At 40.9% G+C, this 144,179-nt stretch overlaps 7 protein-coding genes, 2 long non-coding RNA genes and 1 pseudogene across 12 annotated transcripts; 2 read left to right on the top strand and 8 right to left on the bottom strand.

Annotated features, from left to right (window-relative positions):
• Positions 1-41,715: 41,715 nt before the first annotated feature.
• LOC112164825 (cysteine-rich receptor-like protein kinase 29) lies at positions 41,716-51,787 on the bottom strand. Of its 2 annotated transcripts, XR_005799693.1 has the most exons (9): positions 50,784-51,787; positions 50,064-50,207; positions 45,290-45,417; positions 44,991-45,201; positions 44,611-44,848; positions 44,334-44,484; positions 43,868-44,251; positions 42,845-43,059; positions 41,716-41,933 (listed from the first exon to the last, which is right to left on the bottom strand). XR_005799693.1 is itself a non-coding variant. In XM_024301152.2 (8 exons), exons 1-7 carry the CDS (start codon positions 51,634-51,636, stop codon positions 43,910-43,912), a joined length of 2,067 nt encoding a protein of 688 aa, XP_024156920.1. In that variant the 5' UTR covers positions 51,637-51,787; the 3' UTR covers positions 41,716-41,933; positions 43,868-43,909. The 2 variants fall into 2 exon arrangements, 1 of the variants encoding a protein (XP_024156920.1); XM_024301152.2 differs by lacking the exon at positions 42,845-43,059.
• A 1,081-nt stretch (positions 51,788-52,868) lies between these two features.
• LOC112201975 (cysteine-rich receptor-like protein kinase 29) lies at positions 52,869-76,966 on the bottom strand. The gene is given in 10 exon segments (XM_040506170.1): positions 52,869-53,219; positions 53,342-53,492; positions 53,623-53,860; positions 53,979-54,096; positions 73,739-73,846; positions 73,964-74,085; positions 74,219-74,362; positions 74,481-74,956; positions 75,413-75,416; positions 76,605-76,966. Coding segments are annotated over 10 exon segments (2,070 nt in total). The 5' UTR covers positions 76,963-76,966.
• Positions 55,225-56,312, bottom strand: LOC112164840. Its single transcript, XR_002922531.2, has 4 exons — positions 56,248-56,312; positions 55,872-56,018; positions 55,605-55,774; positions 55,225-55,518 (listed from the first exon to the last, which is right to left on the bottom strand). It is a non-coding gene; the product is annotated as an uncharacterized LOC112164840 (long non-coding RNA).
• On the top strand, positions 59,415-64,648 carry LOC112164830. The gene is made up of 7 exons (XM_024301158.2): positions 59,415-59,747; positions 59,828-59,957; positions 61,330-63,051; positions 63,137-63,220; positions 63,317-63,444; positions 63,526-63,771; positions 63,852-64,648. The coding sequence occupies exons 5-7, from the start codon at positions 63,328-63,330 to the stop codon at positions 64,527-64,529; spliced, it is 1,041 nt and encodes a 346-aa protein (XP_024156926.1). The 5' UTR covers positions 59,415-59,747; positions 59,828-59,957; positions 61,330-63,051; positions 63,137-63,220; positions 63,317-63,327; the 3' UTR covers positions 64,530-64,648.
• Positions 76,967-82,572: 5,606 nt separating the features above from the next.
• On the bottom strand, positions 82,573-84,323 carry LOC112164831 (cysteine-rich repeat secretory protein 38). Its single transcript, XM_024301159.2, has 2 exons — positions 83,466-84,323; positions 82,573-82,914 (listed from the first exon to the last, which is right to left on the bottom strand). The coding sequence occupies exons 1-2, from the start codon at positions 84,271-84,273 to the stop codon at positions 82,814-82,816; spliced, it is 909 nt and encodes a 302-aa protein (XP_024156927.1). The 5' UTR covers positions 84,274-84,323; the 3' UTR covers positions 82,573-82,813.
• Positions 84,324-106,011: 21,688 nt separating this feature from the next.
• LOC112164833 (cysteine-rich repeat secretory protein 57) lies at positions 106,012-107,866 on the bottom strand. Its single transcript, XM_024301162.2, has 2 exons — positions 106,853-107,866; positions 106,012-106,305 (listed from the first exon to the last, which is right to left on the bottom strand). The coding sequence occupies exons 1-2, from the start codon at positions 107,676-107,678 to the stop codon at positions 106,229-106,231; spliced, it is 903 nt and encodes a 300-aa protein (XP_024156930.2). The 5' UTR covers positions 107,679-107,866; the 3' UTR covers positions 106,012-106,228.
• A 5,610-nt stretch (positions 107,867-113,476) lies between these two features.
• Positions 113,477-116,401, bottom strand: LOC112201944 (annotated as a pseudogene).
• LOC112164835 (cysteine-rich receptor-like protein kinase 25) lies at positions 116,387-119,642 on the bottom strand. Its single transcript, XM_040506178.1, has 7 exons — positions 118,377-119,642; positions 118,176-118,277; positions 117,967-118,103; positions 117,456-117,666; positions 117,100-117,337; positions 116,831-116,981; positions 116,387-116,751 (listed from the first exon to the last, which is right to left on the bottom strand). Exons 1-7 carry the CDS (start codon positions 119,290-119,292, stop codon positions 116,419-116,421), a joined length of 2,088 nt encoding a protein of 695 aa, XP_040362112.1. The 5' UTR covers positions 119,293-119,642; the 3' UTR covers positions 116,387-116,418.
• A 79-nt stretch (positions 119,643-119,721) lies between these two features.
• LOC112164836 lies at positions 119,722-122,960 on the top strand. 2 transcript variants are annotated; one of them, XR_005799694.1, is made up of 4 exons: positions 119,722-119,751; positions 120,819-121,637; positions 121,960-122,358; positions 122,453-122,960. It is a non-coding gene; the product is annotated as an uncharacterized LOC112164836 (long non-coding RNA). The 2 variants fall into 2 exon arrangements; XR_002922526.2 differs by lacking the exon at positions 119,722-119,751 and having other exon boundaries at positions 120,669-121,637.
• An 8,594-nt stretch (positions 122,961-131,554) lies between these two features.
• On the bottom strand, positions 131,555-134,524 carry LOC112164834 (cysteine-rich receptor-like protein kinase 25). 2 transcript variants are annotated; one of them, XM_040506169.1, is made up of 7 exons: positions 133,613-134,524; positions 133,379-133,510; positions 133,171-133,292; positions 132,853-133,093; positions 132,484-132,721; positions 132,228-132,378; positions 131,555-132,104 (listed from the first exon to the last, which is right to left on the bottom strand). In XM_040506169.1, exons 1-7 carry the CDS (start codon positions 134,436-134,438, stop codon positions 131,769-131,771), a joined length of 2,046 nt encoding a protein of 681 aa, XP_040362103.1. In that variant the 5' UTR covers positions 134,439-134,524; the 3' UTR covers positions 131,555-131,768. The 2 variants fall into 2 exon arrangements, with proteins under 2 accessions (XP_040362103.1, XP_024156931.1); XM_024301163.2 differs by having other exon boundaries at positions 132,853-133,063.
• Between the last annotated feature and the right edge of the window lie 9,655 nt (positions 134,525-144,179).

Raw genomic sequence — 144,179 nt, 5'->3', positions numbered from 1 at the left:
CTTCTTTTAATAACTAAAAAGTAAAAAGTGTACTTGATGTTACCCAGTCGTTCATTTCTATTGGTGCAGGTGCACATTGGTGCTTTGAATTTCTTCCCTCTAAATCGAGAATTCAAACATTGGAGTAAACATTCATTTAGGGCTTATAACGAGTCAAACTTTTGGTCTTTTAGTTTTGCAGTCATAGGATGTGTCCTAAAGTTTTCAGGAAATTGCACGGAAGAAGAACCTATCTAATTAATTCGATCCTAATTCCATGACATAAAAATGGTCTTTTATGGCCCACATTGTGCTCCGTAGATATGTATTTGCGGCGCATAAAAATGAACGGTAGAAACTCGCGCTGTAAAAGATATGGCGCGCAAAAATAAGTCATAAAAGAATAATTAACACGCCGTAAAAGTGGTTTCACAAATGTCGTTTAGGTCATTTACGGCCCACGTTGTACGTTGGAAAAGACCTCATATTTAAGGCATACACTTCATTCCGTAAAAGAGTGACTGAACTGCTATTTAAGGTGCACTCTGCGCGCCATAAATGAGGTCTTTTCTAGGGATGGCAATGGGGCGGGTTGGGGATGAGGATCACAATACCATCCCCATCCCCGGGGTCATTTTCTACCCCCATCCCCGCCCCAATCCCCAATAAAAATATATTGGGGATTCCCCGTCCCGATCTCCATTGGGGACTAAGCCTCCAAACCCGCCTCAAATCCCCAATAAGAATTTAATAAATAAAATAATTTTTTCTCATATTGCATTTTTTAAAATCAAAATTTACAACAAATAAATTTAAAATATGATTAAATTCATAAATCATAATTCAGTAAGTGCAAAAGTCAAAACATCATTAAAGTAAAACTGTAGTTATTAAAGTAAAGTAGTAAATTTATATATTTGTGATTTATATTATAAAAAATAAATTAAATATATATAAGTTAAATATATGTATATATTATTGGGGCGGGTTTGGGGATGGGGATCACAATACCATCCCCGCCCATCCCCAATCTTAGATAGCAGGGATTGGGGATCCCCATCCCCATTCCCCATTTGTCTCCGAATTCTCCCCCCATTAGGGGCGGGTATCCAATGGAGCTCCACCCCGCTGGGGATTTTTGCCATCCCTAGTCTTTTCAAACAAAACAAAGAAATCTATTTTCCTCAAATGTCATATTCATACTACCCTCGTATCATATATATAACAAGGTGAATGTAAAAGAAACACTTCATAACATTTTCATCCCTAACAGATGGCATTACATATATCTCTTACACTTAACTCAATAAGATGAGTACAAAATCAAATCTGTAAGACTTAGTATCCCTCCACTGAAGACATTCATTTATCCATGCTTTCAACAAAGGTTTGAATTAAAGCTGGCTACACTCTCATCCTGTAAAGAAAAAAAGGTGAACAAGTATTTCAGCTATATCATATTCAAAGATCTTATATGGTACAAGTTCGCATTCCATAAACTGAAGTTCATAGTCAATTTTTATAGATTTTAACTACCAATAAATGCAGAACAATGAGAAACTAAAATGCAGTACAAGTTTGGATTTACCCTTCTCCAAGCGTATGGACATGTTGGAGCATTTGGTCAATCACTGCCCCCACTTGCTCTTCATAACATGCATCTCCCATACCATGCAACCTTAAGCTTTCAAACTGAGAGCTGAAGTAACATTAAGTTCATTTCATGTCAAAAACCATACTTTCTGATGAATTGGTTGATTATTCCATATGTAATTTTTGTAAACCGTACCATTAAGTAACTTACTGTGTCTGATCGAGCTGCTTATTTGTTATACCTTACAACTTTACGAGACTACCTGAACACAAAATCAATATTCGGCATGGGATTCACATTTACAAGGAACATCAAGAAGACAAGAACAATAAAAAGTCTCAAAATCCTACATATCTCATCATTCTTTCTCAGTCGATTTTGGCTTCCTTGTTATGTTTTGGCCCAACTGCTTTTCTTCCTGCCTAAAACCAATTAAAACATATCGATCACATCGCTTTGTAATCCCATTTGTATATCAATGCAGCTTCACTATAAGACGTTTTAGGGTTTCTTGGTTATATATCGAAACTACAGTTAGCTTATGTTTTTCTGTGTACTATTCTTTCACTATGGATTTGGATCGTCAATGCAACAGTGACAAGTCTCATTCAGGTAGGTATATACGCAAGAACTTTTCTAATTAAATTAATATAAATCTAGCTAGTTATGGCCTGTCTATTAATATTTTTAGGAAATTTGAGATGGAGATTGTGATGGACAAGAAATTGATCTACATGATCAAGTATACTTGTTGCCCCTGAAAATCACCTCAACTAATTAAGATAGCCGAGAGATCAAGGAACAAACGTCTTTCTCGGCGAAAAGGTCAAGTATGCAACTGTAGTATAATGTGTTTTTTTTCCTGACTTATCAAGCAATTGTTGGTCGAGGAAGGATGTTTGTTTGAGTATGAGCGAATACTTAGATCAAGGACTTGGTGGCTGAAGGTCGGGTGAATTGGGTGTGGCTGTGAGAGTATGAGTGAATACAAATTGTCTGGTCACAGGGCTTAGGTCAATTGGATCGAAGTACAAATGAAATTCTCAATATTGATAGCTACTATGCGACTACGGATGGTAAATAACATGATCAGATAAATAAAGCATAAAGGAAATAGAAAACAAATAAAAGACAATAATAATGACGCTGAAATCTAGAACGGCTGAACAAATAAACAAAACAAGTTGAAAATTATTAACTATTGTTTGAAGGAGAACAACAAAAATAATTCAAAATCGATACTAGGCTACAAGAAAGGTAACGTGAATGAAATTGTAACTACCAGAGCTAACTAACTAAGGAAGCAAACGAGCATTTTACCTAAATAAAGGGTAAAACGAAAACAAGAAAAGTTTGATGGCTTGAGTTTCTGGAGTTGTGTGTCTCTTAATCTGTCGATGCTTCTATATATAAAGGCTGAAGTGGTTGAGTCCTTCTTCCACGCAGCTGCATTTACTTCAATCCAGTTGACATACCCGGTTTAATTGGTGCATTAGAATACTTCAACAAATAGGAGTTAGAAATGGCAAAAATCCCCAATGGGGTGGAGCTCCATTAGATACACGCCCCTAATGGGGGGAGAATTCGGGAACAAATGGGGAATAGGGCGGGGATGATATTGTGATCCCCATCCCCAAACCCACCCCAATAATTTATACATATATTTAATTTATATATTTTTTAATTTATATATATATATATATTAATTTTTTTTATAATATAATCACGAATATATACATTTACTACTTTACTTTAGTACCTACACTTTTACTTTAATGATGTTTTGACTTTTGCACTCACTGAATTATGAATTTAGTCATGTCTTAATTTTACTTGTTCTAGATTTTGATTTTTAAAAAAGGCAATATGAGAAAAAAATTATTTTATTTATTAAATTCTTATTGGGAATTTAGGCCGGGTTTGGAGGCTTAGTCTCCAGTAAGGATGGGAACGGGGAATCTATATTTTTATTGGGGATTGGGGCGGGAATGAGGGTGGACAATGACTCCGGGGATAGGGATGATATTGTGATCCTCATCCCCAACCCGCCCCATTGCCATCCCTAATAGGAGTGTAGTTCTCATGTGTGACAAGTGGCCTGTCAATTATCATGCATCAATCTTCCCACTTCTTGTAATGTTATACATGATTAATCAACGTTGATCAATTAGTAAATTAACATTGCACCACGTCTTTGTTGGAGAGTCCTAACTGATCCATGAAGCCAATTAAAGTCCTTTAATTACCTTTCATATCTCTCTCTTTGTTTGGATATGTATATACCACCCTAGCCAATTCTAACCCAAACTCCTAGATTGTTGTGTGGAGTTATCACATTTGAGAGGCAGTTTTAATTAACATATATGCATCTTCTAACCTCTTCAAACAAAGATGTTGATAATTAGAAGATTATTAATAATTATATATCAGGAATCCGCCCTCCAACGGTTATGACCTGATGAAATAGAGGTTGATAAACCGGGTGTAAACAATACTATATGGGAGATGCCTGCTTGTAGTTCAATGAGTTTGCTTCAAAATGTGAGATTGTTCTATGATATGTTTTCCTTGTGACATAGAAAGCATATATAGTAAGCAAACCCTAAAGCTAAAGTACGTCATGGAGAGTGATTAATTCTATATATTTTTGAAGTTTAGATGCATTGCTCAAGCCTCTCATCCCAAAACCTAGTACCCAAACTAAATCAAGGTGCATATATATAGTATTTATTATTCTGGTATAGTATTATAAAGGGTTCTTGACCCAAAGCACCAAAATTGATCAAAATTAACCCACTTACCCCAGCAACAGATTTTTATTCCAATTAACACAATTTAAATTAAATTGACATTTTTGCCCTTAGCCTAATTAAAAATCTACATCCATGTCATTTAATTCCTCTCTCTCCTCTCTACCACCGGTCACGACTCAGTCACGACCAACTCTCTCTCTCTCCCCGCCCCTCCCTCACGCTCAAGGCCCAGATCAGCCTCCTCCTCCTTGTTGCCGTCTTTGCTGGTCACCAAAACCAATTCTCCTTCACTCATCTCCTCTCTCTCTCTCTCTCTCTCTCTCTCTCTCTCTCTCTCTCTCTCTCTCTCTCTCTCTCTCTCTCTCACAGATCTAATTGGGGAACAGTACCGTCGTCACATCTTCGTCCTCGGCGGCGGAGCCACTCCCCATAGGCTGCTGACCTTCGCCGACACCGCCACCACGACGAAGATGTCAACAATCTCAGATCCGATTGGGAGTAGAGCGCAGGGTTAGAAGGTTATCTCTGGCGAAAGAGTTCACCTCTATTTGACTGCAGCCCGCCGCAGATCAGTCATGTCAGGTGAGATTCGGCGCTCGACCTCCGGTGCTCGACCCAGGCTCTCCGGCACTCGACACAAGCCGATGGCAGAGGACAACGTTGATCTGGTGCGTCGGTGGGGGAGAACAACGACGATTTGGTGCCCAGAGCTTTTCTCTGGGTGTCCAAATCAATTTCTTTCTTTTTGGTAAAATTGGGGCAAAAGGCCCATAATGAAAGAGAAAAAAAATGTTCTATTGGGGCAATAGAACCTTGCCGCCCAAATTAGATTTTTTTTATTTTTTTTTAAGTAATGGGGCAGAAGGAAAGAAAAAAAAAAGTTTTGAATGTCTATTGGAGGGCAATAGACGTTTTAAAATTGATATAATCTCTTCATTTTTTTTTTAATCAAAGTTTTATTTGTCTAATTTTAGGAAGATTAGTTCTCATTTCGGCTACAGAAAGTTCTATTCGGGGGCAATAGAAGTCTATTGGAGGGCAATAGAGGATTATTGATGCTCTATTGGGGGGCAATAGATGTTTATTGGGGGCAATAAACCTTTCCGGCGACCTATGAAATCTCCGACGACCTTTTTGGGAACCTCCAGCGAGGTTTTCAGAAAAGTCTGATGGGCGGCAACAGGCGACTGGATTCCGGCGAAAGTTGACCAAAATCCGGCAGCCGGTGACGGGGCTCCGGCGAAGTCTCCTATGATTTCTCTCTCTTCCATTTTTTTTTTCTCTTTCTTTCTAAGTAACAAAGGGGTGAGGGTAAAATGGTCTTAAAAAAATATAAAAAAAAAACTTAATGGGGTATTAGGGAAGACTTTGTTAGAGTGTTTTGGGTAAGGAGGAATTAAAAAAATTTAAGGGATAAGTGGGAAAAAAATCCCTAAAAATGGGGTAAATGGACAAAAACCCTATTATTGTAAAAGTAAAATGAGAATTGGAATTGGTCTACTCATTTCATTTCATAGGCCCTTTAAGGGATGAAATTATAATGGAAATATCGATTAACATCAATTACAATAATGATAGTAAATACTGATTATGATGTGATTGCAATTCCTTGATTCCCTCTTCGTCTGTTTCTTTGACGAAGGCACATAATGTGTTTTTCCTTTAACACTCCCCCTTATGCCAAGTCAAAGACAAAATGGTACATGAGTTGTTGCCTCACTAAAAACCTTGCCAAGTAACAATAAAAACCCTGTAGGACAAAAAATACACCTTGGTCGAAGGAAAAGAGCACAATGCACCTTTTACATTTGAGGATGACATGTGTGTTTTAGACTCTCCCTGACGTCTACACCTCCCCCCCTGATTCTTACATTAATCAAGGAAGCTTGGAAAGTTTTTGCATTCCTATGCTTTTCACATGTTTCTCAAATATGGCCTTAGGCAATGATTTGGTGAACAAATCTGCCACATTCTCCTCAGACCTTACTTGATTCACTTGAATCTTGAGGAGGGCCTGTTGTTGCTGATTGTAGAAAAACTTTGGCGATATGTGTTTTGTATTATCACCCTTGATATATCTTAGCTTCATCTGTTCGATGCAAGTTGCATTATCTTCATAAATGCAAGTAGGCTCTTTAGTGGTAGAACTCAAACCACTAGTCCCTCGAATATGTGTAATGATAGCTCTTAACCATACACACTCACGGACCGCCTCATGTAGAGCAATGATCTCTGAGTGATTCGAGGAGGTAGCCACAAGGATTTGCTTGGTTGATCTCCAAGATATCTCCGTGTTCCCAATGGTAAATACATAACCAGTTTGGGAACGACATTTATATAGGTTAGGTAAGAGAGGTACCCAGCATCAGCAAAACCAACCAAAACGTCATTTGGAGTTTCGGTGTAGTGAGTGGCGCTTTCGCCATCAACATTTCCTTTAAGGATTGCAGTTCCATATGCAGTCCCTCTTGTTTCTCTGTAGGGAAAAAACAGTCCCAAGTCAATGGTTCCTTTTAGGTATCCGAAAATGTTCTTGATACCATTCCAGTGACGCTGCGTTGGCGTTGAGTTAAATCTAGCTAACAAGTTCACTGAGAATGCAATGTATGGTCGAGTACATTGGACTAAGTACAATAATGCGCCTATTACACTGAGATAGAGAATTTCTGCTCCCAACACCTCTTCGTCATCTTCCTTTGGACGAAATGGATCTTTCTTTGCATCCAAACTTTGACCGATCATGGGAGTGCTAGCTGGATGCGCTTTGTCCATGTTAAATCACCTGACTTTTGGACATACGCAGACTGGTGGATTAGTATTCCACAAACTTAGTGTTCTAGTTCAAGGCTTAAACAAAATCGAGTTTTTCCAAAATCCTTCATCTCAAATTCGGATTTCAAGTACCTCGCGGTTTCTCTTATTTCATCAAGAGTACCGGTTTCTCGACATATATAGCTACAATTGCAAATCCGGAACTTGTTTTCTTTATGAATACTTAGGGGCATAATTCATCGTTCTTATATCCCTTCCCAATCAAGTAGTCATTTAGATTGGTATACCACATCCGCCCGGATTGTTTCAATCCGTAAAGTGAGCGTTTCAACCTAATTGCAAATGCACTCCATGGTTTAGAGTCACTTGACTTGGGTAATGTAAGGCCATTCTTTGTTCTCTAGAATCATTTCAAACATCGGAACGTCCTCTAGTATTGATTCATAGACATAACTGAAATCAGAGACAATCTCATGAGAGGGATTCTCTACATTGATGATTAATGGATCGGTTTGTGCCTTACTCCCCCTCTTCTTCCTTGGGTGAGTGTCAATCGAACCAAGTGGCCTCCCCCTCTTCCTTTGGGGAGCAACCACGGCCTTAACCACACCTCCACTAAGTATGATTGCAGTTAGAGGTGGCAAACCCGGCCCAGCCCATTTTAAGCGGGCCTAGTCGTGCTTCGTGCCGTGCTTGGGCCGGCCCATTTATTATCGTGCCGGGCTCGTGCCGGCCCATTTACATAAACATTAAGCCCGGCCCGGCCCATGGCCCGAGCCCATATGTTGCCGGGCCGTGCTCGTGCCGGGTTAATAACGGGCCGTGCTCGTGCCTACCCACTATAAAACACGATTTTAAAATCTTAATTTAAACAAATAAAAATTTATTTTATTTAACTATTTAGAAAATTAAAATAAATTAAGTTCTACAACGTTTTTCTTAATCTTAGCTTTTTAAGATTTGATTTCTAATAATTTTTTATATTCCACTATAAGAAAGAAAAAAAAAACTCAAAATATATTGTTTTTAGTATATTATTGTGAGATTAATCTTTATTAATATAATGAAGATTTAATATCTATTATTTTTCCTTCATTCTATAGTTGTATTATTATGAGATTAGTCTTTATTAATAAACATATATTTAATATTTAGAAAAAAATACTTATGTCAAAATAAGGATATAATGTTTTGTTTCATTATTTTCACAATATAAAAAAAAGCATTGGTGGAATTGTTATGATATTTTAAATAAAAATGTCTCATATTCAAATCTCATCATTGTAGTTTTTTAATATTTTTAAAAACAAAATGAAATTTTGTGTTTGTAACGGGCCGGCCCACAATATATCGTGCTCGGGCCGTGCCGGGCCCATTACGGGCTCGGGTCAGGCCGGGCCAATGGGCCAATATTCTTAAGCCCAGCCCGATCCGTTATTCTAACGTGCTCGGGTCGTGTCGGGCCACTAACGGGCTTGGACCGTGCTGGGCTCGTGCCATGCTCGTGCTTAGTGGCCCGTTTGCCACCTCTAATTGCAGTGCCTCTATCTGCTGCACCGTGCCCCTTGTTGGGGACTTCTAACCTTGCAGGCACATTTGCAGTTGGTATATGTGATCTCGTCACTTTTACGATATCAGTAAACATATTAGGCATCGAATCTACTATGTTCTGAAGATCGATTATTCTTTTCACTTCACTTTCACATTGTGAAGTGCGGGGATCAAAATGAGACAGAGTGGGGACAAACCACGACAATTCCTATCGTTTCTTTGGAAAATCCTTTTTCCTATCTCCCCCTAACGACGGGAAGACTGTCTCATCAAAGTGACAATCTGCAAATCTAGCGGTAAAGAGATCGCCTGTCAAGGGTTCCAAATAGTTGATAATTGTTGGGGATTCGTATCAAACATAAATACTTAATCGTCTCTGAGGACCCATTATGGTGCATTATGGGGGCGTAATAGGCACATATACTATGCAACCAAATGTAACGCCCCAAGCTGCACCTCACCAGCTTAAGCACGTCACAGTGCCGCGAATCTCTAAAACATAAACCGAACGCTCGATTTATATCCTAGAGAACCGTTAGGCATTTTGTTTGAAAAACTTTTTGTAAAACACAGCGGAAGCTACAAATATTTTTGAGGTGAAAACTTGAATTGCTAGCAACTATTTTGTTTGTTCAGAACTTGGATAAGGACGTACACTGGGTACGGATTTCAATGAAAGAGAATCCAACTAAGTTTAACCAGAGGCTAGATAACAACCAGCTCCGAAGCACGAAGTTTGAGAAATAAAAGTTAGCACAACTCCAGACAAGGGTTTACCGAACTTGTTATACACACCCAGCTCCGTACGCTAATGTTCCGTCACCGGTGCACAGTACCTGCAATCATACTGTTGTAGGGGTGAACTTTCGTCCTCGCTGCTCAACAGGAACTCTAACTCGACTAGGCATGAAACCAATAAATAGATTTTGGAGCTCCAGTATGAAAATAGGCTTAAACCAAGTATTTAAAAAAATGAACGACAAACTTTAATATTTTTCAACGTGAAAACCGATGCAGGATGCTTGAATAAACACGGCGCCAAATCCAAGTGTTACCTGATGGCCGGTCCCATAGACCCACTACACAACCTTACCTCAAATTAATTTATCACCAGGTAAGCGTAGCGAGAACGTCCACTACCTAGCTATACACACGTACCAAGTCCGTGATTGCAGATACTCGGACGACCGATATAGCTAGCCCTCCGGAGGTTTAGGGGATCGAACCCAAGGAAGTCAGTGCCCCTTTCGCTCTCAAGCCATCACATCTCTCACAATTTGGTTAGTATGCATTGCATTTTAACATAACCAAACCGTACCACCCATCATGCATCATTTTAACACAAGATATAAGAAAACAACTAACCGAGGAGAGTCCTGAATCCCTACCTGGATTCCGATGCTTTCTCTCACGTACTCCGAGAGTTGCGAACCTTCTGTTCCTCGGGTAACTGGAATCCTAAATTCTGACATTTCGATAGTCAATATCTTTTGAACAATTAAACGAAATCTCGACGATTAATAAATCGTCTAAACCAACTTTTCCTGGTTTGACCAGGAGTTGACCAAGGGTTGACCACTTTGACCTTTTGACCATTTGACCATGTTTGACCAATCGAGGTAGACTCGATAATTACCTAAATTATCGAACATTGACTTGAAGTTACGTTATCGACCAAACATATATTGAGTGCACCCGATTACCAAGGCCACCCAATACATATATAAACATTAATTTCTTTCCTTACTTATTATCACACCACGAAATACACAAACAAGCCAATAACGACGTCACTAACGAAAGATCTCGAATTTGCTTAACCGTTTAGCCACATAGTAACTCCACGGAATTTACTATGGACACCCAAGCTTTATAGCTTCACCATATTTTTTATTTTTCCACAACCAATTCATAAATTCTAAACTGTTAACACCTAAATAACAACAACCAGAATCAAACATGATAGTCATCATTCATTCACATCGACACACAACCCATTCTGCACATGCAATCGAGCTTATACACATTCAAACAACCAACTATCCATTTCAAGGCCACAACAACAGGTTATCCACTTATTTTCAAACCCAACCTTGAGCAACCAAACTTAGAACAAGCGTAATACAATCTCAGCCAAACGACCCATTCAGTTCATCTAACCTCCAAGTATCATACCAAGATCAAAACTTGGTTCAAGAGTTGAAATATACCTTCAAAAGCTACTTCGAGCAAGCTCGATTGAACAGGGATGATGACGAACTGGGAATCCAACACCAGCTAGCAGTTCTTTGGAATTTAGCTTCAGTTTAGAACGACAAGCATCAACAGGTGGAGACGAAATGAAGAGCGAACCAAGAGAGGCCAGAGAAGTCGCCTGCGTCGAAGAGCAGAGCCGGACCGAGAGGAATCCAGAAACCTAATTCATCAGAACTTACTCCAATCCGAAAACTAAGTATCCAATCGTGTATAATATGACGAAGGGATGAATTTCCATACCGAATGCGCCTTGAATGGTGGCCGGAAACTTGCAGAAATCACCGGCGAAAGCTTGGACCTTCACCGTCTGCTCTTCGTTCTTGTCAGGTGCATGGACGATCCAAGAGCAGCAGGCTATAGGTTACGAAGAGGCGAAGAAGAGGGTGGTCGTCCGTCGTCGATCGGTGGCCGGACGCCGGATTTGTGGTCGGCTGCCTAGCGGGTCGTCAGGTTTCTCTCTCTCTGCTGAGAGAGCTCGAACTTTCTGGTTACTCTAGAGCAATCTAGAGCCTTGGTCTGATCTTGGGGTAAATATATCTCAAGTTTAATTGATTCAAGGGCTGTGATGAAGCGGTGGAAAAGGTATAGTGCTAGGATCATGCCACGTGTTTCTTTTTCTGGAATTAATTTCCACAATTCCAAAACTTCGAATAGCCACTAAAAATAGTTCGGTCACCGGAAAAAATCTCTGAAAATTTCCACGAACTCGTCGTGACGTGTACTTCATTATCCAACTTCTAAATTGAAGATTTCACTTCACAAATTTTTTTTGAAAATATTCTCGAGTACTTTAACTTTTATCGAAATCGATAAGTCAATTAGCGAACTATTTCGTTTAAGCTCGATAAACTTTCTGGGGCTCACACCAAATATGCGTAAGTGTGAAATGTTAGGCTCATATCCAATTACCAACTGGTACGCAGAAAATGGTTGGCTAGCAGTGGGTCTGAAACGAATAAGTAAAGCTGCGTACAATATTGCATAACCCCATGCAGATATAGGCAGGTTGGTGCGCATAACCAGTGCCCTACCAACCATTTGTAGCCTTTTGATGGTGGCTTTTGCGAGACCATTTTGTGTATGCACATGGGGTACATGATGCTCTACATCAATCCTGATAGACATGCAATAATTATCAAATGCTTTTGATGTAAACTCTCCAGTGTTATCAAGCTTTATAGACTTGATAGGGTGATCAGGGTGGTGAGCCCTTAAACGTATAATCTGTGCTAGAAGTTTTGCAAATGTAGCATTTCTTGTGGACAATAAAGCAACATGTGACCAGCGTGTCGAAGCATCCACCAGAACCATAAAGTACTTGTGTAATACCCCGTACCTTAAAGTTTTTACTATTTACTATTTACCGTTATTGACCAAGGAGTTGACTTTTTCCTCTTCCGTTGAGTTAAGAAAATTGTTTGAGAATGTCGTAGAATATGAAAAATCGAGTTCGTGGACACGAACTTTGTTTAAATCGGAGTTTCTACGGAAAAGTTATGACCAAAAATGGAAATTTACTAACATGGTTTTTATTTTAAAAATGTGAGTTTCTAATTGTGGAAAGGAGAAGTTAAAAACAGATGGGAAGAGAGAGAAAGTAAGAGAATTGAAAAAAAAAAAGGGACAAGCCCGAGTTGCTCTTCCCCCCCCCCTCCTCCGTTGCCGCTGCACCTTTCCGGCGATTTCGTCGCCGTCCGGCCATCCCAGGACGAACCGTTTGGCACGGCGTGATCCTCTCTTCCTTCTCCTTCTAGCCATGTAAGTTTTTCACCTTGGGTAGCTTTGATTGTGGAGTTTCGAAGAGAATTGCAGAAATGGAAAAAATTGGATTTTTGCTTTGATGTCCGGTTTCCGGCGATTTCCGGCCGGATTCTTTGGGGGTTTTGGTTGTTGGGGAAGTGTTGAACTTGTTCCTAACCTTGTTGCAGCTCATTTTGATCGGTGGAGGAAGATTTGAAGGTGTTTGAGACTGCGAACAGTACCGTGAACAGTAACTCTCGAATTCTTGGGTTCTTGTTTGATTTTTCTGGATATTTCTACTTGAATTTGGTTGTTGTTGCAGGTATAGGAACTGTTAGTTGTAATCTATGAATTTTTGTGTTAGATTTAAGGTTGTTGGTTAATGAGTTTCCATGGAGTTTTGATGTTGGTTGTGGTTCTAAGGTGGTTAAGATTATTATCTTGGGTTGAGAACTTGTTGTCATGTTTTTAGTGTTGAGTTGGGAGTGTTGAGAGGTTGGAGAAGTATATTGGGTTTCGAATGTCAAAGAGAATTTGGAATTTTGGATGTTTTGAATGTTTTTGTTGATGAATCTTTTGGCTTAATCTCTTGTTAATTTACTATTAAGGTTATTGCGAAATTGTTCTATTTTGTTGAGGAGTTTGGAGTTGAGTTTGTGGTTTGGAAAAGAAAAATAAAGAGAGGAGATTGTGGTTTAAAAAGGGAAGATTAAGGAAGAATTGGAAATTTTGGAAAGGGAATTATTTTATGATGTGGTGGTTAATTATGGTTGAGGAATCGAATTAAAAATCGGTTGAGTTGTTAAGAGTTTTGAGGGCATTGAGATTGTAAGGAATTCTGGAATTCGAGAATTGAATTCTAAATTGAGGATTGGGTTGTTAGAGGAAATTTCTTTTGAGTAATGAGTATTAACTTCCGAAGGATTAAGCTTTGTCTCTTAGATTAATTTCTTATTGAGGTTAATTATATCCTGCAAATTGTGACAGGACGTACTGAGCCCTCGAGCGAGGAGGACACGGGCAGGCAGCATGATTAGCTGCGGGACTCACTTGTGAGTGGACTTTTATTTTATTTAAATAATGCATGCAGCATGGAAATAAGTTTTCAGTTGGTTTATTATTTGAGAAAATGTGACTCTGTGGAAAGTAAAGGATTTAAAAAGAAAGCAGTTGACAAGGAGGCCAGTTTTGGCGCATGCGTATCTTACCTAGTTGGCAGTCCCTTCTAGGTAATAGTCTGGTCGGCAGTCCCGTCCAGACTACAGCCCGGTTGGCAGTCCCATCCGATGCATCATCTGGTTGGCAGTCCCTTCCAGATGACATGAGGTAGTTATTTGGCAGTCTCGTCTACTACCTGTGGCTAGTTGACAGTCCCAACTAACCACGTCCTCCTGTTCCGGTTGGCAGTCCCTTCCGATGCGTCATCTGGGTGGCAGTCCCTCCCAGATGGCATGAGATGCCTAGGAAGCAGTCCTTCCTAGTCATCAAATGAGTTTTCTGGGAAAAAGGATTGAGATGGAATTTTTATGGAGTCTCGCTGCATGTTGGTTTTGTTAAAAAGAGAAATGGGGAAGCATTCCATTAATTGTTTCAAATTTGTTTCGGTTTTGTCCACTCACTCTAATGGATTTTATATGTTTCCCCTGGGCCCTTCGTTTTCAAATGCCCAGATTTCAGATTTGTCGAGATCACGTCCAGACTCTAAGGACTTTGGAAATCAGCGCTTCCGTTTTTGTCCGTAGGTTATTACTTAACCTACCTTGTATGATATCGGCTTAGTTTTAGTGTTGCTCTGATAACCCTTTTCTTTTAAACTTGATGAATGTTGTTGTTCGGATTGTTGTTGCTTACGGAGGTTATGTTGGGATTTGAACTTTCCGAATGTAATATATGTGCTTGGATTGTAAATATGGTATTGTAGGTTGAGTAGAAGTTAAAGTTTTATTCATGTCTAGGTTTGTGAATTTTTGGGTAGCCCATGTTTAGGGGAGGTTCTGTCGAATTTTCGGTAGGATTTTGCTTAACGTGGGCCCCGCAGGCTCGTATCCAGGTATTTGGGGTGATTCCTGGGTCGGGTCCTGTCAACTTGAATGGTCCGCATTCTGGATGGATAGGTCCACAGATATCTCCTTGTATCCTTTGTAAGAATGGAATGTTTTGTTTTGTATTTTTAGCATAGGAATGTCTCGATCCTGTTTTTGCTAAAGAGCAGGCTTTACAAAATGAGTGAGGTGCCTTTGAAATAGTCAATGAGGCATAATGAGAAAGAGGTAGTGCTTCTGGTACTTCATAAGGCAATGACTGCATTTGAGCAGTACTAGGATCGACACCTTGCAGTGTGACAAATTTTGTCCCATGTTAATTTTCATTCAAAAGAAGGGATGTCCATATGAGTTCTTTAAAATACGGATCATCATGTCACGACCGGGGTGCCCTAGGCGGTCATGCCAAAGCCTATATCAGTCAGTGTCCTACATTTCATTGTTGGTGATAGCATAGGATTCAATGATCCGAATCGTAGTGAGGTACAAGCCACTAAATTGACTCATTAGTTTCTCTAAAATGTACGTGTTTCCTTCCACATTCATTTAGAGGTAATTTAAAGGTATTCGGTTCTATTCTCACAGTGTGTTTCTACATGATAACCATTGGCGCGAGTATGTTTGAAACTTAACAAGGTTCGATTAGCTCTTAGTGCATACAGAGCATATCTCATATATATTCTTTAGAGTATTTCTATTTAGGTAGAATGATAATATTTTCATTCTAATAATTTTTTCTCTCTAGATGTATTGCTTTACATCTTTATAGTGCTATTTCGAACCATGTAAATATGTGTAGTAAATAAAAGTCGAACGAATTCATTGCTTCAGAATAAGATCTGAAATTTATTAACAAGCCAACGATAATCAAATCAAGGTTTTGTTTAGAAATCTAATTTATCAACTCTTTCCTGTTTGACTGAAGGGTTCATCGGTGCCCTTTGCACCTTGTTTCCATGACCACTAGGGCCAGCACCACCATCTCTGCGCCATACATTGGGAGGGCCTCCACGGCCCATACCATGACCCCCACGTCCCTTGCCACGTGGGTAGGGATCAGCACGTCCAAACCCCTATGCATTTGGGTTCTTTCCACCTTTCATTTTTCTATAATTAGCCTCGGGAATTTTCTTTGTCCCAGTGGGCCTGGCATTGTTGTTCAAGAGAATCTCATTATGCCTCTCAGCCACTTGCAGTAGGTTGATCAGCTTATTGAAGGTTGTGATTCTTATGTTGTCATACTCCAGCCTATACTGGTTTGCTGTAGAATCGTTGTAAATCTGTATGTAATTAGGATCTTATTTAATTAGGATATCCTACAATTATGGAAAGATTGTTTCCTATTAGAGTTAGACTACTCCTTTGTACTTGTATATATACACCCATTGTGGGATGAATAGAATTATTGAATTAACCCTGAATTGAAGTATTCTTTTCTACTTGGTATCAGAGCAGGTTCAATCCTTTGAACTTGCGCTGCATCCTTTGAATCCTGAATCCTGAAGAACACCACAAACCGCTGCGTACCACCACCGTTGAAATCAAACCATCCTGAATTTCAAACCACCATCACCCTACCTGTTTTCGAAAAAAAAAAAAAAAAACTTTCTTATCCAAAACATTCATATCTATCTTGAAACCCTTGAAAATCCAAACCTGCGAAAATCATGAATTCCTCAATGATGCAATCAGAGAAACAGACTATTGGGCATTCGGTGACTACCGAATTTTTTGTTATGGCTCAACGCAAACAGGGTCATCCTCCAGGCTTCTCAGGAACTTCTCCACGCCGCCTTCTGGGTAAACCAAATCCATATGCAAACAAAAGGTGCATTATCTGTGGGGAATTAGGTCATAGCAAGGAGCGGTGCTATGAAGTAATTGGTTACCCTGATTGGTGGGACTTCACCAAGAAACCGCGAAAGAATCTGGGCAAGGCCGCTGTTGCTACTACAGAGGAAGTTTACCTAGACAATGCCTCTGCTAATGTAGCGCAGTCAGGTATGAAGGGTAAGGTTACTTTTAATAGTACATGGATAATTGATACAGGTGCATCTGACCATATGACCAATGACCCAAGTCTTGTGAAAAACCTTAGACGTTCCCCTCAAGACGTTGTCTCTACTGCTGATGGTACTCCAACTCCGGTCACCGGAGAAGGTTCTATTGCTTTATCTGATACCTTAACCCTTGAATCTGTCCTAGTTGTTCCATCACTAGCCTATAATCTCCTGTCTGTTGGTCAAATTATTTTAGCTCTTGCATGTATTGTGACCTTCTATCCGTCTTTCTGTGTGTTTCAGGACATTCTGACTCGACGGATTCTTGGTTATGGTGTTAGAAGGGGGAAATTATACTATCTGGATCTGACAGAGACTGGAAAGAAACAGAAGCATCTTTTGGGACAAGCTAATCAGATCAACGGGGTAGAGAATGCGAAGGAAGCTGTATGGTTATGGCATCGCCGTTTAGGTCATCTATCCTTTCGTTATCTTAAGAAGCTGCAACCTCATTTGTTTTCAGTTGTTAGTGATTTGGATTTCCGCTTTGACATTTGTGAACTGGCCAAGAGTCACCGTATTTCATATTCACCAAGTCTTAATAAAAGTCCTGTTCCTTTTATGAAGATTCACTCTGATGTCTGGGGTCCTGCGAAAATTCCTTCTCTTTCTGGAGCTCGGTATTTTGTAACGTTTATTGATGATTGCACTCGCATGACATGGGTGTCATTACTGAAGAATAAGAGTGATGTATTTGGAATGTTTACCGAATTTCACAAAATGGTGGCAACTCAGTATCAACAATCCATCAGAGTGTTTCAGTCTGACAATGGTGGAGAGTTTGTGAATGGCCCTATGATTGGTTTTTGCCGGTCACATGGAATTCGTTATCAAACCTCCAATTCTTATACTCCTCAACAGAATGGTTTAGCAGAACGGAAGAACAGGCAGTTGATGGAAGTTGTTCGTGCTTCCTTGTTTGGAATGAATGTACCTCGGTCCTATTGGGGAGAAGCAGTGAAATTAGGAGCATATCTTATCAACCGTACTCCTTCACGGGTGATTGAGTTTCAAAATCCTCATCAGAAGCTTCATACACTTTTGACCATCCCTTCTATGCCTAATTTGGAGCCCTGGGTGTTTGGGTGCACAGCTTATGTTCATATTCCCAAGCCTCAACGCAGCAAGCTTGATCCACGTGCCCGTAAGTGTATATTTGTTGGTTATGCTGACTTCCAGAAGGGTTATCGATGTTATGATCCTATTACTGGCACTTTACATGTCTCTCTTGATGTTGCTTTTCGTGAATCTAAGCCTTATTACTTAGGGGGAGCTTCTCAGTCTTCCCTTCAGGGGGAGAGAGGTTGTGAAGGGAATCCTCGTTCTATTATTGATTTTGATGTCTTTGAAGACTTGGAAAATTTGGAGGAACGATTTGAAGGTAGAAATTCGGAAACAGAAAATGCAGTTTCCGAACAGAGCATTGTGAATTCCGAAACAGAAAATGCGACTGCTGAACAGAGTGCAGTTGTCGAACAGAGCATTATGAATTCCGAAACAGAAAATGCAACTGCTGAACAAAGTGTGGTGAATTCTGAAACAAAAAATGCAACTGCTGAACAGAGCATTGTGAATTCCGAGACAGAAGAGACGACTTTTTTGGATAGTTTGAATCAAAATCAAGACGTATCTGAAGCTTACACACAAGATATTCCCCCTTCTGCATCACTAACTGAAGATCCATGTCAGAATTGTCCACCTCAGGTACCCCTAAACTTTAATGAGTCTTCTGGGTTAGAAAGTGTCGAACCTAGGAAATCACAAAGGGTTACCAAGGGAATTCCTAAGAAACAATATGAACCAGATATCAAAGCCAAAGCTAAATACCCTATAGCTAATTTTATGTCTAACCATAGGATTTCTGGGTTACATGCACTTGTTGTTGATCAATTATCTACTGTATCTATTCCTAGTAACGTGCAGGATGCATTGACGGATCCAAAATGGACAAAGGCGATGAATGAAGAAATGGAAGCTCTTCAAAAGAATGCAACATGGGAGCTAGTACCTATGCCGGTTGGAAAGAAGACTGTAGGATGTCGTTGGGTATTTACTGTGAAGCTTAATGCAGATGGAACTATTAATAGATACAAGGTGAGGTTGGTTGCCAAAGGATATACACAACGCTATGGGATTGATTATGAGGAGACTTTTGCACCTGTGGCAAAGATTAATACTGTTCGGATTCTAATCTCACTTGCAGCAAACAAAGATTGGCCCTTGCACCAGTTTGATGTGAAGAATGCGTTCCTTAATGGGAATTTGGAGGAAGAAGTGTACATGGATGTGCCCCAGGTGTTAAGAATTACCCAAGTGACGTTGGCAAGGTGTGTAAATTGAAGAAGTCTTTGTATGGCCTGAAGTAGTCTCCAAGAGCTTGGTTTGGAAGATTTTCAAAGTCCATGAAAGCCTTTGGATACAGACAGAGCAATTCTGACCATACCTTGTTTATCAAACGCAAGAATAGTAAGATTACAGCTCTTATTGTGTATGTTGATGACATGATTGTTACAGGGGATGATCCGAAAGAGATGAATGAATGGCAAAAGTATCTGTCAAAGGAGTTTGAAATGAAGGATTTGGGACAACTGAAGTATTTTCTGGGTATTGAAGTTGCAAGGTCTAAGAAGGGGATTTTGCTTTCACAAAGGAAGTATGTACTTGATTTACTTGCTGAAACGGGGATGCTGGACTGCAGACCAATGGAGACACCCATTGAGATGAGTCACAGACTTGCTATTTATCCTGATCAAGTTCCAACTGATAAAGGGAGGTATCAACGTCTTGTAGGAAGGTTGATTTATCTTTCACATACTAGACCTGATATTGCTTATGATGTGAGTGTTGTTAGTCAATTTATGCATTGTCCTAGTGAAGAGCATATGGATGCAGTCTTTCGTATTTTGAGGTACTTGAAGATGGCGCCAGGTAAAAGGTTACTGTTTCAGAAAAAAAGATGAATTGGAAGTTATTGGGTACACAGATGCAGATTGGGCTGGTGATAAAACTGACAGACGTTCTACATCTGGGTACTTCACTTTTGTTGGAGGGAACCTTGTCACTTGGTGTAGCAAAAAGCAGAAAGTTGTTGCCAGATCAAGTGCAGAAGCTGAGTTCCGAGGTATGGCACACGGAGTCTGTGAAATGTTGTGGATTCGTAATGTCTTGAAAGACCTGGGTTACAAGCTTAAAAAGCCTATGGATTTGCATTGTGACAATACAGCTGCCATTGAGATTGCACATAATCCAGTTCAGCATGATAGAACAAAGCATGTGGAGGTTGACCGTCATTTTATTAAAGAAAATCTTGACAGAAAGGTTATTCGCTTTCCATTTGTAAACTCAGAGGAGCAATTAGCTGATGTTCTTACTAAAGGAGTGTCCAGGAAGGTATTTGACAGCTCAGTTGACAAGTTGGGCATGATAGACATCTATGCACCAACTTGAGGGGGAGTGTAGAATCGCTGTAAATCTGTATGTAATTAGGATCTTATTTAATTAGGATATCCTACAATTATGGAAAGATTGTTTCCTATTAAAGTTAGACTACTCCTTTGTATTTGTATATATACACCTATTGTGGGATGAATAGAATTATTGAATTAACCCTGAATTGAAGTATTCTTTTCTGGAAAAGTGCTGAAGTGGGAAAAGTGGAAAGAGTCTTCTGGATCATATCATCTTCTGTGAGTTCCTTTCCACAGAAATTTAGACGTGCCTTTAGGTGCAACATGTCCTTGTTGAAGTCATTGACCCTTTTGTAGTCAAGCAAGCGGATTTTATTTGACTGAACGGTCAGTTCTGGGAGCAAAGTATCGTGAATGTTCCCAAAACGTCCCTTAAGGGCATCCCATAGTTCTTTGGGTGTCTTCAACTGAAGGTACTCCCAGCGTAGGCTATGATCAATATGTCGCCTCAGAAACATTAATGCATTTGCTTTCACCTTATTAGACGGTACATCGTCTTTAGGGTTGGTAATGGTGGCAGTGTAGTCTTTTGCCACAAAAGCAGTTTCTACATCAGAAACCCAACGATGGTACTCAAGTCCTTCTTAGACCAAAATGTCAAATTCAGGTCGAGTTGGATCAGCCATCTACATAAACAAGAGGGAAGATATAAATTACGCAGTCATTAAGACATCCACATAAATTATTTTCCAAAAATATGAATTAGATTTCAAAACCAAGATTCCTAATTTTCACATTTTTTCGATGCTATGTGAAAATGTTTTATCACAGTAAGTATGTATTTATAATGCGCATGAATTTTCAGTATCATGGCAAAACACAATTTTTGTGTAGCATTCTAAATAAGGAATAATCATAGCACGTAATAAAGAATAAAACATAGCATATATAAAAATAAATTACATGTGTACCTACATGTGCCAGAAGAGCATAATTAGCTGTTATGAGTCACGCTCATTGTACCGCCAGAGGTACCAACTCCCACCAAAGGGATGACCTGCGAAGGCACGGCCAGGCAGGCTACCGCTTAGGCCCTGGGCCGCCCCCAGATCACCGCTGACGCGCCGCCACGCGCCGCGTCAAGATAGCATCAGAAGCTCCAGACGCTGGGAATCGAAGCACATCAATCCCACATCGGAAACAAGAGGAAGATCAACCTCTTCCTCAACTATAGAAGGTTCTCTCCTCTCTCCTCATTAATTACGCAATTACTACTCATTTATTGTTATGCTGTCCATATACAGTGACTGACTTAGGCATCGGAGCAGTGAAGACCGCCCAACGCGGTCTCCCTCTGACGCCCTGTCTATCGTGTTGCAGCAAACAGGAACCATCCAATCTTCGGAGTAGCGGTCCGCCCACCGGACCCTCGTTAAATAAGGAATCGGCTACCGCCGGACTTGAGCATTAACATTGGCGTCGTCTGTGGGAATACTTGAACAAAAGGTCATCCCGCCACAATCACCATGACTAACGACAGCGGGGGGAACGCTGAAGAGCAGGCAGATCAATCTGCCATCCCCCAACCCACCAATCCAGCGGTAGGCATCAACCGCGCGCTATTCACCACCCCGGTTAACCCCGGCGGTGAGACGAACCCCAGTGGCAGCCGCCCGCCAGGCCAAGACCTCGCCTCTCTATATGAGCTGGCACTGGCGGATCTTCACAAAGCGAACAGGGAGCGTGAACAAGAACTCAAGGAAAAGGCCGAGGCCCAAAGGCAGGTGGGCACGCTTGTGTCCCGCTTTGATGAGTTAAAGAAAACGCTGGAGGCCACCGCCAACCCGGCGCGAAGCGAGCAGTCACGAAGCACCAGGCACAGCAGACCTGGTACCGGAGCATTGATACCAGCACCAGTCATGCATCTTCAGGTCCCGCTGCACCCACCAGAGCTAGCGGGAATGGGACCGCCCCCTGTGCCCCAGTTAATGTTGGAACAGGAGGCGGAGTCATCACTGCACACCTACCGCTCGAGACCTCGGGCGAGAACAGAGGGAAACCCACCCGCTCCCAGGCGAGGATCAGTTCAGCGGAGTACCCGGCTAGACCCCGCTGGCGATGCAACCGCTCAAATACTGGAAAGGATGCAGCAGTTGGAACAAAGGTTAATCCGGGCGGAATCAGGCACCCCGGCACCAACTTCAAATCCACTTTTCGCTTCCAGGCCAGGACCATTTACCGCTGCAATTTTGCTGGCCGTCAGACCGGCGTATGCGAAGACTCCAAAAATGTCACATTACAGCGGTAAGACTGATCCCTTCGTCCATATGGACACCTTCAAGAAGGTCACCAACAACAAGGGATTCGATGACGCCACCCTCTGCCACTTGTTCAGCGAAACGCTGGACAATGAAGCAATGAATTGGTTTTTCGAATGCCCGCCGGGGTCCATTGACTCATTCCAGGCATTGTCGCACGCTTTCCTTTCCCGGTTCATCCTACTGTCCGCCGGGCACCACAACACAAGCCAACTGTTCAACGTCAAGCAGGGTACGGAGGAGACACTGAAGGCATTCGTCACAAGGTGGCGAGCGGTAGCATCTCAGTGCCGTGATCTTGATAAAACAATGGCTTCGGCGGCTTTTAAGCAGGGACTCCTCAAAGGGCCATTTCTCTATCATCTCAACTACAATCACCCAAATGCGGTATACGACCACCTCATGAGTGAGGCAGTCATTCATGCCCAAGCAGAATTCATCACATATGGGGAGACCCCACCACTACCAGCGGCGTTAGCAAAGTCGACACAGCCCTCCTCCAGTCAGCAGGGAACCGCTAATAAAACCTCCACACCACCAACTGACAAGAAGAGGGAGTGGCAGCAGGGTCAGTACCAAAACAAGCGGTAAAAGGACCAACATTACAAGGGAAACCGCCCACCCCATGGGGACAACCGCAACAAACATACGGAGTCTTCCCAGCGGTATGCAGTATTTATAGTCCTCACGGCTTCGTATGAAGAAATATACAATCAGTGCAAGGATCAGATCCCACCACCGCCCCCGGGAAAATACCCAAAAACAGGAAAGCCAAGAAGCACCGGTAGGTGGTGTAAGTACCACGAAGACAGTGGTCACAATACCAACAGCTGTAACGCCCTCAAAACAGCCATCGAGACCTTGTACCGTGACGGCAGGCTTGAGCAGTTCAAGGTGCGTCAACCGCCACCCGTGATCGCCGACATTGAGCCCATGGGCCGCATCAACACAATCGACGGTGGTGCTCCAATCACCAACATGTCTCACAGAGCTAGAAAGCGTTATGCGCGAGCAAATCACCCAAAGGAAGTCTGCAACATCCGCTACGAAAGATCCGCTAAACTCCCAAGGTCTGGTTGGGAGCCTATTACCTTCTCAGAGGAGGAGGAACGCGGAGTACATCTGCCCCACGACGATCCTTTCTTGATCGACGCTATTATCGGCAAAATGTCGGTGGGAAGAATCCTGGTTGATAGCGGCTCCGCTGTCAACGTTATATTCAGTAGTTGTTACAACGACCTTAAGCGGAACAGAAAATTGCTCCAAGATCATGAACCACTGCTCAGCTTCTCCGGTGACGTCACACAACCGCTGGGCTCTGACTATATGCAACTAGTTATCGGTACTAGTCCATGTATGGCTGAAATACATACGGAGTTCATAGTTGTCGATTGCTTCAGCTCATACAACGCCATCGTTGGTCGGCCAGCGCTCAACAAACTCAAGTGCATCATCGCCGGGTATATGTTGCTCATGAAGTTACCCACACCCAACGGCACAGGCTGTGTTAGGGGAAGTCAACAGTTGGCACGTGAGTGTTATTCCACTACTATCGCACAATCAACCCGCCGCCATGAGATCTTAGCGGTAGGCAGTCAGGCACCGCCACCAAACATTTTTGAGGACCCCAGGGAAGACTAAAAGAAGTACGTAAGGAAGGAGCCGGTTAACCCAGAAACATCACTGAGGGTTGTCAGCATCTCGGACGAGCACCCTGAGCGGACTGTCCGCATAGGCGCTCAATTAGACCCAGAGCTGGCGGCGGAGCTCACTCAGTTCTTGCGTGACAACGCTAAGGTCTTTGCCTGGTCGTATGCAGACATGCCAGGTATCTCCCCTGAGATCATCACACACAAGTTAAGCATCAAACCATCCTTCTATCCTATCAAACAAAAAACGCAGAGCCTTCGATGAAGAGAAGTACCGTGCTATAAGAGAAGAGGTTGCCAAGCTCCAGGGCATTGGGTTCATCCGCCAGGTCATCTATCCCCAGTGGATTTCCAACCTGGTTATGATCAAAAAGGCTAGCGGCAGGTGGAGGATGTGCGTCGACTTCAAAAACCTTAACAAGGCATGCCCGAAGGACAGCTTCCCACTACCCCGCATCGACCAACTCGTCGACGCAACCGCTGGACACGAGCTCCTCAGTATGATGGATTCATTCTCAGGCTATAACCAGATCAGGATGCATCCCGACGACCAGGAGTGCACCACCTTCACCACTGACAAAGGCCTCTATTATTACAATGTGATGCCTTTCGGTTTGAAGAATGCAGGGGCAACTTATCAGCGGCTGATGAACGCCATGTTCGCGGAACATCTAGGCAAGATAATCGAGGTCTACGTAGACGACATGTTGGTCAAGAGTATAAAGGCCAGCGGACATGTGGCAAACCTGAAAATCATAATAACTATCCTCTTGGCCTACGACATGCGCCTCAACCAGGAAAAATGTTTCTTTGGCGTCACCGCCAGCAAATTTCTGGGGTATATTGTCAGTGAGCGGGGCATCGAGGCCAACCCTAACAAGGTACAAGCCATCCTCAACCTGAAGGACCCGGAATGGAAGGTGCACGTCCAATGCCTCCAGGGCAAGCTAACCGCCCTGTCTCGATTCATCTCCAGACTGACCGACAGGTGCGCCCCATTTTTCAAAGTCCTTAAAACTACCCACAAGAAGGTCATCGATTGGAACCCAGAGTGCCAGGCAGCGTTCCAGGGCCTGAAGGAATACCTGGCGGCAGTTCCACTCCTCTCCATTCCTGTCCAAGGAGAAACGTTGTACATTTACCTAGCGGTATCTCAATCAGCGGTGAGCTGCGCCATCGTCCGGCGGGAGGGCCAGGACGAGCTCCCAGTTTTCTATGCCGGAAGGGGCATGAATGGAGCAGAAACAAGGTATCCTCCATTGGAGCAGCTTGCTCTCGCACTCATCGTTGCCGCCAGGCGCCTCCGCTAGTACTTCCAAGCCCATACAATCCATGTGTTAACCAATCACCCGCTGAGACAAGTGATGCAGAACCCTGAACATTCGGGGGGCCTCAGCAAGTGGGCCATTGAGCTCAGCGAGTTTGACATAGACTACAAACCACGGACCGCCATGAAGGGCCAGGCGGTGGCAGACTTCATTGCTGAGCTCACCGGGCGTCAGCCCGAAACCAAGATCGATGTACTGCCTGGAACGGAAATGGTTACGGCTATGGAGCCGGCTCCCCAACAATCAGACTAGAACCTACACGTGGACGGTTCCGCTTCCGCCAAGGCCAGCGGTGCCGGAATCATCTTAACAGGACCAGGGGGCTTAGCGTCGAATACGCGTTGAAATTCAACTTCAAAGCTTCTAACAACATGGCGGAATATGAGGCACTCATTGCCTGCCTACTCCTCGCCATTGATTCAGGGGCCGACAGTGTCAACATCTTCAGCGACTCTCAGTTAGTTGTTAACCAGATCAACGACAGTTTTCAGGCCAAGGACCAGCAGTTAGCGGCATACTTAGGATACGCCAAAACGCTGCTCAAAAAGTTCAAGTTCCACACCATCACACAAATCCCCAGGGAAAAGAACGCCAAGGCTGATTCGCTGGCAAAACTGGCAACCGCCCAACCACACCAGAGTCCAGCGGACACAAGGGTGGAGTCTCTGGACAGGCCAAGTATCACAAAAACCCTGGCGGAGATCTTCAACATTGAGGCCAATCCTAGCTGGATGGACGAAATTATTAAATACAAGCGCAACGGGACACTGCCAGAGGACAAGATCAAGGCACGACAGCTCCAGCGGAGAGCAACCCGTTACAATATGCAGAGCGGCAAACTTTACCTCCAAGGATCAACTCACCCCAACCTCCGCTGTCTAACCCCAGAGGGGGGAAAAGTCGTGCTGGCAACAATACATGGCGGGGAATGCGGAAATCATTCAGGTGCCAGATCCTTGGCCAATCGCACAATGCGATAAGGCTACTTTTGGCCTACGCTCGGTGATGACACCAGACGGATAGCAAAATCTTGTCACAAATGCCAACAATATGCTGATCTACCACATGCCCCGGCGGAACCTATGTCGGTTATCGTCGGTCCCTGGATTCACTCAACGTGGGGCCTGGACCTGATAGGAAAATTCCAAACCGCCAAAGGGCAGTTCAAATACATCATTGTCGCCATCGACTACAACAGCAAATGGATAGAGGTGGAACCTTTGACGGCAATAACTACCGCCAAGGTAATTCACTTCCTCTGGAAGAACATCTACTGCCGCTACGGTGTCCCGCATGCAATCATCACAGACAACGGCACACAGTTCAACAATAAGGAACTCATCTCTTTCACCGCAAACCTGGGCTCCAAGATGCGTTTCGCATCCGTCGCTCACCCACAAACAAACGGCCAAGTCGAAGCGGCAAACAAGATAATCAAGAAACTGTTACAGAAGAAGCTCGACAAGGCCAAGGGTTTGTGGGCGGAGAAGCTCCCGGAAGTTCTATGGGCCATCAGAACAACCCCAACTTCCGCCACAGGTGAAACCCCCTTTTGTATGATGTTCGGGACTGAAGTTGTCCTGCCTATCGAGGTAACCCAACCTACCGTTAGGGTCGAAGGCTACTGCCCCGAGACCAACAGCGACGGCGTTGACCTCGACAAGGATTTACTAGAGGAAAAGCGAGACGCAGCCCATTTGCGCAATCTCCAGAATAAGCGGCGGGTATCACGTTTCTACAACGCCAGGGTCAAGGCCCGCAACCTCCAACTGGGGGACTGGGTAATGAAGGAAGTCATACCACCGCCAACAAAACTTCGCCCAACTTGGGAAGGTCCATACAAAATTGTAGAGGTCGTTGGCCCAGGCACCTTCTACTTAATGGACAAGGATGGCGTCACAACGACCCACCCTTGGAATACCGAACACCTTCGGTATTACTACAAATAGTCATACCGCTACCCAAGAGCATCTTGACTTAGCTAAATTTTTGTTCATATTTAGCTAAGGGAAGCTACCCAACGGGTACGACCCCGCTTTTGTAAACGCTGTTCAGACAACTATCAATGAAACGATGAATTATTCAAACCATTGTTACCAAGTCTAGCACTGAGGGCAACCGGCAACACCAGTCAGCGGACTACGTTTGCTACATTGTGCACTTGGACCAATTTTAATTCCTTTAGTGTTTCATTCATGACCAAAAGCAGTGTCAAGACCTCTAGCGGCACACACACATTATCACAAACAAAAAGAAAAACAAGTATAGAGGCTTGGGATTCCAAAATTTCATTCATATCCAAACTAAATTACATAAGGTATTTATGCCTCAGAGGCTACAAAAAAACTTTCCTACTCCTATTCAGGGGTTGGCGGGGTTGGTGAGGTCGGCCCCGATACCTTCGGCACTTCCGCTGGCGGCCTGCGGCTGATGGGAGCGGCTCGTCTGGTCCGACCCTCGGGTTGTGGGACTGGGGGTCTCTATTGTGCCATCCGCCCGGGTGTGAGCAACCAAGAACCTAGAGCGGGACATCTCAGACTGTGTAGGCGTCCGCTGGGAGTCGCCCTCTGGGAATCTGCCACTCTCCCCGCTACCCGAGCGGGCTCCAACTTGACCAGGGGAGGCAGTGGGGGCAGCAGTGGGAGAGTTACTGGTTGTCGGCGGAGCTTCCTTGGACGGCTGCACGACCGGCATCGATGCCTTTGCCCAATCGATGGCTCCCTTTTGCTGCAGCATCTCCACATTAGCTAAGGCACCGGCCTTCGCTGCTTCGTTCAGCGCCTTCTTATACTCCGCCGACTGTTTGTACGATTCAACAGCGGCAGCCGCAGCACTGCCCCCCTCAGCCTCCAAGCGAGCGACTTCACCCTCTAGCCGCTTGATCTCCGCTTGTTTGGCGGCGGACTCCCGCTGAAGGATCTCAACTTTCTTCTCCTTCGCGGTCACCCGGTCCCGCAGCAGGGACATGTCCTGCTCCAGCTTGGCATACCGCTCATTCTGCTCCAGGTGCCGCTCAATGGCAACGTTCAGCTCGCCCCTGGCATCTGCCGCATCGCAGTCGGCCTTTGTCAAACGTTGTTCGACGTCAGCCAGCTTTTCCTGGGCCTTCCCCAAGTCCCTCTGGAGGCCCGCCACTTCCTCCCTCAGCTCCCGCTCAACCAGGGGCTGCTTGGACGCCGCCTGGAACATCTCGTGGAGCCTAACGGCGACGTGCCCAAAGGCTGTGCTGAAGGGCGACTCGCTGATGGTGGTCGACCGAACGATCCCTTCCAAGCCGCCGAACCCCAGCCGCTCGCAAAGGTGATACAGGAAGTCCCGCTCACCGTCGTTGAGGAACTCGGCGTAAGCGGCAAAGGAATCCAGGCCGCTCGTACCCGCCACTGTAGCCACGTCAGCGGGAGCCTTGGGCTGAGCCTGCCTTGACTTCTTCGGCTGCTCGCGGGCCCCGGTGACTTCCACCTCCTCCTCTTCCCCGCTAGAGTCGGGTTGACGGCGTTTTCGCAGAAGGGTCCGCGTACCTCCAGCAGCGACAGCCCTCGAACCCTCCCTCGGCGGCTCCAACCCCGCTATGGTTACTCCCTCCGTTGGGCGCACCGTCTTCTTTGGCACCCCGCGCCGTATCGCCGGAGCTCTTTCCTTCCGCGGCGCAGCCTTGCTCACCGCGCCGGTAACCGCCTGAACAGCGGGCAGCCCGTCACCACCAAGATGAGAGTGGTGCGGCATTGGCAGCACCACCGGAACTTCTGATGGGCTCAGCGCCAGCGTATCGGGGTCCACCGTCGTTTTCTGCGCTGCCAACCCGGAAGCATACATGGCCTCCAGGAAGTTGTCTATTTCAGCGCGGTCCATCGCTTTCTTGAAAGCGTCACGGCTGGCCTTGTTTCCCGGAGGAGTCTCTACAGAAGTACATAATGGCAAGCCGGTCAGTATGAGGCAACGTTACAAAACATGCAGTACAGCGGAGAGTACTTACCAACAGCACGCGTCAGTTGTTGCGCTACCAGCAGCTCCCACCCGGTGAGGAGACAGAAGTCCAGTAAGTTGCGATTCCGCCAACAACCCCTGATGCGTGCTACGCGGCACTCTTCCTCACGAGTCAGGTTGTACCGCAACCCCGCTGCAAAAAAAAAAAAAGGGGGGTCATTATCAATAGAAGAAAAGAAAAAAAAGAGAAAAAACAGGAACCCCGCCAGTCGTGTTCAGCGGAAACGACAAACAACCTCGGATGGGCTGAAACTCTGACTTAATTCTAAACGACGGCTCCCCCTCGTTAGACCTCGCTTGGTACTCCCAACCCGCTGTGGCAATGCAAAACGAACCCCGCCAGTACGACATCGAGTCCCGCAGGTTCTCGATCAGCTTGGGCGCTCCTTGGCGACGACTGAGGTTTACCTGCCCCCTACAACCCTGGCGCTTCACGTACACCAGTTCATAGAAGTGTAATACCTCCGCCACGGTCGGTCCTTCGCAACCAGACAACCGCCACAGTGAGTTCAACGCCAGCAACAACCGCCACATGTTAGGGCACACTTGCCCAAAGGCGATGCCGAACTCACACACCAGGATCTGAAGGTTGGGCACCAGCGGAAGGGTCACTCCCTCGCGGAATATAGCCTCGTGCACCACGGCGTGGCCCACTGGCAGAATCGAAGCCTTCTCCTCTACCGTCGGCGGACGCAGCTTCACCACGCCGGGCAACCGGAATACTCGCTTCAGTCGGTTGACGGCAACCGCTGTCATCCTACCTCCCGCCTCGTCAACGGGGGTGCCATCCTCGAACACCCACGTCGACTCGGTGTCCTCTCCCGCCGCACCTCCTCCGCCAGTGGAACCGCTGGCGGCACTATTACTTTCTAGCCGCTCTTCATGCAGAGTGCGTGCAGCGGCAGCCTCCCCCGCCCTAGAACTCTCCGGACGCGATGAGCGATCCATATCTACGTCCCACAGAATGGTCTGTAGCGGCTCGACCTCTAGCGGTTCTGGCAGTGAGGTTCCTACACGGGCAGACGGACGCAACGAATCAATAAAATTTCTATCCACCGCGCTGAACGACACTTCAGATTCGGAATCCTCACTGCTCGAAATCTCTATGACGTCGGCCATCCCAAAACCCTAAAACCCAAATCAGTTAGCTCACACAAAGATCTAAACTACCCCTATATCAGTCAGTGCCCAAGATCATCAAGAACACTCAAACCCAGAAAATGCCAAAACAAGAACAAACGCACTCAAACCCAGATTCGACCATCTAGAAAAGCTCTAACAACCCCAATTCTGTCAATCACAACCACCCTTCCCCAAACCCACTCTCACACCCTCACAGTACGTCGACAAATAACATATCACAGGAACACCCAAAACCCAGAAATTCACGGAGGCAGACACCCAATGAAACAGGGAAATAGGCCAGAATACCAACCTTAACAATGGAGCCTCTGACAGCAGTGTGTGCACTAGTCTTTAAAGCCGGAGATCGTCGGTTCTTCCACGCACGAAAACTCGCCGATATCACCTCACTTTTCTTCTCCGATCTCAGACACAGAACGCTTGAAGACGACGAAGGTACAATTCAAAGTTTAGAGCAGTGCCAAATATGCTACCTTCCCCCCTTTTATGTCAACGTCAAACAATCCTACGCCGTCCGTTGAAAAAACGACATCAGACGACAGCCGTACACGTGTCCCGCAACTACAGTTACTCTCCGGATTAACCGAGGCGACGCCTCGGTTACAAAATCCATCATTACTAACATTTATGGCGAGGAGACGGCTAGGCGGAGGAGACACACCTCCGCACGCTAACCCTTTAGGGGTTCGCCACGTGTCAACTACCATCAGACGAAGCGTCTGGTAGAAGCCACTACTTGTAGAGGGAGGGCACCAATAGTCGGCGAAGTCCGCTGAGCGAAACCCCGCCAGCGGAACTTCTCACTTGTCATTTTCCGCGTGACGAAGTCACCGCTGAGCGAAACCCCGCTAGCGGAACTTCTCACTTGTCATTTTCCGCGTGACGAAGTCACCGCTGAGCGAAACCCCGCTAGCGGAACTTCTCACTTGTCACTTTCCAGGTGACGAAGTCCGCTGAGCGAAACCCCGCCAGCGGAACTTCTCACTTGTCACTTTCCGCGTGACGAAGTCACCGCTGAGTGAAACCCCGCTAGCGGAACTTCTCACTTATCACTTTCCAAGTATCGAAGTCCTCTAAAGACTTCCACTTGACAATTTGCAAGGGGCAGCCTCGGCTATACGTGCCACTGCCGGCATAACCCCCTCTTGCAAACCCCGTGCGTTGCTGAGCGCACCTCCGCTCAGTAACCATCGCCGAACACGTCTACCCGACGCTGTTTCCTGCTACATCCAGCGGGGGGTACCGCCAGCGGCGAATCCCGAGGCTACGCCTCACTCTGACAACGCCCGCCACGCGGCGTTACGGTCAGCTCGTCCCTACGGGACACGGGAACTTGTCAACAGTCTACGATGACCCTGATCAGGTACGTTGACTCCCGTCACCTGGGTACTAAGATTGGGCTCACTACCCAACACCCTCTGCTCCGCGCAGCTTCCCCTCAACAAACAATTTGCCGACCATCCGGAGGTCCGTCTTGGCTAGGGAGTGGGGGACTCCCTGGCGGGCCTGGCAGGGGCCCACCCGAAAGGGTATAAAGCGTTTGCTCAGTAAATCCATGGTTGACAACGCACTGACGCTAATTATGCTGTTGAAAGTCTAGCGGAAGTAACGCTTCACACCGCCGATCAACTCCCCAACTAAGATTGCCCTCCTTGACTGGGGACTTGGGGGACTTGTACCTACATGTGCCAGAACGAGCATAATTAGCTGTAATGAGCCACGCTCATTGTACCGCCAGAGGTACCAACTCCCACCAAAGGGATGACCTGCGAAGGCACGGCCAGGCAGGCTACCGCTTAGGCCCTGGGCAGCCCCCAGATCACCCCCAGATCAAGATAGCATCAGAAGCTCCAGACGCTAGGAATCGAAGCACATCAATCCCACATCGGAAACAAGAGGAAGATTAGCCTCTTCCTCAACTATAGAAGGTTCTCTCCTCTCTCCTCATTAATTACGCAATTACTACTCATTTATTGTTATGCTGTCCATATACAGTGACTGACTTAGGCATCGGAGCAGTGAAGACCGCCCAACGCGGTCTCCCTCTGACGCCCTGTCTATCGTGTTGCAGCAAACAGGAACCATCCAATCTTCGGAGTAGCGGTCCGCCCACCGGACCCGCGTTAAACAAGGAATCGGCTACCGCCGGACTTGAGCATTAACAACATGGCATGCTCAAATTGCACAAATATACAACAAAATATATGCTACACATATCATGCGTAAAAATAAAATATAAACAATAACATAAGATAAAGACATGCTTAGGAATAATTATATAAGCGTAAATAAAATAAAACATGCTCAAAATTTCATGATAAAAACATAAACAATAAAATATAGAGCATGCTTAAAAAAATAGTAAACATAAATGAAAATCACATGTTTTAAATTCCACGAATATATATCACATATATAATAAGCAATAAAATAGCATGCTCAAAAAAATTCTAATTATAACTAATTAAATATACCATAGTATGAAATTAAATAAATAAAAGAGAACATACTTGGTTTCGAGAAAATAAAACAATCCTAGCGCACGCGCATGTTGATGCAAGCGTGGGTAGCGATGTTTTCGGACTTGAGAAAAAAAACTGAGCTGCTTCCTCTTTTTTTTTTTTTTTCAGCAATGGGCCACAAGGCCTTGTTTTTTTTTCTTTTTCTTGACCACATGGCCTGTTTCCCCTTTTTTTTCTGGGCCGAGGGCCTTTTCTTTGGATCTTCTTTTTTTCTGTTTTCTCTTTTTTTTTCTTTTTTTTTCGAGAAATTTTAAATACACACCCCATTCTCAATACAGCACTCATTTAATTTACCATTATAATATTTTACTAAATACACAACCCAAAGTACCTAAAATACCCTTAATCTCAAAAATCATGAAATATTATATTATTTGACTATATTAAGGCTACTATTTAGTATGATCAGTATATGTTGACGTTTTGTAAATGCCCATATTGATTACTTGTGTTAAATATTGGGAAATCCTTAAAGATTTATTACTGTTCCCTTCAAATCTTTAAATATGAGAATAATAAACAAGATGAAGAACACACACCTCAACAGTGTGTTTGGATGAAGGAAAAAGAGATGATATTTAAAATGAAAATAAGCAGTTCATAACTTCTTAACATGAATTATCTCATTTGACATTCTATACTTGAAAATTATGAATTTCTCTATGGAAAGAAATGAATGAATTGATTGTCCGAATTCTTCACTTCAATTTCCATCAAAATATGTATCATTTTGAATTTCCTTACAAATGTTTACTTTTCTTACCTTATTAGTTTCCAAAACAAGGTCATTTTCGTTTTCAATATTTTAATTTATTTTAAATCTTCTTAATTTATTACACATTTCAAATTCTGAATAAATACAACCAAACAATGGAAATTGCAATTTATGGAATTCTAATTGATGGAGTGGTAGATTCCATCGTTTTAAAATTTCTCAACAATTTATAATTATTTCATCCAAATACGACATAATTGAAGATTGTTTAGCGAGGTCTTAAGAATCCATGCCAATGGTCGAAATTGATATGATGAAGTGTGGAGAAGAAAAATGTATTACAGCATCCAGAGTTTAAAAGAAGAGACGTAAAAAAGAATATAGGCGTGATTCAATTTTTTTCTTCTTCTAATATATAGATGTCCATTTTGGACATTTAACCTACCTATAACATTTGATTTAAAATATAAAATAATAGAGATGTGTATTAAGTAATTAGGAGTGTGTATTTAAAATTTCTCTTTTGTTTCCTGGGCCACAGGGCTTAATCTTTTTTTTTTTTTTTATTCTTCTTTGGGCCCGGTCACCACTTTTCTTTTCTATTTTTTCTCTCTCTCTTTTTTTTTTTCCGCGTCTTCCTCTTTCTGCTCTCTTCTTTCTGATTTTCAGATGAGTGGCTGCAGAAAGAAGAGATTCATGCAGAGGCAGGGATGGGTGGAGCTTCTCAGGTCGTGGGCAATCTGGCCTTCTCAGGTTGTTGGTCGGACGGTGCGATCTGGTTATGTGTTGCAGGCTGCAGAAGGAAGAGGCCGGGAAGGGAGGTAAGGCCGGTCTGGGTTGGGCTGCTGCTGCTGGGATGGGCTATGCGGCTATGAAGCAGCTGTTGCTGCAAGGTGAGGCCGGCGCAGCTGTGCTACAGGAGTGGACGAGGCCGGTCTGGACTGTGCAGGGGAGGAGGCCGGTCTGGACCGGAATTTAATTTAATTTTTTTTAGGTTGGCGGCAATGAAAAAAATAATAATCTTTTTCTTTTAAGTTTTTTTTTCTCTTGGTTATTTACTCTAAGCGTGCTGATAACGTGTAAAAGTAAAATAAGAATTGAAATTAGTCTACTCATTTCATTTCATAGCCCTGAAATTATAATGGAAATATCGATTAATATCAATTACAATAATGATAGTAAATACGGATTGTCATGTGATTGCAATTCCTTTGTAATAGTAGCAAAAACGTATTTAAATGGTGTTCTTATGTTGTTGTTGCTGTGGTTAAGGGTGAAAGGTAAAAGCGTAATTAGCAACTGAATTTAGTTTTACTGTACTAGAAGGATAAATACAGAGAGCGCTGTAAAACAAAAACAACATCATTACTAGTGTAATTTTCTTCGTCTTTTCTCTCCAAATCTTTCTTCCTCCTTTTGATTCATACTTAGAACTCCAGCATGGTATCAGAGGACCATCGCTCCACCATTGTTTCTCCGCTGCAATTCTAGTCTAATTCTTGTTAGAAATCTCAAAAAGCAGTAAAACCAGTCGAAATTCTCAAAGTACCAAATCAAAACCCTAGAAAATCAGGATCGGCACAATTACTAGTTCTGTCACCAAAGAATTTGTATAGTTACCAATTCAATACCAAGAGGTCGAAGATTTGTGAAATTTCCAGACACAATTGAAGCAATTCTTTCTCAAGATTCAATCTTCAAGCTTTTCATCAGTGATGCACTTACTTTAGTGATTAGATGTCAAACTTCAAAGGAGGTATGGGCTACTCTCAAGCAAAGATATGGTTCAATTTCTGAGTATCACATTATGCAATTGAAGTCCAACTTACATATTCTCCATAAGGGGTCTGGTTGAATAGAGAAATACTATTGCGATTTGAAAGTGTTAGAGATCAATTGGCTGCTGTAGGAGTGAGAACGTCAGACCAGGATATGAAAATGTTAATTCTTGCTAGACTTCCCAGTCAATATGGTCATACGAGACAGATTATCAGAGGGAAAAACAATATAACTATGGATGAAATAAGGTCATTGCTATTATCTGCAGAATTTGAGATCGAGCTTAAACACAGGGAAGTACCTTTATCATCTTTAGCTGCTTGTTTGCGCACAACACATCACCTACATTGTTTGGTGCTAAAGGTTATTCGATCACTCTGGGTTTACAACACCATCTGGTGTGCCACAAGCAACTTACAATCCACATGTGACCAATTGCGTGTTATGCCAGCTGGTGTACTTGTAGAAACTATATATGCAGCTGGTCCTACAAGTTCAGTACCTCAAATTGGATTTGCTCGACTTGCTACAACCATGGTACAAGTTTCTGGTTTTGTTCACAATGGTCCATCTATCCCAAATATTGCTTATACTCCAAATGCTCTGACCAATAATGGGGCTGCTGCAATACAAAGTGGCTATGTGATGAGTACTGTGCCTCAACTCCAAAATAATGGATTCATGATGCAAGTAGCTGCTTCTAGGCCTGCAGGACCAGCTCGGATCAATAGCACCTCTTTCTCAATCACCTGGTACTGTATAAGAACCTCTCTACAACCGTTTTCCTGGTGATTACACTCGGCAGCATGGTGATAGGTCTCTAATACAAAATGGAAACTTAATTGGATGACATGGAGATCTTGTGCAGCACAATGAAAATTTTTCAAATAGAAATTTCACTCGGCAACATGAGTGTCCCATACAGCAACATGGTGGAAATAACAAGTGTACTCCACAAGGAGGTTCTCCTCACTTTTCTGATGACTCAAATCAAGGCTATTCAGATGGTGGATACAATGGCAATAGCAGCAGAAATTTAAACAGCAAATCAAGATCTCAGTTCAACATCAATTAAGCCTACAACAACAGTAGTGATGGGTTTTCCAACAGCGATGGATATATACAGTAAGGCAATGTTTATCCTAACTTTCCTAATAACAGCTTTGATGGAAACAGAGGTAGACCTCGACCAAGAATTACCAACACTAGTGGTCAAACTTATAGTAGCATTGTTTGTCAAATTTGTCAGAAACAAGGTCATGGGGCATACAATTGTTATTACAGGAAAGAGGCATCAAGTTCTTTGGTTGCATGCCAAATTTGTGACAAACCTGCTCACTCTGCTTACAAATGTTATCACATAAATTCTCAACTTCTTCCTCAATCTAAAGTTGCAGCTGCTCAGTTATCGAGCCTTACTCTCAGTCTCCTTTAATGATCACTCCAGCTTCGAATGCAATTTCCAATCACAAGACATTTGTTTCTGCAATTCAGGATAACACTCTGATGCATTGTAGGCAGACCTCTCATTCTGTGGTATGTCAGGCACTACTACTCATTTCTCCTGGTTGAAATTATTATCTAAGGACTTTGTTGCAACCCCGTGCTTGGCCCTCTCAGCACTAGTTTGAGGGGGTATGTTAAGGGGTGAAAGGTAAAAGTGTAATTAGCAACTGAAGTTAGTTTTACTGTACTAGAAGGATAAATACAGAGAGCCCTGTAAAACAAAAACAACATCGATACGATTGTAATAGTATATAGTGGTAGTATTATTTGACAATTTTCCTTCCAGTTGATGTATGTCACAAATCTAATAACTGTTTTTCATCACTAATATTATTTTCCTATGTGGTTGCGGATTCAGTTGTGAGGGAAATTAAGATTTCTCTTTTGTTAGATTTAGCAGCTGGATGTGGTTCAACAGTTCTTTTCCTGCTTCCACTTGGAGCCTAACTTTTCTGCTTTATCAATGAACTCCCTTCCCCTTAGATTTGTTAACAGAGTAGTAAAATGTACCTTTTTTTACCACACTATTACTGCAGCTTGCTTAATTGGTTAGTGGTCTACAGCTATTGTACACCTGTCATTTTCTTATGTAATCTGGGAAGGTATATAACTGTGCACTGCCTCTTTTTCATTTGTAACAGATTGGCCTGATCAATATAACAAATTTCTCTCTCTATTTTCTCTCTGCTTCCTCTCTTTTCTGTGTTCATGGATTCAAGCTTTCATGGTATCAAGAGCCAGGTTTGATTGGGACCGGAGTTCTATATTGGAGGCCTAGCTGCTTGAGGTTCATCAAGCTATTGCTTATTTCTATTCGTTTCTGGTTTTGATTCTGCCATATTAGAGCAAGATTCAAGTTTGAGATAAGTTCCTCTTCTAAATCTGGAATTATGGAAGCTCTGAAAAAGTTGAAATTTGTTGAAATTTGTTGCTGATTGCTGGTTCCGAAGCCTTGATTCCATGATGGAATTCAGTAGTGTGCTACTATTTTAGTACAAGATTTATTGGTTTTTTTTTTGTTGTGATTTGCTTGAGATTGAAGTTTGGTGAAACCCTAATTTTTGTTCATAGACGATTCAGTGCTGAGTTGTGAGATTCACAGTGATTTACTGGAAATTGAAGATTATAGAAATACTAGTTATTGATACTGGAAGCTTAAACCCCTGTCTCTCATCTGAAATTGTTCAAGTTCCATATAGCTTTTTTTTTTTTTGCTTCTAGCTGGGAAGATTGGCTACTTGTTACATGGTCTATATAGTTTCTCCTACTGCATCTTGATAAAACCTTAAATCTCAGAGATAGAAATGGCTTTACCTACTACTAATGCATCTACTACTCACACTATCTGCAATTGAGTTTCTTGATCAATAGTGTATTCTGTTTGCGAGAAGTCTGCTACTCTGAGGAATCAAGTTGGTTGGACATTTGTTACAAGTTGTTGTGTTGGAAGTGTTGCAGCTTGTATTGATATCCATAGTCAAGCATCATGAATAGTAGTTTTGACTTGAGCAACTTTATACTATCCAATTTCTGCAATCTGATTTCCGTTTGCTTAGATGGCTCTAACTATGTCACATGGAAATTTTTGTTGGAAACAATGTTAAAAGGTTGTGGCCTAATGAAATATGTTGATGGTTCATTCCCTTGCCCTTCTCAATACTTGATCACAGAAGAAGATGGTGTCACGTGTGAAATGACAAGAGAGTATATTACTTGGAAGCAAAATGATTATGCTGTTATGGCTTTGCTTGCTGCTACTCTATCTAGTGATGTTGTCTCTTTTGTTGTTGGAAGTAATACTTCTAGAGAATTTTGGTGTTTGCTCAAGGAAAGGTTTGCTTCTACTTCATGGTTTAACAAAGAGCAACTAAAGACCAACTTTTACAAACTCCAAAAAGGTTCAGATTCTATTGACAAGTACTTGGATAGGGTGAAGATGGCTTGTGATCAGTTGGCCAATGTTGGGATTCATATGACTGATGAAGACATAGTTGTCTCTGTTCTTCTTGGTTTGCCATCAGACTATACTACCATGAAAACTATAATCAGGGCTAAGCATAACCTCATTTCAATGCAAGAGTTAAGGTCTCTTTTGCTCATTGCTGAAGTTGAACTTGAAGAGGTTGACAAGTCTATTTCCTTGCCTTCCAATACTGAAATCGTAGCACAAGGTGATAATTTCAGAGGGACTACTACTACACCAACTCATGTTACAGATGCCAAATATGATGTTACTACCTTGATGCCTCCAAGTACTGTTGCCTATTCAAGGTACATGAATGGTCCTTATGTCATTGCATCTGTTCCTACAATGACTTCTCCATATGCTGCAAATACTGTTGTACAGAATAAGAACTCCATTATGCAACTTTTGCCGACCCATGATCCCATATTCAATCAATGGTATGTTCAACCACAAGGAAATTCTGGATATGCTTACAATATTGGTGAAAGTCAATACAATGAAGCATTCAATCAAAATGAGGGTCTCATGCAACAACATGGTTTTGGTTTCTCACAACAGAATGAAGGTTTCTCACACCAAGGCTACTCAAGTTCAATCATGTGTCGGCTCTGTAAAAGGATTGGTCATTCTGCATCTAGGTGCTATCATAGATATTCACAACCTCAAAATACACTCTCCAGCAGCTCTTTCAATGTGAAATGCCAAATTTGCCATTGTTTTGGCCATATTGCTCCGTCATGCTCTCAAAGATCTGCTCCTCGACAGATTGTTACCTCTGGCGCTTCATTGAGATGTCAAATTTGTTTGAAAACAGGTCACAGTGCAGCTGAATGCTTCCATAGGCATCACTATGCTTTCCAACCACCAACTTCTACGATACCACAATCTATAGCTTCTTCTTTTTCGTCTCATCCAATGCCAATTGTCACTGGTGCTCTAGCAAGTCTCTGTTATCCCTTGTTGCATGGTACTGCTTCTCAGTTACTGCCTCTCTTTCCTCCTGGCTGAAGCGCACATCTGGCCTGATAGCTTGCAGATTTATTCACCAAGGATTTATGCTCAACTTAACACTAATACCTGTGTGCCAGCTTGATGTCAGAGCCCTCCCATCAAGCTGAGGAGGGGTGTTAACAGAGTAGTAAAATGTACCTTTTTTTACCACACTATTACTGCAGCTTGCTTAGTTGGTTAGTGGTCTACAGCTATTGTACACCTGTCATTTTCTTATGTAATCTGGGAAGGTATATAACTGTGCACTGCCTCTTTTTCGTTTGTAACAGATTGGCCTGATCAATATAACAAATTTCTCTCTCTATTTTCTCTCTGCTTCCTCTCTTTTCTGTGTTCATGGATTCAAGCTTTCAAGATTTACCTTTACTATTAGTTTTTGTAGGAGTTGAGGATGATGAAGAATATAGGTGTCAAAATGCGTCCAATTACCATGAAAAGCATAAAACCAAAGAAATGAATTAGATGAAGATGGAGAAAAGGTGATATGCATGAGTTCTTTCTCTGATATTCATGAAATTGAAAAAGATGTAGATACAGAATCCTTAACGAGGAATTTACAACAAGAAGACTTGAACATTTGGACGTTGGAATTAGTAACAATGAGATATGTGAAGAGGACAGTGATGATCATATTTTAGCTAAATCATGTTGTGGTGGTTCTGCAAAGAAGACCACTCAAAGACGACCAACGTACGTTGAGAGAACTGCTGCAATTGCCTGTAGATTGTGGATCCCCTTCGGGAGTAATGTCTCAGAGTAAAATATTTAAGCATTTGGAGCACCAAGGTAGTTGCTAAATCTCTTGGCACAAGAGCTAGAATGCTAGATGTGTTGGTGTTTTTTGATTCATGATCGATTAGTTAACTCAATCTCTATATATTGTAAAAGTACGACATAAACAACCAATACATTGCAGATCGTTGTTATATCTAGTTTTAGTTCTATTGCATGCTTTGAACTTAATGATGGATAGCTTTGGGTTTGGGCTTATCATCCTATGGTTGTTTATGCATACTGATGTATGCATTGGATGCAGAACAAAAACAGTTGGAGAAGCAAAAAGCTGTGTCTAAACAATATAAATGGTGGGGAATTTTGAAAACTAAGGGTCTTTGTTGGAGTTCCTTATTTAAACCAGAAGAAAGAGAAAACAAGAAACCTCGAAAGAAGAATAAGAATGCTGCAGAAAGGACGAAACTTCTAAAAGCAAGTGGTCACATAGGATGAAATCTTCATGCTGCTCAATCTGGAGTGGTAATCCAAGGGGCAATGAGGATATACTATAGCAAGTGACCAGTTCTACACTTTCAGTATTTCTCTTTTACCTTTTTTAACATATCAAGTGCAGGGAAAACAAAATTAGGGCACCTGTTTATGCCTAATCGAATATGATAAAAGGAAAGCTAATTATAATGTTTAACTAGATCACGTAGGGGTGGGCACGGTGCGGTGCGGATTGGTGTTAGGTCAAAACCGCAACCAAACCGCTTCATTCGGTTGTGCAATATTCAAAACTGCAACCGCATTTTCAAAAGCCACACCGCTTACTTCGGTTACACCGTTTTCCGGTGCGGTGCGGATCGGTATCAACATCTCAACTGAAATCAACACGCAGCAGTAAATCAAAGTTCCAATCAGCAAGTTTCTAAACAAAATCAATAAATCAAAGTTTCAAAGTCCCAAACATCAAGTTCAAAGAGTACCAACCATAAATTAAAAGATTACAAACCAAAGTTAAAGTCCCAAACATCAAGTGCAAAGTACCAAACATCAATTTAAAGTTATTACAGACCAAAGTTAAAGGCAGTTTACTTGACCTAGTTGGTGTGGCATTGGGAGTTTGCAATGCTCCACTTCCCTGACAATGAAATCAAAAACAAAATTAGCTTGCGACCTTGTGTAGTGAGTGTCTAAAGTCTACACAAAACAATATAATCTTGAGCAATAATAAACTTTATATAACATTGCAAACCATTTGAAGACTATTGGTTTCATATGCATATGAAATATTTCATAATTCAGAAGGTTGTTGCATATACCAAATCGAAACAAATGCAATCAAAATTCAAACTTACGTCCAATTCTCAAACAATTAAACGAGTAGAAAACCAGAAACAGACGCAAATTGTTGAGAATATATATAAATCCCACATGGGAAAAATGAGACCTTGCCTATGGGTTTATAAGGGTTTGGGCCACTCCATCCATTGCCAATTGGTTTTGGATGTGAACCCCAGATTACTTTATCATGGTATCAGAGCCAGGTTACCCACGTGTGCATGCCTAACGGCCACACGGGCTCCACGTCACCCAAGTTGTCCACGTGTATGGCCTGAAAATTCGCCACACGTGCGGGGGCGTGTTGAGAATATATATAAATCCCACATGGGAAAAATGAGACCTTGCCTATGTGTTCATAAGGGTTTGGGCCACTCCATCCATTGCCAATTGGTTTTGGATATGAACCCCAAATTACTTTATCACAAATAACATTTAAAAAATATCAACCGTGCTTAGAAACCAAATCACCCCCAGAAACATACAAAGAAATTAACTTCATACTCTTATTCTAAGCAGTGATAACAAAACCAAATCAAGCTGATGCTCATTACCAAATCAAGTTGATACTCTCATGCTTATTAACAAATCAAGCTGATGCTCTCATTCTCATTTGAAGAACTGAAGAAGCAAGCAAGAACTGAAATAACAAAAGCAAGCTGAACCCAAAATCGATTTGAAGTTGAAGTCAAAATCAAGCTGAACCCATACCGATTCCAGCCGGAGATGAGATAAGAAGATGTCCTCGGTCGGCGTTGGCGTCCTTAATCGGCGTCTTCGGTCAGTTGTGAGTCGAGAGAGAAGAGCGGCTGTGTCGCTCTGAGTTGAGAGAGATGAGGGAGGCAGAGTCAAAATGAGGGGCTGAGTGGCTAACCTAGGGTTTTCTTCTATAAGAGCAATCAGGTGCAATGGGAAGTACGTGCAACCTGATTTCCACCAATCAGAATTAGACAACTATCAAAATAATATTAATATAAATAAAAGTAATATTAATTATCCTAACCGGTTCGGTTTTTTTTTTTGGCCTGTTTACTCACTAAACCCGATTCCGAACCGGAGAAATCTGGTCCGGTTCGGTCAAGTCATTTTTTCTCCCTTATTTCATCCGGTTCGGTCCCCGAGCCGGTTTTCCGGGCAGGTTTGGCCGGTTTTGGACCTCCGGTTCGGTTTCTGCCCTCCCCTAAGATCACGTCTAGAAAGTTTATCGTCCGCCCTCTTTTCAATTTTCAACAATCTCCTTTTCAAACTCTCTGCTTCTTGCGGAGTGGTACAAGCTCTTCAGAGTTCACCCAAGGCTTAAATCGTTCTTCTAAAGAGCTTGTACTCTCGGTGGTGGTGGAAGAGCTAGTAACTGTGGCCTGTCCCTTTTTTGAATAAATATAAATCTAGCGAACTTGTGGCCTGTCTCTTAGTAGTTTTAGGAAATTTGAGATGGAGATCGTAGTAGACCGGAAGTTGATCAAGAGAACTACATATGAGATGACTACTTGTAGTTCAATCACTTTGCTTCACAAAGTGAAGATTTTTCTATGACCCCTGTTTTCCTTGTGATATGAAAAGCATAATAAGCTAATGTACGTCATGGACATTGATGTTCATTGTACGACTATCGAATTAATGTTAACCACATATCTATAATATATTAATAGAATTAAAAACCAGAGAAACATCTAGGTGACTGACTTAATTATATAACATATGATTACTATAGATAAGATGAAGAGGAAAATACACCTGGCCTGAAAGTGCAATTTCAGTGGATCCTTCGCACACTAGCTAGCGAGGAAATATTTCAGTTGAATCGTCATGGACTGAGGCAGCGATCAAGGAGCTACTGCTTATTGATGGATCAGACTCAATCACCGTTGAAGAATAGTCCATTGCCAGTGGATCTGTCCTGCTGGTCATAAAAAAGTTGGGTGCTGAAGGTAATGCGAGAGCAAGAGAGTAGCTATTCAGCATGACACTAATTGAAGTCATGGTTGGCCTATCAACTATATTGTCTTGTACACATAATAATCCAATGTGGAAGCATCTCATTATTTCAGATCTCGAGCCATTCCTCAATGTGGGATCTATTAGATTTGGAGCTGTCCCTTCCTTCCAACTTTTCCATGCCTGCAACACGTATCATCAGAAAAGTTTATTCCTTCTATTTTGCATATTGATATAAGTACGTGTTTATGTATTATTTACTCACATAGCTGAGAAGATCCTCTACATTCTCTCCATGGCGAAAACAACTATTCTTTTGTCCAGTTATTATCTCTAAAACTAACACGCCGAAACTATAGACGTCAGACTTGACAGAGAATTGTCCATGCATTGCATATTCTGGAGCCATATATCCGCTACATATAAACAATCGGGTAATCAACTTTAACAAACATATGCACATCAGTTTTGGATATCAGTGATATATCATGCATAACATGCACCTCTATAAAAGTCCTATAACTAACTGAACTAGTACTTACTAGGTCCCAACAATTCGACTCGTATTGCCTTGAGTTTGATCAGGTACGAATAATCTTGCCATGCCAAAATCTGCAATTTTAGGATTTAGTTCTGCATCTAACAAGATGTTACTAACTTTGAGATCACGATGAATAATTCGAAGTCGAGAGTCTTCATGAAGGTAAAGGAGCCCTCGAGCAATTCCCACAATGATTTTGTAGCGTCTATCCCAATCCAATTGTGTGCGCTTAATTTGGTCTACAAATGTTTGCACAAAATAGGATTAAGATTACATTATATATAAATTGCGTTTGTTTGCATGTCACGCAAACTGAAGTTTAGTAGAACTTAACCGAACTATAATTGTAACCAAAAAAGAAGAGTAGAGTTTCTGTCGTACCAAATATAGTATGATCGAGACTTGTATTAGGGACAAATTCATAAATAAGAAGTTTTTCATTTCCTTCAAAGCAGAAACCTAAAAGCCTAACTAAATTTCGATGTTGAAGCTTGGCCACTAACAAGACCTCATTTTTAAATTCTGAAATTCCTTGCCCAGAATTTATAGAAAGTCTTTTCACTGCTATAACTTCTCCATTGAGAAGGTGACCCTAAAAAAAATCACAAGGAACTTAATTAATTGTTTGCTTAATCTGCACATAATTGATAAGAGTTGGTCGTACTGATATGTATGATTACCTTGTAAACAGAACCAAATCCACCTTCTCCAAGTTTATTTGCATCTGAAAAGTTATCGGTGGCATCTCTAATGGTGTCAAAGTCAAATTGCAATGTTTCTAAACTTTGAATTTCTTCAACATCTTCACCTGATAATAAACAATTCAAGAAAAATTTGATATGTCCACTATTAGAAAGTAAGAAGTGTAAGATCATACCTATTGCACAACAATAGATATGAACTAGCTATTATATGTTGTATGCATCAGTTAATGTAAATGAGCTATTTTGAATTCAAATGTAAATACATTAACCAAGATATATAAACTTATTAAGTAATCGAATTAAGTTTATATATTAGAATATCTGTTAAAGAATTTCAAATTCAAATGTGTGGTTATCCAGACAAATCTAGTAGGAAGTTATTTTGACAGTTCCTTGATGGAAGGAACTGCCATGTAACTGCTGTGTTGAACAGCTTTATAAATAAAGTGGAATTTGTATTTGATCCTTGCTAGAACATAAAAACACTCTCATTGAGTTTGTCCCATCAAGCAATAAAGAGAGATACGGTGTGTATCTAGGAGAAGATCAGATAGATATCGGTAGTAGATCACAGATGGATAACGGCAGCAATCCACCAAGTTAGTTTTATGATTTTATTTCATAACATTGATCTAACATTTGAGATAGTATATTTGAGTTATATGTTTATGTTTCATATTGAATCTAACAATTGGTATCAGAGCAACTATGCTGAGATTTAGATCAATGTTTATTATAAAGCAAATTTATATATATCTTGGGACTTGATGATAACATGTTGTTGTTCGTATAAATATATCTGCATATATATCAATTAAATACAAAGCGATAATAAATTTTACTGTTGTTATCTGTATAAACTGAGTATTGTTTTTATCGAATTATATAATGATTATTTGTTATATATATACATGTGAAAATTGTATCTAACTTCAGAAACTACTGCATATTTCATGTAGATTCATATTGCTGCCAAAGTAGCCATGATTATACTGATATATGCAATAGGCTAAATAGAATTTTTCTTTCTGAATGTGTTCTGCATATGTATTCAATGCTATCAAAATAGTTGTAATGTATATGTATGAACATACATTCACAGAAGAAAACATGAAGAAAAATTGAAAGTTTAAATTACAATCTAACTTCCAAAGCGGTTGGATATCAAGATTAGGCTTTCTGGTATAACATATGTATGATAATGAACATTCATAAATATATCGTTAGAGATAAGTGTATCACAAATGATACCAGCATCTTGAACATGATATATGTTTATTTATCTATCTGTATGTGATTTATTTGAAATGTTTATTCTATATGAACTAGCATTTGGGATATGCATATAATTCTAGTATATAGTCAAACTGGAATATATGATGAATGACTGATTTAGATTAATTTCATCCAACCATGCATTTTCTAATGAGGATTAATCAAATTATCACAATGGAGATAATGACAAGTTTGACTCAAAATCAATAAGTTCATATTTTATTGGTTATTCAGAGAAGTCAAAAGGATTCAAATTTTACTGCCATTCAAGAACCAACAGAATTTTTGAGACACATAGAGCAACCTTCTATGATGAAATGTTTGATCAGAATAAAGATGTGAATGTGGAGAGCAGTATTGTTCATATGTATAACAACATGAAAGATTGATTCATTTTTCCAGAATTTTTTGCCACTTGAAACACGGATGATTAGTGAAGCACTCATACCAGCAGCACAAGGTGAAGCATTCATACCAGCAACACAAGTTGAAAATCAATCTCAAGCAGTCAATTTTAGAAATCAAAATGATGCAAATGATGACAATTATAACAATGAAGATGTAGAAATTCTAGCAGTAGATCGAAGCACATGAAGTCTTAAGGAGATCAGAAAGATCAAGAAAATCTACAATATCCAGTGATTATCATCTATATTTGACTGCAATAGATCGAAGCACATGAAGTCTTAAGGAGATCAGAAAGATCAAGAAAATCTACAATATCCAGTGATTATCATCTATATTTGACTGCAATTGAGTTTGATTTGGGGGAAGAAAATGATCCTATTTCATTCAAATAAGCTATGCAGTCTAATAACATCCATAAATAGAAATTAGCAATGGAAGATGAACTTCAAAGCATGTCACAGAATGGAGTTTGGACATTAGTAGATAGAACTGCAGATTTGAAACCAATTGGCTGCAAATGGGTTTACAAAACAAAACGGGATGAAAATGGCAAGATTGAAAGATACAAAGCTAGGCTTGTGGCGAAAGGATATAATCAGAAGGAGGGTATAGATTACAACGAGACTTTTTCACCAGTCTCAACTAAAGATGCCTTCAAAGTTATAATGGATTTGGTTGCACATTACAATCTAAAATTGCATCATATGGATGTTAAGACAACATTTTTAAATGGAGACTTGCAATAAAACATCTACATGCATGCTTCAACCAAAAGGGTTCATTGAGGATGAAAAGAAAATCTGCAAACTCAACAAGTCCATCTATGGACTCAAGTGGGCATCCAGGTACTTAAAATTTGCTGCAGTGATTTCAGATTTTGGCTTTGAAGAAAATAAATTAGATGAGTGTGTGTACTGCAAGGTTAGTGGGAGTCATTTCATATTTCTAATTTTATATATGGACGATATCTTATTAACCAGTAGCAATATTGGTTTGCTGAAAGATACAAAAGAATTTTTGATGAAGAATTTTGACATTAAGGATATGGGGGAAGCTTACTATGTACTTGGAAAATAAATCAGCAGAAATAGAAATCAGTGCATGCTGGGATTATCACAAAAGAATTACATAGATAAGATGTTGCTGAGATTTGGTCTAGAAAAATGCAGATCAGGAAGTGCTCTTGTTTCTAAAGGTGATAAGGTGCACAATGGGCAATGTCCTCAAAATGTTCTAGAGAGAAAAACTATGGAGAATGTACCTTATGCTAGATTGGTTGGAAGTCTCATGTATGCACAGGTTTGTACTAGGCCAGATATAAGTTTTACTGTTAATATGTTGTCCAGATATCAATCAAATGCTGGACATGAACATTGGGTTGCTAGAAAGAAAGTTTTGAGATATTTGAAATCTACCAGAGATCACATGCTAGTATACAAAAGGATTGAAGATCAAGAATTGAAAGTGGAATGTTATACAGATGCTTCATACAAACAGGACTTGGATGACTTGAAATCAACATATGGATATATTTTCATGTTTGCTGGCAGAGCTATCTCATGGATGACTAATAAGCAATCATTAACTGCTAATTCAACCTTTCAAGCAGAATACATTGCAATATTTGAAGCTAATGCAGATGCTTTGTGGTTGAGAAATTTTATTTCAAGAATGAAAGTGGTGGATTCAATTGAAAGGCCATTAACCATTTACTGTGACAATGCAGCTGCTGTGTTCTTTTCAAAGAACAACAAAAGGACTTCTGGTTCTAGAAACATTAATGTTAAGTATTTCTCTGTGAGAGACAATGAAGTAGAGGTGACCAAAATAGGTACAAAAGACCAACTTGCAGATCCATTGACCAAAGCATTGTCGGTTTCTGTGTTCATCAGACATGTGGAAAATATGGGAGTTTTAGGCAGTATTGATGGTTAGTTATGTATCTCACTAAGTTACTAGTATGTATTGCAACTATTTAGTAATGCATTGTTATTAATCATCTCAGTCATTATCAAGTTCATTCATACAATTTTGAATGAAATTGTTTTATTCAAATACAGTACTGCATAATTTAGCGTGTATATACATTCAGACATTACTGATTTCACATCAGCAAATATGCAGTTTGAATAACTCCATCAGGATCACCAATGCTTGTGAAAGTCGATTACTACATAACAAGCATGATCACACTTGAGGTAATCCATGTAATTTTGATTACTATGATGTGATTATAAAAGACTGGCAACCTGCTAATTTGTCATTCTCTTCTATGATTCAGCTTAGTAAATCTTAATTGACAGGGTTTTGTAAAACAGATAGTATTTTTGAATTCAAGTGCACAATTAAGAAATAGGTTATTTACATGGTATACATCATACAATATCTAGTTCAGTGGGAGATTGTAAGATCATACCTATTGCATAGCAATAGATATGAACTAGCTATTATATGTTGTATGCATCAGTTAATGTAAATGAGATATTTTGAATTCAAATGTAAATACAACAACCAAGATATATAAACTTATTAAGTAATCGAATTAAGTTTATATATTAGAATATCTGTTAAAGAATTTCAAATTCAAATGTGTGGTTATCCAGACAAATCTATTAGGAAGATATTTTGACAGTTCCTTGATGGAAGGAACTGCCATGTAACTGCTGTGTTGAACAGCTTTATAAATAAAGTGGAATTTGTATTTGATCTCTGCTAGAACATTAAAACACTCTCATTGAGTTTGTCCCATCAAGCAATAAAGAGAGATACGGTGTGTATCTAGGAGAAGATCAGATAGATAACGGCAGCAGATCACCAGATAGATAACGGCAGCAATCCACCAAGTTAATTTTATGATTTTATTTTATAACATTGATATAACATTTGAGATAGTATACTTGAGTTATTTGTCTATGTTTCATATTGAATCTAACAAGAAGTTGTAACATAAGTAGATCTAGCTAATTAAAGGCCTAAAGCTAATTAAATAACTTATTAATTAATAAAATTCGCAAAATGATATGTAAAGTATCAATGTTCTGTAGAGTTTATAATTTTGTTTCATTACCTGGAATTAACTTTCTTTCCGCAAGCTTTTCCTTTGACTTCATTACTCGTAAACAAATGCAAATGGATATAATTAGTCCCACCAGTGCAGTACCGATTGACACAATGACAATGATGACTATCCGAGATTTGTTACCCTTTGATCCTGCAAATCACATCATATATATATATATATATATATATATATATATATTCTGATCAATCTACTAAATATTGAACTTTTTTTAACAGGTGTATAGCATCTGTAGAGAAGGGTTAAAGGCAGTATATATTAAAACTCATGTTAACAATATTTTTTTTTTTTTTTAAAGGGATTTGGAACCCAATTTAATTGGGAGGCTCAGCCCCACACCCGGTTCCATTTATTATATTAATAGTAAAATTTGCATTGGGGGGGAGGGGGGACATAACACCTATACCTCGAGCTCAGATGAACAATGACAATAATCTTCATAAAGAACATCCTGTATAATAACACTTTTGTTTTATTTTAATTTTTTTTTTATCATAAACCCTCGACTGCAAGAAATTTTATTAAAATGAAAAAAGAAAAACGGAACATTTAGACAGTGGGACATGAAACCAAAAGAAGCCAAATAAGAAAATAAAGTTAAAAAGAAGATTTGACAGATTCAAGAAACTCATCGATTTATAAATGTTCTCATGTTTATTAGTGTAGTGTTGATTGATGGTTGGGGAGGAGATGTTGGTGATGAGTTACCTCCCGGGGTAGTATTGATCGGTGGTTGGGGAGGAGATATTGGTGATGGTGATGGTGATGGTGATGGTGATGGTGATGGTGGCAGTGGTACCACATTTGCTGGATCAATGAAGCTAGAAATCTCATACCCAAAATTACAGCTGGGCCTAATAATTCTCCCACCTATCTTTCCATAGCAACATGCCGTGTATTGTCCGAAAGCACCCTCCAAGCAATCACTGCACTCTTTCTCTGACAAATCTGGCGTGCACTGAGTCATTGCAAATATATTTTGGAAAGCTGAGCTGGTGGTCGTGTTTCCGATTGCAAACTTACGAAGAGGACCGGCCGAAGCAGCTTGACTCCTCAGGCTTTCCAATAACTTTTCAAGCTGTTGAAAGAAAGCTTTTTCGAGAGATGATGATACGTCTTGAACATTGTACAGAGGGAAATTAGGCGTAATTTCCAGGAGGCCATAGATAGATCGGTTTGAGTACCGTAACATGCAATTGTCGTACCAACCAATAGCTTCCTTCTGGTTGGGACAAAGCTGTGTGAGACCAACTCTGGAGTCGTTAAAGCAACTACGGCAATCATCGGTGGCGATGTCTCCTCTACAGTGTCCGATTGCATAAACTCGATTAGGGTTTTCGCCATTTGAGGAATAGTAGAAGCCGTAGCCGTTACTATTATTTGTGGCCGGAAGGGAGGTGAGTAGGGTGTTGAGGTTTCTTTGATAGGTACTGTTAGTGGTGTAGTTGCCTTTATCGTTTAAACAGAAATGGTTCAGAAAAGCTGGCTGAGCAAGGGATTGAGTGAACATGAGTATCACAACACCAGGAGAAAGGAAGAAAATAAATCTTGAGGAAACCATTTCCAGCAGTGCATCTGTTGCTCTTTGAGCTGAAGCTAATTACATCTGGGCTTCTACGAATAATAGACCGGCAAATTATCCAAGGAATGATATGAAAATTATTAAGCAGTCTGCACAGAACATGTGGATATTTAAGATGGTGGGTGGCTGACATCCAAAACCCGCAACAGTAAGTATTCAGTCGTCCTAATTAACCACTCATTGTTTTCACTCAAATCATTATTGGGAAAGATTGGACCAAATATAACGGAAATATTAAGAAAATATAGCCACGATGTAACAGTAAGTCCACTCGTGGGTCACCAAATCACCTACTATTCACTGCTTTTTATGTGTATTTTCACCCTCTGAGTTACGGGCACATTGTATTACATTGTATTTCGTGCCCTGGGTCACCTTGGTGACATGCAAGCTGACCTGGTGACCTAGGTTTTATTGGAAACAGTGCCCGTGACTCAAAGAGTGAAAATAAATACTAAAAAAAACAGTAAATAGTAGGTGACCTGGTGATCCAACGGGTGAGAATGCTCTAATTGAACACTTTGCAATTAAATCTTGAAATTATGATCGAGACGGGACTTCTTTTATTGATTTTGAATTAAAATGATGATCGAGACGGGACTGCTTGTAATCCTTGGTATACCCTTTAGAATTTGGACTGATTGCTTGAAAGAGTGAAACGACAGCGGTCGTTGATGACAACTGACCGGAAATGCAAAAAATTTTATATCAAAGGGTCCCCTGCTGCTGCAAACCACATCTTCTTCGTCCACCAATGTGGACAAGTCTCCATGAGTTAAAAGTTCAAAATATATTAGCGAACATCTATTTCGGGCTGAGAATTCAAACTTCGACGACGACTAATGTCCACAAAGACTTGTAATCTTGTAGAAAGTCGATCACACCAAAGAAGATAATTCGCCGAAACTTTGTATTAAATTTTAACCGTAAAGATTTTAGATTAGACCTCCTCTTGTCGCATGCTATATATATTGTCGATCAGGAAATCACTAGTACTCCTACAGAATGGTCAGGTAGGTTTTATATATATTCTTCATTGTAACAAGCAAGAAATAAAATTTGAATCAGCAACTTACCACCTTTCACTGTTCTATGATTATGTCCGTGACAAGCTTTGTTCAATACGTACCTAAGCACGACGTCAGTAAAACAAAAATGAATTCACGAGTTGCTAAATTACTTTAATTTGTATGCAGTTCCATCTTCAAGCACTAGCGACGATATAGTTCGGTAAAGGAAGCTTCATTGTCCGATGCTTTGGCAGAGTTGCTCTTGGATCGATCGGACGACCCTGTCACCCCTGAATTATCCTCCCAACCCAAACACATGTTGGATGCAACATTGCTATGCATGAAAAATGCTGGTTGTGAGGGTGGTGGGAGACTGAGGGAGTAGCTATTAAGCATGAGGGTAATAGATGCCATGGTTGGCCTAGCAGCAACATTTTCTTGCACGCATAACAAGCCAATGTGGATGCATCTCATTATTTCAGTTCTTGAACCATTCCGTAATGTCGGATCTACTAGATTTGAAGCCGTCCCTTCCCTCCAACTTTTCCACGCCTGCAATAGTTTGAAAAGTTGCAGAATGTACCATGGTTAAAATTTAATCTTCTTTCTTTCTATGCATTCTATTGTGGTAGACACCAAATCATTTTTTTATGGTCTGAAAATATGTTACTTACATAGCTTAAAAGATGTTTCACATCCTCTCCTTGACGGAAGCAATTATTTTTCTGTCCACTTACCATCTCCAAGACTACTACACCAAAACTATAGACATGGGACTTAACAGAAAAGTGTCCATGTAATACATATTCTGGAGCCATGTATCCACTGTATGTCAACAAGATCAAATAGGAGGTTAGCATTGACGAACATATCTAAAAATAGTGGAAACAACTGTTATAGCATTACACAATATATTGTAATATAAAACCATGTAGCCTGCAGGTCAAGTACTTACTAAGTCCCAACAATTCGACTCGTATTGCCTTGAGTTTGATCAAGCTGGAACAACTTTGCCATGCCAAAGTCTGATATTTTAGGATTCATTTTTGCATCTATTAGGATGTTACTGGCTTTGAGATCACGGTGTATGATCCTGAGGCGAGAATCTTCATGAAGATAAAGAAGCCCTCGAGTAATGCCTACTATGATTTTATAGCGCATAGCCCAATCTAAATGTTCACGCTTGATACGGTCTACATATCAATGCAAAAACAAAGACTATATGTCACAATGGTTTGCTTCATGTTACATACTTATAATGAAAAATTTAAGTTAAAAGGGGGGTAAAAAGAAGAAGAATTGAAGCCATACCAAATATGATGTGATCAAGACTTGCGTTAGGAACAAACTCATACACAAGAAGTCTTTCGTTTCTTTCCAAGCAAAAACCAAGAAGCCTCACTAAATTCCGGTGCTGAAGCTGTTGCCTCTGAAAATCACCTCGGCCTATACAGCCAAGGGATCAAGGAACAAATGTCTTTCTCGATGAATAGATGCGGAGCGTGCCAGCACACGGCCAGAAGGCCAAGTGTGCAACTGTAGGTGTAGTGGATATAGATCTGACTTATCAAGCAATTGTTAGTTGAGGAAGGAACTTATTCTCGGCTGCGATTCGATGCCTCTAGATTAAGGACTTGGTGGCTGAAGGTCGGGTGAGTTAGGTATGGTCGTGAAAGTATGAGTAAATATAAGATTAATAGCTACTATGCAACTACGAACAGTAAATAGCACGATCAAACAAGTAAAGCATAAAGACAATAAGGAGCAAATAAAAGATAATAACAACGAAACTAAAAACTGGAATGGCTACAAATTATTAACTATTGTTTGAAAGAAAACAAAGAGAACAATTCAAAATCAATACTAGGCTACAAGAAAGGTAAAGTAACTGAGATTGTAACTAGCAGAGCAAATAAACTAAGGAACACTACTACATGCCAGTTGATACACATCGGTTCAAAACTGATGTTTTTTTCATTTAGCAACCGATGTCTCGTTAAGTGATGTCTATTATAGCAGTCTTAGACATCGGTGGAAAGCTGATGTCCATAAAATACACAGACATAGAAATTTCGAGAGTAACCGATGTCATACATATGCCAAAAAGCTTTACAATTAAAATATTTCGATGTCTAAACCAAAACTTCTGATGTCTCATTTCGTATCAACATCAGTAAGTATATTTTTTCTTTATAGTTAATTGATTTATAGTTCTATTTACTATGTAATACTAGCCAAATTAATCAAATTACATATCAAAGTAACCCTAAAACTGATGTTGTACAAACTTATGACATCGAATTTTTAGTAGTTTTTGTTGTTAAATATGGATTGCACATCAGAATGTACTCTAGGATTAATGTCATTTGCACTTTAGATCTCGTAGTTCTTGATAAATTATGATGTAAAATGGTTAGTACAACATCAGTTTCTTTAAAAACAAATTGTCTGCCGAGGTTATTTTCAATATCAATTTTTATAATATTCAAATGAATAAATCCATTCACATAATAATGGATGCTCTTTTCATTACTCACATGATAGAGAAATCAAAATACCAAAAAATTATTAAGCAATATATCTTTCATAAACCAAAAGTTAAAATATCATGTTCTACAACAAGTAAACTACTTAAGTACTACTACATATTAAACAATGAAACTTAAATAATTCTGTCCAACTTAACATACGATCAACAAAGACTACTTGTTCCATAAAAAGCAGCACTACAAATATCACGCTTGATCATAAACATCTACAAGTATTTCCTTGTAACAAACTCACTCCATTCAATCCGCACCTCATCAATTTGCTCTTGAGAGTAGCTAGTTCTCTTCGACTTCCTACTCCACTACATAATTATGCAAACATATTTTACAACACAATGTATATCAACATAACTTTAAATAAATTATTACTTAAAAGTGAAATGCTTACCTTATGTGCAAAAGAAAGCATTGGATCCTCAATCAGTTCCTTCATGTATCTCATGACATAGTAGCCACATTCACCACCGCCCACTTGTTTTGGCAACCTAAAATTTAGCACCCCTCAGTTTAATTTTCTGGTTTCATCCCTCCAACTAAACAGAACAGCTCCAATCATCTCTGAAAAAAGAAAAAGCTCAAGAACCAAGATATTTGTTTTACCAAATACTCTTTATTTTTCATGCTCACTACTTTACTCACAAGCTAAAACCATCACCTAAAGGCCTTCTCGTTCTCTCTGATGTTTGTGAGTTTATCATTTAGTTTGTCTCTGATGCAGCAAACTAGAAAAACATTTCAACTCCACAAGACTTCAATAGTCACCTTCCATCCATGATTTATCCATTGGTTTTATTCTTATCCACTTCATGCATATAAAAAATCAAGTAAATTAATGAGAGCCAAAACCAAAACAATCTACAATAACAGAATGCAATCTACAAGAAAAAAAGACATGGTAATACCATAAGAAGAACGCAATATCTGAAATAAAACAGTCTAATATCTATGACAATGGTAGTACTTCCTCAATCAAATAAAACACATTCACACAGCTTAAGACCACTCAGAAAATTAAGGAAATGAATATGTACCTTCAAACGCCCAAATTAAACGCAGCAAAGTACGACACAAAGATCCCACACCAACTGTTATGAAGCAATACAACCAATATTCCAGAAGATTTAGAACTCCAAATGCAAAACCCTTTTACAGGAAAACACTAGACATATAGACCTACAATCCCACAAAGTATTAGAACTTATGCTCTCACGAGGTGAGAACTCTAGGACTCCAAAGTCGACTGATACTTCTGGCAGAGCCTAAAATCAAAAAACTTTGAGCAAGATCGAATTTGGCAACCTGAGATTTAGCACCCCTCAATTTAATTTTCTGGTTGAAGAACCCCAGATATCTATTTTACCAAATACTCTACTTTACCCACAAGCTGAAACCATCGCCTAAAAGCCTTCTCGTTCTCTCTAAATGCACACCTTTTAAATCATGATTACAAAAGCTTCCTGCTTTTAACCCATTAAACACTAAAACTGGTCTATATAGCACAATCACAATAAAGAAACAAAATTGGAAAACAAATCATACAATCCAAATTTGATAACCGAAGAATTGGAAAAGAAACCAAAAAATTAAACTTCAGCAGATATGAAACTAAAAGCTCCAACTGAAATTAAGAATGATAGGAATTCACCCAATCCTTCAATTCTTGTTCTTGCACTCAATGAACTCTAATTTCACAGTAGGTTGTTCCGGAGACCGCTCATTGTTTGGGCTTCATGAAAGAGATACCAGGAGTTTTGTGAAGAGCAAAGTACTGAAGCACGATGAGGAATATTGAGAGAGAAGCCGAAAATTTGGGAAGAAAATCAGTTCGTGAGCGAGTGACTTCATGTTCGCGCGAACTCTTTTTATTTTTCAAAAAATTTCGTTTTGTTTTGAGATGATAGATGATACTCTCTGAAAATATGAAGATGTGCTTGGAGATAGATAAAAAAATAATAATAATAACAAAACGAAACAAAAGGAAAGCATCGATACTTAGCGGTTCCCCATTTCCAGCTATTCCTCAATCTTTTTGTTTTTTCCAATACTTAGTTGAATATGCAGCTTAGCCTTATCTGTTCACAATATTTCAAAATAATAAAATAATATCAGGTCTTATAAGGGCTGATGTCTATATTCTTAATAGACATCAAAAAATATCAAATTCGATGTCTAAATTTTTAAGACATCGGTTTTCTTCGCAACCGATATCTATTAAGTGATGTCTATTAAAAGATTTGTAGTAGTGGAAACAGACGGAAATTCTACCAAAGCAAAAGGTAAGACGAAATAAGAAAAGCTTGATGGCTTGAGTTTCTGGAGTTGTGTGTGTGTTGTCTTCTGTCGATGCTTCTATTTATATCGGCTGCTTTGTGACTTAAACTGATCTCTTGATTCTTTGAAGTTGAGTGGAATTCGGCCTCCTCTTGGCTCAGTGACTCTATCTTGATTTGGCCTCAATACTTATCGTCGGCTGACTTGACGCTGGACTCTATCCGGATTGGCTTTGATGGACGTCATCAACGGCTGCAATTAATCTTGAAGTAGGCTATCTTGGATTGAACTCTCCTCATCGGTTGACATGAACTTCAAGTCGATTGAAATACTACTTGATCAAATTTCATCTTTATCGCTTATCGGCCTCTCTGACAATCGGCCATTATCTTTCTAAGTTGATTTCGGATTGGAAACCAATTAGAGTATTGGCCAATGGGCTTTTAGACAATAAACCAATGACTACGGGCCGGCCGATAACCAATGGCCTAACTTTCGAAACCCTCTATCGGCCTAGTTTTTATGTGGCTTGTCTTGGACCAAATGAATTGTCCAATTGTTCATCGGCCAACATTTCTGGCAATCGACCCAATTACTTGTTAAGCGGCAAACTGTAACTAGAAATCATTCAATAACTATGCACATTAGCTACATCCGAGTGGTCATGCAAATGTGGGTACAATCATTGCCCCCCCCCCCCCCCAAGTTTCTTAAGCATCAGCGAATGTCGCTGAGTGGTTGAGAAATTTGAGTCATCTTGGCCCCTCGATCGACTTCCGAAAAACGCAGGTATAATGCTCCTCGATGGCTAGAATGCATTTTCTTGGTCGAATGAAATTTCGGAAAATCAACTAAATTGGCGAACCAAATTTAATGGCCGAAATCCGAGTTGATAAGTTGGCTGCTGTACCTATGCTCTAGTAAGTTAAGTAACCAGACAACTTGAGAAAATGATATTTGAGTAGGGAAGGGAGTTGTTCGTTAGTAAGCCAAACCAAGTTAAGTAGGACAACACAGGAATATAACTTTTGGTGGCCAACAATTTAATAGATACATGGAAGCCAATGACTATTGATTTTCAAATCGGCCAACAGAAGAGTGAATAGGCATATCGGCTAACGAAGGCCAACAATTAATTTACTCGAGTGTGGCCGATTGATAGAACTAGAGTTGGCCAACACGTGAAAATGGCTCATGGAAGCCAACAAGTGAAAAATGCGAAGTATTAGCCAACAAACGAAAAATATCGCGAGAAATCCAATTTGCAGCTCATGTTGGCCAACACATGGAAATTTTCAAATTGGCTAAGTAAGAGAGAGTAAGCAAAGTGGCTAGCAAAGGCCAATAAAGAACCCCATAAAGAGCTTATTTGAGTAGCCGATAATAAAACTTGAGTTGGCCGTTAAATGAGAGAGCCAACACGTGAAAAAATGCCAAGGATTGGGCAACTCAAGTGAAGACATTACAAGAAAGCCAAGTTGTAGCTCATGTTGGCCAACACATGGAAATTTTCAAATTGGCTAATAAAGCTATTTCGGGTAAGCCAACAAATGAAAAATTCAAATTGGCCAATAAGTGAGAAAATCCAAGTTGGCCAACAAAAGAGAGTAAGCCATCAAGGGAGTCAATTTTCAAGTTGGCCAAATGCATGAGGAAATTCAAGTCAGCCAACTTAAAAGAAAGTGAGCTAACTCAAAATGAGAGTTGGTGGCCAACTCAAAAGAAAGTGTCAGCCAAATGAAAGAATAGTTAGCCAACGCAAAGACTTAAAACAAAGTGAGCTAACTCAAAATGAGAGTTGGTGGCCAACTCAAAAGAAAGTGTCAGCCAAATGAAAGAATAGTTAGCCAACGCAAAGAAAACTTGGGCAGCCAAATGAAAGAATAGTCAGCCAGCGCAAAGAAAACTTGGGCAGCCAAATGAAAGAATAGTCAGCCAACGCAAAGAAAATTTGGCAGCCAACTCCCTTCGTCTTTCTTTCTCTTTTTTCGGGTTGGCTGTGCACCCATTTTTCTACGGGTCGACCCATTTGTGATTTTCACTTTTCCCTTTTATCATTCTTTCCCTTCTTATCATTTCAGCTCCTCACGACCACATGTTAACTCTTCCTTCTCTCTTTGACAAAAAACACAAACCAAGCTTTGCTGTGGGTGGTCTTCAAGCTCACACAGACCCATCTTCAAATCTGTCAAATCTTCAACAAATGAACTAGGCATGGAAGGAGTAGGTGATGAAATCAACTATCATCATTACACGAAAGGTACGATCTTGAACTTTTTACTTGACATGGAGAACCAGAAAACTCAGATTTGCCAAATCTGATGAATATCTCTTCTGCAGATCTCGAACTCGGCATCTTATAGTCATCTCTTCCATTGTTCTAAAGTTGAAATCAAGGCTGGGTATCTCGAATTTGAACAAATTCTACTCTAACAGAGCTGTATAATGACTGGGTAACCTTGAATTACAGGTATAGCTCTTGCTTTTGAAATGCAATTTCGTATTTTGGGGTAGTTAGTTGTGCAATTATAGCATTCTGCACTTGTGTTCTTATTTTCCCAGAAATCTACAGTATATGCCATGAACTAAACTGACTGCAATTAAGCATTCGATGGGGACGTCTTTGAGCTACCCATAAAACTTGTCCTCTGCTTGTAATTTCTTCTGCAATTAAGCATTCGACTACTTGTAATTTCTTCTGCAATATGCTCCAAGTATTTGGGTCAACACTTCCTAGTTGTCAAGTTCCCAGCTTGTTCCTAGCTTCTCACCAACTTGTCCTCTGCTTGTAATTTCTTCTGCAATTAAGCATTCGATGGGGACGTCTTCTGTTTTTTTTTTTGTTTTTTTTTATTTTATATTTTATTGAGGTACTGAATGCTACCCCACAACTTTCTGTTACCTTTTGCTTTGAGACAGTCTACGTTTATTGTAAACAGAATTGCTTCATTTATATGATAATTTGATTGCAATAATTCTATAAGATATGATCATATAAACCAATTTATTTCATTTTGAATGAAATGCTGCATAGTATGTCTCAATAAGCTGAGAATTTCCTTTCAAAAACAAGCTGAGGATTTGACAAGTTGAGAAATCATCCAATTGAGGCTTGGGTATCACTAATCCAACCTCAAGTTTTACTAACGAACAGCAATTATATGAGCTATATGTTGCAACATAAGTTAGCAAACGGCCCCCCATGCAATTAATATATGCTGCATTGCTGTCAATTGTCCCAGCTTTATTTTGATGCAATTGCTGTCAATTAATTGCAATTGCTGTCAATTAATATATGCTGCATAGTTGTCAAGTTCCCATCTTTATTTTGATGCAATTGACCGAACCATATGTGGCTTTATCTTTTCAAAGACCCCGTAATCATCACTTCATTCATAATTATCATGACTAGCACTTTAATTGCATATTTAATTATTTATCACTTATATATATGGTTTGAAAGGTCATATAAAGTGAAACTTGTGCTAATGTCCTCATTTCGGTAGCTTTCTTTATGAACTTATAGCTATGCATTTGAAAAGCATGGCAGCAGGGTCATAAAGTCAGTCAATGAGTAACTTGCTATATATTAAACACCAAATGCACAATCATGCACGCATATTTTCTTGATAAATATTTACCCGGAGGCATTGCCGTTATATTGCCCTCGGCTATTTTCAATATTTTCACAAAGTCTTGGTTCATATGCATGTGATATGCCTTTGCGCCCCCCCCCCCCCCCCCAAGTTTCGTGGTTTTCGGCGAATATCACCGAATAACGAGAAACTTGGTGTACTCTGAGAAACATGGTGTGATAACCAATTATGCTCTATATCATGTAGGACTTGGTTGTTCAAGCAATGGCTTCGAAAGGGACCGGAGAAGACAATTATGAAGGCAAACAAAAAGTATCACCAAACGCTCATTTGCATTTGCGGAAGCACTAAGTCAAGCCACTGAAAAGAATGCCTCGGCCTTCATGAATAGAATAACACAACGAGTCCCGAATGAAGGTGGGGTACGTCAACTTGGCCCAAGTTTCCATAGTGATATACCGGCCGATGTGGAAAAAGTTGTGAGCCCGCATGAAGTAGATGATTCTAGCTACTTCAGTGAAGGAAAAGCATGGGGAACATGGGGAACAAAACCAGGAAAATGGCCTGGTGAAACGGCCAACTGGATTCCGTGGGTAGAACGAGTCGAGAAGCGATTTGGGGATGTATGGAGACGGCTTGGGATCTACGACGCCATCAAGCTTTCCACCATTACTATTCCTTGTGACCGCCCCTTGCTGGTTGCCGCGATGTGTTTTTGGAGTTCTCAGACAAACTCTCTTGAGCTTCAGTTTGGTGCACTGAGTCTGACCTTGATTGATAAAGCGGCCATTATAGGCCTGCCGCCACATGGGCAAGTGGTGGATATTGTATTCGCAAAAGGAAAGTTTGACATTGATCTTGGTGGTGAGCTAAGAGATCGAAGTAAAGGCACACCGACCGTTGCCAATTATAATACATGGATTGAGGTGTTTAACAGCGGCTTGGTGAGGAAGTCACCTGATAGTGATGGCAGTCCGAAGGAGAAAGAGGAAAGCCAACAGGAGACAATGGAAGTTACTCCTGTAGAGCATGCGGCGTTTCTTGCCTTTTGGATATGTAAGTTCTTAGTGTGCACAACTTCTAAAAAAGTGAATGTGGAATACTACAAGTTGGTTGAAGCATTAGCAAGCAAAGAAGTGCAAGAGAGTGATCAGCCATTAGCTCTTGGTCCATTTGTGCTAGCCCACTTGTACAGATGTCTTCACCATTGTGTGACTAAAGGAGTGAACCCAAATTGGCCTGGGCCATTGTGGATTTTTCAGTTGTGGCTTCAGACTTATTTCCCTGCGTTCAGACAACCAGGTATAGCATTGGCCGCAGACACCACTCTTGGACAATAGTTGGCTCCGCTTGAGTTATTACCTCATTCGGCAGAAGAGTGTTTTGAGATTTTGTTCACGTGTCCAGAATTTTCTGCAGAACAGTATGCTGTTTGTTTCAACAGGAAGTATCCACCCTACCTTGCCGTGGATATCAGCCAACACGCCTCAGAAAGCGAGACGAGATGGGAGACTGCGTGTTCAGCTTGGAAGAGTGCAATAGGTATGAGGGATCTCTTCTGGGGTGCCTTGTCTGGTAAGACACTCAAGTGTGGAGTGGAGTTATATTCAACAACCTATTTCAGTCGTCAGTTGGGATATTATCAAGCCATACCTGCTCCGGTTCCAGAATAGTCAAACCGATATAGTTCATTACGAGCCGTTTTTTCCAACGAGGACGACATTGAGCAGTATAATAAGGCATTTGTGTACAACATGAGCTTTCCCATGAAGACAAGAATAGCAACTAGCAAGAGTTCCTCCAAGTTCAGAGAGTGGTGGGCGAAATGAGTAGGAAGCATTTTTAAAGATGGGTTGGTGTCAGCTAGGCGATCAGCTTTTGCAGGAAATCCATGGGTACAAGAGAAGCCGAAAGTTGTAAGGCGTGGTAAAATAACAAGCAAAGTTGCTAAAGCAATCCCAAGTATAAGTAAGTTGTTCCCCCTTCCCAAGTGTACTTTCATTTATTCACATGTTTTTAGTTTGTTCATCAACTTGGGGTTTGTTGATTGTAGGTGGCCAAGAGTCTTTGAAAAAGTGTACTAAAGGTAGTACAAAGAGAAAGGCCATCCATAGTGCGGCCACTGAGGCTGCCAAAGGTAGGCCGAAATCAATTTGAATTGCATTCGGCCATTATGTAAGAAATCATGGCCGATGGCTAATGGCGTTTCTGTTTGGTCTCCTTTGAATAACAGATGGTGCCACCATGTCTTCAATGTCTCAATCTCCTCCAGCGAAACAATCGGCAAAACAAGACGATCAATCCTCTGAAAGTAAAGAACAATTGTGCGTGGCCAAACGAAGCCGTCCAGAGAGACTTAAGGTAGGACACATTGTTTTAGAGAGTAATTGGATATTATCTTGAGTATATATATATGACTTACTTGGTATCACAAATTTGCAGCTAGCAAGCATCCAAAATGTCATTCCTAGTGAAACAGAGGAATCTGTGGAACTAACCATTAACAAAGGTGACCAACCAGTCAGTGATGAACCTGCAGGGGAGATAGTGTCTGTTGAAAGAGTGGCCGAAAGTGAAGTGATGAATATTGAGGAGGCACTTGTACTCACTCAAACTTCAACGCAGGCCAGTACTCCCTTGTCGGTAACTTCATCGCTTAGTGAGAAACTAGTGTCGGCTAACGAACCGGTAAGTATGTACCAAACATATTTTGTGATGATTTCCATTTTGTATGCTGAAGAAATAATTGGTAGTGGCTGACATTATAGGAAAGTCATCAAAGGTTTGAAGCCGAACTGCAAGCTTTCATGAGGGCATTTTCGGCCGATGCTCTAATCCAACCAGAATGTTGCTCGGCCATTTCGCAGTTACCGACCGCTCAATTGACATCAAGGGAGGAAATTGATGGGGCTCTGAAGGTGGTAAAGGAAACGTTAGCGCGGCCATTAAAAGAATTTGTGGAAACAGGCCAACTATCAAAAGTGAAAGTGGCCTTGGATTTGTTACTTGGAGCCAAATACTTTGCCCCTCCCAAGGTAGCCCTCATTGGTGAGAAGCTAGAAGTATTGACCCAACAAATATCCCGTGTAGCTGGTTCGTATCAAGAAATAGAAAAAAGGAGACAACAAATCTTGGCTTGTGAGCAAATGAAGAAAGCCTTAGTTCCTGAGTTTGGGTGGTGTATGGAACAAAAACGAGTTGTGGAGTCTCTTGAAGGCAAGATAAATGAGTTGGAAAGACAATTGGCATCCTTGAAACAAGAGAGACAAGAAGTGGGGGAAAAGCTCTTTCAAAGGAGTAAGCAGTGTTTCCAAAGCCAAGGACAACTGAAAAAGATAGAGGCCGAATTGAAAAATTCCAAGCCTAGGTGTATGCAACTTGAGAGTGACCTTCAGGACACTGGTTGTACCTTGGGAGCTCTTAAAGCTTTATTAGCCGAGGAATGATGATTGATGTATGTGGCTCTTTTGTCGGCCATTGGCCGGTTTTTTTTTGTAAACATTTGAAAGTTATGGGCCGACGAAAAACTTAATTAATTATTTGCTTGCCGGTAGATGATCATAAACATCGTTGGGTCATGGATAGATAATATCTTGTAGTAGTAAGTGAAGTAAGCAAACAAACTGGAAATCTGATAAAAATAATCTTTTCGGCTTAATTGCATCGGCCAGAATCAAGATGGCCTAAACATATAAACATAAACTAGTGGCCATCTTTTGGTTACACCATTATTTAGTAGCTCGCGCTTCCCACATTGTGGGATAATATTTCTTTAGGTATTGGCCATTAATGGGCATTGCGTGTCGTTCGCCATCTTTATCTCGCAAATGATATGCTCATTTCCCGAGAACTTTGTCAATAATAAACGGACCCTCCCAATTTGGTGACCATTTTCCAAATCTGGGATCCTTCGTGCCGATGGGTAACACTGCTTTCCATACCAGCTCGCCTTCCCCAAAACTCTTGTATCTGGTCTTTTTATTGTAAGCACGAGCGACAGCCTTCTTTTGAGCTTGAAGCCGATCATATGCATCCAACCGCGCCTGGTCAAGATCTTCTAGTTCTTGCAACATTGCCGGACTATATTCGTCGGCTGTGAGATTGTTTTGCATTGCAACTCTCAGTGATTTGACTGTCATTTCCATCGGTAAAATTGCATCATGTCCATAAGTCAGAGCAAAGGGAGTTGTCCCTGTAGCCGAGCGTTTGGAGGTCCGATAAGCCCATAAAGTTTCTGATAGAAGATTGTGCCAATCACGCGGATTTTCCTGAATCATCTTCTCCACAATTTGGATGAGGACCTTGTTTGTGGCCTCAGCCTGTCCATTAGCCTGAGCATAATAGGGTGTCGATTGCTGCATTGTAATCTTATATTCGGCCATCCGTTTGATCATGGCTTCAGCTATGAATACCGATCCTCGGTCAGTTGTTATAGTTTCTGGAATACCGAAGCGGTGAATGATGTTTTGCTCAATGAATTTGATCACCTCGGCACTACTTATAGAGGTGAATGGAACGGCTTCCACCCATTTTGTAAAGTAGTCTGTGGCTACCAGAATCCATCTGTGCTGTTTAGAAGATGGGGGAGAGATTTGGCCAATTATATCCATTGCCCAGCCCCGAAAAGGCCATGGCTTGACTATTGGATTCATGGGGAAAGCTGGAACTCTCTGAATGGACCCATGAAGTTGGCATGGAGCACAACCTCAAGCATACTCAATACAGTCTTTAAGAATAGTTGGCCAGTAGTAGCCATGTCTCCTAATTAACCACCTCATTTTAAGCCCAGCCTGGTGTGCTCCGCAAATACCCTCATGAACTTCAGCCATTACGAGCTGGGTATCGTCAGAGCCAAGGCAACGAAGAAGGAGGTCATCATCAGGACTTTTCCTCAGCAGTTCACCATTTTTAATAATGAATTGGCTAGACAACATTTTGATTTTTCGGCTCCCACCTCCATCAGTTTTCATCAAAAGGTGTTGGATTATGTAAAATCTCCAATCACCAAGTGGTACGTCAAGCTCAAAGACATCAGCTGGCATACCTCTCTCGGCCAAAGATGCAACGATTTTCTCTCAATTGTGATGATTTTGTTAGTCTGGCCTTCCGGGATGCAGACACCAGAAGCAATTTGAGCCATTCCATTCGCTTCACAATTGAGTGCTCGCGGCAGATGGTGAAATTCCACATCATGAAAACAAATAAGCAATTGTTGTGCTGCGGCATAATAAGTGGCCAACGAGAGATTTGAACATCTAAAAACCTGGAGCATTTGATTGATGACTAGCAGGGAATCCCCAAACACCTTAACTCGTGTTGCTCCAAGTTCTTCCAATACTTCCAGACCAATTATTAAGGCTTCATATTCTGCCTGGTTATTTGTGCAGTCAAAGTCCAGTTTGAAGGCATATTGATGCTTTTGGCCGGTTGGAGATTCAATCACTATTCCTGCCCCGGCGGAGTCACTGGTGCTTGAGCCATCAAAATATAGTAGCCAAGGCTCGTGATACATCTGGCCGACTTGTGCAGTATCTATTTCAACGTTCTCCATATCTTCAATTTCAACAGAAGGGTGGTCAGCAAGAAATTAAGCCAATGCCTGACCTTTGACTGACTTCTGAGTCACGTATTTGAAAGTAAATTCAGAAAGCGCCATTGTCCATTTTCCAATTCGGCCTTTGATGATCGGCCGAGTCAACATATATTTAATTAAATCCGTTTGTGAAATTATATGAACAACTGATGGTAACATAAAATGTCGTAATTTAATCGCCGAAAAGTAGAGCACGAGGCATAGTTTTTCAATCGGCGAATATCTTATCTCAACAGGTGTGAGGACTCTGCTCAAATAATGGATGGCTTGCTCTTTTCCTTGATCATTGTCTTGAGCCAACATGCTCCCAATTGAACTCGGAGCTTGTTTATAAGGTTTACAATTATCTCTAAGAGGTAACACATGTTCTACTAAACTTCTATCGAGCCCAGGCATTTCATGGTACTCCCATGCAAAACAATCCTTGTATTCTCTCAATAATGCCTCCATCGCTGTTCGCAGTTCTGGATCGAGAAGTCTACTGATAGAGATCAGTCGAGGGTTATCCTCATCTGCCAAGTTAATTTGATCTACGGGATCTTGAGTTTCGGCTTCAATATCTTCCAATTCGGCCGGGGCTGGGCCGATGTCTTCCAACTACGGTTCTTCTTCCTGTTGTTCTGTAATATATTCTATTAAGTTGATGGCCGAGTTAGACTTGGTAGTCCTGTCGGCCCAATAGGCCAGCAAACGTCCTAAAATAGATCGGACTGCGGCCTTTCTTTCTAGAGACCTTGGGTCTCTAGACATTGATATTGTTCTTGAAGAAGTCAACCAGGGTTGGACGCTCTGCATCTTGCAAAACATCCTCACTCCCTAGGTTGACAATTTTCTGGGCCGTAACTTGGGTAGGTCGGCCCTTACTATCTCGTCCACTGAAAGTGAAATAACCAATATCATCCTCGTAAAACCTTGCTTCCACTACATTGGTGGATGCCTGAAATGGGTTATTGTCTGCTGGAATGACCTCAATTTTGTCGCCATGCCAGAAGATCAAAACTTGATGCAGGGAAGAAGGTACACACATGTTCTGGTGAATCCAATCACGGCCAAGCAATGCATTGTAATGAGCAGATGAATAGACCACGAAGAAAGCCGTCATGTTTGTCTTTTCCCCCACGGTGACATCGAGGGGGAGAATACCTCTTGGCCTACTCTTACCTCCAGAGAAGTTGCTCACTGTAATGTCCGAAGGGAGCAAATCGGATTCAGTCCTGCGTAATTTCTTCATGACGGCTGTAGGTAACACATTAACTGCTGCACCGTTGTCCACCAAAACTTTCGTTATTGGATATCCCTCTATGTAAGCCGTGATGTATAACGGCTTCAAATGTTGAGCCATTTTGGCCGTTGGTTTTGTGAGTACCACACGGCCTTCTTCATCCTTCAATTGGGCATTGACTTCATCAATCTCAAATCGAGGTTGTCGATCGGCAACAAAGTCGCCGATCAGTTCATTTGACTGACCTGGTTGAGCTTTGAGTTCTGAAGGTAGGACATAAACCATGTTGATGTCCATTGTGTTACCTTCTCCTTTTCCAAAGGCGGCCTCGCCCTTGTAAAATGGGGATAAGGTTTCTATGTCAAAAGCTGTGTCATCCCCAATGTCGTAGTCGAGTCCATTCTCATTATCATAGTCACCTTGTTCTTCTTCTTCCCCATAATCGACTTCCTCATCACCCTCGTCTCCAAAATCATCTTGCTTACCATTATTCGTGGCAGCACCTTCTACCATTCCCTCATCCTTCAACTGTTGATTGAGACTGGCTTGCTCTTTCTTCAATTCTTCAATGGCCCCAGTTGTCAGCTTGGTGGATGCCTTCTCTGTCTCTGCTTGCCACTCGATTGCACGAGCCCGCAGGTATTTGGACAAATTATCTAGTAATCTGCTTTCAGCAGACATGAATCCATAAATCTCAGCAGCTGGATGTTGTTTATGGTAGGTGCGGAGGTAAGTCAGGTCAGCATCAGAAATAGGTAAGTTATCAGTATTGGCTTCCAGCTTACAATTCTCCATCATTGCCTGATAACTGATTTTTAAGCCAATGCTAAAATCCTCAGTGATGAGGTATGACTCTGAAGACAGATCCTTTTCCAACATTTTCATCATCGCGCTTTCCTCCTCAGTTAGGCCATACGTGGCCAATGCTGAATACATCCTATGATATTTTTTCATCATCCCCAGATCTTGATTTGAGAACGGCGGATCCTGTCCTCTCAGTACTCTTATGGTAGGGACTTTTCCATTTGGCGTCTTATCCATAGCCGCCTTCTGTACTTCCTTCTGTTGTTCAATATCCTTAGCTTTGGCATCGGCTTTCGCTTGCTCTTCAGTTGCGAAGTCTTTCTTTTCTAAATAATCATCAAGTTCCCTTGCGAGCTGGACCTCTTCTGGCGTTATGCCATAGGTTTCCTCAGTCGAGTGACTTCTATGAAAACATCTAAGGAAATGAAAGTTGGCTTCTGAAACTGGGATTTGAGCGACTATATCCTTCTTTTGGATTCCTTTGCGATGTGCTTGATACAAAGCTTTTAAACCAGGTGTAATGAATCGGCTATGGAAACCCTGCCGAATCAGAGCATGATCGGCATCAGAATTTGCTACTATTGTATTGAGAATATAGTCTTGACTCCTTGGAAGCCCATAAATTGCAAGGGCTGAATGTTTCTGGTGAAACTTTCTCATTGTTTCTAATTCAGCCAACTTAAATGGAGGGTGGAGATGTTTGAAGACCTTAACCCCTTCTTCAGTAAACCGCAGATGGGGTAGCTTTGGGAAACTAAGGACATTTTCAAAATGGTCACCAATGGTCTCAAGTTCCATAGGTTCTCTTGAATCCTTATGAAAGTCCTCTCTTATTATAGGGGCTTCTTTGTTATCTGCTTCAGTAGAGAGTCTGACTTCCTGCCCTTCTGACCCTTGCTGCCTTGCGGCCTCCACTTCCCTTTGCATACGTCTCTTTTGAGTTTTTGTCAAAGGGGAAAATGGCTGATCTCTGGCCGCTCGGCCATACCACCTATTATCATGAGTATATGGTGGCCGATATGTCCTATAAGGTCTTCGACCTCTATTTCTAGCAAAATAATCTTGGTCATAAAATCGATCATCTTGGTCAAAACCTGATCGTCGTCGGCCATTGAAACCATCAGCAAAATTTCCTTCAAGATCATGATCCTCAAAAGTCAACCTTCTCCTCACCGAAAGTCGTCCGCTTTCGGCGTTTTCAGATTCCTTTATCCTCTTAAACACACTTTGGGAAGTTTGTTGTCCCTGATAACATCCCTTGGGACTGTGAGGGCCAAAGAGCTTAAGTACTTCATCCTCGGCCATATTGGCCGTGGGAGTCCCCAATTCATTGCCAGCATGTTTCCCTCCTGAGTCTTTCTTCTTACTTTCTTCACAATTAGTTGGGGCTTTTAACCCAGGCTTTACCTGTTGATCAGTAGCTAACTCTTGGTTCTTGATTTGCAGAAGATTATTGAGGGTTACCTATAGTTGCAACGGCTGCACAGAATCACAGCGCTGGTCGGCGGTACTTTTGAAGTAGATGACGATGAGGCCTTCAAAGCCGGTGGCATTATCATATCGTATGCATCCTCATCCTGACTGTCATAAACTGGTTCCCTCCTCTGGTCACGAAACATATACCTCATTCGGGCCCTAGGATCAGACAAGTTCACATTTGGCCAATTCCTCCTGTGACCTCTTAGGAAGTTGACGTACACCATGTTGATTGGAAAAGGGTCGGTATCGACAAGCTGAGCTGGTTTGCTCGTCTCTGGAAACTTCAGCTTTCCTTTTTCAATGAGATCCTGCAAAGTATCACGGTAAACCACACAATTGTTAGTAGAATGCTTCCATGAATTGTGAAATTTACAATAAGACTTATTTCTAGTTTCATCGGCCTTAGGTATAACATGGCCGTTTGGCAATTTAATTACTTTCTCAGCAAGAAGTTGATGCCTTTGTGATATCAAAAGTGTAAGTGCGGGTAGGTGTCAATCTTAAGGGTGTGCCATCTTTGGTATTGTAGGTTATCGGCTGAGGTTTATCCTTGATTGGGTTTGTTGGCTTTGCAAGGGCTTTATAAACCACTGGTTTGCTTATAAACAATTCGGCAGCATTGATATCGGCCGAACCTTCTTCCTCGACCTTCAAACCTTCGAAATTTGCCTCCATAGCATGAACAGTAGGATTCTTATAATAAGTTCCCTTTGAAGCTGATCTAGCTTGAGTCTCTTCTCTAATGATTGCCTCATATCTAGCCACGCTAGTGGTTAATTCAAAGATGTCTCTAATATCAACTCCCTCATATTTCTTGCGCAATTCATAATTCAGACCTTGCTGAGGTATTCGAACAAACTCTAGCTCTCCCAGATTGACTCTGCACTTATTTCTTGCGGCCTTAAATCTATCTAAGAAATCTTGGGCCGACTCATGTGCTTCTTGATACATTTTTGCTAAATCAGCGATTGTGACTTCTGGTTTGGCTCTGTAGAATTGCTCATGGAAAGCACTTTCCATGTCGGCCCAGTTTTGAATAGAATTAGGAGCCAAGTTGACATACCAAGCATGAGCAGGGCCGGTCAGTGAGTTCTCAAACCACTTCAACTTCAAATCGTCATCTCTAGAATGCTCAGCACATCGTGCTGTGAACAGGGAAATATGTGCTATAGTTGATTGGTAATCATCTCCACTGAATAAAGGAAAGTCAGGAAATTTGAATCCCCTCGGATAGTCTCTGTTTTCAACCCTTTTCGGATATGGTTTGGTGTATCTTGGCCTGACCGTTCTTCTAGGAGCCGGCCCTACAGTTTCTTCACATATTCTCCTTATTTCTTCGACTGTCAACCCGTTCCTAGGTGGATTTTGTCCTCCTAAACCGTTGTTGTTATTTATCGGCTGTTGCACATAATTATTGGCCATTCCAAATAGGGGTTGAGCTTGAAACGGCTGTCCACCAATAGGAAACTGAGCCTGTGGCTGTGGAACATAAGCATGAGCTTGCTGCCATGGAGGTTGAAGTGCTTAGTTGAGTTGGCCTTGTTGATTTTGTATCAGCAAGGTTTGCAAAGTGTTCTGACCATTCACCATAGCCGCCATTGTTTGGTTCAGTTGCTCAAGAGACGTTTGCAATCCTCCGATTGATCGGTTAGTATTCTCTCCCAAAACAGTAGCTAACTGATCTACCAACGTTCTATTGTTGATTTCTCCTCGAGCAGCGAGTTCATTCGTCTGCAATTTAAAAACCTCATTCAATGCTTTGTACATATACTCGGCTGACACTCCTGCCGGTCCTAAATAATCAGCTTCCACAGTATCTCTAACTCTACCATCTCGTGCTGCATAGATGATAGCACCAGGAGTGGTTGCACTATTCGAGGCACTCTGAAAAGCATTAAGTGGTGAGCCTTTAGACTAACTTTCAGTAGATTGCCTGGCCAAGGCTGCGTCAGCGGCCGCTCGTCTCATGTCTTCTTGCCTTGCAGCGGCGTCGGCTGCCGCTGCTTGTGTAGCCTCCTGTCTTGCGGCTAGTTCGGCTGTTGCAGTCTTTGCTACTTCTTGAGGTCTACGTTCATCGGCTGATTGCTCTACCGACGAAGCGTCTGAGGTCCCATTCCCACTTGACTCAAGTGACATTCTGATTGGAGTAAGATCGAGCTTCGGCCGTGATGGACAAAAAGTTGAATTATGTCCTGACTCTCCACACCGAAGACACTTCTTTCCCCTGTTTACACTGTATGGGTTGTCTTGTTTTTGTTGACTAACCTCCTTCCCTTGCATTCAACCTTACTAAGAAAATAGTAATCTTGTGTCCCACTGGGCGTGCTAAAAGATGTTGCCTCTGAAAATCACCTCGGCCTATACAGCCGAGGGATCAAGGAACAAATGTCCTTCTCAATGAATAGATGCGGAGCGTGCCAGCACACGGCCAGAAGGCCAAGTGTGCAACTGTAGGTGTAGTGGATATAGATCTGACTTATCAAGCAATTGTTAGCCGAGGAAGGAACTTATTCTCGGCTGCGATTCGATGCCTCTAGATTAAGGACTTGGTGGTTGAAGGTCGGGTGAGTTAGGTATGGTTGTGAAAGTATGAGTAAATATAAGATTAATAGCTACTATGCGACTACGAACAGTAAATAGCACGATCAAACAAGTAAAGCATAAAGACAATAAGGAGCAAATAAAAGATAATAACAACGAAACTAAAAACTGGAATGGCTGCAAATTATTAACTATTGTTTGAAAGAAAACAAAGAGAACAATTCAAAATCGATACTAGGCTACAAGAAAGGTAAAGTAACTGAGATTGTAACTAGCAGAGCAAATAAACTAAGGAAACAGACGGAAATTCTACCAAAGCAAAAGGTAAGACGAAATAAGAAAAGCTTGATGGCTTGAGTTTCTGGAGTTGTGTGTGTGTTGTCTTCTGTCGATGCTTCTATTTATATCGGCTGCTTTGTGACTTGAACTGATCTCTTGACTCTTTGAAGTTGAGTGGAATTCGGCCTCCTCTTGGCTCAGTGACTCTATCTTGATTCAGCCTCAATACTTATCGTCGGCTGACTTGACGCTGGACTCTATCCAGATTGGCTTTGATGGACGTCATCAACGGCTGCAATTAATCTTGAAGTAGGCTATCTTGGATTGAACTCTCCTCATCGGCTGACATGAACTTCAAGTCGATTGAAATACTACTTGATCAAATTTCATCTTTATCGCTTATCGGCCTCTCTGACAATCGGCCATTATCTTTCTTAGTTGATTTCGGATTGGAAACCAATTAGAGTATTGGCCAATGGGCTTTTAGACAATAAACCAATGACTACGGGCCGGCCGATAACCAATGGCCTAACTTTCGAAACCCTCTATCGGCCTAGTTTTTATGTGACTTGTCTTGGACCAGATGAATTGTCCAATTGTTCATCGGCCAATATTTCTGGCAATCGGCCCAATTACTTGTTGAGCGGCAAACTGTAACTAGAAATCATTCAATAACTATGCACATTAGCTACGTCTGAGTGGTCATGCAAATGTGGGTACAAACAGAAGCTTGGTACTAACAACACTTCATTTTTAAATTCTAAATTTCCTTGCCCGGAATTTATAGAAAGCCTTTTTACTGCTATATCTTCTCCATTGAGAAGCGTACCCATTAAAATATATACCTGAAAATAATGAGTTTCATATCAAGAAAATGAAAGTTGAACTCGTTGTTATTTGGATATATATTAATTTTTAATAATTGTTTGATATTAAGCAATTCTCATAGTTACCTTGTAAACAGAACCAAATCCGCCTTGGCCAAGTTTATTTGCTTCAGAAAAGTTATTTGTTGCAACTCTGATGGTGTCAAAGTCCAATTGCAAGGAATCCGCAGTTCTAATTTCATTGGTATCTTGACTGTCTTCACCTGAGGAACAACTTAACAAAATTCATTTAGGTTAGTTCCCAAAAATTAAGTTGCAAGACATAAGAAAACTAAGAGTATTATGTATTGAGTAATACATCTGTTCACCCGAAATCATTTGTTTCTCTACCTGCAGGGAGTATTTCAAGTTTTTCCTTTCTCTCATTCCTTGCTTTTAAGCAAACGTAGAGGGATATAATTAGCACCAGAGAGATAACGATTGGCACAACAATAATGATGACAGTTCGAGATCGCGATTTATCATTCTTCAGTCCTGAAAAATTCGTAAAAACAAAAATTTTATGGGAACATGTATGGTAATTAATGTCCTTTCTAATTAGTTACTTGCTTGCATATTTAAAATTAAGAAATAAATAGGATACATGCTATACCTGCGGGAGTTGTGGAAGTATTTGTTGTTGGCTGAGGAGATATTGTTGATGACTGAGGAGATATTGTTGATGGCAGTACCACGTTAGGGTTAAAAAAACGGAAGTCTTCCTATCTGAAGTTACAGCTGGGTCTAATGACTCTCCCACCTTTCCTCCCATCACAACAGGTTGGGATGTCTACTAAGGCACCGTCTAAGCAGTCATTGCACTCTAGCTGGGACAAATCCGGCGTACACTGTACAAGTGCATATATTGTTGTGACGCCTGGAGCGCTGGCGTTTCCAGTTGCAAACTTAATAAGGGAACCATCTTTTGCGGCTTCGCTTTTTAGGATTTTGAGCAACTTCCTTAGCTCTTGGTTGAAGCCATCCAGGCTTGACGCTGAGACGTTAAATGGGTTCACTTTAGAGAAAAAAGGCAAAGTTTCTAAGGTTCCATAAATGGAGCGATTTGAATAGCGAAGCATACAACTGTCACTACTAGAAAAACAGGTCATTTCACATGGAAAGTGTTGTCATAGAGGTTCACACGGACGATTATCCGTGTAAAATGTGCTATAGTACACACAGAAATCCATGTGTATATATATTCCACACAGACTATTGTGGCCACATAAGGTTCAAACTGGGACCCAATAATTTTCAAGTCAATTTACACACGGAGTCCATGTGAAATAAAGTACAATTCAGATATTCCTATAAATTTGTCAGAGGATAAATTAAAAATTCAAACGGTTTTCCGTGTGAAATATTGTTTCACACGGATATCTGTGTAAAATTATAAATAGGAAGATTCTAATATTAGTTTTTAATCATGTCAAATAAGTGTAAATTTGATTTACCTATGGTAACCCGTGTGAAAATGTGAAAGTATAAAATTCTGATATCAGCGTATTGTCTTATCAAAACTTTCTGTTCAGTTGACACATAGACTACCGTGTGAAACCTATTCTTATTTTTGTTTTCACACAGAAATCCGTGTGAAGCAATTTATGCATCTCCGATCTCTCTTTATTCTCTCCATCTCTCTCTTTCTCACAGATCTCTCTCCGATTTTCTCTCTCAAAATAGATAGCTAGTTAGGATATTAAGTTAAATACCCAATCCTCTGGCAACAAAAGCAGCATCGATCTTACCTCAGCTAGCAGTTCATGGATCTGACATCTACAGTACAGGTAAAGAACCCGGTTAATACCCAGTCCTCTCTCTATTATTGATTAGTGCTGAAAGTTGAAAGCTAATGTTTGAGTTATGGGTTTGATTAGTGCTTAAAGTTAGAAGCCTTACAATGTAATGGAATTGATGTCTCTGCAATTTTGTATCTCTTCCTAATTCAGATGATTTCTTATTCAAAACACCGAACCTATCGATGAGGAGATAGGTTCCTCACTTTGCTCTTTCTTGTGATTATTCCCAAATCTGAAATTCAGTTTCCTCACTTTGCTCTTTCTTGTGATTCTTTCTCGCGGCAAACAGATCGGACACCATCGACCTCTGCAAACAGATCGAGATTCATAAAGGTATATATATAATCACTTTTGGTTTGTTGTTTATTTGGATCTCAAACTTACTAATCCATTTTGCATCAAAGATTGAGTAGCCGAGATGAATTCTGAAACTGGATCTTATACACTTGTGTATGATTTACTGCAATAAGATCCCAGATTTGCGAATCTCAATGAAGAAGATGAAGGAAAGATCCCAGATTCGCAAAATCTCAATGAAGAATGATGGAAGGAAAGATCCCATATTTGCAAAATCTCAATGAAGGACCCAAAACAACATGAAAATAAATAGAGGACCTAAAAATAAATATCTAAATATTTGAGTAATATCAATAAATTGATCAGTTATATTTAATTTGGAAATTGAGAATCAATGATTAAATGTTTGTAAATTTGGAAATTAATATAATTGATTCATATGGGACCACCAAATATAGCTCACACAGACAAGCTTTCTGTGTAAAAGTGATTTAGCAACGCTCGCAACACGTACGAATTGTGAATCTGTAGTTGTATTGTGTGAACCTACCTATACAAACATATTTCTGTGTGTATTTCGATGTATTTACACAGAATCCATCCGTGTGAAATGACCTGTTTTTCTAGTAGTGTGTCGGAGCAACCAATAGCTTCCTTTTGGTTGGGACAGAGCTCTGGGAGAGCCTTTGTTGAATCATTGAGGCAGCTACGGCATTCAACCAGCGGAACATCGCCTCTGCAAAGCGCAATTACATGAACTTGATCTTTAGAGCTTTCCCCGCTGCCATAGGAAGAATTGTAAAAGCCATAGCCGTTACCGTTGCTAGCGGGAAGAGAGGAGAGAAGCGTTTTGAGGTTTTCTTCATACGTGCTATTAGGTGTGTAATTGCCTTTGTCATCTACGCATTCATTGTATAGAAAAGCAAGGGTTTGAGGGATGATGGTCAGGAGTAACAGAATGAGAGAGAGTAATATCGATGGAAATCTTGAGGAAACCATTGGCTGCCGGGGACTGTGTTAGTGTTTCCCTTGGTATATGTGAGTTGAAAGGTTTTATATGACGTACGGTGTTTGTACTGATAATAATACAAGTCAACAACGTCCACAAGGCACTATAGCCAGCTCACTGCAATCACAGCCAAGCAACGACCACTCCATGAAACACCTGTCTATAGCTTATCCCAGATCCAATAGTTAGAGACTCTAGTTAGCCTATACCTAGCCACTAGCTGATTATAAAGCTCCTACCCGGAATGAAAACGATCAAGTCTACGCGCGTGTGTATATTTTGGGTTTTTACCGAACTTTTTTTGTTTCTAATGTATTTTTTCTTTTAAATGACTTCCACTTATATCTTCTCTTTTTTGAAGATCTTGGTGGATGACACCCAATTTTCCAGGTTTCCCTACAAGTTTTATCACAGCATTTTCTTCTTCCTGAGGAGTATTACTAATTTGGTTTTTTATCTGCGTTTTTGCTTTTGCATTTAAGCATTGATTCATAATGACTCTTAGGATATAATTAATCCTAAAACCTATATTATCATGTTTATTTATTTTGTCTAACCATTCAGGATATTCTGTTATAGCCATTTCATCTCAAGGACTTGAAAGTTTATGATAAAATTGTGTTAACTAGTGTTGGCTTGACTCTGGTTTAATTTTAAAATAATAATTTTTATATAACTGAGTAAATTTTTCAAATTAAGTTAATTAACCAATGCTATACAACCATTGTATAGCATCCCGGCCACCACCATACTAGACCAAAAGAGGAGAAATCATGGTTTGCAAGTCTACACGTATCTTACTTGAATGAGTTTTTTAATTGGAACCTCCAAATTTTCTCACTTGACCTCTATGCTTTTTACACCTCCTATCAAATTTTTAAATACTAAATTTATTCATTAAACCTCACTAAAGTTCCTCAAATAACCTCACACATATAATTTACAAACAAACTAAGATCTTTAAAATAAAAAACTTAGTCATTTCAATGATTTAATTACTCTATAAATCTTAATTACATCTCAATTCCTTAATCAGACAACATAAATCTCTTATCCAACAAAAAAAAAAATCAAACACAAGGTATTGAGTTTTAAAAATTAATAAAAATAAAATAACATGAACTATTATGTGATTTTTTTATTTACTTTTTCTTTTTAGCTGTGCAAAAAAAAAAACGGATTAAATCATTTTTACTTAATGTTTCTCTATTTTCTGTACCTCATGATTAATTATTTAAATATTTTGTAATTTATTTTTATTTTCTAGCTATATTTTTTTTTCTTCTTTTTGCAAATATAATGGATAGATTTAGATTTAGGTCATAATACAATTTATTTTGTTCTCCCTGACCAATATGCGTTCAATATGCATATCATACATTTTTATCTTAATCATAGTTTTATTTCTTATTAAATATATATGAATGCTTTAATGAGTATGTAGTGAAATTGGAAAATGAAAATAGATAGGGAAAATAATAAAGAATGCAATATAATATTATTGAATTGGAAAGTCTAGAGAAAATAAATATAACAATTTTGTTGGTATAATTATTGTCTTTAATAGTCATTTTATAGTAGGTTATATATGTCATTTAATAATTCATAATAGAGTGAGGTCAAGTGAGCAGATTTGGAGGTCCCAATAGAAACTCTCTACTTGAATAGTTGATATATTTCGCATTAATTTTTACGCACTAATTAACGTCAATAAACATGAATTTTTATTTTCTTTTTTCAAATCCAAACTAATTACCTACTGACAACGAGTAAAGTTTATCACTAACTAGTCTAACAATAATTCGATTTAAACTTGTAAATCTCTGATGACGGATTAACCACAGGGAAGCTTCTTGATTTGACAGGGGCGAAGTTTCTTATGGAAGAAAAATGTGGCTTTGGTAGATAGGCCACAGCTAGCTATTTTGTTTTTTCATAAAATATATAGACAATTGGGACCACTTTTTTCACAGAACAAATGTATGGAACCACTTGCACGGTTGCACCGCGTACAGAACATTTTTAGTTGGAGCAGAAATGGGTACTAGCTCAATTTTTTTCTAAAAGAATAATAAAGCATGAAGAGAGATTCTTCCATAGGACACCCGCACCACGTGGCTTTAGGATTAATTAATAAGGGACTTAGTAGGATGTATTTTTTTTTTTGATCAAATAAGAACTTCATTAATAATGAACTGCTTACAACGAGTTTTAGGCGACATCTCTTATGCAGAAATTGCCTCTAGACTTCCCACTGGAACTCTATATACTGACTCTAAACTTGCACTACAACTGTATGACAAAGACAAAAGCGCAGGAGCAGTGAACCCTTGACATCTCACCTCTCGTCCAGCCAGTAAGAACTCTAAAACTAGACAACTCACTTGTGTCGACACTAAACTCACCCACCAGAGTTCTCCTGACCAGCTTTTAATCGACCAAGCCAACACTCATTGTGACCTAAACTCAACCAAAAGGATTGCCGGACTTTCAGACCTGGGACTAAATAAAACCCTACACCATCACCACCATATTGTCGACACCATCCATCCACCACTGCTCCAAAACACCATCGCCTCCGACCCGATCCCAGATAGGAAGGACCCACTAGAAGGCCAAGGATGATTGTCTAGCTAGACTGTTTCGCCACCGCTGCTGACCCAACTCCAGAACAGGAACGATCTCCGAGACCGCGACATAGAAGATCGTCTCTGCCACACCTTTAGTAGTGTCTTATTACCAACAATAAAATAAAACCAGACCCGAAAACACTAGTAACAACCAAGCCCGCCACCATGGCAAACCTGATCCACCATCTCACCACCACCAGCGGCGCCCCATCCACCACGATCTCCACCTACCAACCAATCAAACAAAAAGCAGCCCAATACCTTAATCCAGGCCCAAGACCAAGCCCAGACCCCATACGGACTGCTCAAGCCCATTAGCCAAAACCTGCTCTACCCGTTCGTCCCTACCATCGTTCCATCACGACCGCAGCACCTCCACCGGCGTACCACCACACCCGACATAAGCGAGGAGGAGTTTCTGTCAGTGCCCACCCCCGCCATCAGACCCCGACTACCATCAACCAGGCATCGCCGGCCAATCCCTGATAGCATACAAGCCCCACCCCCTCCACCACCTCGCACCAGCCTCATCACGGCCGCCTCCAACGACAGATCACCCAACGCGCATCCCAGATCTGATCCATGACGAACCAGATCCGATCTGAAACTACCCAGCGCCGCCACGGATTAGAGGCCGCCAGTCAATCTCCGATATCGCGCCGATCCAACTCGTTCCAATCCACTCCGCATCGATCCAAACCCCATTGATCTAAGCCAACAACCCCCACCGATCCACGCCGTCAACAAGTACCGCAAGTCCAGAACCAAAATCTGACTCCCAACTCGGCCTTCCTCTTCCAAAAAGCCACCTCGAACACACCAAACTCACACAGAATGGACAAAGCCCGTCCGACGACGGCGCAGGGCTCGCCGCCGGACATGGACGGGAGCTCTCACTTTTTCTCTCTCTAGGGTTTTTCTAATTTATCTTGATTACCAAATGCCACGAACTTGTACAGTAGGAGGTATTTTTGATATTTCACTTTAATAAGCAATGATATTTTCGAAAAATGAATAAAGGTTTCTGATTTTTGATTGGGGGGCCGCACCGCTACTTGGTGCGGCAGCCCATATGCATGAATTTCTCAAGCATGAAAGGATAGTTTGCAGCAAGAGTTTGGTCGAGATGCATGAGAGGAAGTAGTTCATGAAAAATCAAGTCGCGCGAAAAGTCAAACATTCGAGAAGACGTTCATTTGGGTTCATAACGAATCAAACTTTTGGTCTTTTACTTTTGCATTCATTCATTTTCATTGGATGACAATTGCACGGCAAAAGAACATTATCTAAAATGAATGACGGGCAATAGCGACCCCCTTAAATGACGGGCTTTAGAGAGAGCCGTTTAAAACACTCAAGATTTTATCATCACCACCAATCCAACAATGGTGAGTTCTTACATGTGGGTCCCAGGAGTGGAAAGCCATCACAAGAATAATGGTTGACTTCATTATATTATTGCTTTAATAAACATGAATATACCATTTCTAATAATGGAGATTTACTACTTTTACTAAAAAAAAAAAAAAAAAAAAAAAAAAATTTAAATTCATAATGAACTTCTTATCAATAAGTCACTTGATAGCAAAATAAAATACTTAGTGCAACCTTGATCTTGACTATCTTCTCCTTCACGAATGATTTCATAAGATAACAATACTTCAAATAATATTGTTACGAAGCTTACAAACAATTAACTAATAACCTCAAAATAAGACCAGCATAGGAGACATTAACACAAGGATCTTAAGAAATATAAAGAGAAACTACTAGTTTTAGTACATAGAAGCAAGTTCTTAAAACAATATAAAAGGCAGCAAACAATGTGATTTACCTAACCTGCCTTGGTACACAAACAAGATAATTACAATCTCATACAATAATAGGACTCAAAGTCCTACATGTATTTCAACTCATCTAACCTTGTACAATTTAAGAGACACATTCAATTAATATATACTTTAGAAATCTGGCCTTGTGATTTTCCATTTGATTTATAGCTAGTTAAAAACTAGCTCAGTGACACCTCTAACTTAACTACACTAGAGACATTCGTTGCATAACTATAACTAGTTGGGTTAGTATAATTTTCAAAGCCAATAGGACATTTGTTTTTTTTTTTCTTTTTTTTTTCTATGACACCTCGTTAAGACATGAATAATTTATTTAAAAAGAAGAAATTACATCAAAACCCTCACCCCGCAAAAAGACCAACAAAAGCCAGTGGGGCTTTTAGCAGGGAGCTTAAATTGCTGAACTCCTTGGTTGAGGCTGTTCACACTTCGCACGCATTTAGGTGGGAATCCGGAATCACCTCCGGGCATCAACAAGTAGCTGTTGCCATTAGACATGTGAGGGATTATTGGAATAACCAGGCACAGCCATTGGTGGAACATAAACTGTCGACATGGCATAATATGAAACATGAACTGTACCCACACAATTATTTTAAAATATATAGCTAATGATTAAGACTGAGCCAAGTCACGTGGCAAGTTTCTCTTCAAAAGTGATAAGTCCCAAATTATCTAAAGCTAGATATGCATCGCTTTGGGTATTGGTGGGATAAATTCACACCAATAAGTAGTGATGCTCCACTACCGAAATGTAGAATGAGTCAATGAGATGAATAGGTAAAAACAAACTTTACATTATTACCATTACAATTAGTTATATTTTGGTCGATCGTGCTTGAGATTTTTCATAGGCAAACAATAAAAACTAGGTCTCACAAGAAATTAATATTTAGCTTTTATCTCACAAGAATTAGGGTTACTACCACTACCACCTTATTATTTTTTCAGTTCACCACTTTACCCTAGCCATTATAAGTCAAACGTTATTTGTTGCAAGATGTGACCATTTTACCTTTGTTAATTGAGGAATTTTAATATACTCTCAATTTTGTAACTAATTGCATTTAACATTAATTGGTTGCTTCACATAACACTTCCCAAAAACGGGACAAGATCAGTACAAATGAGATCAAATAGAAATTTGCAATTTGTATGACTGCATGCATATGCAAGTATTTTTGTGCATATGCACATAAATCATAGTACATATTATTTGAAAAGAAAAATAGAGTTACAATTTCCGGCCAATTCAATAGGATATCTCAGTTGTCTCAAGGGTCTAAATCCAAATAAATAGAAATACAGACCTGCACAAATTAAAACTTCCAAGTTTGGCCCTTCCCTTCCTTCTCGTCCTAAAACAAGACCAATGCTGATGATAAGCATAATACTAACAATAGCAATTGGAAGAACGATGATGGTGATACTTTTATCGTTATGTTACTTGTTTTATTTCCTGAAAAAAAAAAATCACAAGAATTGCATTATTAGTAATCTGCATGTGTTATCTAATCTGAATTATTTATTTTAAAATATTTTTAAAAATGACATTTCTGAGGTTAAACTGCTTGCACTACCTTCAAATAAAATTATCAAAACTCTGAAAAGTTTGTATTGGTTAAGAGTGGATACATAATGTTAACAGATGGTCAGAGTCCACATAGATAATAGTCAAGTTCGTAAAATTAGGGACTCTTATTATCTTTTACTGTAAGCAATTATGTCCTTTTGTAATAATCTAGCTGTCAGATTTTTCTTTGCTTTCCTCTGTTTTTCCTTCGTCTCCAACCTTTCCACCATCTTCATAAAAAATCTAACACATAATACATATTAACATATACATAATCAATTTGAAATGCTCGTTACTCCTAATACCAACGTGCACAAAGTTCATTCATTTAATGGAAAGTATCCAATCTTTTTTGAAAAGATTTCGGAAGTACCCAGACGATTATAAAATTGTGTGTCCCTCCCAAAAGTAAATTAGCAAACAAAAATAACCAATACCTTCTGTGGCTGTAGGGGGCGGAGTGGCTGTAGAAATGTTTATTAGCGAATCAGCTGAAGGCTCATAGAACATTCCTCCCTCAAACCTCAGAGTACAGCTGGGTTTAAGAACCCTCCCTCCATCCTTTCCTTCACAACATTTAGGAATATCCTTAATAGAATCTTCAAGGCACTCACTGCAGTTTTGCTTGTCCAGATCAGGACTGCACTGAGCACTTGCATATATGGTTTGATTTGTTTCACTTCCTGCAGGGACAGGCGCATGTCCTGCTGCAAATTTCTTCATCGAATCCCCCGATGATGCATTTCGGCTCAAAGTTTCCAACAAGGGATTAAGCACCAGCTTGAAATCTTCAGGGTTTGACGCACTGTTAGGGCTCGGCAACAACCGAGCGGGCTCGTCTTCTTCGATTCCGAACATGGTGATGTTCGAGTATCGAACAGTGCAACGCAGGGCCCATATGATTGCTTCGTGATGATTAGAGCAATTCTGAGAGAGAATGATGTTGGCTTCGCCGTAACAACTACGACACTGGTCTTGGGCAAGGTCTCCTCTACAGAGTGCAATTACATTCACTTTGTTGGTGCCAGTTCCCAGAGACAAATTGAGGAACCCGTAGTTGGTTTGGTTGTTGGAAGACAAAGAGACGAGGAGTGTGTTGAGGTTTTGTTTGTAGGCGGTGGTGGCATTAGTAGTAGTATTACAGCTCCAGCAGTAGTCAGCATTGGTAGTGCATTGAGCGTCAACTATGGCCGGAGCAACGATAATAGTGGCAAAAATGAAAAGCAACGATGTTGAAGATTTCATTTCTATGTTTAACCTCACTGTAGTTTCAAGCAATGATGGAGTACTCTGTTTTATAAGCAAAAACTCCACTTGACAAACATTGGTTCTATAATAGGTCATCAACCCTCTCTGACGTTGAAAATAATTTACATATGTATAAGCATTGATGTTACATCAATGGTGTTTTTTCGATACAGACATCAATGATGTTCTAAATTCATGCTGTAAATTCATTTGCAATTACATTAACAGTTTTTTTTTTCCCCTCCGTACGGGTTGTTGGTCTAATTAGGCTGCTCAACGTGCAAGAACGAGGAAAAGTTAAGAGAAGACTTTGACCGTGTCCTGTGGTTGTTTTGTTCTTTCTAATAGCTCTCCTGTTTTATTACGGGGAAACATCATCAATGATCACTGAGTTATGACTTATTCGATACTTAACTCACTGTATTTTCAACAATATCACTTAACTCACTCAGTTTTACATCCGTCTTTCATTTAACTCACTGTCGTTAATTCTGCTGTTAAAAACTATTAAAATTGAGGGTATATTTGTCTAAATACTAAAAAAATGCATTTCTAACTTATTTTTTTAAAAGATAATTTTTTTAAAATAAAAAAAAGAAATTTTTTTTCAAATTATATTTAAGTTAAAAAATCATTTTTTATTAGACATCTCATAAATTTAAAAAATTTAAAAAAGTCTAATAAATGTAAATTGATGGTATATTTGTCTAAACACTAAAAAAATGCATTTCTAACTTTTTTTTTTTTAAAAAAAAAGACAATTGTTTTCAAATTATATTTACGTTAAAAAAATCATTTTTTGTTAGAAATTTCAGAAATTTTAAAAAATTGAAAAAAAGTCTAATAAATGTAGTTTTTTTAAGTTTAAAATGATTTTTAAGTGTTTTGACAAATATACCCTCAATTTTAACGGCTTTTAACGGTAGAATTAACTGTAGTGAGTTAAGTGAAAGACGGATGTAAAACTGAGTGAGTTAAGTGATATTGTTGAAAATACAGTGAGTTAAGTGTCAAATAAGTACGTCATAATTTAGTGACCATTGGTGCTATTTTCCCGTTTTATTATTGCCTATTTTGGAACCATCATTTCGATCGAAGAGAAGACTTGGACTAAGAGCAAGTTCACCCATTGGGTCACCAAGTCACCCACTATTTACTACTTTTTAGTGTTAATTTCACCATCTGGGTTACAGACACAGTGTATTTCGTGACCCATAGAATGAAAATATACACTAAAAAGCAGTGAATAATATGTGACCTGGTGACCCAACAGGTAAACTTGCTCTAAGAGTCTTCATTAATTAGTGTGGTGGCTCGGCTGGCTCGCCAATCTTTAGCTTGATCAAACGATCTATTACATCACATATAGTAACTAATATATATTTTTATCAAATTTTGGGACCTCAATCCCTATATTCTTTGGTCTTATTTCGTTTGGTGAACTTGTTGAGGAAGTAGTTCCTAGGATGAGAAATCAAGATTTCATTATGGTGTAACAATGAAAAAGTAATAGATAGTGCTCTCATAGTGTTACAAAATGAGAGGGAAAATTACATCACAAGGTAAAAGGAGGTTTTTAATTTCCCATCCTTTTCTTATCGGAAAATATTTTAATTACCAAACATGAAAAATAATATATTTTCTGATTCGTAAGTCTCTAATTCATAAAACGAGCAACAATTATTAAGTAAATCTGTTTATTGATATTTGATTCTGTCTTTTGAACTTTAGAAAAGGAGAACCAAATTACCGATTAAACTTTTTTAACACTATTTTTTCTTAATATTACCATAAGCTCATAATTCATAAAGCATGATTTTTAAAACATGTTCTAATTGACAAAATACTGAAAATTTAAATAATTTTTTTTCATATAAATTTTATTGTTTTTTGACTTTGAAAAATCGTAAAAATTAAGTAATGTTTAAGGATATCTCTATTTGTGTTTAGCCCAAACTCTAGGTTACTTGACCTAGTGGTAATAGGGTTCAATTAGAAGGATCTAGATTCCTAATCAATGTACGATTACTTTCCTTGTATGATTGAGATTCTATGCATTGTAATCCTCTATATAAAGAGGCCCCTATTATCAATGAGAACACACAGCAAATTCCTCTCAAATTCAGTTTCTCTACAACACGTTATCAGCACGAGCCCTAACCCTAGCCCTAAAAACAAAAAACCCGAAAACTCTTCTCACCAAAACTGCCGCAAGCTCCTAGCCCTTGTTAGCCATGCCCTATGCTGCCCCTGCAGCCCTTGCGCACCCGTGTGCCGCCTACTGCCCCTGCAGCATTGCCGCATGCCTGCTGCCCCCTGCAGCACAGCAACACACTCGTTTCTATGCAGATCAGTCTGCTTTCACGCGCCGAAACGTCTTGTTGGGAACCTCTGATCAAAATACTTTATTCATAAAAGTTGTTCATCTCTATCTCTTCTATCTGACCTCCAAATTTCAGCCATATTGGAATCGTTTTGAGACATGTATACCATTCGAGGTGGGAGCTGTTCAGCATGCTCGTTCATGTGCATATTAGTCAGTTTGCAAGCCCCGAAACGCCTAGTTCAGAACTTCAGATCAAAATTCTTCCTTCATCAAAGTTGTTCACATCTGTCTCTTCTATCTAAACTCCAAATGTAAGCCCTATTGGAGTCGTTTTGAGACCTGTACACCAATCGGAGTGAGAGCTGTTCAGAAGCGAATTTGCTCCGAATTTCAACAAGTTTGATTCGCCTAGGACTGAAGCTCGTCTGCAATCCTACAACGAGGATCGAATACGCTCTGCAATCCTAAGAGGTATGGTTTACTAAAAGTTCCCGTTTTTGAAGTTTTTTATTCTTTTTCGCTTCTTTTTTTCGGGGACTTGCAACCTCCCTTCTTCTACCCCCTTTCTTTATCATAGGGGAGACCAATTAAGCCGAACTGTGGGGGTTCGTGCTCACTCCAAGCTTGGAGCTTGTAGAGTTCTCCAAACTTAGAGTTTGTTGAGATAAAACGATCGACTGCAAACATCATTGTTTCGATCTAATCCTACCCCTCTTGGAATCGAATTTCTTGGAAGTGACTACGCTCAGAAATTTTATTTGTTTTCGTGGTAGCCTTTTTCGCTCCGAAACTAACCCTAATTTCTTGTTCTCTTTCAGGACGAGTAACTTGAACAAATTGGACTTTGCTCCATTGGGAACAACTGGATCTGAATATCACAGGTGGGTTCGTGATATCCGCCAGCATCTCAAGGCCGATGGAATCTTGGATAAGATTCTCGAGCCTAGCCAGGACGTGCTAACTGTTGAGCAAGCTCAAGCTTTGGAAGCAAATAGAGCAGCCTTAGAGGCAAATAAGGCGAAAGCCATCATCCTAATGACTCGTCATATGTATGATTTGCTCTAGTACCAAGTGTATGAATGAAGAAGACCCCAGAAGGCTGTGGGTCTCACTCGAAGATAGATTTGGCAATGTCTTTGACTCCCTGCTTCCTGACCTAGAGGTGAGATGGCATAGCCTCCGCTTCTGTGATTTCAAGTCAGTTCTTGACTACAACTCGGAAGCACTTCGCATTAAATCCTTAATGGAATTTTGTGGTAAAGAGATCACAAATGCGATGTTGATTGAGAAGACTCTCTTTACTTTCCCTGTCTCTGCATTGATGGTTGCTAAGAACTATCGAATCGATGTCACTGCAAGACAAATTACAAGGTTTCATGAGCTCATTGGAGCTATGAATGTCACTGAAAAGCATGACAACATCCTTGTGAAGAACTATAATTCGAGATCTGTGGGAACAGAGCATATTCCGGAATCCAATTATAGTCGCGGCCCAAAAAGAGGGCGCCAAGAGTGAAACCCTAATCTTAGGAATACATTTGGACGTTCTAGTCCATATAATCGCTCTACTTGGAAAGGTAATCGCCAAAATAGGCGAACACGGAACCGAAGAGGTAAACGTGGAAAGAGAGAGGGAGGCAACGCCTCTGGCCATGTTGGTGGCGCCACCAACACTAAGAGCCATCTAAATGACGCTTTCAAAGCACCTCAATCAATGAAGTTTGAGCAAAGAGATGTATGTTCTCGATGTGGAGTGTCTGATCATTGGGCACACATTTATAGAGCTTGTGGAGAAATTGTCACCGCCTACAAAGCATATTGTGAAGCAAGAGAAGCTCACTATATGGAACAAGAAGATCAAGAAGATCAAGAAGATGATCTAGAGTGAAGGGTTAAAGACTACAAATCTGGCTGTTTCTGGTGGTTTTCTCCGGGTACCTCACACAGAATGCTATACCGTCTGGGGTACCGATCCAACTCTTAAATCCTGTATCAAGAACACAATGTTAGAGGGGTAAACCGTACCGGACGGTTTACACCTCTCCGATGCCTGAGTGAGAAACTAATAGATGTGCATTAAGTAAATAGTGGACAAAGGAGTTATTACCCGTAAAAGGTGGTTGTGCTAATGTCTTTATACTCGAGCATGGGAAAGGAGTCTCCCCTAGCTTCGATGTGGGACACAGGTTGTTCTTCTGATGCCATATCAGCCTTCTTGTTTTGTAAATAGATGGGCTGATATGGCCTTGTCCCGGGCCCTGGGTGCCCGGGGTGGCATCCCATATGGGCCCTGCCATGGTGGGTCGTGAACCCGGCCCATGGCATAGTACCTGAGAGTACCGATGGGGCCCAGCCGATAGTGCCAAACTTAGTTGAGACTTACCCAGTATGTACAAGTCCCCCAAGTTCCCGTTCAAGATGCTTCTTAGGTGGGGACTTATTATTATTTTGTCTCACGGTTTGGCACTAGTGTGCCTATAGGGAGTCCCCCAAGTTCCCGTATAAGAGAAATCTTGAGCGGGTTACTCTGTAGGTAGGTAATCTACGCGCTGTGATAGGACGGTTGAGTCCCTGGTACTAGATGGGGTGGAGAAAGGACTTGGCTCTGATACCCGATGGGGTAGAGAGAGAGAACTTGGCTATGATACCCGATGGGGTAGAAAATTTTGAGCCTCCGGTACCCAATGGGGTAGAGAGAGGACTTGGCTCTGATACCCGATGGAGTAGAGAGTTTTGAGCCTCCGGTACCCAATGGGGAAGAGAGAGGACTTGGCTCTGATACCCGATGGGGTAGAGAGAGAGAACTTGGCTATGATACCCGATGGGGTAGAAAATTTTGAGCCTCCGGTACCCAATGGGATAGAGAGAGGACTTGGCTCTGATACCCGATGGGGTAGAGAATTTTGAGCCTCCGGTACCCAATGGGGTAGAGAGAGGACTTGGCTTTGATACCCGATGGGGTAGAGAGAGAGAACTTGGCTCTGATACCCGATGGGGTAGAGAAAGAGAACTTGGCTCTGATACCCGATGGGGTAGAGAATTTTGAGCCTCCGGTACCCAATGGGGTAGAGAGAGGACTTGGCTCTGATACCCGATGGGGTAGAGAATTTTGAGCCTCTGGTACCTAATGGGGTAGAGAGAGGACTTGGCTCTGATACCCGATGGGGTAGAGAGAGAGAACTTGGCTATGATACCCGATGGGGTAGAGAATTTTGAGCCTCCGGTACCCAATGGGGTAGAGAGAGGACTTGGCTCTGATACCCGATGGGGTAGAGAGAGAGAACTTGGCTCTGATACCCGATGGGGTAGAGAAAGAGAACTTGGCTCTGATACCCGATGGGGTAGAGAATTTTGAGCCTCTGGTACCCAATGGGGTAGAGAGAGGACTTGGCTCTGATACCCGATGGGGTAAGCGGTGCATGTCAGCCACGTGGGGTAGACTGGGTTGTGCAATAAATGCCCGTCCTCTCATCTGCCAATCTCGAGAACTGGGGAGAGGCGTGGGACACGTGTAGCAATCTTGTGGTTAAGGACTTTTCGGTTTCAACGGCCCTGATGCTTTGGAGATTGAATTTAAGAGGGAAACCGATTGTTTCCCTTCACATTCGTGAAAAAACTCAGAAAACCTTGAAGATTTGCAGAGGGGAAAAGGGAGAGCCAAGGGAGAAGTGTGCGTGCTTGTGGAGTGATAGATCGATTGCCTGTTGAAGAAGAGGTTAGATTTCTCGCCTTGTTTGTATGATTTTGTCTGGTCTCTCGTTTCTGTTTCTGCCATGGATGTTTTTCTGTTGTGGGTTTGCTCTTCTGTGTTGTTTGCGTAAAGAAGAACACGAACAAGACAGTGTGGGTTTTACTTCTTGCTTTAGATTTTTGGGTTTGTTCCATTCTCTGGGTTTTGCTTTGAATTTCTGGGAATTTCTGGGTTTTGCTTGAAGTGGGGAGTAATCCGCGCTTCAAAATGGTCTGGGTTTTGTTTTGAATTTCTGGGAATTTCTGTTCTGGGAATTTCTAGGTTTTGCTTGAAGTAGGGAGTAATCCGCGCTTCAAAATGGTCTGGGTTTTGTTAGGCTAACCCTTGTGCTTCTGATTCCAGATATAGCGAGATTTGAGGTCCCCGGTATCGTAGTTAGGATGGAATCAGAAGCCAGGGGTGGGGATACGGGTTCGTCGTACCAGTCTTCTGCCAGGCAAGCTGAAGCGGATATCGATCGGTACTTAGGCCAAGTAGATCAATTAGCAGAGAACACGGGATCCTCGACTGGGGTGTTCTCGGAGAGCAGTGAGGAGTCGGACGAGGGTGAGAGTGAGGGTGGATCTGCGGAGGCCCCGGTAGTCACGGTGGCAATTCCCGAAGGCATACCGAAGCCTAGGTATACACTTGCGGATGGGACCGTATGCGACGAACCCGGGAGAAGTATGACAATGAATGAGATCATCACCATGCGACTAAAGTGGGGAATACCGGACGCGGTGGAGCTTAGGCCTCTCAGGGATGGAGAGATGGCCGCGAATCCTGCCCCGGGGTGGGTGGCGCTGCACGAGAATCAGTTCCACCAAGGGTTATCGCTACCACTGCCCCGGTGCCTGCAGTATCAGCTGTTGCGGATGCTGAACCTGTCACTGGGGCAATTGACCCCGAATGCTATTCGTCAAATATACAGTATGATGGCCATGTGGGACTTGTGCCAACAAGGGTGGCCTTCCGTAAATGAATTCCGCGCGGTACACAGGGTCCTGTACTCAAGGAAGCTGTCCTGTGTGGGTACGGTTACATTTGCCGCTAGGGATTACGAACCATTAGTTACCGACATGCCTTCCTCGATGAGAAAAAGGTGGAGGAACAAAGTATTCCTAGCTGGGGGTGGTGGCAAATTAAAAATAAGAAGTGGCAGCTGACCGGTACCTTCCAAGCTATCGGGGACCAGGCTTATACTTTATCCGAGGTAGAAAGGAAGAGGATAGCCCGGGTATATGCTGTTTGGTCAGAGAAAGAGAGGAGCTCTTATAGATTCATCCGGCATTCTATACTTTATAGGCTAGGGCTAGGATGGCTCCTCGGTAAGGCTTAAAATATCTTTTTTTTTTTTTTTGCATGTCACTCGTCCTTTTTACCTTTGACTAACCTTGGGACTGATTGCAGTGAAAGCGCCGAAGAGGAAACCCCGGAAAGGCAAAGAGGAGGACAGAATGGATGATGATCAGTTGATGGATATGTTGATGGGCCAGGGAGAAGACGCCCTTCACATCGATGTAGACCTAGGGTCGAAAGGTATGGGTCGGTCCGTTGAAGAGATCCTACTGGAGATCACCGATGCGGGATATGGGGAGCCTGATCCTGACGCTCCCGTGACCCAAGTCGTGCAGCCCTCCGTTGCTGACGTCATCACGATAGATGATACCGGGACGGGAAGGGTACCGGCCCCCGTGTCTATTTCCTCTCGTTCCACTGGGAGCGATGAGGCATTGCTTCCCGGTGAGAAGAAAAGATCCCATAGGCACCGGCACTGAAGTGATAAGCAGGAGGTGACGTATACCGGCCGGGATGTTCAGGGACCCGGTGCGAAGAGGCAGAAGAAAAATCACCCGGGGCCAGAGTCGTCGCCTTCGCTAGGTTTGTTGTCTCCTGCCATTCCGGTAATCCCCAAGAAGCCTATCAAGTAGCTATTGAGTGAGTACGAGGTTGCCGATGAAAAGTTCGTGCGGTCCATGCTTAGTGACCTGAAGGACATTGACCTCGACCGGGTGCGGGCCAAGGACAATACGCCCAAAGAGAATCGCCGTCTCGCCCGAGAATCCATGATGCGGGTATGGTTTTGCTTTACCCTTCCAGCCGATTATTATTATATATATATTTTTTAATCGGTGTGTTTGCAGGCACTCTTCAATGTGTACGCGATTGACGCCAGCGAGGAAGATACTCATCTGAAGGAGGAGGTTAGCAATCTCTCCGGGCAGGTGAAGTATCTGCATGGTGAGAAGGCCAAGCTGGAGAAGGAGCGGGACTCATTGAAGGCTGAGATGGACGCGGCTAAACAGCGAATCGTGGAGCTTGAGGGTGAAGTCTCTGAGGCGCGGGAAGAGGTGAAAAGCGCTCGGGACTCTGAGAAAAAAGCTGCAGAGTCTGCCGTGTCATGGAATGAGAAGGCAGACTACCTGGAGGATCGCCTTCCCGTGGAGAAGCACGAGGCCGTGGAGGAGTACAAGTCCTCCCAAGAGCTCATTGCTATGCTAACTGCTGCTCAAGATAAGGCTGTCATCATGAAGTTCAAGGAGTGGGTGGCGGCCGGGTACCTGGATGAAGCCAAATTCAGGCGGGGTCTTCTGGAGAAAAAGAAGAAAGATCGGGAGGCGGCGGTCAAGTCTGGTGCCGGTGGGTCCCAGAGTACCGGTGGCGAGCAGTAGTAAATAAATTTTTTTTTTTGTGTGGAAATTATCGGTTTGAACATTTGTCTAATTCCTGTGTCTGGTAGTCCAGGCTTTTTGTGAATTGAAATTTCTTGAATTTGAATGGGAATTGGAAAGGAATTAAAATTTCTAGGATTTCGTACCTTGAGCATTTGTTTTCATCACTTATTACCGGAATAGAGTAACTGACAATAGCTATGTCCGGGAATGTCCGGGGTAGGTAAAAAAAAAAAATGCTAGAAATGGTCTGAATAATTCATTTTTCCATTCAAATACCACATGGTGGTTAAATACAGAATGAGTACCCGATGGGTAGCTTGCCATAGCTGTATGGTCAAAAAGCAAAAGCTAGGACAAGATGCTCCCGGAGCTACTTGTAATAGTACCGCAGGCGCTGGGTATTCCATGGATGCCTGGAAACGACCCCGTTCATGTCCCGGATGAAAAAGGTTACGGGGCCTACCTCTTTAATGATCTCGTAAGGGCCTGTCCAGGATGGATCCAGTCCCCGGGGTTCTGGGTAAACTTGCTTCATGACCCAGTCCCTCAACTTCAGTGTCCGGGATTGTACCTTGGCATCGTAATAACGAGCTATCCTCCGCTTGTTTGCCAAGTTATGCATGTGTGCCACATCCCTTCGTTCCTCGAGTAAATCAGCATCGAGGTGTAGGCCTTCTGAGTTGGTACCCGCATCGAAGTATTCGATGCGGGGACTCTGGATTTGTGTTTCAATAGGGAGTACTGCTTCTGATCCGAAAGCCATGCAGAAAGGGGTCTCTCTGGTGGCCTCCGTTGCTGTGGTCCTGATAGCCCACAACACCTCCGGGAGTTTAGCAGCCCAAAGACCTTTGGCTTCCTCCAGCTTCTTTTTCAGTATTTTCTTGATTATCTTGTTGACAACTTCGACCTGACCGTTGGTCTGGGGGTGAGCCGGGGAAGCATAGAGGATCTTAGTGCCTAGGTTCTTTGTGTAAGCCCTCAACTCATCATTGTCAAACTGGGTACCATTGTCCGTGACTATGGTGTCCGGGACTCCAAACCTGCAGTAGATGTTCTTCCATAGGAAGTTTTTGACCTTTTCCGTGGTGATGGCGACGAGAGGTTCTGCCTCCACCCACTTTGTTTGGTAGTCCACAGCGATAATGGCGTATTTGAACTGTCCCACTGCTGTGGGAAGTTTACCAATCAAGTCCAAACCCCACTGACAGAACGACCATGGTGCAAGGAGGATGGAGAGGGCAATGGGCGGTGCCCTTGGGATATTTGCATACATTTGGCATTTGTGGCAAGAACTGGATATTGTTTGGGCCAGGGCTGACATGGTTGGCTAGAAATATCCTGCCCGTAGGGTCTTGTGTGCAAGAGATCGGGCTCCGGCATGGTTACCGCATACACCAGCGTGAATGTCCTTCATTATTTTGTGACCTTCCTCCGGTGTTACACACTTCAGGTTGGGAAAGCAGTGACCTCTTCTGTACAATTTGCCATTCATGATCGTGTATCGAGCTGACCTTAACTGTAGTCTTCTGGCCTCGACCTTATCGTCCGGTGCCAGGCCGTCGACCATGTATTTCAAAATTGGGTCCATCCATGAAGCTGTGTGGTCCACCGTAAATATTTCTGACACCGTTTTAGAAGTGCTAGGTCTTTCGAGTATTTCGACCTTAGTGGCCCCATAGGTAGGACTTGGAGAAGTTGATGCAAGCTTAGCAAGGGCATCTGCCTTGTCGTTTTCTGCCCTCGGTATTTGGGTAAAAATGTAGGAGGTAAACCTCTGAACTAATGCCCGGGCTAAGGCCTGGTAAGAGGACATGTGGGGCTCCTTTGCCTCGAAGTTACCGCTGACCTGGTTTACGACTAACTGAGAATCACTGAAGATACTAAGGTGCTGCACCCCTAGTTCCCGGGCGATCTGCAGACCTGCTATGAGTGCCTCGTACTCTGCGGCATTGTTGGATGCTTTGAAGGCAAATTTGAGGGCGTACTCGTAGACTTGATCGTCCGGGCTAATTAGCATGATACCAGCTCCACTGGTTTTCTTGTTGGACGCGCCATCGACGTATAATCGCTAAGTGCCTGGCGGAGGTGGATCCGGGGCTAGTGGTTCAGGTGATTCCAGGTATGGGTTATGGGGGGGAATTGACTCGGAAATAAAATCTGCCGCTGCCTGGCCCTTAATAGCTGTCCGGGGCTGGTACTTGATATCGAACTCCCCCAGCTCGATGACCCATTTAATTAACCTGCTCGATGTCTCTGGTTTCTGCAAAACCTGCCTCAATGGGTGATTAGTGAAAACGGTGATTGAGTGTGCTTGGAAGTAATGTCTAAGCTTCCGGGCTGATACCAGGAGGGCCAGTGCCACTTTTTCAATGTCTGGGTACCTGGATTCTGCACCAGTGTAACCTTTTCCAGCGTAGTACACTGGGTACTCGCAATCGGAGTCCTTCCTAATAAGAACTGAGCTCACAGCTGTTGACGATGCCGCCAGATATATGTAGAGCATTTCTCATGGAACAGGTTTGTAGAGTAGAGGTACCTCTGACAAGTATGCCTTCAAGCCAAGAAAAGCAGCCTCGTGCTCTGCTGTCCAGGCTATTACCTCGACATGCTGGGTTTTTAGCAATTTGAAGAAAGGAGTACACTTGTCCGTCAGCCTGGAGATGAATCTTAACAGGGCGACCACCTTGCCTGTAAGAGATTGGACCTTGTTTCGGTAGGTTGGGGACACCATGTCTAATATAGCCTGTACCTTCTCCGGATTTGCCTCAATTCCCCTGTGGCTAATGATGTACCCAAGAAACTTTCCTACCTCGACCCTGAAGATGCACTTCTATGGGTTAAGCCGCATACCATTGCGCAATATGATGGTAAAGACGATTGATAAGTTGGTTACGTGATCCTCCGGAGTTAAAATTTTTACCAGCATGTCTTCCACGTATACCTCCATGATAGTACCGATAACTTCCTCAAACATGGAGTTGACAAGTCACTGATAAGTGGCACCTGCATTCTTTAACCCAAAAGGCATGACCTGGTAGCAATAGAGTCCTTTGTCTGTGGTAAAGGCAGTGTGCTCCTCGTCTGCCGGATTCATTCGAATTTGGTTGTATCCACTGAACGCATCCATGAAACTGAGTAACCGATACCCAGCAGTGGAGTCGATTAATTGGTCAATTCGCGGGAGCGAGAAGCTATCTTTAGGGCACGCTCGGTTGAGGTTTGTGTAGTCCACACACATGCGCCATGATCCCGGAGATTTCTTTGGTACCATGACTACGTTGGCTAACCACCAGGGGTATGTTACTTCCCTGACAAAGTTGATGGCCATCAACTTCTTTACTTCAACCTGGATAGCCCGGTACTTATCGTGTGTAAAGGCCATTCGTTTTTGTCTTACCGGTGTCGAGTAAGGAACAATACTAAGATTGTGTGTGGCTATCTCCGTCGGTATACCGGGCATGTCCTCATATGACCAGGCGAATGCAGATGTGTTAGAGCGGAGAAACGAGATCAACCCTTCCCTGACAACCGGAGACAGCCTAGTACCAATCTTAACAGTCCTGTCCGGGAACTGCTCTGATAGCACCACCTCTTCAATGTCTTCTATGGCACCGGGCATTTCTTCGTCAGAATCGGTATCATCTCTGGGATCTTCGTACCTGTCCGTCAGAGGGTTAGTAGCTACGTGCAACATTTCAGACTTTCCCCTGCCGCGAGATACAGTCAAAGAATAGCATTTCCTCTCAGCGGCCTGATCACCCCGGATCGTAGCAGTGCCGGCCGGGGTTGGCACTTTCATCATCAGCATGTGACCTGCAATGAAGGTTTTCAGACGCCAGAGTGCCGGTCGACCCAGGATAGCATTATAGGATGAGACGCAGTCCACTACGATGAACTCTGTTTTGATGGTTGAACAATTTGGACTTTCGCCTATCGTGATCGATAGGTAATCTGATCCGAGTGGTTGGACGATATCTCCTGAAAAACTAATGAGAGGCTCATTATCTTGTGACAGCTTGGCTCTTCCTCTGTTCAAAGCTTTGTATGCATTGCGAAATAATACATTAACTGAGGCCCCGGTGTCTACGAGCACCCGGGACATTATATAATGGTCCATTTGAAGCGTGATTAGGAAGGGATCATCATGGGGCATCTTCAGATCGGCTTCCTCCTCCTGCAGGAATGTCACCGATGTCCACCCGGTGCCACAGTCTTGGTGCGGGGCCTTGTGGAAGTTGAAAACTTCCGGACGGCCGAAACTAGAATTTCGTTTCTTCCTCAGGGGAGGCAACTCTTTCGGGCCCCCACCGTGGATCGTGAAGATCTGGCCGTACACGTCTACAGCTCCTATCTCCTTAGCAGGTAGGTATCGTTGAAGCTTGCCCTTCTGAATGAGGGACTCGATTGTATTTTTTAAAGCAACGCAGAGATTGGTATTGTGTCTGGCATCCTCATGATAAGTGCAGAAATTTCCGGTATCCTGCTGGGTAAGTTTACTCTTCGGGAACTTCCTTGGGGGTGGTCCCGGAATCTCACCCTTGTTTTACTTCCAAATAGTCTCGTATGAAGCGTTGAGGATTGTGAATACCTCATACCGGGGCGGTGGTGGTGTCCGAGGCCTGCTGTACCCTCGGCTCCCGGTGAGGTGAGTGGTCCCGTAACTGTTAGACCTGGATGAGGACTCTTTGCCTCTTTTGTTCGAGGTATGGGGTGACCTGTCATGACTATGGACCCACTCCCTCTTTCGTGGCTCATCCTTGACCGTCGAGGCCGGTGTGGAAAATCTTAGCTCTGGTCTGGGGGTGTCTCCGTACGTTTCAAATTTGGCCTGGGCGTGTCTGATGGCAGTGGCCATCAGCTCGTAGTAGTTAGCTGGAGGATTATGGTTGATCCCGTAGAGAAATTCTCCGCGCCTCAAGCCCCTCCTGAAAGCCAGCTCAGCCAGTTCCTTATTAAGGTCCCGGCATTTAGCGGTAGCCGCCTGCCATCGATTTACAAAAGACTTCAAAGTTTCATCTTCTCCCTGCTGGACCTTTAACAGGCCCTTTGGTGTGTGTATCCCGTCAGTGCGTAAGATGAATCGAGCTACAAACTTGTCAGCTAACTCCTTAAAATTCCCTACAGAACCGACCGGCAGTTTGTAGAACCAGCTCAAAGCCTCCCCTGACAAGGTCTCTTGGAACATATTACAACACACTTCATCTGTATATCCCTTGGCGCTTGTTTGTGATCGGAAAGCCTGTAGATGCTGGTAGGGGTCTCCAACTCCCGTATAGTCAATCTTCAGTGGTTTCGATGTATTCGCTCAAATGGCTCCTCTAACCTGTTGGGTGAAAGGGCCCGGGCGGTCCTCGTAAGTCGTCATAGCTCTCCAGGTGTCTCTATTTTCTATGGCCTGTACCCTTGCCTGCAGGGCATGCAAAGAGTTGCTCATTTGCACTAGTAATGCCGTGTTAGCATCGGTTACCGGTGGGATATTGTGAACTGGCTGTGGTAACAGTGGTGGTGACAGATGCCTCAAGCTTTCCGGGAATAAGTCTACTGGTATTTGGATTATCCGTTGCCGCCCTCCGCAGAAGGTGCTGGGGCGGTGCTGGGGCCTCCTGTTGTCGGGGCAGTGTTCACACCTGTTGCTAGCGAGGATGCTCTAGCCAGGGCCTGGGTGAGTGCCTCGTTGTGCTGGTGCCTCCTGTCCAGTGCTCGGGCCAGCGCTGTGTTTTCATCTTCCAAATCCTGCATTCTCTGTTGCGCAAGGCGGTTTGTTTCCCTATCGGTACTCCTTTGTTCCCGATCGATCCTGGATTGTTCCCAGAAGGCTGCGATCTCAGCTCGCATAGACTCCAACTCTGATACCGGAGTCACTTGATCCGGGACTATCGGGTCCAAGGATCCGAGACCATGCATTGATCCTTGAACACTTGGCGCCTCTGCTGAAGAAGTTCCCGGAGTGAATATCAGTGCCCGGGCGACACTTCTACCCTCTCCTGCCACTTCTGGCTCATCCATGATACGAGCCCCTATCTGGCGCGCCAATGTTTCTGGTGGCTTTCTCCGGGTACCTCACACAGAATACTATACCGTCTGGGGTACCGATCCAACTCCTAAATCCTGTATCAAGAACACAACGTTAGAGGGGTAAACCGTACCGGACGGTTTACACCTCTCCGATGCCTGAGTGAGAAACTAATAGATGTGTATTAAGTAAATAGTGGACAAAGGAGTTATTACCCGTAAAAGGTGGTTGTGCTAATGTCTTTATACTCGAGCATGGGAAAGGAGTCTCTCCTACCTTCGATGTGGGACACAGGTTGTTCTTCTGATGCCATATCAGCCCTCTTGTTGTGTAAATAGATGGGCTGATATGGCCTTGTCCCCGGCCCTGGGTGCCCGGGGTGGCATCCCATATGGGCCCGGCCATGGTGGGTCGTGAACCCGGCCCATGGCATAGTACCTGAGAGTACCGATGGGGCCCAGCCAATAGTGCCAAACTTAGTTGAGACTTACCCAGTATGTACACTGGCTGGGATCAATAGATCGCCAATTCTGTTTAAGTCTTTGTTTTTCCAAGAGATGTAATAGGCAATTGCCATATATTTTTGTAGTAAATGCCAATGGTTTAGCTTTTCTTCAAAGTAGGCTCACTCAAAGTAAGTGTGATGTCTAGGAAGGTTCTGAGATTAGTGGTACTAAAGCGAGTCTTGCTCCACCGACATCTCTCTACTCACTTGGTCACATTTATTTTTGAATTACCGAAAGAAGTTAGACGACTACCATTATTTTGCATTAGCTATCATTTTGGATTAGATTTTGTTTAGTCAAAGAGACAAAGATGTAACTCCGTTGGCTTATGAATAAAATTTTGAGTTTTTTTATGACTCCATTTTGATTCTGAGCATATGACTTTTGTGACTACTATGGCTGGGCCATTAGTATTAATTTAAGGACATGGAATAGCTCCAATTCCACTTGCCAAATGGCACCTTAATTACTGTCACAGAAACTCTCTACGCCTCTAGGGCGAATCACACCTATGAACAGCCAACGGATTCCATGCGAAAGCACATGTAGAGAACGAAAATGAGTTCCTTTGCAATACCTTTAATGATTACGAACAAAGGCGCATCTTAGAGAAGTTTATGTGTCTCTCTAGTGGATTCTATGTCACTATTCGAGCTATTAATCCAATAAAGTTATGAGAGAAGATCTCTTGGATTTAGACACATATTGGCTTTGTCACGACAGGATAGATCATCCTAGTCATGATATGATGATCCGTCTACTAAAAACTTCTCATGGGCATCATTCCTTTCGAGCGAAACGAAGCATGAATCAAAAGTTGATTTCTGGACTAAGTGTGACCGACGCTGCTGCCTAGGGCGCAGCCTCCGTCCACCACCAGCCTAAGGCTGGCACAGTCCCTATCCATGACACCATGTATAGCGTCCATCATGGTGATGACGCCCCAGGTGATGTTGTAATCACCAACTTGCTTCAAATAGCGTTTCAGACGCTCAGGCCTAACCAAAATTCTCATTGGTTACTTCTAAAGCCTCTCGCTCATTTTACAAAGCCCGTTCCTTAGGGAAATTAGGACTAAGACCGTCCTATGCAAAGGAAATGAACATATTCATTATGTTCTTACATAGAATCCATGGGGATTTTGTGGATTGATTCAACCAACTTGCGGACGCTTAAATATTTCATGATATTGGTTGACACGCAAACACGCTGGTCACGTGTTGTGCCATTGTCCACCTATAAATGATGCTTATGCTACACTCCTAGCACATATCATATGACAACAGGCTCACTCCCCAGATCATCCTATTCAGTCAATTGGATTTGACTATGCTAGAGAGTTTACATCGAAAGACTTTCGATGGATATTGCAATGGGACTGATGTTGGACATCACATTCCCATGTACACACCCAAATGGTCTTGCGAAAACTACTACGATGATAGTCCGGACATTGGTAATGCGCGCCAATCTCCTTATATCCGCTTGGGGTGATGCAATATCGCATGCAGCTATGCTAATTCATCTACGACCCACCGCCACTCAATGTACCTTTGCGTTACAGCTAGTGACTGGGTACAAGTATCGTACTTATGCATATTTGAGTGAGCCATTTATGTGCCAATTGCGCCGCCACAACGCTCTATGATGGGTCCTTACAGACGAATGAGCAACTACGTTGGATTTGAGACTCCAACAATCGTCCGCCACTTAATGCCCTTGCAAGGCGATCTCATTACCGCTAGATTTACAGGTTGTCACTTTGATGAGACAGTCTTCCCGTCGTTATGGGGAGATAAGAACACGGATGTTCAGCAGGAACGACAGGGATTGTCGTGGCCTGTCCCCACTATGTCTCATCTCGATCCCTGTTAAAGTGACGAGATCACACAAATATGCTGCAAACAAACCTGCAAGGAAGGACGTCCCTATGAGAGGACGTAGCGCCACCCCACACGGGGTGGACATGGCGCCAACGCCAAAGAGAGTGGCACTCTGGCGTTATAGGCCATGACCCCAGCTAGGATGCGTGGGAGGCCCGTAGGTTCGAAGGACACTTTGGCACATTCCAATCCTTTGATCATCAAGACTCAAAATCCGTCTCATGAGAATCTTCCTGGTTAGGGTTATCGTTAGGGCATGCCTCAACGTCAGAACCTATTCCTGAGAATATATAGCTCTATAAAAATTACACTAGTGTTCTTGAGACGTGGGATAGAAACTCCATCATAATTGATGATGTAGTTGCGTATTTCGTTGCGCATGAGTTTGTTGAGTCAGATGATATCGAACCACGCTCCGTTGATGAATGAATGCCAACATAGAGAGATTTGGCCTAAATGGAAAGATGCGATCCAGGTTAAGATGGAATCTCTAACGAAGAGGAAGGTTTTCGAGTTAGAGATGCCAACACCTCCTAACATAAAATCTGTTGACTAATGGGTCTTCGTTAGAAAGCGTAGTGAGAAAAAGAGATGGTAATCTCGCCTTATGGCGCAATGATTCTCATAAAACACCCTGAAATCGACTACGATGAGACAGATTCTCTGGTATTGGATGTCATTTCACTCCACTACCCTATCAGTTTGGTAGTTTCCGACTAACTGAACATGCAGCTTACAAATATGGTCACTACGTATCTCAATAGGGATCTAGATAAAGAATATACATGAAGGTTCATGGTGAACTTCATTTACCCAAGTCAAGTGGCTCTAAACCATGGAGGGCGTTTACAAAGGGGTTGAAACGCTCGCTAAAATGACTACTTGATTGGGAGGGGATATGCCCACGCGTTTCCATAACAAGTTTTGGATTCCATCGCGGTTCATGTTGGATATGATCTTCATTAGAAGCCCTTAAAGAGTTAAGGGAAACCGCTGAACACTTGAAATCCAATTTTGAGATTAAGGATTATGGGAGAACACGATTATGTCTCAGTTTGGAACTTGAGCATCGTGTCGATAGATGCTTAGGCATTTTGACAAAGTCAAACCTTCAAGCATCCCCATGATCGTCCGTAGTCTTGATCCAGAAAATGATCCTCTTCGTCTAAAGGATGATGACGAAGAAGTGCTAGAGGCAGAAGTGCCTTACTTGAGTACAATAGGCGCATTATTGTACTTAGCTCAATGCACAAAACCGGACATCTCATTTGCAGTGAACTTGTTAGCTAAGGTATAGCTTTGCGCCAACGCGACCCCATTTTGATTGGTGTAAAAGATATCTTTCAGTACTTGAGATGTACGATTGATATGGGCTTGTTCTATCCCTACAGAGAGATGATGGACTCGGACCCATCACACACTAGGATCGCCGCCCACATTGGCCTGCGTCCACTATCCCCATCCCAAAACGATATAAGTGTTTTGGAAGATTTTGTTGATATTGGGTATCTCTCTGACCCACACAAAGGTGATTCCCAAACTGGTTAAGTGTTCACCATGGTAAAAGACCGTGATATCTTGGAAGTCTACAGAACAGACCTTAGTCGATATATCTTCGAACCATGCAGAGATTCTTGCTCTTCACGAAGTGATTCGTGAATGTATATGGATTAGATCCATAGTTACGCATGTTCAAACAATTGTGGTTTGAAGTCAACCACAGATGAGCCTACGAGCATTTAAGATAATGCTGCTTGTTTTGAATAAAGAAGCAAAAGCTACATCAAGAGCGACAACACCAAGCATAATCAGCAACAACAGACTCTTCTCAAGATCAAAGTGAACTAGGTTCAATCTGAGGACAGTGTGGCAGGCTTGCTCACTAAGTCATTGCCTAAATTCCATTTTCGAGGAACATGTTGGTAGCATCGATTACGGAAGTCATCCGAACTCCCATGACTGTTGTCATCAGGGGGAGATGCAGACATCAGGGGGAGATGTCTACATGTATGGTCTCGAAACATGAAGGGTGTGTTGTGCTCTTTTTCCCCTTTGACCGAGGTTATTTTTGTCCCACTGGGTTTTTGTTACTCGGTAAGGTTTTTAACGAGGCAACGAGAGAAGCACTGCGTTTGGACAACACAAGGGGGAGTGTTTAAGGATATCTCTATTTGTGTTTAGCCCAAACTCTAGGTTACTTGACCTAGTGGTAATAAGGTTCAATTAGAAGGATCTAGATTCCTAATCAATGTACGATTACTTTCATTGTATGATTGAGATTCTATGCATTGTAATCCTCTATATAAAGAAGCCCTATTATTAATGAGAACACACAGCAAATTCCTCTCAAATTTAGTTTCTCTACAACAAGGAATGGTTTTTTAGTTCCATTAGTTTGAAAAGTACTGTTGACATCATACAAAACCCTAAGAGTCTCTCTCTCTCTAGTCATTTAGAGCTGTTTTCACTTTTCAAGCTATGTCTGTCCGGCGATGGCCAACGTCAGTGCCAACCTTTGCCTCGCTGATGTTGTGGTGCTGCCAGACGGGTGGTGGTCATCATGGTAACCCAAATCCAAATGGGTTCGGGCTTGGTACCCTGTCCTGTTGCTTGGACGATGACGGCGGTGGGAGGCGGTACTCCTGGAATGGCAGTGATTGAGTCATGGCTAGTGCTTGGGCATCCATGTTGCCAGGGATGATGTTGGGGTTGGGCTGGGCTATTACTTCTTGGGCTCTAACCTTGGTTTGGGATTCTCCATTGGGTCATAGTTTGAGTTGCTGTTTTAGTTTATTCATTTTGATTACAATAATTCCCTACTTTGTTTTTTTTTTTTTTTTGAAGAGTAATTCCCTACTTTGTTAGGGAGCTATGCTTCTAGGTTTTTAGTGAGCGTCATTGAATCTAGTTTACTTTGCCTATTTACTATGTAGTAGTTAATAATCTATAGGCTCCCTTTATAAGCATGAAACCGTCAAATGATTGGACCTAATCTATATATCATTGTGCTATTACCACTAACTCTTTATTTACCCCGTAACAATAAAAAAAAAGATATCAATAACGGTAGAGTTATTAATATATCAAGAGAAAAATTCAACTACCGTCCCCAAACTGTTGTGCCAAGGCCAATTTGATACTCAAACTCTCAAACGTACCAATGTGATACCCAAAGTCTTATATTGATATCAACGAGATGCCTCCGTCCAATTTCCGTGACGGCTCCGTCAAATTGATGACGTGGCAAGCATGTGATATTTTTTTCAGGGGCAAAATTGTCATTCTTTACTAATTAATTTAAAAAAAACAAAAAAAAACAGATGTAGCATGAATAGTTCTCTCTCTCTCTCTCTCTCTCTCTCTCTCTCTCTCTCTCTCTCTCTCTCTCTCTCTCTCTCTCTCTCTCTCTCTCTCTCTCTCTCTCTCTCTCTCTCTCTCTCTCTCTCTCTCACTGGATCTTCTTCTTCTTCACAATCCTACCTCCAACTGCTCTCTTTTAATTCCGATAGCGGATTGATACCGGCGCCATAGGCCAAGTTTGTATAATCCTCAATTACCCCATTTGAAACCGCATCCGATTGATCATTGAGTCCGGTTGATCATCTATTAACTTCAATAAATGGTATGCAGATAGGATATGGGTATTGGCTCTTCTTTCTGGGTTAATATTTCCTTTCATCAATTCAGTTTTAAATCCTCTATCTCTGATTACCGGATCTGGGTTTCAATTTGGATCATCTTTAACTAACTCATCGTACTATTTATTCAACCAATCCCACATCCAAGAAACAATTCCTCATGTCATTAGAATCCGGTAGCATTCTCCTCCGTCGAGCCCAGGCTCATGTCGTTCTCTTCCCAAGCGCCGGCATGGGCCATCTGGCACCGTTTCTACGACTTGCCGCATTGCTATCCCAAAACCACCGCTGCCAGCTAACCCTCATCACCACCCACCCAACCATCTCACTCGCCGAGTCTTCTTTCATATCTGGCTTCCTCTCACGTCACTCAAGTCCATTTCCACCTCCCTGAGTCTTCTCTTATATTTTCTTCACCTCCTGGTCCTCCTCAACCAGAATGCCCTCCCTCTTTGCTTACTACCATGCCGTGGCAACCACAATGAATCTGGGATTTAGTGATGATGTTATTGAAATTCCTAGCATTAATCCTGCAGTGCCCATATCTTCAGTCCCTCCGTTAAGATTTAATGGGATTTTGATCAAAATTGAGTTGAGAAATTTGGATCAGATGATTCAGATTGAAGGAATCCCATTAAAATTTGGTAGACGAGGAGATGATTGAAGAAGGATCAGATTGGAAGAGAAGATGGACAAGGAAGAGAGAGAAAATGGTTGAGAAATTCGTAAAAAAAAAAAAAAAAGAAAAAAAAAAGAAGGTTATTTTGGTCTTTCACCTATTTTTTTATCTCCACGTGCTTGCCACGTTATCAATTTGACGGAACCGTCATGAAAATTAGACGGAGACACCTCGTTGATATCAATATAAGACTTTGGGTATCACATTGGTACGTTTGAGAGTTTGGATATCAAATTGGTCTTGGCACAATAATTTGGGGACGGTGGCTGAATTTTTCTCATATATCAATATGATCATATTCTTTCAAAAATTAGTTTGAAAAGTAGTTAAAAATTATCATATAATGGTGGGAAAATAAAAACTAAAAATTTTGGCCAAACATCTATAATCTACGTGTAGAATTCATAACCATTCATAATTTTTTTGGGAGTGCAACCAGAGCTGATTGTTGATTGTTCTCATCTCTTTTACCTGCAGGTGCTGTCTTTAGCATTAATTTCTTTCATGCACGTGCAACAAATATGGTGGACAGAAGCACCACTGTTGCAAGACCAACATAGGATTTGTAGTTCCCTCTTCCTGCACATGTAAATTGTACTCGATAGTATAGGGTGCGAATCAATATAATTTTACGTAATAATTAGTGTGGATGATCCTATATATACATACTAGAAGAGTCCACTCATTATATATGTGGAGAAAAGTTAAATGTAGTGGAAAAATTTCTAATACAACTACCACATTTTCTGTTTGTTTTATTCTTTTATTTTTTATTTTACAATTTATCATTTTATTCTTATTGATTAATTATATTTGATAGTTTTTTAATAAATAAAGGGTAAATTGGTAAAAAAAAGTTTTGGAGTGCAAACTCTCTTATCTTAATAACAGTATAGATTTACCATATTATCCTTATTGATTAATTATATTTCATAGTTTTTTAATAAAAAAAAGGTAAATTGGTAAAAAAATTTAATTTTGGAGAACAAGCTCTCTTCTCTTAATAATAGTGTGTATGACATATTTTTGCAATTTCAACGATAGATAGTGTAAAAAAAAAAAGAGAAAAAAAAGATATGTCGCACACTGGCATTAGTCAGTATTGATGATAGTGCTATTTACTTACCGTCAGTTGAACTTTTTGGCATGGCGGGTTTTTCTGTCTTCATAAAAGGGCTTGTATTATACCGTAACTGACAACTAGGGGCTAAAATCATCGCCCACATTCTTTCGGCGCAGAACTCCTGGTAACTGCCGATAGCCGCCTTCAAACATTTTTGGCAATCACTCCCAGTAATATCAGGCGTGCACTGCATCAAGCCATACAACCACGACGTGCCATTATCACCGGTTTTCGTATTTGCTTCCCCTGTCGAGAAATGAATGGGAGTTGTATTACCGAACGCGGCATTATCCACAAGCCAGCCCATCAACTTGGTCAGTCTCTGATTGAAATCACTGGTAGCGTTGTCGGAAACCTTTTTCACGCTGCACCAAAATCGAAATGGAAGCTCCTGCTCTGTGGCGAAAATGGAATGGTTTGAATATCGCAACATGCACTCCTCATAATACGCGGTGGTGTCTTGGAAGTCGGTGCAGTTTTCCCGGAGGGTTTGAGCTGCATGGTCGATGCAGTTATGGCAAACTTGAGAGCTAATGTCGCCTCGACAGAGATAAAGAGCATAGACTTTTTCGTGGTCGTCTCCGGCCGTGGAGTTGTAGAAGCTGGATCCAGAAGATTTGGAGGTGAGATCGGAGAGGAGGATGTCGACGTTGTCGTGGAACCCCGGGTTGTCAGTGAGATTGTATTCTTGGGAACAGTAATGGTGGATGTAGTGAAGCGGGTGATTCTGGGAATTGGAATCGCAAGAAACAAATTTGAGGAGGGAGAAAAATGATGAAAGGAGTATAATTAGCGATGTGGTTTGTGAGTGATGGAGAAGTATGGACATCTTTCTTGATTTGCTTGAGATCAATCATTTATATTTAGTACTAGGATATGTTAGTGGTTAAAAAGGCAGACAGTTCCGATTTAGTGAGGTTACTCCCTGAAAAGCTCTCACGATTCGCGTTGAAATGTTCAGCATCAACGTCTATGACTGATTCGATATGTGCATTCATGGAGCTACGTACATAGGAAGGGGAACCAAAAAATCGAGACAATATATAAGAATATACCAAATTTCCTAATGATAAATATAGTGCAAAGGTTGTTTGAAAAGGCAAGGGAGGTCATGGCATGCCCCTAGCCCCCCTAGGAAATGGATAGAATATGATACGCAGCTAAACTCTCCCTGATTTGTATGATCAATGGATTTCAAATGCTTGAAGAGCTATATTGACTAAAGAATATTGATTTCGATTGGAAAGCAATTTTCAATATATATAGTCACATATAAAATGGATCCAAATTGTACCCTGTATTTTGGCGTATAGTACGTTTACAAAACCATGGAGGTGATGTTAGCGAGTGTAAAGCCGAGTAAATGAAGCGTCATGTCCTGATACTTCAACAGATCTTGATCCAGAAGTGCTTGATTCTAAGCTCTGAATTGTACTTGTCCATGCTGCTGTTCATGAAAAATGCAGTCTGTGAGGGCTTAGGTAGAGTCAGAGAGTGACTATTTAACATGATAACAAGCGAAGCCATCGTTGGTCTCTCCTCTACATTCTCCTGAATACATAGTAATCCAATGTGAATACATCTCAATATTTCAGCTTTTGAAACTGTAGTCAGCAAACTGGATCGGTGAGGTTCAATGCCGTTTCTTCCTTCCAATTTATCCATGCCTGCAAAATTAGTGTTCTAGTCTGCTTAAATCCCACATAGACAGGTAGATTAATTTAAGATTCTTTTGAGTTTTTACAGACGTAACCAAGAAGATCCTCTGCATTCTTCTTCATGTGAAAACTACTATCTTTGACATATTTCTAGAATCAACATTCCAAAGCTAAAAACATCAGACTTGACGGAGAAGTTCACATGAGACATGGTATGCATACTTGGGAGACATATATCCGCTGTGTAGATGGCGATGTGTCAGCATAACTTCTAACAATGGAGTGTGATCCGCCACAAATTTTTGTTCTCTATAGACGACAGTAAAAGAGAAACTCAGTCACCCAAATTGACTAGATTACATTTGGTACGTGATGGTTTCTGCAGGGTAATAGTGAAACATTCCATAGCGGACCATTGTCTCATGAAACACATCATGGGGGACAGATGCAAAATACAATTCTTTCTTTATAGAGATTTAAACTGTGGAAGTAAAGCCACTTGTGCATCTTACTTCATGCTTAAGTTCTTGATAAGCATGATCTTCTTGATTAGTCAAAAATGGAGGCTTGCTTCATGCTTAAGTTCTTGATAAGCATGGTATTTTTGATAAGTCAAAGATTGTGACTTACTTCATGCTTAAGTTGTTGATAGGTCAAAGATTGTGACTTACTTCATACTTAAGTTGTTGATAGGTCAAAGATTGTGGCTACTTTCCAACATATGATAGTTGTAAAGATTGCATTTACAACTCATCTATAGCTAAGTTTCTTAAGCTTTAAGAAGCTAGTTGTAACCTCCTCTATCTAGTATAAATAGAGGTCTTGAGTTATAGAGTTGTAATCCCATGTTGTGGTGAGTGAAAACAAAGAGAGAAGGAGTGGAGTTTAGAGAGAAAATGGAGATTTCTCCTAAAACTCAAGTGGCTTTCCTTTGTTAGTGTGTATTTCCTCCTGTAATAAGAGAGAGGGTGTTGTCAATTGTTGCTCTCCTTATTGCAGAAGAGAAATTGTTGTATCCTTTTGCTATAGTGAAATCCTTCTACAATTTGCCTATCATCTTGTGCTTCACTCATTTTCATAGTTTCTACTTCAGTTGTAATTGGGTGCCCTATACCACAACGTTCCTAACAGTGGTATCAGAGCTCCGGGTTTATAGCCGGTTTTCGTGCTAAAGTGAGATCCAGTTAGTGGAAAGGAGGCATCTTTAACAATGGCGATGAAGTACGAAATAGAGAAGTTCAATGGGAACAATTTCTCATTGTGGAAAATGAGGATAAAAGCAGTCTTGAGAAAAGATAACTGCTTGGCAGCAATTGGAGATAGGCCTGAGGAGATCACTGACGATGGCAAGTGGAACGAGATGGATGGCAATGCGATTGCTAATCTGCATCTAGCACTAGCCGATGAAGTATTGTCAAGTGTGGCGGAGAAGAAGACGGCAAAAGAGATATGGGATACACTCACAAAATTGTACGAGGACAAATCACTACACAACAAAATCTTCTTGAAGAGAAAGCTATACACCCTTCGGATGATGGAGTCGACGACAATGACCGACCACATCAACACACTTAACACCTTGTTCTCACAGCTCACAGCAATGGAGCATAACATAGAGACGGGTGAACGTGCTGAAATTCTACTTCAAAGTCTACCTGATTCGTATGATCAACTCATCGTTAATTTAACCAACAATCTAGAAATACTAGTCTTCGATGATATTGCAGCTGCGGTTCTTGAAGAAGAAAGTCGGCGCAAGAGCAAAGAAGATAGATTGGGTGGCTCACAGCAGGCCGATGCTTTGATGATAACGAGAGGAAGATCAACGGAATGTGGCCCCAGTGGGAGTCAAAGTCAGAGTAGATCAAAATCTAGAAGTAAGAAGAATGTCAAGTGTCATCACTGTGGCAAGAAAGGGCACTACAAAAGGGAGTGTTGGCGTCTCAAGAAGAATGAAGAAACAAAAGGAAAAGGTCCTGAGTCATCAAGAGCTCAAGGTTGTGTAGCAAGTACCTCAGATGATGGTGAAGTCTTATACAGCGAGGCAACAACAGTTACTGAAGGGAGGAGAAAATTTGTTGATATCTAGCTTATAGACTCAGGAGCAACATGGCATATGACTCCCCGGAGAGAATGGTTCCACCAATATGAACCTATCTCAAGAGGAACTGTGTTCATGGGAGATGATTATCCCTATGAGATCGCTGGTATTGGTACTATCAACGTGAAGATGTATGATGGTACAGTTCGCACCATTCAGGAGGTACGACACGTGAAAGGCCTGAAGAAAAATCTATTGTCTTGGGGACAATTAGATAATAGCGGATACCAAATCCATGGTCAACATGGGATCATGAAAATAGTTAAAGGCGCGCTTGTGGTGATGAAAGCGGAAAAGATAGCTGCAAATCTGTACATGCTTAAAGGAGAAACACAACAAGAAGGAGAAGCATCTATAGTGTCAGTAAGATCTTTAGAAGAATCAACGATGATGTGGCACCGTAAGCTTGGCCACATGTCGGAACGAGGTTTGAAGATTCTTGCTGAACAAAAGCTTCTTCCAGGGCTCAAAAAGGTTTCATTACCCTTTTGTGAGCATTGTGTCACTAGTAAGCAGCACAGATTAAAGTTCAGCAGTTCTAATGCTAGAAGCAAAGCTATCTTAGAACTGATCCATTCCGATGTTTGGCAAGCACCAGTTCTATCCCTAGGAGGTGTAAGATACTTTGTGTCTTTTATTGATGATTACTCCAGGAGATGTTGGGTGTATCCAATCAAAAGGAAGGAGGACGTGTTTCCAGTTTTCAAAGTATTCAAAGCGCGTGTGGAGCTTGAATCTGAAAAGAAGATCAAGTGTTTGAGGACGGACAATGGAGGAGAATATACCAGTAATGAATTTGATAACTTCTGTAAACAAGAAGGTATCAAGAGGCAGTTCACAGTGGCACACACTCCACAACAAAATGGAGTAGCAGAGCGGATGAACAGAACCTTGTTAGAACGGACAAGAGCGATGTTGAGGACTGCGGAGATGGCCAAGTCATTTTGGGCAGAAGCAGTGAAGACCGCCTGTTATGTGATCAATCAGTCACCATCAACCGCAATTGATCTGAAGACGCCAATGGAGATGTGGACTGGTAAGCCAGCTGATTATTCTCGCTTACATACGTTTGGAAGTCATGTGTACGTTATGTACAATGCCCAAGAAACATCAAAACTGGATCCAAAATCCAGAGAATGTATTTTCTTAGGGTATGCTGATGGAGTTAAGGGGTACCGCCTGTGGGATCCCACTGCCCACAAGGTGATAATCAGCATAGATGTAGAAGATAAGGTACAAGGAAAAGAAAATGATAGCACTTCAAAAGAGAAACTAGAGACTACAATAGTTCGAGTAGTCCTGGCGATGTGTGGTACATTTGACTTGTGCTTAGAGCAGTTAGATGTGAAAACTGCGTTTCTTCATGGAGAACTTGAAGAAGAGATTTACATGCTCTAACCAGATGGATTTGAGGAAAAAGGAAAAAGAACTTGGTTTGCAGGTTGAACAAATCTCTGTACGGTCTCAAACAGGCGCCAAGATGTTGGTATAAGAGATTTGATTCCTTCATCATGAGCCTTGGATACAACAGACTCAGTCCAGATCCTTGTGCTTACTGCAAGAGATTTGGTGATGGAGATTTCATTATTCTGCTGTTGTATGTTGACGACATGTTGGTAGCAGGCCCCAACAAAGATCGTATTAAAGAATTGAAGGCACAGTTGGCTAGGGAGTTTGAAATGAAGGACTTGGGACCAGCAAACAAGATTCTAGGGATGCAAATTTACCGAGACAGAAATAGTAGGAAGATTTGGCTCTCTCAGAAAAACTACTTGAAGAAAATCTTGTGTCGCTTCAACATGCAAGATTGTGAGTCAATCTCTACCCCTCTTCCTATTAATTTCAAGTTATCCTCAAGTATGAGCCCTAGCAACGAAGCAGAGAGGATGAAAATGTCTCGAGTATCGTATGCATCAGTAGTGGGTAGCTTAATGTTCGCTATGGTGTGCACAAGACCAGACATTGCACAAGCAGTGGGAGCGGTTAGTCGATACATGGAGAATCCTGGTAGAGAGCATTGGAATGCTGTGAAGAGGACCCTGAGATATGTCAAGGGTATCTCAAATGCTGCATTATGTTATGAAGGATCAGTTTGGTGTCGATCCTCTATTGGCCTAGCAGAAACATAAGCAGTGTGGACATGGCAAAGTAGAAAGGATAGAAGAATTGCAAAAGTGACTTTAAGTGGGAGATATGTAGAAGTAAAGCCACTTGTGCATCTTACTTCATACTTAAGTTCTTGATAAGCATGATCTTCTTGATTAGTCAAAAATGGAGGCTTGCTTTATGCTTAAGTTCTTGATAAGCATGGTATTTTTGATAAGTCAAAGATTGTGACTTACTTCATGCTTAAGTTGTTGATAGGTCAAAGATTGTGACTTACTTCATACTTAAGTTGTTGATAGGTCAAAGATTGTGGCTACTTTCCAACATATGATAGTTGTAAAGATTGCATTTACAACTCATCTATAGCTAAGTTTCTTAAGCTTTAAGAAGCTAGTTGTAACCTCCTCTATCTAGTATAAATAGAGGTCTCGAGTTATAGAGTTGTAATCCCATGTTGTGGTGAGTGAAAACAAAGAGAGAAGGAGTGGAGTTTAGAGAGAAAATGGAGATTTCTCCTAAAACTCAAGTGTCTTTCCTTTGTTAGTGTGTATTTCCACCTGTTATAAGAGAGATGGTGTTGTCAATTGTTGCTCTCCTTATTGCAGAAGAGAAATTGTTGTATCCTTTTGCTATAGTGAAATCCTTCTACAATTTGCCTATCATCTTGTGCTTCACTCATTTTCATAGTTTCTACTTCAGTTGTAATTGGGTGCCCTATACCACAACGTTCCTAACATAAACATGTTGTACGCCGATAGGAGCTAATCTAAAAATGTGAACTTTATTTGCAGTAATTGACAATAGTTCATTTCAGCATCAACTCTGACTGAGGAACAGAGTATAGCCAGACCCAGAGCCAGAGCATGCTTACTTGGGAAGCTATTCTACCAGGCATTTCCATACAATTCAGCAAAACCAAACAAGAGGACACCAAAGCTAACTTCCGCTAAGAATAGCTAGCAAGAAAAAGGTGTGCTGAAAATAGTCCAAAAGGTCAAAATATGAGGGAATATGGCACATACATACTCATCAGTCATCACTAGCGAGGATCTGGATTCGTAATTGAAGCCTCATTTATTGACTCTGTCAGTTCGGTGATGTCTGATTCATCATTATATTGCAAAAAATATCCAGGTCGCAATGGTTGTGAGAGTGTAACAGAATTGCTATTAAGCATGGAAACAACTGAAGACATAGTTGGTCTCCTATTCAGATTTTCTTGGACGCAAAGTAAGCCAATGTGAATACATCTCATTGTTTCAATCCTTGAACTCTGTGTCAACATTGGATCTATGATATTATGAACTGTGTCCTCTTTCCAACTTCGCCATGCCTACAAAAAAGAGTTTATAGTTTTAGTAAAATGAAATCATACTTGTTTCTCAGGCAACAGAGCAAATGCACTCTACTTACATAGCTGAGAAGGTCCTGTTCATTCTCACCATTTCGAAAAGTGCTCACTTTCTTGCTACTCACGATCTCAAGAACTAACACACCAAGACTGTAGACATCCGATTTGACAGAGAAACGCCCATGGTTATCATACTCTGGAGCCATGTATCCACTGCATGATTGTATGCATCAAATTAGACTTCATGCTGTTTCTTTTGCATAGGGACTTCAACAATTATATGGTACATAGTGCAAAGGGACATAATTTGACACTTACTGGGTCCCTGCGACTCTGTTTGTGTGTCCATGAGTTTGATCCATCAGAAATAATCTTGCCAAGCCAAAATCTGCAATTTTAGGATTCATATCTCCATCTAATAAAATATTGCTGGGTTTAAGGTCACAATGGATAATTCGAAGTCGAGAATCTTCATGGAGGTAGAGAATCCCTCGAGCAATGCCTCCTACGATTTTGTAACGTGTGTCCCAATCCAAATGCCCATGATTGATTGGATCTATTATAATTCCATTAAAATGAATATGACCTTTGTTAAATTTCTCTCTTTTTTTTCTCTTGATTTTGTGTAACACAAAAACTAATAGAAATTAGAGTCAATGAGAGCAAAGAAGTAGAAAAGATACCAAAGATGAAGTGATTAGGACTCGTGTTAGGCACGTATTCGTAAATTAGGATCCTTTCCTTCATTTTCAAGCAAAATCCCAGGAGCCTTACTAAATTCCGATGTTGAAGTTGAGCAACTAATGTGACCTCATTTTTGAACTCTCGGTCACCCTGTTCAAAATTCTTTGAGAGCCTTTTGACAGCTATATATTGTCCATTAGCTAGACGACCCTGCAATCAAAGTTAGTAAAGAAACAAATGAATATCAAGGAAGAACTTAATAATATCTTACTAGCATGTCATCGAAAAAAAACAAAAAAACAAAACTTGGCGGCTTCTTTTGTTATGATATTTAGTGTACTTTTACCTTATAAACAACTCCAAATCCACCGCTTATTTTCATCAGAGAAGTCATCTGTTGCATCTCTAATAGTTTCAAAGTCATATTGCAATGAATCTGCCAAACTAATTTCACCGGAATTATCATCAGAAAATTATCAAATTGATTAGCACATGCTTGAACACATCAAATGAGATAAATGCATTAATTACATCAAAATCTTACTACATATATTATGATTCAATTGAACAATAATATAATGGTGCCTGAATGTATATGATGTGTAAAACAAACCGATCAATTCTCATTGTATGCTAGAACAGAGTCTGTTCAACAAAGTATCTCTATGTTGTTACAGCATATGAAAACATTTAATTTGAGGTTACAAAACATACAGTTGGACTTACTTTCAAGATTTCGCTTCTTTGCTCTAACGAAAATGCATATGCTGACGAGAAGTGTGAGGATAAAAGCAATCACGGCCACAATGATGATGATCATGGTAGTTTTCTCCTTCTTTTCTGAAACAAAAGGGAGAGAGAAAAAAGTCAAATAGGGAGGTACTTATATCGAGTAAAAAATAAGAAATCAAAGGAAAATTAATTGACTATATGGCATCAATTAAGTTCAAGCATGTGCAGGGGAACCATACCTTTTTTTGGTGGAAGACTTACTTCCGAATCGGCTGTAGACTCGTAGAAAAGAGTGGCCTCAAACCTTACACTGCAGCTGGGTTTAAGAACTCTGCCTCCTTGCTTTCCACCACAACATGTTGGAATATTTGAGATAGCATCTTGTAGGCAATTGCGGCAATTGTCCTTGTCCATATCTGGAGTGCACTGAACAAGTCCATATATTGCTTGATATTTTGGAACAACTTGGAGAGTGGTATGTCCTGCTGCATATTTTTTGAGAGAGTCCCCTGATGCCGCTTTCTCCCTTAAGGTATCCAACAAGGAATTTAGCAGTGGTGTAAACTGTTATATGTTCGCTGCATCGGTAGGGCTAGGGACATACTTGATAGGTTCATCTTCCTGAATACCAAATATTAACTTGCTCGAGTATCGTACCATACATACAAGGCTGAGTCCATAGGATCGCTTCCTTTTGATGTGAGCAATTCTGGAAGAGAAGTTGACTGGCCTCCTTGACACAAATATGGCATATGTCCATTGCGATATCTCCTCTACACAATGCAATTGCATTAACCTTGTTGGGGTCCTGTCCCATGGAAGAATTGTAAAACCCGTAATTGATTTGGGTGTTGGAAGAGAAGTTTGACAGGAGGTTTGACATGCAGTTTTTGATGTGCAAGCAATTAGTGACACTATCGTTTGCTATAAACCAACACTAACGAGGGTACAATTCAGTAATTGATGCTTCATTAACTGAACAGACTGAGGTGCTAGTGTGTTGATTTGATGATTCAGACGTTACTGATGGCATTCTCATCTCTTCTCTACTATGCAGGCAAAATGCTGGCTTTTGAGGCGATGGCGCAGTAACTGAGTAACTGCTTAGCATGAGATTTATAGTTTGCATTGTAGGTCTCTCCTCTGGATTTTCTTGAACACACAATAAACCAATATGGATACATCTGATTACTTCATTTCTTGAATAAGAACCTCTCAGATTTGAATCCAACAACTCTTCTGGCGTCCCATCCCCCCAATGTTTCCAAGCCTAGAATTTTTTTCATGAGTCCCTCAAGATGTTGAAATCATTAAAAAATTGTAAAATTTCTCAAATGTCTTATACTCACATAGGTCAAGAGGTCTTCGCCGCTGTCTGATTGATAGAAGCTAGTGTTCTTCTCGCCAGTTACAATCTCCAAGATTAAGACACCAAGACTGTACACATCAGACTTCACCGAGAATTGTCCGTGCATTGCATACTCCGGAGGCATGTAACCACTAAAATCAGCAGCAACAATAAAGCTATATGTTAGTACTTAGCAGAAACATAATATAAAACCAGTGATATCAATTTTTTATATATGAATTATGAAGACAATCAAATTTCTGTACTTACTAAGTTCCGACAATCCTTATGGTATTTCCTTGTGTTTGATCACCTCCAAATATTCTTGCCATGCCAAAATCTGCTATTTTTGGGTTCATTTCCCCATCTAACAATACGTTGCTCGCTTTAAGATCTCGATGTATGATTTTAAGCCGAGAATCTTGATGGAGATAGAGAATGCCTCTAGCAATCCCACTGATAATCTTGTATCTGCTTGACCAATCCAACTTTACTTGAATGTCCGAGTCTAATTCCATGTTTGTCAGAAGGAAGTATACAGGTTAGAATAAGTAAATCAATTCACTTACAGAACAGCTCATTTAATCAATTGACCTTGATGATTACATATCCTACAAGGCACATACCGAATAAAAAGTGGTCAAGGCTTTTGTTCTGCACAAGTTCATAAACAAGTATCTTTTCTTCTCCTTCAGAGCAAAACCCCAGCAGCCTCACTAAATTTCTGTGCAGAAGCTTGGCGACCAAAACCACCTCATTTTTAAACTGCTCAACACCTTGCCCGGAGCTTCTAGATAACCTCTTCACAGCTATTTCTTGCCCATTAGGGAGTGTTCCCTGAGAATTAATATAGAAACAAACAGAGACCTAATTAATTAACCATCATGAAATCTCTCATATATATTTTACGAAAATGATCACCTGGTCAGTTATTAACCAAGAAAATAATGCTCAACCACCCTTGGATGTAAATCCAATGGCAGAGAGAATTATTATTAAGTTGAGGTGTTTTGTTTTCCACCCTTGGATGTAAATCTAAGGGTTATTGAGCATAAATTCTTTGGTCAGCAACTGACCAGGTGAACACTACTGTATATTTTATATGCAGCACATTTATGAATCAAACGTCATTATTACCTTGTAAACCTCTCCAAAGCCACCTTCCCCTAATCTATTATTAACAGAGAACTGGTTTGTGGCTGCTTCAATTGTAGCAAAATCAAACCGCAATGACTCCACATTAGTAATTTCATTATCTCCTGCACCATCAACAACTGTAATAAATTAATAATAGGCATACTTAAAACTAAAACCGTACAAGAGCAAAGAAAAAACATGCATGTTACCATTCTGTCCCTGTAAAGCATCATATTTTTTTCTTGTCCTGCTTCTTAGAAAAAAGCAGCCTACCAAGAAAAGCACCAAGGCAATTGGAACAACAATGGCCACTATGATAAGGATGAGATTTTGTCGTTTCCTGCATAGAGTCAATATTAAGATTAATGCAATTGTAGGGGTGAGACAACACATTACATTAGCTATAGTACTCTTGCTATTCATTTTACCTTGAGATCTCGTTACTGAACCTGGAGGAGGGGGAGGAAGAAGCAGTGATGGTGGCGGTGGCGATGCCGCTGGTGGAGGTGTGGCAGCTTGAGCTCTGTAAAATGGATAGATTTCATATCGAACATTGCAACTAGGACATAAGACTACTCCCCCTTGCTTTCCATAAAAAGAAACTGGAATAGCTGCAATAGCTTCTGTAAGACAACCTTCACAGCTTAGGCTCGATAGGTCTGGTGTGCACTGCACAAGGGTGTACAACGGCTGAAAATCTGTGAAGTTCACTTCTTTTGTTTTGAGTTTTTTCACACCTGAAGGTGCACTAGCAGCAGGTCTCACCAAGCTCTTCAGAGTTTGTCCCAGCAGCGGCATGAAGCGGTCAGGCTCAGTGATATTCCCCGTGTTGAGGAAGGAAACTTGAGGAGATGTCTCCGAGTTGCCAAAGAAGGATGTGTTTGAGTAGCGTAACATGCAATCTGCATACCATATTAATGAGATTTTGCTCAAGGGGCAATACTTTTGGACTCCTCCTCTGGCTATAGTAGACACACATTCTTGACATTTTTCAGGGGTGACATCGCCAAGGCAACTAAATGAACCGTAAACAGTCGTGCCGGGGTCTTGGGAGCCGACTGTGGTGTTGTGGAATCCGAGGTCATTGGTGGCGTTGGAGGTGAGATAGGAGAGGAGGAGATTGAGATTGGACTCGTAGGTGCTGTTGGGAGTGAAAGTTGTTGTGTTTGAACAGAAATGGGACATGTCAGGAATTTCAGCTTCGACGCTGAGGCTATGGAAACCAAGAACGGAGAGCAGCACAAAGGACATGAGCACATGAGAACAAGGCATTATGTTGATCTGTTTCTGATCCATGATGATTACTCCCTTAGTTCCTGTTACCATATATAAATTAAAAATTCCGTGTTTTAGGCATTAGATTGACAGGAGTGAAGACCAGGGATACATGTTGAAAGTCGCCGCGGACTTTAAAAAATGAAGGTCCCATGCATTAAGGAGTAAGGGTCGTGGAAATTAACAACAGGATTGAAAAAAGTCATTGAACCAAGAGGGTCGAGCCATGTGCGTTTGGCGTGGGTTTCACGCTCTGTTGATGTTAGGAATACCCAAAAAAAAAACAAAACCTTTGAGGTCAGTAAATTTATGTTTACTGCAATCACATGCTGTGCACGTGTTTCATAACCGGATCAAAGAAGGATGATGATGACCGACCGACCGACCGACCGAAAACCCGAAATCTGAATTTCATCAAAAGCCTAATCTTATTATTATTATTATTTTTTTTTTTAACACAAATGCTTCTAGGAGTGGGCCGGCCGAATAACCAAGCTTGGGATTACCCAGGTGAGTTATCTCTATATTTCATCTCTGATTTGTTGTTCTAATTTTTTCTTTTCAATTACTGTAATTGTAATTTTCCCCTCTTTCTCTCTTGAGTGGGCGAGTTACTCACCTCTTCAATATTTGCATTCAGCATCATCCCATCAAGCTCTGCATGTAGCCTTGTGGGTTCTTTTACTTTCTGTTTTACCAATTTGGAGTTAGCTCTATACTTTGGCTGCTAATAAAATGAAATTGAAAAACAAAACTTTTGCACCGGGAGCTCTTGACAGTTTACATTTTGAGAATTACTGGATAATATCAGAGTATATAGCGTACACAGTACACACATTTTGTAGCTACTGCTCTCTCATTTTATTGCTTAATCCACTTAATGGGGTCGTGGAAAGGGATTCTCTTAGGATTGCAATATTTCCTAAAAATTTGTTACTTGATTTAAACAGCTGTCTTCCTTTTAAACTCAGATGAAAGTATGCATGCAGGGTCTCCATTTCTCTGTCTTTTTATTGCATCTATATGTTTTTATGATGACTTCTTATAACTTATTGGAGATGCATTGATAAAATTTATGCTTGGTCTTTGAATTACAACCAGATTTTTGGGTTAGGAATTTGTCAAGTGTGAACTTGATAAGTGAAATTTCTAGCTACGCATGTGTGACTGCTGCTTCTTATTGCATAGACTGACTTGTGAGTTCATTTTCTGTTTCATGATACCAGCCTTTGATGTTTCTGTCTAATGCAACCTTGTATTTATAGATTTCAGACGATGATTATAATGCTGATTTTATATGTTTTCAACTGTAATGGTATAATTAGGAGTTTTGTCTCAAGTATTGCTTGGATAATTCCCGTGAACTCTAGTATGTTGAACTGCTGGAACTCACTGACAGTTATGTTATTGAGAAAGTGTCACGGAGCTTCACCCAAATCTCAGTTCAATGGTCTTAGTTCTTGTATGATTTAGGAACTTGTATTAAAGTGGAAATGAACTATTCTATTTCACCAGTTAGATCTAAAAGTATGGATACTTATTGTCATCCCAATTACATAAGAATTGTATCTTAATAGGATCTTTATCTGGTGGAGCTCCAACAACTTGGACTATAATTGTAACCAATCAAACTCACTGTGCCTGTTGGAAACGTTTGTGAATGGAATCTTGAAAAGAAATAAAGTGCAATCCACTATGAAGGAACCTAGTGTCAATTAGAAGCTGCTGATAGTGTGGTTTCGAATAAGTTTAGATAGTATGGGTTTCGAAGGGTTTTTTGGCTGGACTAGTAAGTGGGGTTTTAGTGTGGTTTCGAATAAGTTTTAGATAGTATAGGTTTTGAAGGGGCTTTTGGCTGGACTAGTTAGTGGGGTTCTGGTTTCAGATTTGGGTTTCTTTTGGGAGGTGGGTGTACTTCGTGGAGTTGTTCTAGAGGTTTTTCAAGGATTCAGAACTGGGTTTGTGGAGGAATTCAGGAATTCAATTTGTTCTATCATATCTACAGGTAACGTTGCAGGTCAGTTTTGCCAGAAGATTTAGTGGGTTCTTGCAGATTTTTGCAGGCAATTAGCAAAGAAAAGATGCACTGTTCTGCAGTTTCAAGGTTCTTAAAGACTTGGTTTGAGGAATTGATGTTTGGTTCTTCAGCGTTTTAATTTTTAGGCTAATTTTGGCTTATATAGTAAGGGTTTCGAATAAGTTCTGACTCCAGTTTATGGGTAAATTATGTTGCTGGAATGAGTGGGGTCTAAACATAGATTAGATCCAATGCTAGATCTAGTTTTTCTAGGATCGGAGTGGCAATTCAGGATTTAAAGTCGAGCCAGCAACTGGCAGGAAAAATTGGTTGTGACCTCTACCCGTTCTGTGGAAAGGACGCCCTCTAACCTGCTGAGGTAATATCTTTTCATGTTGGCAATTCATTTTTCAGTTCCTTTTGTAATGCATGAAATGATGAGACCAATATTTGATTTGCCCTATGTAATTGGATATAACTATATAAGATGGACATAGAAAGCTACATGTAAACTATGTTGCTGGAATGACTGGATTTGTTCAAGCACAAGCTATCCTTTTTCATTCATTTCGATCAGTTTCAGAATCTTTTGTTTCTCCTGAAGTTCTGCATTAGTTAATAACTTGGAGTTGCAGAAGTTAGTTAAAGTTTTAATAACCTGGAAGACAATTTAATCTGATCCATGTGTTCATTATACCCAGGCTGCTAGAGTTTTTGAAAGTCAATTGGCAGAGTCCATCTTGGAAGGTGATGAGCAACTTGCATTTCAAAAGCTTGCAACTACAACACTTGAAAAACTAACGCCGATGATAGAAGGGAACGGAGAGTTTTGGTCAGGCTAGGTGGAGGCTAGTGTATGCACCAGAGATCCCTAGCTTGCTTTCTGTTGATCCTACTGTGGATCCTCTCAAATCCCTGGCCAGTAATATTTCATTTGGTACAGAAGTTGAAGTCCAACTTGGGAAAACGTCTTCGGGTGTTTTTCAAGCAAACTCCTTAATCTGCTTTCGATATTGTTGCAACTCACATTTGATATTCTCCAGATGCATCGGTTCTTCAAAAGTTTTGGAAACTTTGTGTGCAACAGCTCATTATTTCAGGTATTCAAGTTTTATAATTTCCTCTACGGCGTAGTAGTGATATTTTCAGTTCAGGCTCGCTTGTTCAGTTACGATTGGACATATATGCCTGCAGGTGATGGCGTCAAATAAGGCCTCAAGTGACAACAATGGTGGGAGAAGAGAAGAACACTCAGAGAAAGGTTTGCTGCCAACAAATCAATTCATGTTACTACTGGATTCCACATTAGTGTGTTTGAAGGTATTTCTTTGTTGAAGTCCAAAGTAGCTGCTGTAAAATCTGATGTGGGGAGGCTCAGACCAACGGTTGGATGTTTGGAACCCAATATTGGGACATTGACACAAAAAATAGTTGAAGTACCAGACTTAGTGTGAGAACTGAAAGTTGGTTTGTACTTTAGCACTCCAAATTTGTAATGACTGACCATCTGAGGATCATCATATACTGCAGATGGGAAAGTATTGCAGATTTGTTTTATGCCTCCATATTCCAGGACACATGCTCTGTGTTATGCTCTGAATAATTGTAATTGAGAGTGCACTTGGAACTGTAGTGTCAAATTTTAGTTTCATGGTGAAGAAAACATTTAGTAGGGTGAAAATAACTTCACCCCTTGATTTTAGTGCGACGTCGAGTTGTAGGATATGAAGTTCTATAGTACATCCTTATTTCAAGAATTACTTCAAAAGGCTGAAAACATAATGAAACTATTTATCCTTTCTGTTGATGTTCAGCTCTGTTTTCAAATTATGGGTGATATGATTCTCTGGGTTTTTTGCCAAGGGACTTGTGGCAAGAATCTTGAGCTTGAGAATCGGTTTAGAAATTCTAAATTTTATCTTTCTCAGGCAAGAAAAAAGCTCACTAACAATATCTTATCATATGTATATAAAGACGCAGAAATTCATTCTTCAAAGGAACTAAACTTTTGAGCATGATTCATACCGAACGGATCCTAAACCTTCAACTTTAGATACCGAAATCTAAATTTTCATCCTTGTTACTAATAATTTATTAGAGTTGTATAAGGGAATTGAACAATGACAGGTTATTGAGTTTAATTATGAGATATTTAGAGTTATTTTAGTCTAAATCTTAAAGTGGATTACTTTTATAAACATATATTTATATACCGTAGACTTCAAAGGATAATCTCTATCAATTCAAAGAAATTGGGGAAACCTACTTTAGATGAGATTATTATAAATTATGCGTGTGGTAAAAAAATTTAGTCAATTTCACCGTAGTTTCGAACCCGATCGGATTGGTAAATCGTAGTCACTTATACATCCTCTTGGTTGATCGATAGTGTGACGATCGCGAAACGTGCTTATTTTTTCACATCACGTCTATAAATACTCCGTCAGTAGATATGCATGGACATAAGATAAAAATTTTAATTTTAATTATAAAGACCTTGACTTATACCAATTTGCCCACTAAGGTTGTATGACTTATACATTCCATTTAAGTTGTTGAGGTCCATTCTAAAGCAATGATGAGGTGGAAAATGAATTTGAGAAAGCAACCGCTCGATGGAAAGATTATAATGTTTTATGGTGGTTGTCACAAATTCAGCCGATTTGGTCTCGTTTCGAATTCGATCACCTAAGTCAAACATAGTTACTTTTATAACCTTATATTTATATACCATGGACTCCAAAGGGCAGCCTCTATCAATTCAAAGAAATTGGGGAAGCTAACTGTTGGATGAGATTATTACAATAAATTATGCGCGTGGTACAAAATTTAGTTAATTTCATTGTAGTTTTAAACCCGATCGGATTGGTCAACAGTAGAAGGTGCTTCCCCAATTTGAATGTCCTCTTGGTTGACCGATGACGTGACGACCGCGAAACGTGCTTATTTTTTCACACCACGTCTATAAATACTCCATCGATAGATGTACATGGACATAAGATAAAATTTTCAATTTTAAAGGCCATGATCAAGCAATGGACAAATAGACGGCTTACCACGTGTGGATTTTCTTTTTCCTTAAAACAATTTTCAAAATTCTGAAACATTCAAAAAATTGTAATAAATAGTTCAGGTGTCTGAAAAATTTTCCCCAAATTCTCACAGACTCCGCCCATCGCACAGTTTATCTAAATCCACAAATAGAAGGTGTATATGCATATATAGGGTTGATCGTTTTAACCTATGTCAAAACAACGGCAAACAGGGTTAATTTTTACATAGTATCTAAGACTACATGGTAAATATATCGGTAATGTCAAATTTATCCGTTCCCAATTTTGATTATTTGGATCGCACAAAATCCCTATATACTTACTAATGTAGTCTAACTTGTTTATTAGTTATATGAAAAAGTATATCTTCCATAACCAACAAGGTGGGGGAAATAGAATTTATCAAAACTGACCATTGGATGTTATCATGACAATAAGAAATGGGTGTGGTCAAAATTTCAGCTATTTTCGTCGTCGTTTAGGTTTCGATCTACTAGGTCAACCCTAAACCCTAAATACCACATAAAACTAGGGTGGTGCTATTCACACACCCTTTTTCTCTATTCACACACCCTTTCTAATTTTCTATTACTTTAATTCAATCTTTTTTATAAATTATCCTAACTACCTTCCCTTGTAAATCTGTTTCTTTTTCTTTTTTCTATTTAGCAATTCAATCATGAATCAAATATCATTATACAATAAATCAAATTTTTTTTTACCTATAAATGAAGGAAAAATAATACGTTTATTAAGTGGAAAGACCTGTATTATTAGACAAAGAATATGCTTCTCAGGTAACCCAACTGAATCCAAATTGTAAAGTTTGTCCTGCTACTTTGCAAAGTACGAAACTCAATGCTTGTTTGTTTATGACTCTTAATCCAGGTGCATCATCCTCAATCAAAAAAAAAAAAATCAGCGTTTTATCCACTTCAGCCACAAGCTTCCACACTACAACTAATGATGTACACAAAATTTGGAGATGCTCTACATAATATTGAATGCAATGAGTTGCAATCTTAGTGTGGGGACAAAATTATGTTCTACTAGCATAATATAGTAGAACAAATCTTGTTTATAATCATAAGGGGCCATCATTATTAGGCTGTTGTAAAGTTCTATAGTTGCTCAATGGATTCAAATACGCCAAATAATTTCAGTTAGAATCTTACCAGGAATAATGGATTCAAAGGGGCTTGAATGATCACTGAACTCATATTTTTTTTCCATGTCTCCATTGCAAATCCAATGTAAAATTTTCTCAAAAGATGGGTCTAAAGTTTCTTATTCTATAATGACTAAACTTCAAAGCATCATATTAGAGAGATAGAATGCTATGCTAATTAAATTTTTGATGAAAAAGAAAAGAGGGAATCGAAAAGAGTTTTGAAGTCCTTTGTGTCTGTCGGAACAGGATTTGAGGATTATTGACTTGCCAAATAGAAAAAAGAAAAAGAAACATAATTATAAGGAAGGGTAGTTAGGGTAATTTTTAAAAGAAAATTGAATTAAAGTAATAGAAAAATAGAGGAGGTGTGTGAATAGAGGAAAATGGTGTGTGAATAGCACCATCCTAAAACTAATATGCTCATAACCGCTCATTCACAACTTTTTTTTTTGATCTGTTAGTTCTCACACTCTCGTGAGTATGAGCAATATCAATTAACTTTTTTTCGACTTGTCAGCTCTCACACTCTCGTGGACATGAGTTATATCAACATATGTAAAAATTTCAGGAAGTTTATCTCCTTGTGGTTCAGCTTCCCTTAGGAAAGTATAAGTGTATAAAGGGTTGTTCGCTTTGTTTGATGTCGAAATGATGGCAGATCAAGTTAAATTTTATCCTACCTGTTAATATGCTATAAATAGATGGTTAATGTCAAATTTATCAATTTCCAATTTCGCCTATTTTAGTTCACTACAAGTGTCAAAGAGTAAAGGCGTCATCGAATCGCACACTTGAGACACCGACTTTTAGATATGACAGGTATATTATTTTAGGCTCAGGTTCAAAACTCGAACAATTCCATCATAGTTATGACTTCGATCCAATCAGTCAACCGATTAAGGTTTAATAACTTTTTTTTTCCACTACAAGCTTCAAAGGGAAAGGGCGTCATCGGATCATACACTTGAGATATCGTCCGTTAGATGTAACATGTATAGTATTTTAGGCTTCGGATTTAAAATTTGGACAATTCCATATAGTTATGACTTCGATCCACTCGATAAACCGATTAAGGCTTAGTAAACCCTATTTTTTTTCACTACAAGCTTTAAAAGGCAAGGGCCTCATCAGATCGTACATTTGAGACACCGTCTGTTAAATATGCCAAGTACATTATTTTAGGATTCAGGTTCAAAATTTGGACAATTTCGTCATAGCTATGACTTCGATCCACCCGGTCAAACGACTAAGGCATAATAATTTTTTTTTTTTTTTTTCACTACAAGTTTCAAAGGGTAAGGGCGTTATCGATCGTATACTTGGAAAATCAACTTTTAGATGTGACCAGTACATAATTTTAGGCTTAAAGTTCAAAATTCGGACAATTCCATAATAGTTATGACTTCATTCAATTCATGTTCTTCAAACTATATACAACTAATTCACCTACTTCTTCAAATTTCAACCAACAAACTGCAATATTCAACTAATTCTTCTTCTTCTTCAAAATTTACTTCTCCACAAATATATTTACAACTAATTCTTCTACTTGTTCAAATCCAAACAATTCTCTTCTTCAAAAAATTCATTCAGTATATGTCAAGATAACATTCAAAATGGACGAGAGAAATGACTTAACAACCAATTGTACATTAGTCAAGATTCCATGATAGATAGTAAGCTCAATTGCCAGAAACCATATTTCCAAACACATAATTATGCATTTTACAACAAGGATTGAATCAACATATCTGTGTGAATAACAATTACCGAAAGTGTAAGCAATTGGAGCAACATATCTGTGTGAAAAACAGGCGCTCGAGCTTGAAGCAAGGATCCATGGCAGAGGGAGAAAGTGCATTTGGGGGTTAGGGTTTGGAATTCGGGAAAATCGAAATCAAAATTGAATGAAACAGATAACGCGGAAGCAGAAGATAGAGGAAGCAAGAACATCTTGGTCACAGGTCAACCTGGCTCTGATACCATGAAAGCAAAACAGAAAAACATTGAAGAAGGAAGGTGAAGAGAGAAGAGAAAGGGAGAGAAACTTGTGAGGGCTACATTTTTACTGAACTGATCATGAATATTACAGAGTGTTGAAGGAAGTTGTATTCTAGTGTGCCTCTTCAAACTAGGATTTAGTTTTAGAGTTATAATAGGAGAAGGTTCTAGATTTCCTAATTGTATTCAGATTCTATTACCTAGTATGTACTCTGTAAATCCCTATATAAAGGGCTCCTATTATCAATAATAGAACACACAATTTCTCTCACAATTCTCTCGAATCATATTTTCCTACAACACTTTTGGTTTTTTTTTTTTTTTCCTCAAGTTGCTTCTTTACAAAGCGCGCGGATACATACATCGTTTCGGATTCAAATTTGCTCACCACTTTTATTTTGTGGTGATATCACCACCCTATTAAAACTTGCCACATCATATAGAATTAATTGAAATTATTTTTTAATAAAACATCATGATTAACCATAATTGTGTTTTATAATACATGGCAGTTTTGTATTGAGTGGATTGGTGGTGAGCAAATTTGAATCCCATTGTTTCTGCATTATATGAAAATGAGATAGTACCAGTAGGCTAGTTTCATATAGACCGACTCTATGCATTGATAAAAGTACTTAGTCAGATTTGAACTAGGCTAAGATTATGTAGGGAGTTGATCTACCGCTATCGCTAGAGAGTTGGTCTATATTTGATGTACCAATTTGTAATATATAATTCCAGCTAGCTAGCTATGAATTGGAGGAATGTGAGATATACTTTAGAATATTCAACGGAGACCCACAAAAGCTAGAGAAATCTTTTCCAAGATACAGCTATGAAGGCCAGACACTGTCAATCACGTTTTGTGGGAAAAGGTTTTTCTTTGATTTTCAACAGTACGTAGAGACCCTATTTATGCTCAAAATCAAGATATTGAAACTCAGAAAACAGAAACTTTATTTGAACTACCCAAAACCCAACAACAGTCACATTCGTCAAAGAATTCAAGTAACATCCATACAACAAACATAGATCGATTGACAGGTGAGAGCAATACAGAGAAACTTGAAGAAAATTGAAGAAGAAAGGTAAAGAGAGGAGAAAGGGAGAGAAAGCAAGAAAAACTTGTGAGGGCTACATTTTTACTGAACTGATCATGAATATTACAGAGTGAAGCCTTTTAACTACTCTAAAATAACCACTCCTATCTAATACCTATTATACCCTTAACATCCTCCCTCGACCATATGCTTGGGTACCGTACCCAAGCATAATGGTTGGAACAAAGAAAAACCCTGCTAATCTATCAAAGCATAAAAAAAAAAACCCAGCAGCACAAGAAACGAGCTTCAAATATGCTACACTTAAGCTGGTTGCCGTATGGTTGCTCTTCATTCACATAGAGACCAGAAGTACCAAGAGATTTTCTTTGAATCCATATGTAGCAGCATATATTCCCCTCTTCATCAGAATTGACCAAAAACATATTTTGCAACTGTCAAGAAGCATCTGAATGGCAAGAATTGGAATGATGATTGACTTGTATCTTAGAGCAACCCCAAACAAAACATTGGTGGTAGCACTTGACCTACAGAAATCAGCAACATCTTGCATGGGGCTGTATCAATTGCTAGTCTAATACGCAGTGACGAACCCAATGACAGTCCAGCCCAAAGACCAACAGATACACACAAGAACAATTGCCAGTTCTTTACAACTTTCTGAACTACAAAATTGTAAATTGTGAAGGATGATGGCAGAGCACCCCAGCAAATAATTGCAATTCTAGTAGTCATAAGAATAGTGGAGATGATAAGGTGCTTTTCCAAAGCTGGTTTAATGTCCTTGACAACCTTGATCTCAAAGAAATTAGTGGCAAACAAGGTTGTGATCAAACAAACAAGAGTACCCACAGAAGTTTCCATTCTCTGTTCATGATCCTTGCGACTACTGAATGGCTTTGTTTCCAGCACTTCAACTGGGTATTGATAAAAGTATACTCTCAAATCATGGACACTGGAAGCACGGAGACTCAAACCAGGACCTCCTGATGGAACTGAAACAGCTTGAAGATCCCATTGAATTTCAAGAGAAGGTTGTCACATTTGACATCTCATGTATGTTTGATAACTAGCAATAGCCATTAGCCACACCTTTGGCTTTGTGCTTGAGAATGACCCGCATTCATAATCTGAAACCAACCTTGAAATTTCTAAAACTAAATGCTCAACTGGGCTATACCTCAATCACTTTAATCTGTTGTTGATAATACTCTGCCACATTGTTCTCTGATATCTTCTTTATCCACCTCAGTAAACTTCCTTCCACCTCCATAACTCCTAAAACCATAACCAACACCAAAATCATATCCAGAATCATCCCGTCCAAAACCAAAGAAACTGCAATATTCAACTAAATCTTCTTCTTTAACAATCACTTAATTCTTCGTATTCAACTTCATTCAATTCATGTTCTTCAAACTATATACAACTTAATTCACCTACTTGTTCAAAATTCAACCAACAAACTGCAATATTCAACTAATTCTTCTTCTTCTTCTTCAAAATTCACTTCTCCACAAATATATTTACAACTAATTCTTCTACTTGTTCAAATCCAAACAATTCTCTTCTTCAAAAAATCATTCAATATACTTCAAGATAACATTCAAAATGGACGAAAGAAATGACTTAACAACCAAGTACATTAGTCAAGATTCCATCATAGACAGTAGCTCAATCACCAGAAACCATATTTCCAAACACATAATTATGCCAGATATCAGCATTCTACAACAAGGATTGAATCAACGAGTGTGTGAAATATATTGTAAAAGCCAAATTACTGAAAGTGTAAGCAATTGGAGCACCGAGTGTGCGTATCTGTGTGAATAACAAATTAACAAGAGCTCAAGCTTGGAGCAAGGATCCATGGCACAGGGAGAGCGTGCATTTGGGGGTTAGGGTTTGGAATTCAGGAAAATCGAAATCGAAATTGAATGAAACAGATAATGCGGAAGCAAGAACATCTTGGTCACCGGTCAGCCTGGCTGCTCTGATACCATGAAAGCAATACAGAAAAACATTGAAGAAGAAAGGTAATTAAAGAGAGAAGAGAAAGGGAGAGAAACTTCAAACTCGTGAGGGCTACATTTTTACTCAACTGATCATCAATATTACAGAGTGAAGACTTTTATACCATTCCGAAATAACCACTTATCTAATACGGATCCAGCTCCTCTAAAATGAGCAAATCATGAATTTCGTAAAGTTCATAAAATCTCCAACCTCGATGTAATCTAATGGTTAGAAAGATATCCACATCAGTTAACATTAATATCAAATTCTTTTTTCACATTTTCTTTCCAAAACAAATTATGTTTCACATTAACGTAAAAATTCTATGTTTTTTCTTTTAGAAAATAAACTGCAGTCATTGATTTTGGCCTATTTTCACGAACTGGATCCAACCCCAGAAAAGAGAGTAAATGAATGTTGAACCTACTTTCTTATCACTCTCATTACAATCCCTACTTTTTTTTTTTTTATCGATGATGGGTTTCTAATTGCCATGTATAATTGTTGGTTTTGGGGAAAAATTCGATCCCTAATTTATATTTTTGTGCGTCATCTATTGGCTGCATGCAAGAGTCTTAATGTGTGGAGTATACTGGTTTGAGAAGACAATTGCAATTGTTATTTAGTTTTTATCCACCCATGACCATGGATCTCCCTAGTTTTTCTGTATTCAGAAATCCATTGATGCGTAGATACAAAAATGCAGGGAGCAAAAGATGAAGATTGAATTGGCCAAAAAATAAGAATTAATTAAATAAGATTAACATAAAAAACAAAATTTCTTAAAAAAAAAAAGTCAAAAAAAGAATTCCAAGTGACGTGGATATCTTTCTAGCCATTAGATTACATTGAGGTTGGAGATTTTATGAACTTTACGAAATTCATGATTTACTCACTTTAGAGGAGCTGGATCCAACTTTAGAGGAGCCGGATCCAATAATTGTACCCTTGACAAATGGATCTTCTTGAGCAGCAAGTGAGCCAGTATGGATACATTTTTTTGCAAGAGAAGATAGTTTATTGATTATCCAAAGTTGGAAATTTCATACATCAAAACCTCACCTTAAACATCAGAAAACTACTAAATAAGGCCTAATTAACAAGAGTCTGATAATCTTCACTTATGGAATAAGAATCTCTGACACTCGAAGCCAACAGTACGAAAGTTGTCCCTTCTCCACAGGTTGTTGTGCTATATATTACTCACATTATCGAGGGAATAATTCGGTAATTGAAACTTCATTAACAGAACATGAGACTGAGCTGCTAGTGGGTTGATATGATGATCCAGAGGCTACTGATGGCATGTTCAACTCTGCCTTACTATGCAGGAAAAACGCTGGCTTCTCAGGCAAAGGCATAGAAACTGAGTAACTGCTTAGCATGAGAACAATGGTTTGCATAGTAGGTCTCTCCTTTGGATCCTCCTGAACACACAGTAAACCAATATGGATACATCTGATTACTTCATTTCTTGAATAAGAACATCTCAGATTTGAATCCAACAATTCTTCCACCGTCCCTTCTCTCCAATGTTTCCAAGCCTGCAATTGTTTTGTATGAATCCCTCAAGTTGTTGTAGCCATTCGAATGTAATATCATTAAAAGAATTAACCCATAAATGCATAAAATTAATTAGAATGTCTAACTTATAGTCTTTTACTCACATATGTTAAGAGATCTTCGCCACGGTCTGATTGATAGAAACTAGTGTTTTTCTTGCCTGTTACAATCTCTAAGATTAAGACACCAAGACTGTACACATCAGACTTCTCTGAGAACTGTCCATGCATTGCATACTCTGGGGACATGTAACCACTTTAAACCGGCAGCATCGATAAGGTTATGTTAGTACAAACATGGTGTGAGAATATTGGTATCACTTGCATATACAAAAATAATTAAACAAAGTTCTGAACTTACTAAGTTCCGACAATCCTTCTGGTGCTTCCTTGAGTTTGATCAACTCCAAATATTCTTGCCATTCCAAAATCTGATATTTTTGGGTTCATTTCTCCATCTAACAATATGTTGCTTGCTTTGAGATCGCGATGTATGATTTTAAGCCGAGAATCTTGATGGAGATAGAGAATCCCTCTAGTAATCCCACCTATAATCTTGTATCTGCTTGACCAACCCAACTTTACTTGAATATCCGAGTCTGCTTACATGTTTGTCAAAAGAAAGTATATACATACAAGTTTGAATAAGTTACTTGGTTTGCTTACATAATAACTCATTTCATCAATTCCCCCATCATGTTTATGTATGCAAATGTTAGAAGGCACATACCAAATAAAAAGTGGTCAAGGCTTTTGTTCTGCACAAATTCATAGATAAGTATCTTTTCTACTCCTTCAGAGCAAAATCCCAGTAGCCTCACTAAATTTCTGTGCTGAAGCTTGGCGACCAAAACCACCTCATTTTTAAACTCCACAACACCTTGCCCGGAGCTTCTAGATAACCTCTTCACAGCTATTTCTTGCCCATTAGGAAGTGTTCCCTGAAAATTAATATAGAAACAAACAAAGACCTAATTAACTAACCATCATGAACTCTCTCATATATATTTTATATACAGCACGTTTATGAATCAAACGTCATTATTACCTTGTAAACCTCTCCAAAGCCACCTTCCCCTAATCTGTTATTAACAGAAAACTGGTTTGTGGCTGCTTCAATTTTAGCAAAATCAAACTGCAATGACTCCACAGTAGAAATTTCATTCCCCACTACACATCAACAAATGTAGTAAATAAATAATATGCAGAACTAAAACTTATACCGTGCAAGAGCAAAGAAAAAACATGCATATTACCATTTTGTTCTTGTAAAGCAGCATACGTTTTTCTTGCATTTCTTCTTAGAAAAAAGCAGCCTACCAAGAAAAGCACTATGGCAATTGGAACAACAATGGCCACTATGATTAGGGATGAGATTTTGTCGTTTCCTGCATAGAGTCAATAATAAGGTTTATGTAACAGTAAAAATTAATAAGACCAAGTACATAATATATGCCCTGCTACTAAGTCTCAATATCTCAATACTGAACCTGGAGGTGGGGGAGGAAGAGTCAAAGGTTGTGGCGGTGGTGAAGGTGTGGCTGCTTCAGCTGTATAAAATGGATAAACTTCATATCGAACATTACAACTAGGATATAAAACTCTACCGCCTTGCTTTCCAGTACAACAACCTGGAAGTTGTGCAATAGCTCCTCGAAGACATGTAACACAACTTGTGCTTGATAGGTCTGGTGTGCACTGCACAAGGCTGTACAACTGCTGAAACCCATTGAAAGCTGCTTCTTTTGTTGCATACTTTTTAGCACCGGAGGGTTCATTTGAAGCCGGAGCCACCAAACCATTGATTGTTTCTGCCACCAGCTGCGTAAAGCGGGTAGGGTCAGTGATATTCCCAATGTTCCACATGGAAACTCGAGGAGCTTCGTCCATTCTGTTCAAGTAAGACTGGTTTGCGTAGCGCAACATGCACTCGTCGTACCATATTATTGCGATTTTTCCCAAGGGGCAGTACAGTTGGACAACTTCTTTGGCTACAGTAGTAACACATTCTTGGCACAACTTGGGGGTGAGATCTCCACGGCATAGGAAAGAACCGTAAACTACTTCTGCAGTGGAGCCTTGCACGCCCGCGGTGGTGTAGTAAAATCCAATATCACGTGTGGCGTTGGATGTGAAAGAAGAGAGAAGGAGATTGAGATTAGACTGGTAGGAGCCGTTGGGAGTGAAATTGGTTGTGTTTGAACAGAAATGATACCGGTAAGTTGGTGCTTGAGCTTCAACGCTAACGCTAAGGAAGCGAAGAATGGAGAGCACCACAAGGGCCGTGAACAGATTAGAAGGCATTATGAAAATCATCTCCTTTCTGATGATCACTTCCTCTTACATATGCATAAGGAAGGTACAGCTGCCCTGTTTGAGATGTTGCTATAAATTGGCAGAGTTGTGAGGTTGCAATCGTCTCAGACTCGACGGTCAACTGTTGGAAGATGACTCCACTAAGAGTTGTGTGATGGTCATAAAGTCATTGATTGATGAAATGTGGGACAGAGGAGGACGATTTAGACTCGGTCGCAATTTTCAGACACACAGTTCTGGACTTGATACTTTTTCTGCATTAATTAGTTAGGACTTAGGACTAGACTGTTCTCACAAGCAGTGTCGGTCCTGAGAATTCGGAGGCCTTGAGCAAAAATTATAATGAGGCTTACTAATTGTTTATCCATCAAAATATTATGATAATTTCGGTGCTGCAGAAAAAGTAAAATAAGTTTCATAACTTAATAAATGACTATAAAGTATTGAATATAAAGTTCATTTTTGTTGAGTTTCAGTTTTTTCTTGTTTGTTGTAAGGCCTAAGTCCTCCAATTTGGTATTTTCAAAATGAACAGCGGCAAAAATTGAGAGAGGAAAGAGAAGAAAAAAAAATTAGAGAAAGAAACACAGTAAAAAAGGAGAAGAAAGAAAGAAATAAATAAAGGCCCACTAAATGAGAGATTAAAAAAGGAGAGAGAAAAGAGAAGAAAAATTAAACAAAATTGAGAGGAGAGTGGCAGGGTAGTGAATCGAACCAACAATCAAAAACCATTTCTATCAGTTGTGTTGCCAATTCCACTGAGCATAATAATTGGTGTCAATGAACCTCTTTTATTACATATCTACAAAATTAATTATAAGATTGGAGGTCTCCGAAACTCGGAGGCCTTGTGCAGCTGCACCAATTTAACTACCTTCAGCCGGCCTTGCTCACAAGGGTCATACTGCATGTTATGGGTGTATTATGGGGGGCGGCTGGAATACGCCCTGTGAACCGTGCGTCCCCAATGGGGCCAGCATCTCGTCCACATATTTGGATGAGAAGGGTACAGTAGTAATTACTCACTTAACTATCATTAAAAGTCAAAACCAAGCCGTTATGAGTTAGAGGTAAAAACATGTTGCCTTGGGTAACTGATCGGATACTCGCCCTCCTCCGCCGCCTTCGACCAAGACGAGGCGTCGTTTGTGCAAGAAATGTTTTTAAAGATTCGTTGGCATAGTGCATATACCAATGTGGATTTGGATCCTCTAAAGTTAATTTACCTAAATTTCATAACATCTTAATCCTCCTTCTAATCCAATGAATTTAATTGTGCCACATGTTGAAGGAATATCGATTTAGTGTGCCTTATCAAACTAGGAGTAGCAATAGGAGAGAAGGTTCTAGATTTCTCAATCCTACACGGATTGGTATTCCTTGTAACATTAGAACTAGCACTTTGTAATCCCTATATATAGGGCTCCTATTCTCAATAATAAGAACACATCTCTCTCATCAATCTCTCTCAAATACATTATACTTAAACACGTTATCAGCACGACTCTAACCACAAAACAGAAAACCAAAACTCATTCACAAATCAGCCCCTAGCCTGAGCTAGCCGAGCCTTCGCTGCAGCCCGAGCGCCCGTGCGCTTGCAACCTTGCACAGCAGCCCCTGCTGCCCCCTCCCTGCAGCCCTGCGTTCCAGCCTGCTGCCACCGAAGCATCCCTGCTGCGCAAACAAGCCAACGCACACCCACTGCATCTTTTTCCCGTTCCTGTGCACATCCGTCTTCTTGCAAGCCTCGAAACGTCTAGTTCGGAAGCTCAGATCGAAAAACTTTCTTCATCAAAGTTGTTCGTCTCTGTCTCTTCCATCTAACCTCCGAATTTCAACCTTATCGGAGTCATATTGAGATCTGTACACCAATCGAGGTACAAGCTGTTCAGAACAGAATCTACTCGGATTGCTTCGCTCCATCACGCCTGCATCGACACGCGCGTGATCCAAATACAAGTAAGTATTCAAAAGAGTAAGTTTTGAAGTTCCTATAATTTCAGAATTTATATTTCTTCTTCTTTTCTCGGGGACTTGAAAACCTCCCTTCTTCTACATCCCACCTTTCTTATAACGTGGGTTCGATTTTTGAGAAAAGCGGAATCGTGGGGATTCACGCAATTAACGAACTAAGAGCGTTCGTAAGACTTCGGACTAAGAGCGTCCGTAAGCATCGATTTAACGAACTAAGAGCGTTCGTAAGCTACGGACTAAGAGCGTTCGTGAGCATAGATTTTGACCATTTAAACATCATTGTTTCGGTCTAATCCAATTATTCTTGGAAATCGATTTCTTGGTAGCATAGCTCGGAAATCTTATTTAGTTTTCGTGGAAGCATTGACTCCGAAACTAACTTGTTTTTGTTTCATCTTTCAGGATGTCAAACACAAACAAACTCGATTTTGTTCCATTGGATTATGCAGGCAAAAGGTACTTAATTTGGGTCACTGATGTCGAGATCCACCTCATTGCCCGTGATTTATTGCATACAATCCAAGAGCTTTGTCTTATAGAAACAGCTCCAGACCCTCAAACTGAGAAAGATAATTCCAAGGCACTTGCCTTTATGAAACGTCACATGGATAGTGACCTCCAGTTTGAGTTCATAAATGAGGATAGCGCCATAAAGCTTTGGCATGCGCTTCGCGAACGATATGGCAATGTTCGTGACTCCATTCTTCCGAATACAGAAGCAGAATGGAACGATCTTCGCTTCTATGAATTTGACACTGTCATGCAATTTTATTCGGAAGCTCTCAGCATCAAAGCAATGATGCGTCTCTGTGGAAAAACAATCACAGAAGACCAATTGATTGAGAAAACCCTCAATACCTTCCCCGTCTATGCTATGAGGTCCTCTGACTTATTCCGGACTCATGTAAATGCAAGGCGAATCACAAGTTTTCAACAGCTTATTGAAGCTATGGTCACTACTGAAAGACATGGCAATGAACTTGTGAAAAGAAGATTTGATAGGCTTCAAGATAGCTATCAAGAGCATCGTCCTATGGCTAGAGAAAGTCGCCATCGACGTCATGATCCATACGATCGAAATGCTCAAGAAGGTAATCGCTCAAGGCGACAATCCCACGACCATAGGAGGCGTGATTTTGAGGGAAATAGGGTTGGAAACCATGGAGCCAACGTTGGCCATGGGCACCACTTTCCAACGCCACCAGTCCTAGGGACTATGCATATTGCGCCAATGCGCCTCAATCAAGGGAGAATCCTCTTTATGGTGTCTATTTCTGATATGGAACGTCTGATCAATGGACCTGAATTTGCAATGTACCTACGAAGGTAGTCGCATCATGGTGATCAAGACTTCGAGTTCACAAAGACTTTAAATCTGGCGATGAAGACAAAATACCGCAGATTTTTATTTATAGTCTTTTATTTTTCCAAGAATTATGTCATGGCAATTATGCCTTATATCAATAAAATGACTTATTGTATTAACTCTTTCCCTCTAAGCGTACTCAAGAGTACTTGTGATGTCTAGGCAAGGTTTGATCTGAGAGAACGGTTTTAAAAGTGAGCAACGCTCCACCAAAATCTCGCCTTACCTTACCTGGTCACAACTAAATTGAAATTGCCGAACGGATAGAGTGACTACGATTTGTCTACGATTTGATTTTTATATTGGATTAGATTATGGTCACGAAACTTTGGTGTCATCATTGGATATTATTAATAAAGTATCGATTTATTTTATCTCATGTCGTAGACATGTTTTTCGAACTTTATTATTTCAAAGATATAAGAGCCAATGGTTTTCATGTGGAAATACATTGTGAGAATGGACAAGAGTTCCTTTGCATCACCTCTAATGACTACGGACATAAACGAGTATTAGAGAAACTTATGTGTCGCTCTAGTGGGTTGTATGCAACCACTATTCGAGTAATTGAATCCAACCATGTCATGAGAGATGATTTATGGGATTCCGACACGTATAGGCTTTGGCACGACCGTTTGGGACACCCAGGTCGTGACATGATGATCCGTATATTAAAGACTTCACACGGACATCCTTTTTTCAGAACGAAAGGAAGTAAAACTCGAAATTTGGATCAAGGAGGAGCACCTGCGCCTCACGGCGCCTTCCCCCCTCAAGTCCGGCCATCCCCGGTCGGCGCCGCCATCCCCCTGCGGCCCAAGGGTGGCTTTGACGCCACCCCTGCTTCCTTGACTCCCATTTTTACTTCTAAGGTCCATTGTGACTTCATGGCTCAACCAAAATCCTCATTGGTTGTTTCCAAAGCCCATCATTCGTTCTGCAAAGCCTGCTCTTTAGCAAAGTTAGGATCGAGACCATCCTATGCAAAGGACACCAAAGAAAATATACCATTCTTGCAAAGAATCCAAGGTGATATTTGTGGACCCATTCAACCACCATGCGGACCATTTAGATATTTTATGGTGTTGGTTGATGCATCGACACGCTGGTCACATGTCATGCTATTGTCCACAAGGAACGCTGCATTTGCTAAACTCCTAGCACACATAATTAAGTTACAGGCTCACCACCCTGATCATCCCATTAAGTCTATAAGATTAGACAATGCTGGGGAGTTTACATCAAAGACTTTTGATGATTATTGCATGTCCATTGGGATTGATGTTGAACATCCTGTTCCTCATGTTCATACCCAAAATGGTCTCGCAGAAGCCACCATTAAACGACTACAAATGGTTGCTCGAGCATTGGTGATGCGCACCAATCTCCCTATTTCTGCTTGGGGCTATGCAATATTGCATGCAGCTGTGCTTATTCGTCTGAGGCCCACTGCCACTCAACCCTTCTCTGCGTCCCAGATGGTTACTGGGTATGAGCCTGATGTCTCACACTTACGCATATTTGGGTGTGCAGTCTATGTGCCTATTGCGCCGCCACAGCGCACCAAAATGGGTCCTCAAAGACGATTAGGCCTTTATGTTGGATATGATTCTCCAACGATTATCCGCTACATAGAACCCTTGACAGGCGATCTCTTTACCGCTAGATTTGCGGATTGTCACTTCGATGAGACCGTCTTCCCGTCGTTAGGGGGAGATAAGAACATCAATATTCAACAGGAACGACAGGAATTGTCGTGGTCTGTCCCCACTCTGTCTCATCTTGATCCCCGAACCGCACAGTCAGAAATTGAAGTGCGGAGAATTCTCGATCTTCAGAACGTAGCAGATTCGATGCCTGATGCGTTTTCTGATATCGCTAAAGTGACGAGATCACACATACCTGCTGCAAACGTGCCTGCAAGGATTGATGTCCCTAAAAGTAGAGGACATGACGCCAACTCAAGAATGCATGAGCATGGCGCCAACGTCCCATCTCTCAATGATGGTGACGTTGTGGCTAGGCCCACGGCTCCCGCCAAGAAGCGCGGGAGGCCCATAGGTTCGATGGATTCTCGCCCAAGAAAGAAAGTGAGTTCGGCACAAAATAATCCATTAATCATCGATGTAAATAATCCATCTCATGAGAATATTCCGGATTATGGTTATGTCCAAGAGACATCATTGGGGGACGCTCCAATGTCAGAACCAACTCCAGAGAATAGAGAGATCTCCATAAATTACACTAGTGTACATGAGATGATGGATAGAAATTCTATGGCGATTGATGATGCATTTGCATATCATATTGCAAAAGTAATTATAGAATATGATGATATCGAACCTCGCTCTGTTGAAGAATGTCAACAAAGAGCGGATTGGCCTAAATGGAAAGATGCAATCCAGGTTGAATTGGATTCACTAACAAAGAGACAGGTATTTGGGCCTGTAACGCAGACACCCCCAAGTGTAAAGCCTGTTGGCCATAAATGGGTCTTTGTTAGAAAGCGTAATGAGAAAAACGAGGTTGTTAGATACAAAGCCCGCCTTGTGGCGCAAGGTTTCTCACAACGCCCTGGAATTGACTACGAGGAGACATATTCTCCCGTAATGGACGTCATAACGTTCCGCTACCTTGTCAGTTTGGTAGTTTCCGAAAAACTTGACATGCAGCTTATGGATGTGGTTACAGCATATCTCTATGGGGATCTAGATTCAGAGATATATATGAAGGTTCCAGATGGACTTCAATTACCCAAATCAAGTGGCTCTAAACCACGGAGCGCGTTTTCAATAAGATTAAAACGCTCACTATATGGATTAAAACAATCCGGACGGATGTGGTATAACCGTCTAAGTGACTACTTGATTGGGAAGGGATATATTAACAATGAAATATGCCCATGCGTGTTCATTAAAAGAACAAGTTCCGGATTTGCAATCGTAGCAGTTTATGTCGATGACATGAACCTAATTGGAACTCTAGATGAGTTGAAGGTAACTGCTAAATACTTGAAATCCGAATTTGAGATGAAAGATCTTGGGAAAACACGGTTTTGTCTCGGTTGAGAACTCGAGCACCGTAGTGATGGAATCTTGATCCATCAGTCTGCATATACTCAGAAAATCCTAAGGCGCTTTAATGAAGATAAAGCAAAGCCTACGAGTACTCCCATGATCGGCCGTAGTCTTGAGCCCGGAAAAGATCCGTTTCGTCCAAGGGATGAGGACGAAGAACCATTAGAGGCCGAGGTGCCCTATTTGAGTGCAATAGGCGCATTATTGTACTTAGCTCAATGCACAAGACCGGATATCTCATTCGCAGTGAACTTGTTAGCTCGACATAGCTCTGCGCCAACACGCCGCCATTGGATTGGTATAAAGACAATCTTTCGATACCTAAGAGGTACGATTGATATGGGCCTATTCTATCCCTACAGAGAAAAAAGGAATGACGGAAAATTGGGATTGGACCCCAAGAGGCAAAACGCCCCCGTCCATGGAATGGCCGCCGGCCATGTTGCTGCCGCCGGCGCCGCCACCGCTCATGGTGGCCGGCATTCTCCTATCTCCCTCCATCAAAACGACAATGATGTCTTGATGGGTTTTGCTGATGCAGGGTACCTCTCTGACCCTCACAAAGGTCGCTCCCAAACTGGTTATGTCTTTACCATGGGAAGCACTGCGATATCTTGGAGGTCTACAAAACAGACCCTTGTTGCTACTTCCTCAAATCATGCAGAGATTATTGCTCTACATGAAGCTGTACGTGAATGTATATGGCTAAGGTCCGTAATTCGACACATTCAAGGAAGTTGTGGTTTGAAGTCTACCACAAATGAACCTACATGCATTTATGAGGATAATGCAGCTTGTATTGAACAAATGAAGTTAGGTTTCATCAAGGGCGACAACACCAAGCATATATCGCCTAAGTTCTTTTATAATCAGCAACAACAATCACTCCTAAAGATTGAAGTGAATCAAATCCGATCAGAGGATAATGTAGCGGACTTATTCACTAAGTCGTTACCTAAATCCACCTTCGAGAAACATGTGAAGAGCATCGGATTGAGAAAGCTATCCGAACTCCCACGATTATAGCAATCAGGGGGAGATATCGACATCAGGGGGAGTTATGATGTCTACATGTTCGATCTCGAAGAGTGAAGGACGTGTTGTGCTCTTTTTGTCCTTCGACCAGGGTTATTTTTATCCCACAGGGTTTTTGTTACCTGGCAAGGTTTTTAACGAGGCAACGGATGAAGCGTCACCACCAAGTTTGAAGCGGCACAAGGGGGAGTGTTGAAGGAATATCGATTTAGTGTGCCTTATCAAACTAGGAGTAGCAATAGGAGAGAAGGTTCTAGATTTCTCAATCCTACACGGATTGGTATTCCTTGTAACATTAGAACTAGCACTTTGTAATCCCTATATATAGGGCTCCTATTCTCAATAATAAGAACACATCTCTCTCATCAATCTCTCTCAAATACATTATACTTAAACACCACATAAGTTAACATTGTTTTTTGGACTTTTCTTCTTCTTAAATGAATCTTAACGTGGTTAAAATACCACAACTCTACAAGGAAAAAAAAAAAAACCTAAAATCCGAACTGAATTCCATCTATCCCCTCTATTGTCTTTTTTCTCCTTCTCCTTTCTTTTTCCTTCTTTGCCTTCCAGAATCAAAAGAGTATTAGCAAGTGAAAAAGACCTGAAGGTTGAGATGAAAACTCTCTAACGGTATTAGAGGGGTTTGACATTGAAATATACCTGAAGCTTATTAGTTTAAAGCTGTTTTTACTCTGTTACCCATATTATGAATATTTAGGACTTCGATCATTGTTTGTGGATTTGGGAAAATGAAGATGGTAATGACCAACAACTGTTTTGAAATGGCATGAGAATTAAGGCGGTTGCCATAATTTATAATTTTATATTAGGTCTTATTTCATGAAAAGATTCAGGGGTGATCATTAGCATTTGTGTTCTTTGTTCTCTACTGCAACTGCGTCCGAAGAAAATCTCAATTCTTCGTTCTTTCGGATGTTTTTGTTTTTCTTCTTCAAGGAGTTAACAGCAGCTTTATAGGTTATTAGAAATATATAGTTCAAAAGCATATACAGAGGCTCTTTTCCTCCGCAGTACTCGGAGCAGAACGTAGGGTTTGGAAAACAGAGGGGCGGGGTTGTGGCTTGTCTGGCGACATCCCAGCATCGATGACGGCTTTTGCTTGCGTCGGTGTGTGGTGGGCATTACCAGACAGGGCGATGGGATGGTTGGCTCTGCCTTGGTGGAGCGATCTGGTTCTTTTGGCTTGAGGGGATTTAGGCGGCAGCAGTAGTTTCCTCTTTACCTTCAGACGACGGCAGGTGGTGGATGGGCAGGCTTCACGCCTGGGTGGAAAGGGGCAGAAAGGTTGAGAGTCAAAGATTGGTGGTGGATGGTAGATCCAGGCCTACGGTGGCGATGTGGACCGCTCTCTCTCTCTCTCTCTCTCTCATGTTTTCCGGTCCTTTGCATTGTCAATGATCCAGGCTTGGTCCTGTTTTTTGCTGGAGACCATGCAGAGAGCGGCAGTGGAAGGCCATAAGGTAGGCTTGGGTGTCTGCAATGGGGTGAGCCGGTGTGGATGGGCTCGGCGCAGTGGTTTGCTAGCGGTTTGAATCCGACGTTGTGGAAAGTGGAAGCATGTTGCGGTGGCCGAATTCTTTGTTTCATTAGGTTTTTAGGTTTTGGCTTTTGGTTAGTTCTAATAAGTCTCTCCTCAATTGAGTGAGGGTTTGGTTGTCTTGGTTTCATGGTTGTGCCATTACTATGGTGTCTTTCCCGTGGACGAGTTGGTTCAACTCTGGTTTACTTTTCTTGTCAATTTGTCGACGAGCAATCCTTTATACGTGGTCTAGTACTTTTTGGACATGGTGTTGAAGAGGACGACGTCTTCTGTGCTGTTGACTACATGGTATTACTGGGACTTTCGGGATCACATACTCAAGGTAGCCTTGGAAATGGGTGTTTTGTGGTTAGAGTTTGGGTCCATTGGCCTGATGGTATCTGTAACCGCGGTTTTTTTGGGTATTGGCAAGTGAAAAACCCTAAAATCCGAACTGAATTCCATCTATCCCCTCTATTGTCTTTTTTCTCCTTCTCCTTTCTTTTTCCTTCTCTGCCTTCCAGAATCAAAAGAGTATTAGCAAGTGAAAAAGACCTGAAGGTTGAGATGAAAACTCTCTAACGGTATTAGAGGGGTTTGACATTGAAATATACCTGAAGCTTATTAGTTTAAAGCTGTTTTTACTCTGTTACCCATATTATGAATATTTAGGACTTCGATCATTGTTCGTGGATTTGGGAAAATGAAGATGGTAATGACCAACAACTGTTTTGAAATGG

This window comes from Rosa chinensis, chromosome 5, assembly GCF_002994745.2.
Source record: "Rosa chinensis cultivar Old Blush chromosome 5, RchiOBHm-V2, whole genome shotgun sequence".
NCBI classification, from domain to species: Eukaryota; Viridiplantae; Streptophyta; class Magnoliopsida; order Rosales; family Rosaceae; genus Rosa; species Rosa chinensis.
The sequence above is the reverse complement of the archived record's forward strand: the minus strand, read 5'-3'. Positions and strand labels throughout refer to the sequence as shown.

What these genes read in the sequence shown, in the direction of transcription:
- LOC112164825 (XM_024301152.2), bottom strand. Translation starts at nt 51,636, where the DNA reads ATGGTTTCCTCAAGATTTATTTTCTTCCTTTCTCCTGGTGTTGTGATA. An exon ending in AGTCGAATTGTTGGGACCTA is followed by an intron (nt 44,485 to 44,610) that starts GTAAGTACTAGT and finishes GTTTATATGTAG; the next exon opens with CGGATATATGGCTCCAGAAT. An exon ending in TAGAGGATCTTCTCAGCTAT is followed by an intron (nt 44,252 to 44,333) that starts GTGAGTAAATAA and finishes TACGTGTTGCAG; the next exon opens with GCATGGAAAAGTTGGAAGGA.
- LOC112164830 (XM_024301158.2), top strand. Translation starts at nt 63,328, where the DNA reads ATGTCTTCAATGTCTCAATCTCCTCCAGCGAAACAATCGGCAAAACAA. An exon ending in GCCGTCCAGAGAGACTTAAG is followed by an intron (nt 63,445 to 63,525) that starts GTAGGACACATT and finishes ACAAATTTGCAG; the next exon opens with CTAGCAAGCATCCAAAATGT. An exon ending in TAGTGTCGGCTAACGAACCG is followed by an intron (nt 63,772 to 63,851) that starts GTAAGTATGTAC and finishes CTGACATTATAG; the next exon opens with GAAAGTCATCAAAGGTTTGA.
- LOC112164834 (XM_040506169.1), bottom strand. Translation starts at nt 134,438, where the DNA reads ATGATTTTCATAATGCCTTCTAATCTGTTCACGGCCCTTGTGGTGCTC. An exon ending in CCTTGACCACTTTTTATTTG is followed by an intron (nt 132,722 to 132,852) that starts GTATGTGCCTTC and finishes ACATGTAAGCAG; the next exon opens with ACTCGGATATTCAAGTAAAG. An exon ending in GCGAAGATCTCTTAACATAT is followed by an intron (nt 132,105 to 132,227) that starts GTGAGTAAAAGA and finishes AAACAATTGCAG; the next exon opens with GCTTGGAAACATTGGAGAGA.
- LOC112164835 (XM_040506178.1), bottom strand. Translation starts at nt 119,292, where the DNA reads ATGGTAACAGGAACTAAGGGAGTAATCATCATGGATCAGAAACAGATC. An exon ending in GCTTTGGAGAGGTTTACAAG is followed by an intron (nt 117,667 to 117,966) that starts GTAATAATGACG and finishes ATTAATTCTCAG; the next exon opens with GGAACACTCCCTAATGGGCA. An exon ending in ATAAGGATTGTCGGAACTTA is followed by an intron (nt 116,982 to 117,099) that starts GTAAGTACAGAA and finishes TGCTGATTTTAG; the next exon opens with TGGTTACATGCCTCCGGAGT.
- LOC112164833 (XM_024301162.2), bottom strand. Translation starts at nt 107,678, where the DNA reads ATGTCCATACTTCTCCATCACTCACAAACCACATCGCTAATTATACTC. An exon ending in GCCAAAAAGTTCAACTGACG is followed by an intron (nt 106,306 to 106,852) that starts GTAAGTAAATAG and finishes TTACATGTGCAG; the next exon opens with GAAGAGGGAACTACAAATCC.
- LOC112164831 (XM_024301159.2), bottom strand. Translation starts at nt 84,273, where the DNA reads ATGAAATCTTCAACATCGTTGCTTTTCATTTTTGCCACTATTATCGTT. An exon ending in GCCCCCTACAGCCACAGAAG is followed by an intron (nt 82,915 to 83,465) that starts GTATTGGTTATT and finishes TTTTTTTTTCAG; the next exon opens with GAAATAAAACAAGTAACATA.